The sequence below is a fragment of the Tursiops truncatus genome, chromosome 16 (assembly GCF_011762595.2).
Source record: "Tursiops truncatus isolate mTurTru1 chromosome 16, mTurTru1.mat.Y, whole genome shotgun sequence".
NCBI classification, from domain to species: Eukaryota; Metazoa; Chordata; class Mammalia; order Artiodactyla; family Delphinidae; genus Tursiops; species Tursiops truncatus.
The window spans coordinates 41,384,431-41,528,609 of record NC_047049.1 but is presented as its reverse complement, the minus strand read 5'-3'; positions in this window follow the sequence as shown (position 1 = coordinate 41,528,609).

The window sequence follows — 144,179 nt, the reverse complement described above, 5'->3', positions numbered from 1 at the left end:
TTATCATGTACAACTGACTTCAACTTACAGACAATGTCATTCCAGAAAACATGGATTCTAAGCCCTATATCTGACAACATAACCAATTTTAGTAATTTGGAGATCCCCAAGGTGCTAAATTGCAAGGTATACAAATCTCAAAGTAATTCATGATAGAGCCATATTGTTTTGTATATATTTTCCATTTATATGCTCTACACAGTGTTTTCCAAGCCATACTAAACTTTCAAATCAACCCTCCTACATATGTTATATACCATATTTCAAATAAGTAAGAGACTTTGCCATACTCTTCCTTGTTCCTCTTTTTAAAGGAAATTCTTCTCCCTCTTCTTCTCTTCTCCCTCTCCCTTTCCATTTACCTTACTAACATCTAGTTATCGTTAATGTTTATCTCTTAAGTCACTTATTTTAGGAAGCTTCTCTTTTTTTTAAAGAAAGAAATGGAACATTTTATTTTTTTAAATTGAAGTATAGTTAATTTACAGTGTTCTGTTAGTTTCAAGTGTACAGCAAAGTGTTTCAGATTCTTTTCTATTACAGGTTATTACAAGATATTAAGTATAGCTCCCTATGCTATATAGCAGGTCTTTATTGTTTACCTGTCTTATATAAGTAATGTGTATATGTTAATCCCAAATTCCTAGTTTATCTCTCCCCCCACCCCTGCTATCCACTTTTGTAACCGTAACTTTGCTTTCTATGTCTGTGAGTCTATTTCTGTTTTGCAAATAAGTTCATCTATATCATTTTTTTAGATTCCACATATAAGTGATATCATGATATTTGTTTTTCTCTGGCTTACTTCACTTAATATGATAATCTCTAGGTCTATCCATGTTGCTGCAGATGGAATTATTTCATTTTTTATAGCTGAGTAATATTCCATTGTGTAAATATACCACATTTTCTTTATCCATTCATCTGTCAATGGACATTTAGGTTGCTTCTATGTCTTGGTTAGGAAGCCTTCTCTTACACCACAACTTTTCGTCCCTCCATCCACCTAACCTCTATTAACTGTCACTGCTATGTGCTACCATAGCTCTCTGTTTGACTTATATAAAACACTTATTACACACTATTTTAATAGCTAGTTCACACATCTGTAACTCCACTGGATCCTAACAACATTAACAAAAATAATAGCTATGAGTTATTAAGTGCTTATTATGTACAAATATACATATAAACATATATATAAATGTATATCTATGTATTGATATACAGATATATATATGTATCTATTTAACATCATCTCTATGAAGGAGTTATATAAAAATAATTGAAACAGATAGTTTAAGTAACTTGTGCAAGCTCGCACTACTATCAACCCAGAATTTTCTGCTGTGGGTACCTAGTATTAATATAAATTAATTAGTATAAATTAATAACTTTAAAAATATCAAAAGAAAAGCAGTTCCTGAAAGATTAAGATATGAAATAACAATGCCCCCTTTTGCAATTATTTTCTGAACAAGAAGCAAATCGACCCAATGATAATATACTGGAGACATTTCTAATTTTCACACAAAAACTCACTGTTGTATGCCCAGAGGAAAATGCCCTCATGTACTGGGGGCTCAAAATATTTGTTGATGAAATTAGTCATTTTTAGGGGATATCCAAAGGAAGAACTTGCACTTGAGGACTTGCGTGTTTTGCTTGCCTTGTGAGGTTTAGCTGATGTCTCACTTAGCTGTTCTCTGACACTGCATACCTCTATTTTTGCTATAGGGATAATTTTATCAAACCTTAAAACCCCTATAAAAGCAAGGATTAGGATTTACCTGAAAACCAAATAAATATACATGAAAAGATCTCTCAAATTCATATTTACTTTCCATATGCATTAAGAGTACAGCATTAACTTTAGTATTTCTAGGACAGTGCGTTACATGGTAAAGGTAAAACTACATTAAAGGATATGTTTTTGGTGGCGGCTCAGAATTCTGAACTTATTCAACCTTTTACAACTCTGAAGAATTTTGATGGGAATATATATTTATATTACTGCATTCAAAAGAATAATTTTATTAGGAATAGAAGGCCAGGGTATTTCAGTGTTACAAAAGAAATAGGGTACATGGGAATATTATTTATACACTATTTGAGTATAAAATATTTTCAGGTTTTATATATATTATATATACATATATACACACATATATGTATATAATATATATATATATTTCACACTAAAATATCTACAAATTTTGCATACATAAAGTATCAATATCCATGGAGTTTTCCTAGTTGAATATACTATGCTGAATTGTATAATACTTCTTTAGCTGGATTGCATTCACTGAGTTTTACCAAAGATTGTTAAATCAGCATGTGTGATTTTATTTTGAAAGATTTGTTTTAATCTCATAGGCTATGCCATTGTCCTTTTATTACATGTGTGTGTGAGAGAGAGAGAGAGAAATTTAGGAATTTCTCTAGTATATTATCATTGGGTCTATTTGCTTTATTTTCTGGTTTAGAAGGTAAGTGCAAAAGTGACATATTTATCTCATAACTTCATCTGTTGGGGACTGATTCTCATTCTGGATTCTTAGAGATATTAGTTTAGTCACTAGGGGTATTTAGTGTGTTTTTACAAATATATATGTGTTGTGTGTGTGTGTATCCCTCAAGCCAGGATAGTGTGTGTGTGTGTTTACCTGTTTGAACTATTTGTTCCACTATAGAGTGTGCTTCTCTCTTTGAGATCTAGCTTGGTGATCTAAAGCTAGTCACTCCCTTAGATAACTGTAACTGTCATGATGTCAGTAAAGCTTATAATTCCTTCACATGAGGCATGACACACATTTCATTTAAATTAGTCCTAATTCTGTCACTTCAGCGGTCTGTTTGTGTAAGCAGTGGTGAAGCTTGGCTAGTCATCCTTGTTTTCTACACTTACACTGAGCAGTTCTGAAACTACTGTCAGTAGACATGATTAGAGCATGCTGAAATAGGAACATCAAATAAGGGTATTTCAAAGCCCTCAAGAGCTAACTATACAAAATAGTAACAAATTACCAGAGTGTTGCTTATGTCACAAGCATATATGCAAATTAAAACACCCTTGGGTTACAAATGTGAATAGTTTCATATAACTTAGACGAAAATTTAATATTTAATTTCATACATAAACAAAGCATTTGAGGGAGATTTTAAGGAGTGAAAACTGATTTCTTATATCTGAAAATATGACCCAATTAAACCCAGCTTTAAAATATATATTTGATGTAAAAACAGCTTTTTTCATAGCAACTCCTTATCCAAAATGTATTTGTCTATAAAGAATTGTTCACCATCTATTCACCTTATCAATCAGTCTTTTTCATTTTTCTACATTTTTTTCGAATTCTTATTCATGTGCAAACATACTTTAGCATAGCATCATAAATTCATTTTCATATTCTGTACATTTTTACTCAGTTTATTAATCACAACCTTTTTCCATGTGGCTGAAAAGAATTCACAATTATAATTTTAATAATGGAATGCTATTCTATTACAAATTCTATCATTTTTAATTCTATCATTTTAAATTTATACCAATTATTTTTGGATCTGTCTCCTAAGGCAAAAGGAATAAAAGCAAAAATAAATAGGGCCTAATTAAATTTAAAAGCTTTTCACAGCAAAGGAAACTATCAACAAAATGAAAAGACAACCTATGGAATGGGAGAAAATATTTGCAAATTATATGACCAATAAGGGATTAATATCCAACATATATAAACAGTTCATATGACTCAATAACAAAAAAATAACCCAATTAAAAAGTGGGCAGAAGAACTGAGTAGATATTTTTCCAAAGAAGACATACACATGGCCAACAGGCATGTGAAGAGATGTTCAACATCACTAATTATCAAGGACATGCAAATCAAAACCATGTAAGATATTATCTCAGACTTGTCAGAATGGCTATTAATTAAAAAGTCTACAAAGAACAGTGTTGGCAATGATGTGAAGAAAAGGGAACTCTAGTACACTGTTGGTGGGAATATAAATTGGTGTAGCCACTATGGAAAACAGTATGGAGGTTTCTCAAAAAAACTGAAAATAGAATTACCATATGACCCAGCAATTCCACTCCTAGGTATGTGTCCTTAAAAATGAAAACCCTAATTTGAAAACATACATACACCCCAATGTTCATAGCAGCATTATTTATAATAGCCAAAATATGGAAGCAACCCAAGTGTCCATCAACAGATGAATGGATTAAGAAGATGTGGTGTGTATATATATATATATACATACAATGGAATATTATTCAGCCATAAAAAAGAATGAAATTCTGCAATTTGCAACATTGTGGATGGACCTGAAGAGTATTATGCTTAGTGAAATAAATCAGTCAGAGAAAGACAAATACTGTATGATATCACTTATATGCAGAATCTAAAAAATAAAACTATTGAATGTATATAACAAAACAGAAATAGACTCCCAGATACAGAAAACAAACTAGTGGATACCAGCGGGAAGAGGGAAGGAGAGTGAGGCAAAATAGGGGTATAGGGCTAAGAGATACAAATCACTCTGTATAAAATAGATAAGCAGCAAGGATGTATTACACAGCACAAGGAATTATAGCCATTATTATGTAATAACTTTAGATGGAGTATTATATATAATATTGAATCACTATTTTGTATACCTGAAACTAATATAATATTGTAAATCAACTATAATTCAATGAAAAAAATACTTAAGTTGTGTGAAATCATGTTAATTAGTTTATTTTACTGTAGATTCACAGGAAAAGTTGTTTTTAATTAGGACTCTCCAGTAAGGAAACTTTTAAAATTGAAATGCAGTTGTGTTAGGGAGCAACATTTGTGGGGCTTTACAAAAGACACAGCAAACCAATGTACAAGTGTATATAAATGAAGCAAAATTTCACAAAACCATAGTGTGTGAGATGCATGCTAATATTTTCTATCTTAGTGTATAATATTTTGTTCAAAAATACAGTAAATTGATTCCTTGTTCACTAATGGGTCAGTGAACATGCTGAGATTTATTTGTGCATATTTCATATGTGTGCTAATAGCTGGTATTCTCTTGGCTAGACCTCTAGCCCAACTTGACTTTATCAAATATAGCTGAGATGTTATTTCAAATATTCCTAATCTACAAATTAACACCTTTCCTATGTGTTTGCAAAAGCTACAAAAATTATAACACATTGTCTCAGAGTTGGCTGCTCTTTCTGACTACTGGGAATAAATTATCATTCATTACTGCCTTTCTAGTGGTCTCCGAGGTTGTTAAAATTTTCTCACCTTGAGGTTAAAGGGAATAGGAATTAAAGGCTTTACTTCCTTTCAGAACTTGACCTCAACAGAAAGATAATGTAATTTTAAGCCCCGGAGGAAATGCTCTTACTTTCCAAATTCCCTTGCAAATCCTATCAATGATATTATTATCATGGTTTTGTCTTCTACATGTTTCAAAGCATTTTATACACTTTTGTATATTTGCAGTGTGATGGATTAGAAAGGGACCAGGCCCTCTTTGTTTCTAGATCTTCATGTGGACACAGTGAGGCCACATCCTTTCTAAAATCTTTGGAATATATAGTTTAGTAATGAGTATGTGGTGTCATGGGGACCACTGAAAAACCTGCCATATTTTTCTGGACCAACATCATTCCCTTCTGCAAAAGTGTTCTCATAAAAGCAAAGTGGAAAAAAAATAATAAAGTCACTAATACTTTCTAAGTGTTTTGGGGGCCTAAGGGTCAAAGATTCACTGACATTCTAAATTTTTTTTTCCTGTTCTTCTGTGCTACTAAACATTTAGAGCTAGCATTGCTGACACGTCATCTTACACACACATTAATGAAGAATCAGATCCAAAACAGTGCAGTATGAAAAGATAAACTCATTTGTATAGGAGAATTAGAAGAGTATTAAATTGGAAAGGGAAATTCTAGCAGCCCAAATAGATTGGGATCCTGCAGAGAAGTGGCTGGTGATGACCTTAACTGGTAGCTGAAGGATTTTTAAATACAGTGTTGCTTAATATTCACTTTTATATTGTTTCTTGTGTTGCATGGTAATCAAGTCCTTTACCTGAAAGTGTTGAGTCAAATACCTTGCATGAATTGGTTTTGGGAAAAACGATGAATATTGTTTATTTTCCACAAAGAGTTGCCACAGAATAAAAGAAAGAAAATATTGTGGGAGGTAAAATGTTAGGGAGATCTAGAAACTCAGAGCAAAAATGTCCATTTAAGGTAATATTGGAATAATATGCAGGAATTTTAGTGGGAATATGGGATAAGGGATTCAACCCAGTCTATTTCAGTTAAAATGCTCAGGAAAACACTATTTTATATCTGGATTAGTATATATGTATTTTACTAATGACTTACACTTCAGTCCCATATGGCTTGCCAAAATAGCAAATCCCAGATGAGAAAATGAATAGCATCGAAATCCCATCATCACTTTCTACTTCTGCCCTTGCCAGCACAAACATCTTGGGTCAATGGCATTCCTTTCTCCTTTCCTGCTCAGTGCCAGGATGGTTATGCTGATATTCTAACCCTTTCTTGCCCCTGGAGCTTTCCAGTAAGATTTGCTTCTCTAACCTAAAACCATTGGAAATAGAGGTTGGAATTAGGGTGGCAGCCAAGGAAGGAAGTGATGCCAGAAATATCAAGGTTGAAAAGAATATTCTGAGAACATCCTTAAAATACTAGATTCCTCAGACATTATCTTGATTCCAAATAAGCCAGGACCTCCACTGAAAATCACTAGTTAGATTTGCTGAGTATTGGGAGCCACAATTTACCACAAAATTCAGAGAATCTATTTCATAAATTACATGATAATCACCATAGGGTGAAAAAAAGGTGGTGTTTACAACCTCCCTTCCCTAGATTTGTGACACAAAATTAGAGTTGTCATCTTAGGGTAAAAATGCACATTCAGAAGTATTTGTTCAAGTCCAGATCTCTCTCAGATGTTCAAGCATGCATTTTTCATGGACAAACATCAGTTTGATTTTTTTTCCTGTAACTTTGATACATTATTATATTTTTTGTTATTTTTACTCTTCTTTTGTTGATTTGTTTTAATCACAAGCTTATCATCAGAATCAGGCCTATTTTAAATTTCAGGTGACTAGCCTGAAATGTGTGTGCCTTTATTTTGTAGGATGCTCTGTGGTCTGTTATTCTCAAATGCACCAGCCTGTAGATATATAGCCTCATAGATACAGCCATCTTTTCTGTACATACCCAGGAAAATTGGCTCCATATACCTTTTTAATTTTATGATAACTGAAACTACTGTAAAGGAGCAAAGGTTTTAAAAAAGGATTCAGTCTTGTATTTCTACTGCAGGTACAAGATTCAATTGTATAGTTATTTTTCTGAAGCTATTTTGCCATTGCCAATAACATCATTCTAATAGTGGGTTGCCAAAAGACATTTCTTTTTTATTATTTAATTTACTTACAGAGGAAAAAACAGGCTGGGTGTTACTTATCTTCCTTGATTATGCACATATTTACTCAAAGTGGAACCACAAATTACAGTGGAACTCAAGAAAATAGCATGGGTTGCAAGTTCAACAATATTAATTTTGTTTATTGGCCCTCTGTAGAAGTAGTTTCTTATTGGCACCTTTGTGAAATAGTATCTACCTCAATGAGGGAAATTTATAAATCTATATGCCTAAAGGACCACTGAGTAAATTATCTTAAGTACTTTATTCTACAGATGTCATAATCTTTCATATATTCCCTTATTTGTTTATTAGAATAGACTTATGAGATAGATTAGTCTGGTATTTTTATTCCTACACTATAGATAATAGGACTAACACACATACATTAAATTACTGGGCAAAGTTTGCCTAGCTAGTCACTGACAGAGATGATATTAGAATTTAATGATGTTTAGGTGAATAGTCAAATATGTAAATAAAAAATTGAGAATCATTCATATTCAAGGAATCAATTAAGTATAAGAATGGAACATTTTCCAGAGGAAGTGGAATGAAAGAAGAGCAAGGGTCATGGAACTATGCACTGTGAAATTTGGGTCAAAAGAAGTAAACAACCAATTTCAAAGAAAAACAGACCACCATGGTCATCCCAGCCTTTTTATACTCATTGTCTCCAAATATCATTCATTGCTCACCTCTTGGCCAGAACTAATACATATCAGGAACAGAATCAACAAATTTGTATGATGTCTTCTCTTTAGTCTCTTGTTTTAAAGCAATATCTTCACTTAATTTTTCCATGACATTTTCACAAGACAACCAGGCAGTTTTTCCTGTAGGATACTTTCTATTTGTCTGTCATGTTTGTCTATCATGTTCCTTTATTTTCTGTGTTTTCTATTGTTGGACGATAGGTCTACAAGCTAGATTAGACTCAGATTAAGCTTTTTTGGGAAAGGCTGTTTCATAAATCATATACACACTTCATAATTCATCTCATTAATGGGCACATAATATTACATTGTCCCACTCTTAGTGATGTTAATTTTTATTACTTGCTTAAGAAAGTATTATGAGACATGTCCATTTTAAAGATAAGTTTTCCCATAGATATTAGCAAGTAGCCTGTGCTGTTTTATTTTGTCACCTTATAATTGTCCTACTCCAAAAGTTAATAGATGTGATATCCGTTAGTGACTCTCACTTGAATCATTTACTTGATCACTGGTTACAAAATGGTGATTTGTCTAATTCTATCATTCCTTCTAATATGTTAGTTGGCATTCTTCTGAGAAGTATTTTCTCTCATTAACTAGGGATAAAACAAAGTTCTTCCAAAAAAGACACAGTAAATGCTTAATTCTTTTCCATTAATTATCCATTCTTCTGTTAAATGGTTAGAAAAATAGTTACCTCCAGTGGTGGCAAATCTGGTTTTTGTTTTCTTCCTCTACCTCCTCTTCTTCTTCCCCCATCATGTTTTTATATTATCACTATGAACTCATGGATTTGTATTTATCCAGTGCTTTACACTCATTTACAGTTATTATTTTGTTTAAGTTTTTCCAATCTATCCTTCATTGAATAAAATGTATCCTTTAGTTAACTTCTTTAGAGGACCTCTTGTATGTACATTATTTTCTCATGTTACTGTTCATTTATAACTTTTTTCTATAACCAGTGGAGTTATGTCTAGGTATAAACTATTTTGGATCTGTTTGGCCAGGAACATAGTGCACCATTTTAATATGCATGTCCAGAACATCTTTTTCATCATGAAAATTTTCTGGAATTTAGTTTTTAAGATTTTTTTATATTGGAGTATAGTTGATTTACAATGTTGTGTTAGTTTCAGGTGTACAGCAAAGTGATTTGGTTATACATATACATACATCTAGTCTTTTTCAGATTCTTTCCCCATATAGGTTATTAAAGAATATTGAGTAGAGTTCCCTTCAGTGGGTCCTTGTTGATTATCTATTTTATATAAAATAGTGTGTATATGTTAATCCCAAACTTCTAATTTATCCCTCTCCCCCACATTTCCCCTTTGGTAACTATAAATTTGTTTTCTAAATCTGTGAGTCTGTTTCTCCTTTGTAAATAAGTTCATTTGTGTCATTTTTTAGATTCCACATATAAATGATATCATATGATATTTATCTTTCTCTGTGGAATTTAGTTTTAAGTCTGCTCCTTTTGGGGGTTGGGAAATTTTCTTTGTGCTTTTCACTGACTCCTTTTTATCACATTCTTTGTTTCATTTTCATGGTGTTGGCTCTATTCTTTTTTGTACATCCAGTTGTACTATTCTTGACAACTTTGTAGTTTCGTCATAAATTCTGAGTTGATAATATCTTTTCCTTCAGTGTCCTCAACATTTGTTGAGCTTCCGTTTCTAATCTTCCTATTGTTTGTTTGTTTCTATTTTCAATATTTAAATGTTTGGTTTATAACCACAAATGCTTTCTATAGTTACCTTAATTCATGTGGGAGAGTCCTGTGACAGTTTTCTTCTGTTTTATTATTTTGTTTTTGGGTGGTTTTTGTCTGCTTGAAGTTTAATTTTTATATCCTACTTTCATCTTAAGGTAACTTTGTATGTATTTGTTTTACCACGTTATGGTTACATTTGATTTTTTTTTCCTTGAATTCCAGGAGACACCCTGATATATTTATCATGTATAAATGATAAGTACCTTTTTTTACCTTTTTCACTTATGCAAGCCTAAAGTGGCTTCTGACTGTCGGATCCATTGGAGATCTAATTCAAATACATTTCCTCATTTTGATCCTTGTGCTTTCTGGCCTTTCCCTTCTTTTTATGGAGAGAACTTCTATTCCACAACTTTTCTATTTGAACTTTGTGTGCCAGATGCAATATTTCTTTCCTGGTCCTGTGTTTTAATGATGTCATCCTCAAGACTTTAATATTGTGACTGCTAATGCCACTTTCAGGGGTTTCTGCTGTTTATTCCGCCTGAAATGATACTCAGCCACTTCTTTACTGCTCTAAAGCAGCTCTGTTGAAGTGGAGGGAGAAACCTTTTATACTACTAAACACATTTCTTTGAAATACTCTCTTTCATATTGAACTCAAGGAAGAGTTCAAGCCTTGTGCTCTCTAGGTCTTAAATAAATTGACTGTTATACGAATACCACTCTTTCAATTTCTGCTTGCATTTTCCTCAGTGGGATTCTACTAACCTCTCAAGGCCACCCTCTTTTCTTTAGTCCTGCTTCTCCTCTTGCCAAAATCCTTCTCCTGCCTCTCAGTTCATCTACTCTGTGTACACGAGGCATGTGCTTTACTTTGAAGTTTCCTCTGCATTTTCATATATCTGTGAAGTAGTGAACATAGGGGTAATTGTCCCCACAGGATAGTTGAAGGGACTGAAAGTTACAGATGTTAAATGGCTCATTAATTGAAGTAATTATTAGTGTGAGCCATAAAAAGTTCCTGAAATTCAACTGTTTTTACCTAACTAGTGGCAAATATATGGTGCATTCTAAATATTCAATGTGTGTTAGGTGTTATTATCAAATGATCTTAGGTCATTGCTGAATAAGAGTATGCTAATGCTAACAACTTTTACAAAGATTTTCATCTCTTAGATAAAGAAACAGGACAAAGTGTTATAAAATAGCATTAGTTTTTATATATCATTATTAAACATACCTCACTCTTTTCATTTAAGACACTATCTTCTTTGGAAAAGTAGAATTTTCTATCTTTTACTCTTTACAATGGAATATGATCTGTGATAATATGAATATTCCTAGTGCTTTTAATATTTTAAGTGTATTTAAATGCATTTTGAGTTGTTATGAGTTTGTAAATTTGAAAGTCAGTGCTATTTCTTGGATTATTTATTAATGTAAATGAATCTCCCCCTCAAGAGAGAAAAAACATTAGTTATAAAACACATTGCTTACCATATACTATAGCTTACCCATGATTTTGCTCTGATTTCAGCAAATTTGAAATAGGAAAGCCCTGACCAAGAAACAATTTCTGATTGGCGTTACAATTTTAAATATTATCTACATTGAATATGGGGCATGTCTACCTATATCAGAAGCCAGGTCAGCAAAACTTTTCTGTAGAAGAATAAATGGTAAATTGTTTTGGGGCGGGGGGTGGAATGGGTTTTATCATGATATTTTTAGAGCCAAAATTGCCATTGATTATATTTAAAAGAATGGTTGTGTCTGTTTACTTACCAGCTAGGCAACCAGCTAGATTTGTTACACAGGTCATGATTTGTAGACCCCTGGAGAGAGAGGAAAGGTTCCATCTCTTTGGATGAGAGCTGATAAAGATAATAACCTGTATGGACTGTGAAACTAAGGAGGGTAAGAGTATGGGAGTAGCTAGGAACTTAGTGACACTTTAGGTAGGGAAAGCACTAGAGAACAAGTATATGTAAGGGGCATCCATTGTCGATAGAAACTCTACACAATTGTGGTGATGGAATGAGGTGAGGCACATGCGTGGCATGAGGCTTTCAGAAATCAGAGTAAACTTGCCTATTTAAGAAATGTGCTTGAGTCTTCATTTAGTTAGAGTGTGTTACTTCACATAGTCAAGGTCATAATTGTGCTTCTGGAAGCATCATCTATATACAACTCTTGAAAATCCACAGGTTTAGTTTCAAGATGTAAGAATGATTTTATATTGTAACTGATGTATAACATTATAGATAAGAAAAATCATTTTATTTTGTAACTGACCTATAAAATTGCATTTTACTTACAAGGTTACATGCTATATGAAAAGGAGAAAATCAAATTGATTTTATAGATATGAGCACGTATTCTATAAATGGTTCAAGATTTTTTTTCTCTTTCCCATTTAACATAGCTACATTTGGAAAGGAGGACTATGTAAGTGAATATGGGACTAACAGACCTTGTCTGTTGGCATTTTAAATCTATTTTTCTTTACTAGAGCAATGTGAAAATCAGTTTAAAAGTTTTAAAATTGTATATAAACAAAGCAATCACTATTTGTAGAAATAATTACAAAAACCAGAATACTTTTTAAAAAATATCTGAGATAATAACGGTTTGAAAATATTGGTAAAATTTTGTTATAAGGGAAAAGGAAATCATAAGAGAAGAAAAAAATCTCTTTTTAAAAAATTCTATAAATTATGGAGCAATAGGATTCTTTGATATGTTAATTATACCTCTTGTTTCAGCATTCAAGGTTCCCAGTAATTTGTTAAGTATTAATTTAATCAATTCAAACAGCTATAGTGCCAGTGTTTGATTTGGTTCTTGTTGCCGATAAGTTTCTGAAACTAATTAATGCTCAGAATTCTTTATTAAACAATAAAGAAAGGAATGAATAATATTAATAGTTTATAAAATTTAAAATGATTCCAAATCAGAATCCACATGACTTTTCTGGAGCATCTTTCATGCATATCACTAAATTAAGCAGGTCCATGTGTTTATATATGTATAAAACATATGCAGAAAGCACATATATACTTTTAAGTGTATTATCCTCTAAATTAGTAATTAGTGATTAATTAGTCATTTCTAATGGTGGTTTTAAGGATTTGTCCAATGTAATTGCCCCATGAAGTAGTAAAATCACCTATAAAGTGCTTAAATTTACTAAAGAAGTCATTATTTAAAGGTAGTGTATATTGAATCATTCTTCAAATTTAAGAATCACTTTTGTATTTAGGCATTTATCCTATAAACCAGAAGTTTAAATTTTGGGAGATAAGTTGATTTTCCTGATGGCTGGTCACAGCTGTGTTTCTAAAATGACCCACTGATCACAGTTACGTAGCTCTTGGTAATTTTTTGTGTCACAAATGTAAAAATGTAATTCTAGAGTGTTGTTCTTTCCCTGTGTTCATTATCCCAAGGAGCCCCATGAAGGAGTGAGGAGACTCCAACTTTGGGATCATTGTTTAACTAGGGAAAAAATGCAAATGACTAAAGCATTAATGTAAGAGCAAGAGAAGTAAAACTTGAAAGGGAATACACAGTGTCATCCAGAGAAAGAGAACTTAGACGTGGACTATGGCATTGCTCATCATATTCCACTGATATCACAGTTTTTGGAGATGAATTCATTTTTCATAGTCCATGAGGTCTTTAGTCATTTAATTTATGTAATGAATTTCCCTTACTATGATTCTAAACTCACTAAGAACATTTTCGATAATAATATTGGCTTCCTATATAGTTGGTACTGAGAGAGAATTGGGTAATCAGAGGAGACTTGGGTAATGTATTTCTCAAGGTAAACTAATGAATTGGCATTTTGCTATCTATTCAGTATGTCTGACTAATTCATGAACTGAGGAAATTGAAGCACACATTATACTTACTTGAAAGGCAGAGGTCAGGTATTAAACCAAAGAGTCACTTTGTTCTGCCATTGCTTTATAATGAGTCTTTAGGTGACAATACTTGCTGACATTCTTAGTCTCATCCATATGAACCTAATGCAGCCACTGGATGAGGTAAAGTTGAATCTTAGAAAATGGATGAATAATGGTGCTTTTGGCATCTTACAGACTCTAATGGCTGCTTGGATGGCCATTTATAGAAAGTCTAGTGTTCAGAGTAGAAAAAATTCTTAGCAATAAAATAACAATAAAGTTCTGTTTGATAACATAGTACTCAAATTATAACTGTTGATATTTACCAGCAAGATTATACATTTATATTTTTGTCAAATTGCAGTCAATAGAATTTCTCAGGCAGAGGGAAAACTGAAGCACAACATTAGAAAAATCTCACAGTAAACTTCTCCAGGATTTTACAAGTGAGGAAGGCATTGCCCAGTTGTCTGACTTAGTCTAGTTCTTTTCTGGCTTTTTTTTTTTCCCCTCTTTTCTTTTCTCTTTTCATCTTATATTTATGTTAAATGTCTAAGAACAAAGATAAGACAACCCCTTTCATTGTTTTAACTCAATGTTTTGTTGCTTGAATAGTTCAGTCTTTTCTTCCTTTTGAAATGCTTTCATTGTTATTATCACACTTCCCTGGTATTGGAGAAATATGGGAAAATATTTCTTTTCTATATACTTTTAAACAAAAATGCAGTAAAACTTCATGCTGCAGTAAAACTGAAAAGAAAGGAATCCAAGGAAGGTTCTACTGATGAACAATATGTTAGAAGCATTGCATCTCATACAGCAAGGAGTCAGACTTCACAGTGATAGAGACATGAAAAAAGTAACCTTTTCTTTCCATGAATGAGCTTATCTATCTCTAATGCCCCAGATCTGATAAACAGTGTAAAAGTAAAAATAAACACAAATATAATAAATAAACTTATCCATTCAAGTTATCTCAGTCTTTTCTAGTTTAACATGATCTTTTTAAGGTAAACTCAGTTTCATTTAGATAAATGATTAGGCTTTCAAGATTTCTCTATTCAGTCCCTTCCACCATAACCACCCCTCTCCCTACATGCACACGTCCTAGTCCCACCTACACGACATCAATGATTTTTTTCCCTCACCTAATAGTGTATGGACCCAAGGGAAACTCATATTACAACCTGAGCAGGGAAAACAGGGATTTTTGTTGACGTTTTGGCTGGCTTCTGATGACCTCTGATTGAAATGTGGACTTGTGTTTAGTCAATAGCTTATCTGTGTTCATGGATTAGCTACTGAAAAGGTATAGTGAGTATCAACTGTGTAGTCTCTGCTTATACAACTCCTGGCTTTTCATCCCATAAAGCTGGACTGTTCCTCTGTCTGGCCTTCAGCTGGTTCGGCTGATCCTATGCTTCTCAACCAAGTCATGCCCATTGATTTTAACTTATACTTACTATGGGCTTGCTATCAGTTTGCCTCAATACAGGAAGTCTGGTGACTAATAATTCACAGAAACCTTTTGCATCCCACAGTGAACATAGGAGCAAGAGAATAGACTTGACATTCTATCAGGCTGCTTCTCAGCCTAAACAAATGATACCACATTTATAGTCTGCCACAATCACCTCACGTGATCATAGAACATTCTAGAAGATTAGAGATTTAAATTTTTTTGTTGGTGTCAACCACCTCTTTCACTTGTGTGGCTCTCTTTAGACCTTGGCCTAGTTGGGTAAGTCATAGATTCTTCTCAGAAACATAGGCATAATTTTCACTCTGGTTTTATCCCCTCTGAATATTTCCTTTTGGCTAAAATACCCACTGTCCAGAAAGGTTTTGCTTGTTGCTGTGGAATAGAAACTCCCTTTACACCATACCCTTTACCCCCTCTATGCCAGGGCTTATAGTAAAGTGCTTTACTCAGACTTCTATGCTTCCCTCTTTTCTAGGCAAGGGAAACTCTTTGGAATTTAGAGAAATTATTTGATTCTCAGAGAAGCCTGGCTCTCAAGATTGTGCTCTTACTTAAGATTCAAAACATCTGATTTGAATCTCAACCTGAGTAATGATGCTTTTATTCTAAATTGTAGTTATTTCCATAAAATGATGACTGTCAGTGATACAAAGAATGTTGAATCACAGAAAAGCAAGATTTACAGGATAATAAAAATATATTGGCTTTATATTTCAAATGCATGACACCTACTACAATATTCTTTCACCTACTCTATAGTCACATGCTGGCAGTTTTCCCAGTAGCATTTGATATCTAATTATCTGATTTGTCATTGGATGAAAAGCATATATTTTCAAGTTGTGCCATACCACAGGCAAATCATTAAACATCTCTGAGCTACGATTTTGTTATGGATTAAATGAATATAAAGATAGTACCTACCTCCTATAATTTTTGTAAGGATTAAATGAAATAATTTATGGAAAAAAACAGCATATTTCATGCCACATATTTCTCAGTTAGAAAGTTACCAGTTTTACTGGTTAGAGGTGATAACGATGATGATGGTGATTACATAAGACAAACCCTGAATCATTATGAATTATATTTGTCGAGATGGTGGAATTTAATTGAGAGACAATTTAATTTTATTTTTTTCACAAGAGTCGCATTCAACAAAGTGGTTTAATCGCATCATGGAGAAAAATCTGTGAATGCACTAATTTGTGCAAGACTCTGAAAATGGCAAAATGTAGAGTCATAGCCAACTAATTCTAATTTAATGTAGGGATAGAAAAGTGTTTCAAATAATGATTCATCTGACAATGTTCACTAAAGCAAGCTTAAAATCCAGAAGTTAAAGTACATTAGGAACTCTAGACATTTGAAAAAATATTGACAAACTCTTGTAAAAATTTTATTTATGATATTTATAATATCTACCTGCAGAATTATTATGCTACAAATAACTTAATTATAGTACTATCAAATCTATAGGTGAAATTTAGAATCCAGGACAAATTTCCTTCATTTTTAACACGATGGAACAGCAAGTTCAACATAACACAATTTCTAGAGTATCTGAAGTAGGCAGAATAATGGCCTCCAAAATATGTCCCATAGCCTAATCCCTGGAATCTGTGAATATGTCAGCTTATAAAAGAAACAGGAATTAATCTTGGAGACAAAACTAAGGTTGCAGGTCAGCTGACCCTAAAATAAGGAGATTATCCTAGATTAACTAAGTGGGCCCAAGGTAATCACAAGGGATTTAAAGTTGGAAGAGAGTAAAAGAAGAAAATGTTAGAGTGATATGATATGAGAAGGATTTCACCTGATGTTGCTGATATTGAAAATGTATTCTGTCAGCCAAGGAATACAGGAAATTTGCAAAAGTGAGGAACGGCAATGAAATAGATTTTTCTCTTGAGCTTCCAGAGAGGAACACAGCCTCCCCTGATGACAACTTGAGCCCCGTAAGACCACTGTTTGACTTCTAACCAACAGAATTATAAGATAAATGTATACCATTTTAAACCACTAAATTTGTGATTTTTTTTTTTTACAGCAGTAATAGGGAAATAACACAGTATCTGAATCATGGAACATGGTGAGCAATATTCTCACTCAGGAACTTTGTTTTACTCTCTTAGTGACTCAAAGAATCAATTTAACTCATTCTGACAAATAAGGCACCACATCATGCATTGTCATACATTATCTTTGACACTCTTTAATATGCTTCACAAAGTAAAGTTTCCAGTTGGGTGTTTGCTGATGACAATAGTGACAGCAATATTTTTTGCTTGACTCACATTTTATTCAGTGGTTCTCTGACATTTTATTAAACTGAATTGACGATAAATTGCAATAATGATTAGAAATTCTCTTTGAGGGCTCAGCCACTCTTTAAGAAACCGGGAAATTGTTCCTATGCTATACATTTAACTTTGATCCTGTGTTACACATTAACTCAAAAAACACACACTGAGGTGTTATTGTGTGCAAAGTACTATGGTAAGTCATTCCAGGTGTAAAAAATACAATTAAGGCATAGTAGCCACCCTTAAAATGCTTATAGTATCCAAAGATCTGTGTAACAACAAGGAGGTTTAAAACGTGTTATGAAAAATCTTTGAGCAATGACTTCTGGAATAGTGATGTGAGGAGCTTGATGGACCTGGTCCCCAGCAAAGCAACCCTAGCTCATGAAAATTATTAAAAACAAAATCAAAATCAGTCATTTAAAGCCTCAGAAAATTTTTCAAAGGGCATTAAACACAAAGAAAAATAATTTAAGAAAATCTACTAACTATTGATAAGAACAGCAAAAGTCTGTGACATTTGAGCCAAAATGTGCACACAACCCTGACCCCAGTGGGACAAAGTTCTGCTTTGGATGGATGCAGAAATCAGAGTTCTTCCTCTCCAGTCTAGGGTATGGGATTCCTTAGGAGAGTCACATTGTCAGCATTTCCATCCAGTTCTGCTCCATGTTGCAGAAGCTGTATTCCAGCCAAGAGTAATGAGAGGACTGGGATTTCCTTCCTTCACCAAGCCTGCATTTTTGGGTGTAAGCTCTATCCTAGGTGTGACAAAATGAAGATACTGGCCTCTGATTGTCCTCACCCCTGGTGCTGGAATGGTAGACGTCTCAAGCTGTGTTGCAGTCTGGAAAAACCAGAGGATAACACCACTACTCAGCACACCACACATAAAGCAGAAGAGGAACAATGTCCATGTCTGTGGTTTCTGAGCAGTGACATAGAGGCTGGTTAAAACAAAGAGCTTTGTATATCATCTCAAGGGAACTGAATTTATTTGGCACAAAATGTATGGAAGTTCAAGCCTAAGAGCACTGTCAAAACAATGGAGATTGTGGCGGTAAGCAGTTAAAAGGGGGCTAGTAGCTCCATGAGAGCAAAAAGTTAAACCATAGACCAGCTAAAAGTTTATTAGAGAGATAAAGGAAGAGGAAAAGCTAACAAAAGCCTTCCTAGTGTCAGAAATAATCATCAGCTTGCCTTGGCTGCCCAAAAGTGGCCAGAATCTAATTGGGTCAAACCATGATGCAATATCAACTCTTAGAGTATTGTCCAAAAAAACAGAGTAATCAGATAAGAATTAGTTGCAAGATAGCTATTGGATGTGATGCCTACAGTGGAAGACAGGTTAATGGAGAAATCAGGGAAAGAGACAACCAAAGAGAGCCTGACTAAAACATTGCAGCCCAGAGTGACTATGTGCATTCCCAGGACTGCATCATTTGAGGATCAATATCAAACAGTATATACTATGGAGGAAATAATCTTCACTAAAGTAGTAAATCCAAATCAGTAAAGAAATACATATGCAGACAACAAAAATAAAGCCTAGTAAGCAGCAGGGAATCAGTGTCCAGGTTTGTTATAATATATTATTTAAATTCTTCAGTTTTTAACAAAAAACTTACAAGATAAGCAAAGAAACAATACAATATGACCAAACAAAGGTTAAAAGAAGAAAATCAAGCACAGAAACTACTTTGAGAAGCCCCAGATGTTGGATTTAGCAGATAAAATCTTCAAAGTATCTGTTATAAATATGTTCAAAGGACTAAAAAAACCCATATTTCACAAACTAAGTATAGCATGTTGACAATATCTCATCAAAGAGCATGCCACTAAAGAGATAAAAATTATTTTTAAAAGAACCGAACAGAAATTCTGGAATTGAAAAATAAAAAATTGAAATGAAACATTCACTAGTAAATCTCAACAGTAGATTTGAGCTGCTAACAGAATCAGGGAACCTGAAGATAGATTGGTAGAGACTGTGCAATGTGAGGAACAGAGAAAAAAAAAAAAAGAATTAAGGAAATTAACAGAACTTCACAGAAACGGGGTTAAGGAAAACAACATAAATGTATGGAAGTGCCTATAGGAGAGGAGAGACAGAAAAAGAGCAGGGAGTGAAAAAAAAGAAATAATGACTGAAAACTAATCAGATGTAATGAAAACATTAATCTATATATCCAAAAGGCCTAAAAACTGCAAGTGAATAAACGCAAAAAGATCCATACTCAGTTGCATCATAGTAAAAATGTTTGAAGTCAAAGATAGAGAAAATATTGAGAACATCAAGATAAAATGACTTGGTATACGCAAAGGAACCAGATTAAATTAATGGTTGACTTATCATCAAACACAGTGGAGGTCAGAAAATAATGGGATACCATATTCAAGGTGCTGTAAGAAAAGAAAAAGTCAACCAAGTAGCTTATATCCAACAAAACTACTTTCTAAAATTCAGGAAAACTAAGGATAGTTTGAGACAAACCAAAAAGTGAGATAATTCCTCACTAGCAGATCTGCCTCACAAGAAATATTAAAGGACGTTTATCAAAGGAAATTAATCAGGTTGACAGAAAAAGACCTCAGATCATAATTCAGATACACACACACACACACACACACACACAAAATGCCAGTAAAGTAATCATATAGGTAATTATAGAAGACTTTTGTTGCTTATTTCATCTTCCTTCCCTTAACTGATTTAAAAAGCAATCATATGTCAAATATGTATATAAAGGTATTTTGGGTCTATAAATTATAGAAATATAAATATATTTGGTAATAAGAGCACAAAGGAGGTAGGTGGAGTGGAGTAAAGCTGTACCAGATGATGATTCAAATCCATAGGAATAAATAACCAAAATGTTAAATAAGACAGTTAACAAAACATACTCTATAAATATTTTCTTGCTCTAGTTTCTTCACTCAGCTTCTTGAAAAGTAAGACATTTCTATAAAGTGATGATTATAATTAACAATTTTTATTAACTTTAAACATTATAGTGCAATAAATATAACAATGTGTTAAAGGGTACTAACACATGTATATGTAATATATGACAATAATTGCACAAAAAAGGAGTGGAGAAAATAGGGCTATATGGAGTAATGTTGCTATATTTCGCTGGAGATAAGTTAATATAAAGCTGAAGCAGTTTCTAATAAAATAAGATGTATATTATCAGTACTAGATTGATCACTAAGAAAAATTTTAAAATCTAGTGTACATATCATTAAAACATTGAAATATGGTTCAACCAGTGGATCAAAAGAGAAATCAAAAGGGAAACAAAAAGTCTGTTGTGACAAACAAAAATGAAAACACAACATACTAAAATTTATGTGAAGCAGCAAAAACAGTTCTGAGAGGAAAGTTTATATTTGCAAACCACTTATCTGGAAAGGGGTTAATACGATTCAATAGCAAAACAAAAACGAAAGAATGCAAAATCCAACAAACCCAAATACTCAAATTAAGAATGGGCAGAGTACCCGAATAGACATTTTTGTAATGACAACGTACAAATGGCCAGGTGTGTGAAAATGTTCTCAGCATCACTAATCATCAGAAGAATGCAAATCAGAAACCATAATGAGTTATCACTTCACACCTGTTAGAATGACTATTATCAGAAAGCTAAGAGATGTCAAGTGTTGACCAGGATGTGGAGTAAAGGAAACTCTTGTGCACTGTTGGTATGAATATAAATTTTTACATGGGCTTCCCTGGTGGCGCAGTGGTTGAGAGTCCGCCTGCCGATGCAGGGGACACAGGTTCGTGCCCCGGTCTGGGAAGATCCTACATGCCGCGGGGCGGCTGGGCCCGTGAGCCATGGCCGCTGAGCCTGCGCGTCCGGAGCCTGTGCTGCGTAACGGGAGAGGCCCGCGTACCGCAAAAAAAAAAAAAAAAAAAAAAAAAAAAAAATGCAAAGGAAACATAGACATTTCTCCAAAGGAAAATAAATAAAATGTTTAAGAAAAAATAAAAATTACCAGGAAACTAATAATAATATTCTCATAATTAACCATTAGGAAAGGCAAATAAAAACCACAATAAGATACAGCTTCATACACACTAGGAATGCTATAATCAAAAAGACAGATTGAAAGCAATATTGGTGAGGATGTGAAGAAATTAGAGCCCCCATACATTGCTAGTAGGAATGTAAAATGAGGCAGACATTCTAGAAAACATTTTGGCTGTTACTCAAAATTTTAAACTAAGAGTTACCATATGATTTAGCAATTCCATTCAGGTATATATTTAAGAGGAAGGAAACCATATGACTATACAAAAACTTGTATACATTATTATTATTCATAATAACCCCAAATGGAAATGAGCCAAATGTCTATCAACTAATAAATAGACAGATGTAATGTGGTATATCCACACAAGGAATATAATATAGCAATATAATTGATGAATATGCATGCTACAACATGAATACATCTTTAAAACATTATGCTAAGTGAAAGAAGCCAGTCATAAAAGACCACATATTGTATGAGTCCACTTATATGCCATGTCCTGAATAGGCAAGTCCGTAGAAGCAGAAAGTAGATTTGAGGTTGCCTGAAACTGAAGGAGGTGAGGGGGGATAAGGAATGACTGCTAATGGGTGTGAAATTTCTTTGGGGGATGAAAAAAATGTTATAAAATTGATTGTGATGATGGGTGCAGACCTCGTGAATATACTAAAAAACACTGAATTTTTATATCTATAAATCTGTTAAAAGATGCTCTGAGAACATAAAAGGAGTAGTTTTATCTTTTGGGGGGTATGGGATTTAAGAATACTTTAACTTAATAATTTTAATTCTAGTTACATTAAATAATATGAGCCAAAATGTAGAGGTGATAATGAGCAGGAATTATGTGATAAGTAAGTAGTGTATAGTCCTGTTGAGAGGAGGTAAGAGACATGAAGGAAAATAGTGAAATATAAGTTCAAGAAGTTAATATGTGAGTAAAATTTGGATAAAGCTGCCAAGGTGAAAGAGTTAATGTTGTAATGTGTGCATAATTTGGAGCAAGCAAAGGTTTCTGAGGAGAGAAAAATGTTGGTAGCAGATGTGAACACTGTAGTGACTTTTAGAATCCAATTCAGTTTTAATAACGCTAATGCATTTGAAGGTTGTATTTTAAGCAACAAAACCCTTATAAAATCCATCACCCAAAGTGGTCTTAATGTCTGGAAACATAGGCAGATATAGCTAATGAATGGCTCACAATAAAAGATTCGTTTGATGTATTGCCCCTTGGCACCAACACATAGTTTAGTGTACTCGCAAAAGTTACATTGAACGTAGTGCATTAATGCAGGATTTTCATCTATCTCTGTGTAAACATCTGTCATACATTAACTAAGATGAATTTGTCTTTGATTTTTACTGAATTCACTGTATATTTAACATATCCCAGAAGGAATGAGGAGAGTTCAAAAAGTTTTTCTACATTTCTAGACTTTGTAGCCACCCGTTCGATAACATATCACTATTAATATAATCTCTTCATATATCCACAGCACTATTTTATGATTCTCTCATGCCCTGTATTTTTAAAATTATTTTAAAATTTGAGTTAAGTTTAAGTTCATATGAAGACAAAATCTGTGTCCTTAGTAACAGACATACAAGGAAACCATAAAGAACAGATAATGGAACAGAAAATAACCTCACAAACTTTTAAATACCATAAATATCAAATTGCAAGTTTATTTACTAGTGACAAATTGATTACCTAAAAATCACTTACCATTCTTTGCTGTAAAATCATATTTTGGTTGTCTTTGATTGTCTTTTAATTCTTTGCATTCAGGGTACATTGGAGTAAGAATGCAAATAAATGGACCTTATAATTTATATTCACAGTGAGTAATATCAACCTAACCTTGATACTTCCTGAACACAAGAACAAGTGCTAAAGTAATTGTCTATGGATAAGTATTTAATTTTACTTTACATAGCTTTCAGAGTTATTAACAGAATCAATTTAAAAGTAACAGTGCTACAATATAATAATAGTTTTTCACTGGTGAATCCATAATTAAAATACCCAATTAATATTGCTCACCTACGGTACATGAGTTTAAAAGAGGCTAGCTTTGTAAAGGATTTTATCAGGATTTCCTTAGCAGGAAAAGGGTACTAATTAAGGGAAGCAAGTAGGTTTATTAAATCTGAAACTGGCAATTGGCTTGATGCTGATGAATCCCTATATAAGGAAATTTTTCAGGGATAGAACAGTGTGATACCTTCTTTTCTCTTTTCTTTTCATGTGTCAGGTTGTGGGAGATGAACTTGAATCTTTCTAATCTACCCCTCAAGAATAATCAAATTTTTCTATTTCATACCTGCTGTTCTTAGCAATTGGTGGGAAAAAGAAAAGGAGCGATGTCAGGACCAGAAAGCAACATAAAACATTTTATATAAACATTGCTACTATCACCAAATTCATTAAAAACTTCAATTCATAACCACTTGGAATTACTCAGCTTTTTGTGAGCTTTTTATATACAGTTAAAGTTGAGTGTGAAGGCAGAGTGATCTTTAAGGTGGTGCTGCATTTCCTGTCCCAAGACTTGGACTGCAAATCCTAATGTGCTCTAAACTGAAAGATACCGGACAATGTCTTAAGCCTCTTTGAACTAGGGAAAACAAATGAGACAAGATACATTAACTGTTTTCTGAAATTACAAAGCACAATACAAGTTTTTGTGTTACTATGATACTTGTAAAAAATGTAAATGCTGTATAATCACACAAAATGGGAATTTCCTAACAGTTGCATCTTTCTTTCTCTCTCAATGTCAGTGTTTCTCAAAATCTGGGAATCGATAACAGTGATTCTCACCCACTTAGAGACTGTGGTATACATAGAAATGATACTATTTGTAAGGCATGTTGAAGTAAGTGAGCAAGGTTGCTTATACCCAAGTTGACTATCTGCTCTGGGAAATTGAGGGGATTAATAACTCAGCACAGCTAGAATCCATTTGTGACCCACTAGTGTGAGGCAGAAAACTCTCCCTGTGTATAAAAATATCCTGGGTATCCTAATTTTACATATTTATTGTAGGGACCAGAAACCTGCACTTCTAGTGTTACTCCATGGCATTTGAAACAATATTTCAAGGGACATATGTGCTGACCTAATTGTTCCTACTTAATTAAAGAACAAAGAGTGGAGTTCTTTTTGGAACCAAGTTAAGAAAGTAGTTCCAGACAAATCATGGTTGAGAACAGGCATTTGTCAATATCAAGTTAGAGGAGTATGCAAAAAGGAATAGCAACTTTAAGGTCAGAAGACCTGGTTTACTTCCCAGTTGTGAAAATTACTATGGCCATAGGAAAATCATTTAACCTGTTTTTGCCTTAGTTTCCTTGACCATCACAATGGGGATAATTTAAATACTTTAAAGGGTCTTGGTGAAGATCAAGAGAGAGAATATTTGTGCAAACACATAAGCCACTCAATTCTTTACAGCTGTCAGAAGTTGTATTACTCTTCTTATTATTGCATTTACTTTGTAATGTAGAGATTAATTTCTTATTTGAGTTTTGGTGATGATTTTAAAAGTAACTGCAAAGTCACACAATGATTCACTTGAAATAAATGACTTGTTTCTGCTCAACAGAATGTCTTCCATAAAACATTTGCAAAATGGCAAGCAGAAATCTATCAGGAAGATTGAAGTCATAGGATAATGTAGCTCATCACTGTAACTTTTCATAACACTTTTCAAATACTCATAAGTGTGATTTTGAAATAATTTATGTATATAAAATAAACATTAAATTGTGATTTGATAAAGCAGACCTGTAGTTTGAAAATAAAATACTACAGGAAAATGGAATGCCATTCCAAAGGAAGTTAAGTAAATATATCATCTATCCATCTTGCCAATAGTGTTGCTAATTCATAACCCTGACAGCAACACATTACAAGTTATTCCTAAGGGAAAAAATTGCCAAATTTAATTGCTTTAATTGCTCTTTAATTTAATTGCTCAATTAAAGAATCTATATACAGTTGATTACATCTGTCTTATTAAATGTCTTTTTAGAAGATTTGTTCATTCAATCATACAACAAATATTAATTGAAACCCTACTCTTTATCAGGCATATGGAGGATAAAGAGGAACTCAGGCTAGGACCTCAGAAAGCCTGCTGTATTGATGGAAGATTAATATAAGAACAATAATCTGTAAGTATAATATAAAATATGATAATTGCAAGATAAATTTCTATGAGAATGATAAATAATATACTATATACAGAGTCATGAAGAGGACATTTTAAACCAAGTGAGGGGGATCAGGGTAGGCTTGTCAAAGAGGTCGAACTTGTGTTGAATTCAGAACTTCCAATAAAAGGAAGACCAAGAAAGGACGAATGGTAGAGCAAGTCAGAAATAGGAAAGGAATGCATGGGGCAGGCCAGATATTGGAAAGTAGAAGTGTTTGAAACTGTGGTAAGAGTGGTTTCCTCATGCAGCTCCAGGTGATTGTTGCCATGTAAGTTTTCAAAACCAGTAACATTATATATTCTTTGATTTTCCAGAAGAGCCAGATAGATATTCAGAGTTTTGTGTAAAATTTCCATATAAAATATGGCAACTAATCTAATTATTTTATTAATCATTTTTAAAAGGCCACACAAGACATACCTGCTGACCAAATTTGGCCTGTGGGCCACACTTTTCTATCTCCTGTAGTCATAAATCATGATGAATCAAAGAATGTATATAATAGTTGGGGATATAAAACCAATCAGAAATTCTAAATTGATTATATAACTATTAAAAACTCATGTCTACACTAAAATCTCTCTCCAACTTCAGGAAATCAAAAGTGTATTTAAGAAAAAAAATTACATGAGGTTATATGTTTGGGGTATAAAACTAAGAAAGAAACATAAAAGTTAACTAAAAGGATGACATGAATTTGAAAACCCCAGAACTCAAAACGGCAAATAAAATTGAGACGGGTTAGATACAAATATTGAACTTCTCTAAGTTATGGATAGGAGTTCTTTAAAACTTAGAAATATAGAAAGGGTCATCCATTGCAACATTAATCTCAACACAAGGTTTAAATTACACGTAAACATATTAAATGAGGGGCATAGCAGAAAAGGAAACATCACAGATCCACTCATGAGAATAATGAGACTTCAGTGGCAGACAGCATGCTTTGAAGGCACTTATATTGGTATTATTGATGATATGATAGTCATCATTAAATAGACTGTGAGCTACTTAATCAAAAAGTAATTTACCATTGAATTGGCAAAGTTCAGATAAAGCCTCATATCTGCTTGTCAGTTTTCAACTACCTCGTGTTTGGAGGACAGTTCTATATGTTCCATTCTGGTAAAACTGCGCTTACTAATAGATACACTGGGTTTACTCTGAGACTCTTACTTATCAAACTTGTTTCCAAAGTAGAAATTCACTATTGTCAACTCACATTTGTTAGTGAAAACTTGTCTGATGGACTTTGCAGAGTGTGTACTTGGTTTCCTTGTTGAAATAGATAAAATTTCAGGGGTGTAATTCTTTGAGAAGACCAATACTGATTCTAATTTGCATAAAGCTCTTTTTAGTAATGCCAAAGTCACACATCCTTATTTTGTTAATATGGATGCTCCCATCGTCTAATACCTATGTACACTGAGGGTATTTTTACTTTATTTTCCATTGTCATGTTAGTCTGAAGGAATGGATGACTTTTAAAAATTGGGGAGAAGGTAGAAAAGATGAGAAAAAGACAAATACTTAGATTATTTAAATTAAAAAATGAGAGGAGTGTTGATGTTTGCTAATTGTGGATTAGGTGGGGGAATATATACATTTACTCCTTCATATACTTTTAAAGAATTAGGGCTAGTTTTTCCCTTAAGAAAGACAAGGGTGAAAATAGTGCTGGTGATAACAAGAATCAGAATGAACTGTGAAATATTTCAGGAATTTTATTTTCTTCTTGAAGTTTGTAGAGTTTATGAGCATTCCAATGGTATCCCCAATTGTACAAGATTGATAACCCTGCCTGTTTTTCTGGAGGAAAATATTAGTTCACATTTCACATAAAAGTAATGTTTCAACTTGAAACTATTGGGTTACATGTACTTGAGGGGACTCACCAGAGAGAAATGTAGGCATGTCTGCGGTCTAAAGTTATGTCCAGGCTATTCAGCCAGCATGTATTGGGTGCTTTCTAAGTATCAACAGTATAGACACAGAAAGACACAGAAAATGAAATAGAGAATTGTACTGTAATGTGGTAAAAGTAAAGGTGAACATACACATGAGGTACTCTATAAAACTTGGGGAGATTTTTTTATTTAAGGGTTCATATTTTGTGCTTCATAGAAAGTGCTTTAAAGACAGTATGGTTTGAAGTTGTTCTTAAAGAAGAACTGAAAGTAAATCAGGCACAGAACGTGAGTGAAATTATTCCAGGTTGCCAGAATTTACTCCAAAATGGAGCAAACATTTTCCATAAAAGAATGTTCAGGGAATATGGATTTATAGAAAAGAACAAAAGGTTCACACTGAAATATATTTGAAAAGGTGACTGTTAAGGAGAAGAATTATATACATTCTATGTACTCCTGAAATGCAAGTATATTTATTTTGCCTTTTATAAAGAGGGGAGAATATTAGAATGTAAGAGAACAATGTATCTACATATCATTAGAAGCAAAGGCTTAATATGGATCATGCCAGAGTTAGTTCAATGACCATATTAAAAACAGAGAGTAACACTCTCCACCAAAAAACCAGGATACTGAAGTTCAGATATATCATTTGTTAAATGAAAGTGTTGATCTTGACTCTAAATTATTTGATAAATTTAACATTCTATAAATCTTTTTTTATTGAAGTATAGTTGATTTACTCTATGATTCTTTATAGCAGTCTCCCCACCCCACCCCAAGCAGAATAGCTCTCCACTGTAAGATATCCTTAAAGGGAACTTAAAAAACCCTGAAATTTAGACTATGCTAATATTTTCTGTAACTTCTTCTGGCTCCTCTTACCTGACATCCCCTGAAGGGATATGACAGATCTGATTTTCTGTTTAATTTCAGATAATGTCATTTCACTGCTTTCCACTCATGATGGGTCAAGGTCTTGAAGACTTGAAGCATAATCAGTAGAAATATGGTGGTACTTCCTCAAAATAAAGGCCTGAAAAGCTATAAAAGTTAGAAAATAAATATGAATTTTGAATAGCCATTTTTGGATCTTATGGCCTTTAGTGTTAATAATGAACAAACCAGAATCTTAAAAATGTCGGACTTCCCTGGCAGTCCAGTGGTTAAGACTCCACTTCCAATGTAGGAGACGAGGGTTCAATCCCTGGTCAGTGAATTAAGATCCCACAAGCTGTGTGGCACAGGCAGCCAAAAAATTTTTTTTAAGTCTTTGAATAAAAGTGTAGAAGAAGATAAATTTTTTGAGTAAAACAAGGGAGAAGATCACCATCATGGGTGAGGAAGTTTTAAGTATAAGTTTGCCCCCGCAAAAGCCGTAGATATATAATAACCTCATGGAGATGTGTACTGAGGAAATTAGTATTGATATCAACCTCCAGTACATAAGAGTGAAAATTTATCACATTATTTTTAAAATCATTTGAATATGCCTCAGCTCACCATTCTGTCAAAGAAACAAAGACTCAGTCACATTCAAAGGGAATACGCCCCATTTTCATGATATTCTATAGGAACCTTAAATTTACATCATTCAAAAATTTGGGAAACCACCTCTCATGTTTAGCTCTTCATCATATCAGGTTCTGATGTTCCTTGTTCTTTACAGGCAAGCTTGGACACACTGAGTATTCAAGTCATCAAGTACAGTATAGTTCTAGCCTTCCCGGAAGCTATCTTACTTGAGCTACATTCTTTATTTGTGCTCGACCCAATAGTGCAAAGTACAGAGACAGCAATCATGGCACACTAATCAAGTGAGTTCGATTTCAGGTTATGACGTGATGAATTTGTATGTGGTTTGTTTTACTATTTATTACGTTGTTGGTATGAGGAAGGAGTACCTTAATGAAGTCATCTAGGAATGAAAGATGTCCTTGCCATTCTGTTCTTAGTAGAAATGTTTGCCTATTTGTTCAGAATTCAGTTATGTTCTTTGCACAATTAACTCTTACAGTTTCAGGAAGGTAGATTTTTCTTTGTATCTTGTCTTCATAACAAGGAAATTACTTGCTACATCATCTAAATTGATATATTGTATGTCTAATAAATTAAGAAAGTATTTCCTCCCATGCATATATAACTTCTTGATTATACCTTACACATCTCCCGGTCAAGTGCATGTTATATACTTATTGTCAACCAAACACATTGACCTTGTCCAGTAGAATAGGCTTTCTTTCTGATCAGTTCTGCTCACCACTCTTCCATTGGCAGCATGAATCTTTGAAAAATCTTACATCCTAATTGAAAAGAAGCCCACTCTATACTTAATCTCTTTCTACTTTTCTGGTTATCATTTCCTGTCACACACAGTCATCCTATCAAGACTCACCTATGTGGTAACAAGCAGGATGCAAGCCATCTACCAGTCCCATCACTTGAGAAAAATCTCAAAAATCACTCCCTATCCAGTTTTAGCAAATAGCATAAATCAGGGGGTACTGACATTCTCCATTCAACTCAGATGACCAATTTTCATCTTCTTTTCACTTGGCAAAAACAAGTTTGAATCCTGTCCATGAACTTAAAACAAATTAATTACATATTTGGAGGAGAAATGGCACATATATGACTCATAAGGTAATCTGAGATTTTTAAGATATGTAATGATGACTTCTGCTCCTCAGAATGGAGGAAGAGAGGTGAAATGTATGACTTATTCTTCCTTTATAGATTACTGCCATGACTTCCAAAAAATAGACTTTTTTAAAAAATAAATCACCCTGTGAAACTTGTTATTCACTTAAGGCAAACAATAGATTTGGTAGATATAGCTGTTTATATAGATATCAGTTGAGGAATGATATTACACTCTACCCTTATTTGAACTAGAACTCCACTTTTGCTATAGTCACCTGTATACCAAAAAATGTATGAAAAAAGAGGAAGTTTATACAGGCAAAATTGTTTAGTAATTCTGTAAGTGCACTTTTGGGGAAATAATAAATATTTTTAGCTAAATGCGAATGAATGAAAAATTGGTAGTCTTGAGGTATTTAATGTATACAGATTCTAGCACCTTGAAAAATGATTTAGAGTGATTCAGGATGGGATAGAAATACTGATAATGCAGGTAATTTTGGCTGAAAGAAGAAAATTTCCTGCTGGGTTTTGAGACAACTTGTCCTTGAAATATATTTCCAAAATGTATTCCAATTACACATTTTCTGTATAAAATTTTCTATCAGTGTGTACACTTTATGTAGACACTAGTCTACAATTTTGTTAGACTTTAGTAGATCACAGTTCCCTACCGGTCAGTGTTTCTCAAAATGAGACTCTCAGACCCACCTGCAATAATACTACCTACCAACATATCAAGGAAGATGTGTTTTTGCAGAACCCACTGCTACATACATTATGGTTTCTCGTTTTCTATGTAACCTATGATTTAATTAATGAGTACATGATATCCCTTCTCTGGCAGAAGAGACACTTCAAAGTTTCACATAAGATCTGTATCTGTGAAAGCCTTCTTCTGTCTCATGGACTCCTTTATTCCATTCAGTTTTAAAGGTTTTTTTCTTACACATATTTACATCCTTAATATCTGAAACAGAGTCTGGGTCCATAAAACTTTGTTGACAAAATAAATAGATTAAAATGAAAACATGAAATGACAGTGGAGAAATTTAATAATTAACTTTTTATAATTATATGAGAAAAATACAAATTGGGTGACATGTTGAGTTGGATGTGTTATCAAATTAAGCATTATTAAAAGTCCAGTGATCAGTTCTTCTGCAAATCTAATACACGATTTTCCAGTATCTGTTTGACTATTTCTGGTTGTAGCTTACAACTTCACAAGACAGACGATTCAATGGTAGAGCATGTCTCTTAAAATTTTTCTTCCTTATAGTTAGGTTAAATTTACTGCGTGATATCTAATTTTCTTCTACAGAGTGACACAAAGAAACTCTTCATTCTTTTGACAATATTGCAGACATTTGGAAACACCTGTCATGAGTTTTCATATTATCCTCTCTATCTAGGTATTCCTAATGCTTTAATTATCAGTTATATTAGCAAATCAAAATGCCTAGAGACTGTCTAGTCTTACATGTGACTAGTCTCAGAGAAGATAAACAATAATTTGCTGATATTTATATACCTAAATAGTAAGAGTTGAAATTAGAAACCAGGTTATATCCTTCAGGAATAGTTTGAACTGAAAAAAAAATCTCTCATCTCTGTCTCTATGTATGTTAATTACAGTGCCTTAAATATTCTAGAGTTAGATAGTTGCTGGCATTGGCTTTTGTCTCTAGTATGAAGGCTGACGCTTGCACGATTCTTTCGGTTTTTATTTCATGGATACAAGATGACTGTTGCAGCTTCTACCATTAAATCTACATTTCAGAGAAAGTTGTAGAAAGGAGAAAGGATCTTGCCTATGAAAAGAAACAACAGGCTCGCTCAGGAATCCCAAAAAAGCCTTCCACTTACTTACCATTTTCACTGAAAATTGGAGCTGTGTAGTGAGTGGGTTATTGGTCAGATGACCACCCTTGTATGCCACATGTATCTTCAGATCTTAGACATGAACCCTGTTTATGAAAACATTCTGTTTAATTTATTCCTTATACGTAATGCATTCCTGAGTGATAAGCATTCTAGTCACCTTTTTACGCACATAATTCTATATTAACAATAAAAATAACAATTGAATACTGACAAATTGTATAATTGTTTCATATTATTTGATGATCATGCTTGTGACATCTGGCTTGTCTAAATGTCTTGCTTTGGCCAGTGATATGGAGTCAAAAGTGACAAATGCCATCTCCAAAAACGCCATCATAAGGTTCCATCTTTGCTTTTCTTCCTGTGCTACAAGAATGGCATGTCCCAAATAAGGACTGCTCTGCCAGCATGATCCCTGAATGAAGACAACAGACAGAGAAAAACAGCAGTCAGTATCTGTCAACAAGTATCATGAATGACAAATCTTTGTTGTCATAAGTTCCTGAGCTTTGAGGGGTTTTAGTTATCCCTCAAAATCTGGGAAAAGCTGGCTATTCTATGAATAGTTTAATAGGTACTTCATATAGTTTTTCTAAGGTGATATTCAGCATAGATCTATGAAGTAAGCCTAGTTTTTGTGTGAGGCTCGGAGAGATTTAATCCATTTCCTAGTAGTCCTACAGTGGATAATTAAGTCTCCAGAATAAGACCCAATATTCCAGATGTGTTCCTACTATTAGAAGCTCCATGGAAAATAAGCAACTTTGATCTTGATTGTATAGATGTATTATGGAAATCTCAGATTGAATCACTACCTTTTTACCACATAATTGGCTCAGATGGCGGTAAAATAAAACTTTCTTTTCAACATAAATACTTTCAAACTATGGCATCATAGTAAAATAATTAAAGCAATAAATATCTTTTAAAATTAGATGGCATCAATTTCTTTAATTCTACCACATAGATTTTCTAAAATAGTGTATTACCAAATTTGAGTTTCTTCTCTAAAAGCTACTATTTCTTTCAGTCTATTTTATAGTTAGAAGGTATGCAGATAAAAATTTACTAGAAATTGTTACACCTTTGTATCAATTCAATTAAAGGAAATTTTACACACAGTGCACTTTCTCGGAGAAATATAAATTTTCTTTGTAATTGCTCATATTTGGATTTCCCAAATGTGCCAGTGAAAGGGCCTATCACTGTGACACTAATTCATATTTTAACATGTTCTTCTGTAAATCAAATGTTATACTCAATAGTTTGGAAAGTTTCTTAGACAAGTGGAATGCTCCAAAGTTTCTGAATGTACTCTTATCTGTGATTAGTGGAGGGAAGATGATATAAGTGCTTCAGAGAACAGACATGGATCGTGTGTTGTTTAATAAATTTTACTTTCACTGCCTAATTAAAAGCTGCTGTGAAGAGCACGGGGCTCCTACCCCCTCAATTTTCTCCATTAATTTCTGGTCATTGAATATAAAATTATTACAAAAGATGAGGATACAGTATCCTCTGTTTCCCATAGTTTGTAGTTCTCTCACCCGGATTCTACCCCAGGGCAATATGATTATAGAATTGTCTAATTGAGACAGTCAATTTAAGGATGATGAAATATAGAGAAGAATTATAAGCGGGGTACATTAGACAAAAGTAAGGCAGGGTCTACAGTAAATCTCATTCCCTGCATAGCATTTGACTTTTGAGATTATTTTTATGGATTTTTAACTGCCATATATTTTCCTCCAGTGCTTTATTAGAACATAGGACTTTCCAGTGATGGTTACAACAAAAGTAAACTGATAAATCCTCTCTAGATTAGGAATCTTGTCAAAGTTAGGAAGCTTATCAATGTTTCTACTCAGCCGGCCTGAATTCTTTATCTAGGTACACACATTCTCTCTCATTCTCTCTTCTGGCTCTCTCCCTCTCCCTCTTCCTGTCTCTCTCTCTCTGTCTTTGTGTCTCGCTGTCTGTATCTCTCTCTCTCTCTCTCTCTCTCTCACACACACACACACATAGACATATACACACATAGACATACACACACATGCAGACACAAAACCAAGATGAAACTCACCACACATAATAGTGCTCAACCTCAAATGTTGCCTAATCTCAGTTAGGAATTAAAACCTCAGTGTATTGGTATTCAAATAATGGGAAAGAAATAGTGTGTAGATAGGTAAGCTAAGATGCTAGATGGAATTAGATTTTTAAGTTTACATATATAACAATTCATCTGCATTCTTCATGTATTAGAAAATCATCTAATAACCTTAATCTCCTCAAAGTGGACCAATTTTTTTTTTTCTTTTTTTTTTTGCGGTACGCGGGCCTCTCACTGCTGTGGCCTCTCCCCTTGCGGCGGAGCACAGGCTCCAGACTCGCAGGCTCAGCGGCCATGGCTCACGGGCCCAGCCGCTCCGCGGCATGTGGGATCTTCCTGGACCGGGGCACGAACCCGTGTCCCCTGCATCGGCAGGTGGACTCCCAACCACTGCGCCACCAGGGAAGCCCTGGACAAATTTTTTAATGATTACAATGGGCAGCCGTTTTTCTGCATCTCTAAATTTATTGAATTGTGTTTGTTGGCTTTTGTAAGTAATAATTATCTTTTTATAGATAATGTGGTAAAGCCCCTTGTTTTACAAATAGCATTTTAATGAAATATTTTAAAAATCAATATTAATGAAGAATATCCACAATGAGCAAATTATCAAATTTTAAACAAAGAGAGGACTGTATGACTTATTTGTTCTATTATGTCAAGCACCAGTCTCAGCATGGCACTGTTTTTGTGTTTTGTTTTTGAAAACCAATTGGATTTTTTTGTGGTTGTTATCTTTTTCTGCCAGCTTTATTGAGATACAACTGACAAATAAGGTTGTGTATGTTCAAGACTTACAATGTAACTCAACTTTTTGAATCATTTTTAAATACATATTTTTAACTAATATAGCATTTCTGTTGTAATGTTTGAACATATTACGATGAAAACCCTTAAAATTTTAGTGCCATGCAATGGTACTCAGTGGATCATGACAGACAAAACAGGAACTCAAAAGGACCTGGACAAAAATAAAAAGAAATTAATGTTTTAAAAAGTTAGTGTCAATACATCTTGTGCTCTCTTCACATCCTGCACTAACTTAATTAATAATAATTTTAAAAAATCATTGTTTGCTACAGTTAAAGATCTATGGATGATTAACAGAGTAAAATCTGTCAGAATTTGGCAAAAAAGTTTAAAATTTGTTTTGATTATACTCTTATTTTTAAATATTATAATTAATTAAGATATTATAAAATTTCACTCTGTCTCCCTCTAGCTACTGTGCTCTTTCTTTTATTTACTGTATTTGAATGAAACTCTTTATACTCATTGTGTATATTTATTTTTGTAGTTTATTGGCTTGCAGATATTCTTCGCTCAAGACACTGTCTCTCATCTTTTCTGAAACCTCACTTACTAAATATACTGAAGCCTTCTTTGAGCTTTGGCTTCTGAGGTATCATCTTGCTTTGTCTTATTTGTCTCCGGCTATTGTTCTTAGTTAGAGTATTTCCTTTCCTCTGACTCCAAATTTCATAAACAGTTCCTTCTAGTTCCATCCTTGATCATTTATGTTTGTTTTTAGTTCCTCAAGATATTGTGGGCTGGATTATTTTTGTGCTGTGATCCTCCTTTTTTTCCCATAAGAAAATATATAGAATCAAGCACAAAATAATTAGAATAATTGGGAAGTACAATTGTAAGATGTAGTGTGAGAGGAAGGGGTTAAATTTTTCTCACCAGAGGAGGTAATGACTGATGTCTGAAGGTAAATGTCCCTAATGTGGGGCATACCATGATCATTCTTGTGTTTTATTTCCTATAAATACATTTTCTCCATGTCCTCATTTCTATTACTCATTTCTCTTATTTTTGTTTCATGTCCTTCCTCTAATCCCTTAGTAAACTTAAGGTGATATAACTGAAAGAATGAGTAGGGATTTGTAGAAAGCTCTACATTTCACTTCTGGCTCATGTAGTAATTATGCAAGTCAGAGCAGTGGGGTGGTTTAAAGACTGTACTCTGATTTGAATCTTGGCTCTGCCATTTCCAAGCTGAGTAATGCTGGCTAACTTAACCTATCTGTTCTTAATTTTCTTCCACCTATGAAATGGGAACGTAAATCATAATTATCTTACAGTTTTATAGAGAATATTTTAAAGTTCATGTCTGAAACCCCCAATATTTTTCTCTCTTCTGGCCCTCTTTCACCTGTTAGTATTTTCTCTAAGGAGAGTAGAGTAACCAACACCTGGTATTATCTTTTGAAACTGTATCTCTAGCTATGTCTCGACTTTTATTTATATTCACCAATCAATCTCTTAAGTCAGTATCATTTTAGGATTACTGTAACTTATAACAGAAACTAGTCCTAGCTGATACTAGATCAGCTGAAGTCTAGCTTCATTAGACAGTTTTCCTCTTCCTCCAAAAGTAACCATTGTGAGAAATGCGGTCCTTGTATAAAATCTGTGTTTATCCAGTGGAACTGTACCATAAACCTGAATGATCTGTCTCAGAATGGAGCTGCCAGAAAAAGAAAAAGAAAAAAACTGGAAAAGTAACTTGATAATTAAAGGTACTAAAGCAGATGTTTTATTTCATCCTTCCCTGATATACTTTTTTTTCTTCTTCTTCATTTCATGTCACTTAACCAGTCCTGTCCTATTGCCTGAGCATTCTTCCCATCCCTGTCAAGTCTTTGTGTTTCCTTCTCTCTGACTGGCCTGATTCACCCTGTAATAATTAGTGTCTGCTGACTAGCCCCAATTGCCCCTGGACTGTGAAGTTTGGTGAACCCTGCTCATATAACGCAACCACATTTATCACTGAGAACCCACCTCCAAGAATCCTTTCTTTGTTGTTACTATTTTATTACTTGTTTTATTACATTCACTTATTTCTTCAAAGGATAGTTAATAGTTTATTCATTTATTTATTCAATAAATATTTAATAAAGACCTGTTCTTTTGCATGCCCTGTGCTAGATACTGAGAAAAAAATTAGCACAAAAAAAATGACATGGTACCTATTATCAAGAGGGTTCTAGTAAAATGGAGGGACAGTCAACTAATGGGAATAAACATAAGGTCCACAGGAAGCACATAGAATACTGATCTCAATCCTGAGGGTCAGGATTGGATTGTCAAAGGTGACATCTGTCTTGGTCTGATCAAAGAGTAATTTATTACTTTCAATGATGAAACTAAGAAAAATTTCATGTTTTTCTAACCAAGCAGGCTATTTAAGCCTGTGTAAATACGAGGAAAACAAAAGATACTTATACTGTCACCTTCTCCTGACCTTCAGAATTATGGTAAATGAAAAGTGAATCAAGGACTTTTCTCAAGAAGGTACAACTCTCCACACTTGGTGCAGGGGAGACCATATTGATGACAGAGGCAGGCATTAGGGATATCTTCGTAGCCTTTGGATCCTTGAGGAATTCTGGATCTGCCTCTTCTAGGCAGGGGGAAGAATAATTCTGTGAGAGAATCCTAGCAATGCAACAGCAAGCTTCTCCAGAAAGAGGATTCAGGGTCCTTCACTTCATAAGGCTAGCTCAGGGGTGTCCTTCATTTCATTGAGAATGCCCAGTTCTCATAGGGTGTGATATAAATATACAAATTCCTCATCGAGTCTTGAAAATTATGTCATTCTGAATTCAGCAATTTTTATAATATAAAAAGCAATTGTACCTAAATCATACTATTGCATAATCGTAAATACACATAATTGTTTGAGTTATTACAATTTGGGGAGCAAAGCATGTAAGTTTCATATTTTCTTGAGGGGCACCAATTCCACAGAAGCAAGTGTTCCCAGGGTGCCTTAACAATAATAATAACAACAACCAAAACAATGTTGAGTGTTCATGTGCACCAAAGGGCAGAGACCAGTAGACCAGATAGTGAAAACACAGGTAAACACTTTGAATAAAGATTGAGTTTGGTATCTGAAGTCTTTATCATATGCCAATGCGTTGTGGAAGTAATTGACAAAAGTGAAAATGTCAAAAAGTGTTTGGAGGAGGGGATTTAGTGTGTGTGGAGGAAGGGTTGCTTCCTCATTCATTTTCTTCTCAATATATTTCAGAGAATGAAAGTAAAAGGAGAAAGACTTGAGAGTTATCCTTTCAGAAACATACTTGGAATATATGCAGAATATATTTAACATGCTATATAATAATTCTAATAAATTTGGGATTTTTGTTTGATAATTATATTCTATTTTACACAGAGAAAAATATTACTCATAATTGAGTAGCCAATGTTATACCAATGTACACTCATAGGAAACAGTCATCTTTTCTCTTTTTTCTATGCCTTTTGCCATGAAGTAGGAATACAGAGTGATGGTGTACCTATAAAAAGCAGAACATGAAAGGCTACATGGTCCCCTGTGGATCCATTACATTTTTGGCCTATATATTGCAATTGTACTCATATTTATTGGATACTTGCTATTTTCTAGGTGATATGACAGGTTCTGAGGAGATAAAGATTATTAGGGCATGCCCTCTACACCTTAAGACCTAAGAATTTTATGAGGATACAGATAATCCTATAACTTACTGCCTGCTTTACTGGAAATATAACCTAGAGTACAAGATGCTACTTCAGAGATGGAAGGATTGAACATATCTCAGCAAAAAGAAAAGTAGGCATTTGAATTTTTCTTGTGTATATACACAATGTTCTGTCCTCCAAAGGAAAAATTATCTAATAACATATTATTCTAAGTTATCGATCACTACATTCTTGGCTGTCTAGTATTATATGATATCAGTGTGTACCTTTATAAATCAATGCTTTTTATATTTTGTATTTCCAAAAACGTTTCACACTCTCTCTAACTCTTCAAATTATTTTCCAAGCAAACTGATAAGGAGATGATGAAGTAAGATCATCTTTGAGAATTAGTTCAGTGCCTATCACTGTGCTAAATATTTTATGTACATTATTTCTCACAATTCTCACACAAATCCAGGAATCTTAATTCTGAAATCAAGCAAGGAAAAAGCCAAAATAAAATTCAATCTTTGATCTCTGTTTTATATGTATATATATGCATTTGTACAGGCATGTGTTTATTTAACTTGATCTTGGTAAAAGTACTATGTTTTAAAATGGAAGTATATTTTAATTGTTGCAGTTGAAACTAAGGTGGAAAGGAAACTAAAATGATTGAATCAATTTCTGCCCCCTCTAGACAGGGTTGTATTTAAAGAGCATGTCCAGAAGGTATAGACCCTAAGTCCTCCACTGTTGATAATTCTTGTGCAGACTTCAGTGATGTAGCTAATAGTCTGGCACTATTTAACAACAAATCGGGCATTGGTTTCTCTTTGCTACCTGTGAAATTCCTGTACTACCAGCTTTTGATTTCTCTCCCCTGTTGCTTAAGGAATATCAGGTTTAATTCTTTAGTAGTTTAATGCTGGTAGAAGCTTAGTCTAACCTTAGCGTGAAGTAAAGTATTTTGCGTCTCATACCTTTGTCTTTATTAGAGACTTGCCTCTGTGTAAACCTCTGTATTGTACATTGTTACCACGTGAAACAGAATGGGATCAACCGAATTAGCTTAATCTGAGGTATATTTAGAAAGTAAATCTGAGTATATTTAGAAAGTAAATCTGTTAATCTCCTCCATTAAAAGTGGCTTATTATAATTCAAAATGAAATGTGAAGAGGAAGCAAATTCTGTATTCATGATACACATGCAACACAGTTTTAACAGAACAGCTTTGCCTCAGCCAGAGATTGCCTCCCGTTTCTTCCTATAGTGTTGAATTGAGCTTCATATTCATATAGGAAAAGACAACCCTATCCAGCTTCTAAGGCTTATAGTAATACTCTCTTTCATGACCTAGTTTCCTTGAAAAGCCTTGCCTTCTCATATTTCCTGTAACTGTCCTAGGACCTGGCATTTATTATGTTTGCAAGTAATCTGATATTGTATGAACCATTGTAAACCTTCAGAAATGATCCAGAAATCAACTAATTAACTTGTTGCATTAGAAATGAAGGATGATGTGGAAGAATTTATAAAAGCATGATTTTCTTTCTTTGGCAGCATGTTTGGAAACTGCATTAGCTGTGTTCATATCATAATTTCTCAACTGAATTCATACGTTATGCTAAGATTTTATGCATTTTTGGTGAAAGGAACACAACGTTATTTGTATACATTTATGATGATAAAATAATGGCTAACAGAATTTAAGTGATTAGGGTCTGTGCCCAACTTCTGATGTTAACTGTTTGTTAAATCATTGCTTGAGGAAAAGGAAAAAGAAATACTTCTGACATAGTTCTTCTATTTTAGTATGTCAACATCTTTATAATGTAACACTGTACAACTGAGAAAAGAACCTGGACTTCAAGGCCAAATCTGGGCTTCACCATTTATTCATTAACTGTGAGACCTTGAACAATTTCTGTGAGATAGTTTGAAAGGGTGTTAGCAATTTCTACTTCCTAACTGTGGAGCCAAAACCAAAATAGGCACCACACAGTGCTTAATATATAATAGACATGCAATAAGAAAAAGCTAATTTAAAATATAAATGTATTTTCCCCATATTTTATTTTAATCCTCTTTGTATTTTTTTCCTTCACACCCACCCTCCTGCCTTGTCTCCACTCTTTACCTCTTGCGCTTCTGAGCCACAATACACAAAATGGTACATAGAAATTTATCAGACCTAAGAAAGTGGTATGTGGCTGGAGTGGGTATGACAAAATGTGAGAATTGCTAGAAAATCAGTTTTTGTTTGTTCATTTGCCTGATTGGTAGTTTATTTTCACTGTTTTTTAAATTCTTAATTCTTTAAAAATGTTAAAGCACTTGAGTGCCATGGCCTGCTCTGATGACGGAGAAGGACAAAGAACCTATCTCTTTATGTTCTGATCCATTATGCTGTTATACAGCTATATCATTGTAAATATAGCTTCATAGAAGTTATACATAATTGGAATATTTATGAAACTATTTTGCCAACCCATTATGTAGCTTTTGTTTCAACCTGTGATTTTTAAAAAATTCTCCATACTATTAAACCTAAACCATATAAATTTAGGAGGGGGGGAAATATTTAGAATAGACATAAAAATAAATTTCTGGCTACTACAATCAAAGATACAAGTAATTAGGTAGTATCTTCTTCTCTGATTATATTTCACTGGAATATAAAATTCTGTTGGATGTGTTGTCTAAAGTATAACCTTACGTGAAAGGGCAGAGTCAATTTTTTCAGAGTTTCTTTCTACCTTAAGATTTAAAATTAAAATATAATAATTCTAAGAAAACAACATTAAATATATTTCCATTGCAGATCATCTACTAATTTTAAAAAACTTAAATTATAAGGAGGAAGAAAAAAGCTCCAAAGGGCAAGAATTTCTAGATTTGCTTTGCCTTTATCTTTAATTTTAGAGCATGAAATTACTTTTTGACATATATCAAATACACAAAAGTGATAAACTGAGGTCATCAATTGCTTGTTAAAAGAAATAGAATAACATCATAATTAAAACCAGACAAAACATATGTTTAAAAAATGGCAATTATTATTTATGCCATAATAGTACTACTATTTGATTGGCTAAAGTGCACTGAGAATAAATAACTCTCGTGTTACCAATTATACACGTTGACTTGGTGGCCTGTTGTTTTATTGACATCATGGGAGGGACCAAGTTCTTCATATTGTCCTGGCAAATGAACCATATTGTTTAAATAACTGATGAAACACTGCCATAAAATGAAGAGGTACAGAATGTTGTGTTTATGCAAACAGGACTTTGCACAAAATCTTTTTTGTTTTTATATTTTAGATTTCATTTTTATTTTTGCAGTAACAGTACCATATTTAGCCTATTCAGAGAAACAGGGAAAAAACAAGCTGATCATTATATTCTTATTCTTAGCTGCTTTGTTTGGAAGTCTGAATGGTCATGAATTCTACACATTTTCATTAACCAGTGAATAAAGAAGTTAGCTTCAGCTTTAAGGTAATGAGTAATGCCCTGCAAGCACCTAGTTAAACACTTGGAAGATGGTAGAATTTGACATTTTACTTTCAGAAGGGTCACATCTTCAGTTGTTTGATGATGTAGCCATTTCCCTCTCAAGATACATTGTAGTGTTCATTTAATTGCCGTGATACTCCTTCTTTCACACCCGTTCCTCTTCCTTTGTACCACCTACCAGTATCTTTGGGAAGGAAAATTTTTTTTTTTTTCTGCATCTGAGTAAGGGAAGGGCAATGAAAATACTTATATAAGTATTTGGCCAGCAAGAGAACAAAGTATAATTTGAAAGATAAGAGATACAAGCTGTTACTTGTTGAGTGAGCCAGGCTCTGTATTACATGTGCTGCAAAGATAATACCCTTAGTACAGAAAAAGGGACCTTCTACTCAACAAGGTGAAACAGTTCACCCAAATGCACAAAGACAAGTGACTACACAAAAGTGTCCATCTGTGGTTGTCTTTAAAGCCCAAGCTCTCTTTCCCTCCCTCTCCTCCATTTATGGAAATAAATATATAGTTAACGATAAAGTACAGCTGAGCTCAGATATGCAAGAAACTTATAATGTTATATATTGAGGCGATTACAACCATTTTGGGGGGGGGGGTGGGGAACTATGCTTGCCCGGGAATGGCATTTGATATTTTACTGTGGAAGTACTGCATCTCCTGGTTTGTGGTGTCACTGTATCAGCTCCTTCAAATAAGATAAAATAGCATGCATCCACATTTGTTTTTCTTACCCTACATGATGATGCATGAAAGCAAGTTTGAAGTTTATTGATTAAGCCCAGCAACTCAATATTAAGATATAAAACATAATCTATTTCTGGGATATAAATGAGAGAGGCATTTTCTGTTTGTTTCAGTTACATTAAACAGTTGTTGGTGACTTTGTGACTGGGATTTTATCAGCTTTTTGGAGAATGTGCAGTATTATACTACCAAAAAGATTTTGTCTGTATTTATTAATATGGATATCTGGTAATTTTTTTAACAAATAATTATCTTGAAGATCTTCTGATACATAATTATAAAATTATAACTTGTTGCTGAGAAGAAATTGTTATTCCTTCTTAAAGAAATTAAATATTTCCTAAGTATGTTTTATATAATTTATTCCTGGAACTTTTGATTATACATATATTAGATATAAAGAAATGACTATAAATATTCACTCTTACTTGCTCAAACCAATTCATTAGAAAACGTGATAAGGATCTTTATGTATTTGACAAATATTATCCAGTCATTTTCAGTGGGATTTTCCTGCAGAAGCAAAAGTAATGGTATCAGTCATATAAAACTTCATAAAAGCTTCAATGCAGGTGTCAGGTAAATTACAATGACCAGATTTTGAAAAAAAAACATGACATTTAAGGAGGAAAGAATGTCTAAGATTATGTGTTCACAAAATACATAATATGTGTATTTATGTGTATGTGTTAATTGCTGAAAAGTGAGGGAATGATATTATAATCTGTATTCTTGAATAAATCAGATTATTGGTGTGAATGTTATCATTAGATGATGAAATTATCTCTCTTATAAACACCAAAATCTAGATTCAAAAGCAGAACCAGAGATATTTCATAGAGTCTTGATACTGATTGATGAGACTCTGCAATAAAATTTTTACAAAATAAACAATTCAAGAAATATTCAACTTTGATGCATTTATTTTGTTCTCTTTTAATATCTACTTGATGATTATAATCAAAGGACCTAGAGCACAAATGATATCTTAGTGGATGCCAAAATCTAGTGCTGTGTCCTTTAATAATTAATCCCTAAAGCAAGCAGAATATTACCTGATGACTGATACCATTCTAATTCTCTCATTAGAAGATAAGGGGAGTACTTTTCAAGAGCTTTGCTTGGTTTTTCTCAAAGCAAAATGTTTTCTGAATGGAACTTTTCCACACTGGGCCTGAGACATGAACTGAGACACTTATACTTAAATTCTATTCTGTTTTTATACAGCAGTGAACCTGATACATAGAGCAATTTGTTGTCATTTTATCCCCTTCCGTATGTGCCTTTTTTTGTTAAAGCAGATGGGGATATATCTTGGTAATGTGTCTATGTTTTAAAAAAAGAGCAACAGCCTTGTTTTTAATGTCAAAAGCAATCCGTTGGAAGTCTGTAGAATGCAAAGTATCCAGATATTTTTAAGTGCAAAAGAAATGAAACAAACTTAATTTCTTCCTTTTGAAATTCAAGCAAATTCCAATTTTTCACTAATTTTGATATTGCCTTAACTAAAAGCTAATACACGTAATCATAGACTCTAGATAAATTAGACAAAGATTATTAAGACTTTGTTCAAATTTTCCTTTGGTTTACCCTATTCAATACCACAAGCTGGTACTACCCTACTCACAACACCCTTTCCCGCCCCTGACCATTTTTCAACCTTGAAACTTACCAGCTTCTAACATTATATATGATTTACTTGTTTTGTGCTTATTGTGTATTGATTATTTTCTGTGTATTGCTATATTGTAATTGCCAGAGTAAAAGAGTATAGTAATTTATATACTGATAAGGTCCAGGTGCCTAGAAAAATGCCAATTTACAAAAGAGAAAGAGTGATCAATAAATATGTATCAAATGAAATAAAATGTTTAAACAGTGAGCAACAACACAAAAATCTTAAGAAACTGAAATTTGTCTATTTTCGATTGGATTACATATTTGAAATATATGTCACTCCTTTGACAAAAAATTATAAGACAAGTACAAATAGATAATATATTGTCTCTAATTATGAACTAAAAGTAAAACAATTCCAGTGATAGATTTATAACCTTATTAATATATTTTCTCACTCTTAGTTGCAGCTGAAGAACAAAGATAGCACCATTGAATCACAGATAAACATTTATTTTTGTAACCTTGTGATGAATAATAAAATTGGAAAATATTAAGCTAAAAATTAAAGATATTAAAAACATCTTAAGGGGGAATGATTTAAACATCAGATCTTTGCAGCATCTTAGCATATTAGGACATAACTGAGATTCATTTCATATGCATCTGATTTCCACAAATAAATATTCTCTAAGTCCAGCAAGTGAATTATTTATAGGAACTTCATACAGTTGAATTTCTTTGCATGTAATTCTTTGTAAGTGACAGTGGTTTCTTTTGTGATGGGTTCTAATGTCAGTCCTGTGCAAATGTGCTGCATGACCTTAAATGGTACACTGTCTTACAGGACATCATTTTATACCCCCAAAATGTGGGGTTCAATACACATGACCTCCAAGTTTCCTTCTGCTTCTATGATGTGTGCCTTTGTGTCTTCCATTTCTGTGATAGTGTGTCTCTTCTTAATTCCCTATATGTGATTTTGTTTTTATGTTAAAACACTTATTATTTACAAATATGTCTGGATCTACTTTTAATTTACCATTCCACATTAAAAAAAAAGTGAACATGTTATACTGAAGCAATGGTTAGTTTTAGAATTAGAGTATCTTATACTATAGATTATCTACATATTAAAGATATACTATATATTATACTATGCAATACACTAAAGATATTTTTATAAAATATATTTTATGTCTATAAATACAAATTTTATATATTAAAGATAGAAAATATTTCTGTTATGTTTTCCTTGGAACTATAATTTGAAAAAGAAAGTGCTCTCGTATTTATCAGGAGTCTGCCTTTTTCTAGGTACTGAATTAGGTATTTTACTTCTACTACTTCACTTACTTAGAGAAGTTACAGTTGCTAAAAAGGAAACCTGACAAGTTTAAAGACAATATAGTGTTAACAGACAGGCAATTTATAAAATTACATCAGTATCAGAATTTATAAGGAAATATTTGATAGTTAGATTTCCCTTAATTACAAAACTGTTGCTCAGATTCAAATTTGAAAATGCATTTGACTCATCACTTCTTTTTATTTACCGGAATTTGCAATGATATTTCTGATTACCATGCACAAGACCCACAAATAATGTGTAGGGTATTTTATTTTATATTGAACTTTACATTTCAGCCTCATGTCAATAGTAACCAAGAGTTGTGTCTCATAAAGAAAATCATTAAGTAAATTCTTGATTTTGAGATCCAACTTACAACCATCATCTTATATTGGCAATTACCTTGTGATTGTTCTTTTGTTTTGTTAAAAACCCTCTTGTATGGAGAATATGATGCTTTTTTCAAGTATTGGTTGTTTGCAACAAAATACAAATGTTTGATTGACTTAGTTCCTCTGCCATCCAACAAAGATGTTTCTTTCTAAACATCATGAAGCAATTGTGACACTGCAGTTGATCCACTGAAAGGACCTCATGTAGAAACATTTGTCCAAATCCAACTGCCACAAGGACAAAATCATGGGAGGCTTGAATTTATCAATGTCAGGGAAAACATAAAACCAAAAATCTGAGTGTGGAGAGATGTTAAGAGACTAAAAGAGTCCTTTTTTAAAAAAACTACATAGCTCTTTATTCTCTTCATACAGTGCTTTATCTGAGTCATTAAAAAGCAGCTAATGTTAAATTGAATTTGCATATTGTCTGAGACTATAAAATAATGGTAGAAATAGTGTTTATTATTACTTCATATATTCTGGAGGAAAATTTTGTGTTTAGCAACAAAAGCATCTTGATATGCAAATCCATTTACTTGTAGCTCTTTTTCTCCCTGAAGAGACTCTTCTGAATGTATTTTTGGCTGAGTGCTCCTTAAAAGGAAGGAAGGAGGGTAGGAAGGGCAGAGATGTTAAAATATGAAAAGTAAATGCCAATCCTCAAGGCCCTGGTTTTTGGGAAAGTTGAATGACAGGAAACACATTTTTTAAAAGGTGTTAATGGAGTGACTTGAGGTTCAAATTACAAAGAAAAATCTAGTTCAAGGAGGTGAGCTGCTTTTTTGTTAAGAAAGCTAATTACTTCTTAGTCTAGGAAATAAATCAAGGAACACGTGTCAGGTTTCATTATTTTAGTCATGTTTTCATTCTTAGTTTCTCACCAGAACTTTGAAAAAAGTCAACAGCTGTGTAGAAGCATTTGGAATCTTTTCAAGCTTCATATTTCTCAGCTGTTTCTCCTCTGGTTTTGGAAGAACGCAAAATCAGATGTGAATGCTTTATGAGTATAGCTCTTAATGTGTATTTCTAATTGAATATAGTAAAATAAAGTTAAATAACAACTGATTTGCATTTATACTCCACTGTTTAGTTTCTTAAAAGAATACCTTTTGATACCCTTAGATACTTTTCAATTAGTTTATCACTGATGGCAATACAAACTTTAAAATAACAGTAGATTAACGTGTGTGATTAAAAAATATCACTGAACATATTCAGCTTGTCTTTTCTAGTGAAATATACCTCAAAATAATAGTAATTTATCATTCCTTTAATCCTGACATAATTGATAACAAAATTAGAAACACATTTTCAATAAAACTATCCCACATTAACCAAAATAAGGTTTTACAGAAAAAAGTCTTGTCTTCTTTAGGAATCCTATTACTTGGCATAAGACAGTGAAATTAAAAAAGAGAAATGACTACTGTGAAATACAGCAAGTAATGCAAGTGGTAAAACTCTCTAATATGTTATTCAGAGAACAGTAGTTATAAAAGTACAGTAGTGATAAAAAGAATTTACTCAAATACTGAACTTTTCCCTTGTCTTTGAAGTATTTGTCTGAGTACAGTAAAGGCTCACATGGACAGTCAGCTCAAGAATTACTATGATTTCAAAAGGCTTCTGTGCGTTTGAACTAATATTCCCACTGCCTGAGTGGCAGTAAGGTATGAGTAATTTGTAGGATTATAATTACCTAGACAGTATATCTAGGATTTCTTATAGATGGGCTCTTTGTTACTGAGTTTTAGGAGAAGAATGAGGAATTAAGAATATCCACAACCCAAATGATCCATGTGTACCATTTTTCTATGCGTATCAGGGTAAAAATGAAGATACTCTGTGCTTATTTTTACTGTTCATTATAAGAAGCTGTCTTTGTATGTCTATTTTTATGTATGTTCCATATTTAAAAGATAAAGCAATGCACATCTTGTTTTCTTACCTGAATTTTTATTATTGATTCTGCTGTCAGTGATGAATATATATAGATAGACACGTAGCAAGAGAACTTCTGAAAGTGATGGAGATAAGAAAATACTGAGAATAGTATTCTCAGTAGCAGATAAATGAAAAGAAAATCTGTTGGTTACATATGGTATTCAATTCTTTTAATCAGTCCTTGTAAGGCAGGCTTACAGAGCTTTTTAAAATATTTCACATTCACTACTTCTTACATGCAAGGCCATAAGATATTAATAAAACAGAAGATGACTGCTTTGTTTAAATTTATCCCATTTTTATAATGCTTTATTATAAACAGTCTTCCTTCATCCAGGTGTCATACATTTTATTTTTTATAGACCTTGGTTTCTTGTTGGCTGTTAGGATAACTGGATTTTTAACATAGAAATAAAAATCATCATCTCATGTGAGTTACAAGTTACAGTACAGACAATCAAATACCAGATATTGAACTCCGTAATGTTTTGACTTTGCAGTTTAACTTTCAAGTTAATCTGAATTACCACTTGATTCTGTGTCTCATTTTTCCTGTGTTTTATCCTCTAACTCTAAGTCTGGCTAGCCCACATTACCTTTGCTTTGGCTTATGTTGTTTATACTGTGACTTCTAGATTCCTCTATACCTACACTACCCATTACTTAAGGCTTCGTTCAAGCCTGACCCCTATAAATTCTTCCCTACACATTATAGCTTTGCTAACCCACAGTAGTTTTACCCTTACCATGTATACTCTATAAATAACCACACATTATAAATCCCTTGTCTTCTAATAACATTGAATAATATATTACTTTATTAATGCACAGTACTGTCTGTTGACTTCATATTGTATTAGTGTTGTTTCCCCAGCTAAATTGCAAGTTTCTGGTGGGATTGGCCATGTTTCTATGAGAAGAGAGAGATGCAATAAAAATGCTTTTGAATCCAAATAAGCAAAATGGCTATGTCATATGCATGTGTTTTACAAAAGTAGTTGTTAAGAAATTAATTGATAATTTATGAAAAGGAGTGTCTTCTAATGAGAAGCAGAGGTTTTTATAAATATTGCTTTTGCAGTGAATATGTAAGACTATAGTGAGAGGAGAAATGTTTGACATACCACAACAAAATAACTAATTTATACTTTTTATATACTTTGTTGACATATATACTTTGTTGACATACCACAACAAAAACAAAGTTTTATATACTTTGTTGACATACCACAACAAAATAACTAATTTATACTTTTTAAACTGGTTCTCTTCTCTCTTCTTAGATGCTTACATTCTAAGCATCTGTCAAGAATAAGGTTTGGGGATTTCCCTGGTGGCTCAGTGGTTAAGAATATGCCCGCCAAAGCAGGGGACATGGGTTTGAACCCTAGTCTGGGAAGATTCCACATGCTGCGGGGCCACTAAGCCCATGCGCCACAACTACTGAGCACTTGCGCCACAACTACTGAAGCTCATGCACTGTAGGGCTCGCGTGCTGCAACTACTGAGCCCGCGTGCCGCAACTACTCAGCCTGCGTGCTGCAACGATTGAGGCCTGTGCACCTAGAGCCTGTGCTCCACAACAAGAGAAGCCCCTGCAATGAGAAGCCTGTACACCACAACAAAGAGTAGCCCCCGCTCACCACAACTAGAGAAAGCCTGTGCGCAGTAACAAAAGACCCAATGCAGTCAAATAAATAAATAAAAAAATAAGGTTTGACTGCTTGTTTGGAACTGTATTCATATTTACAAATTCCATAACGTTTTTATCTGTAAAAATGTGGATTATTATATTTTATATAAACAAAAATTTTCACTCGTTACTTGATAAGATGAAGAATAGAGAATGTCTACTGCACTCCTTCCTAGTTTTTAGAATTTTGAGATTATAAACTTCATTTTTTTCTTCTAATATTTATAATTTTTTCATAGAAATACACACATACATACATATACACACAGACACACACAGACACAGACACACACAGACACACAGACACACAGACACACACAGACACAGACACACACACACACACACACACACACTAACCAAAGAAAGTTATGCTGCTCAAGGAGACATAACATCTGTAAGTCATCAGTGAGAATATTGGGATAGAAATTGGGGTCAGAGGTATTTACCACACACAAGTGATCTACAGAGTAACTATGTTTTTATAATGAAAGAGCTTGACAAAATGTAAGCTTAGTAAATGCTTGATATAAAATATATTCAATTAATAGCAATCACAGAAATATTAATTGTTAAAATTCTCATTTTCAGTGCATTTATAATACCTATTTTCTAATTAGTTTAGAATTTGTGATTATTATTTATCTTTCTTGATCTTCATGTGGATTATTTAGAAAGGAAACCTTGTTTTTGTATTCTCTGTGTCCTTGTATATCTCAAAATGTCTTTCTCTAAGAGTATAAAAACATATTTGTTGGATTAGGATACATGAGAACATATTTGTTAGAATAAAATTTTTAAGCTGAAATGTTTTTCCCTTATGATTTCTGTAGGTGGTGGCCTAATATGTTTCAGTGTTTATTGATGTAGACAGCTTAGAGTTCAATCTAATTCCTATATCTTTGGGTGTTTTTCCCTCTCAAGCTTCCATCTTTGTCATTAATATTTGAAAATTCCAGGAGATTGTGTCTCATGTAACACTTTTTATTGTTTATCTGGAAACTCTCAATTTTTAAAATGTGATCTTTAAATGAGGAAAATTTTCTTTTATAATTATTATTTTCTCCATGCTCTTTCTGTACTTCTCCCTTTTACTTTGCTTTCTTTAATTCATAGATTGAAACTTTCAGATTCTTCCATCTCATGATTTTTTATTTATTGGTTTATTCTCTACCCTTTTCCTTTGAATTTCTGGGAAATTTCAGGGCATTATCTTCTACTTATATAGATGATTGTGTCCCTTCTACCAACTGCTCTTCATTGCTTTTTTTATTTTTAATTTGGCAATCTTGGTTTTTTTTGTCCTACTATACTTCGTGAGTTTACATTATTCTTATAACTAGATCATACAATTTCACTGACAAAATTAAACTTTCTATCTACAGAGAAAATCACATTTCTTCCCTTTGGTCTGTAACTAGTCTTACCTACATCTCAAGCCTCCATAATCTTGTTAGCTAGAGGGAAGAAATAGATAAATAAACCAGTTGAAATTGTATTAGCCTAACTATGTAGCATTCAGTCTCTCTTGGATATTAAAAAAAACAAAACAAAGCAAAACAAAAACTCAGTGTTTTGGTGATGCCAATTCCTCCTCTTACTTCACCTCAATTCCTCCTCTTCACCCAGACACTTCACTAAAGAAGTGTCTCGGTGTGCATATATGTGATGGTGTGTGGGACGACAAGTGTGGAGAATAGTGTAACAGAAAAGATCTCATGATGTTAAAAAAACTGTGGCTTTAAGGACTCTACTTGCTGTAGTCTTTGATATGGCATTCCTTGTGTCCCTGGGTCTTTTCATCTGAAGTCTGAATCTCTGGTATGGTTTGGGGTCTTGATTAGGGCCCGTAGTGACCTCCACCTTGCTCTGTGATGAAGTTATAACTCTAAGTTTCATTGGTTATGATGAATGAGACTCTATAGAAATAGACTCACAGATATGGAGAACAAGCTAGTGGTTGCCATGGGAGAGTAGGGGCGAGGGGATGGGTGAAATAGGTGTAAAGGATCAAAAGGGACAAACTACCAGTTATAAAATAATGTTACAGGGATGTAATGTACAGCACAGGGGATATAGTCAAGAATATTATAATAACTTTGTATGGTACGTAATCTATAAAAATATAGAAACACTATGTTGCACACCTGAAACTAACATAATATGTCAACTATACGTTAATTTAAAAAATCTATCTGGGATAATTGCAGTCACCAAAGGCAACATTTCATTCAGTTTAGATGATCACTTGTGCCAGACCAACCACTTTATATTTTGTATAATGCTGGGGGATTATGAATATTTTTGATGGATAAAGACAAGTTACCTCCAATCTATCTTATCGTCTTTTGAGGTGTTCTGTTCTTTGTCCTTGACTTCATAAGGATCTGTGATGTTCAGCTGTGTAACCTGAGAGAAATGTTCTCTCAATAAGCAGTATTGTACATAGGTCCTCAAAGCCTGCCTCTAATGCTTTCTCCATCCTCATAATAACCAGCAGAAATTCCATTCATCTGTGTTAAGAGGATATTGCCATCCATAAATTAAGCTCTAATGTACAATTTTCATCTTCATTGAATTTTATATTTTATTTATATATTTTTTTGCTTTGTTTGTTTTGTATTACTTGCCAAACTCAGTGTTAAGCTCAGTAAGGTATCTCACAGTTCTTGAACATTTTTGGAATTCTACGACCTTCATCATACTTCTTAACATTTATGTTTAGAAATATATCAGTTTTCCTCTTTTGAGCTCTATTTATATAAAGCTGTTAAATTTTTTCCAGGCTCACTTAATAATGGGCAACATTATTTTTATTTTGAAATTCTCTACTAAGGATTCATAATCACATTTAGTGTATATCATCTAAGTTTATCAAAGTGCTCTTCCCAATTCAAAGACCAGAGTCTGCCTTGAGCTGAGTTTGTGCAGTATCTGAGTATATGGCACATTTCTCTGAGTATGTGCATTCCCTCAGTGTAAACAGTATTACCAAGGGCAATATTTCTGAAGTGAAATTTTTCCACTTTAATAAATTGTTTAATAAATGAGGGGTTAAAAATGATGTGACCTTGGCTCAAAAGTTAATCTTTTCCTGATTTTGTTTGAAGATACTCTGGGTGCTGTGAAGTTTGTCTATGAAGTACTTTGCCCACATATATATATAGTATTTCAAAACTTTAGCAATTTTCCTCTCATAATAAGTAAAAGTGATTTTTCATACCACATTCTCTTTAAAAAATTGTAGGAACTATTCATTCAATATAGTTAATATATTGAAACCTTATCTATGCTGTCTCTTATATTTGCCTCTCAGGTTTATCAGGATCATTTTCTATGACTACATTATTGCAGATAATATATCACAGAATTTTAAGAGTCCTTGACAGTCCCAAGTTGTCATATTTATATGCTAAGGTGGAAGGATTTATTAGGCTTTTCTCTTATATGTAGGAAGAGGGTTAGAGTGTCCGTATGCTATCCTTATTTGATATACCCCTATCATGGCTGAGCTCCACAATCAGCTATTCAAGATACTTTGACATTCACATCTGTCTGACTTGTATTTTCTTATATGAATTATTTCTTTGTGTGTGTATGTTTGCGGCAGGGGTGAAATTTCAATATCATCATCAATATGCTATTGATAATAGTACGTATTGAATATTTACACACATTACATTATTCAGTTCTTCTAACAATACATAGAAGAGGCATTTTTTCTCCTTCTAGGCATGTGAAAAAGTACACAGAATTGCACATCATTAGCAGAACTGATGGTGCACAAAGGTCTGTCTCACATCAAGGACCATTTCTCCCCAGTTTTACTTTGCTGCTGATTAACTGTACTAGCAGTAAAAATATGGGCGTTCTTAGATTTTGAGAGTCATCAGTTTTTCAGTGAGCCAGGTCATTGATGCATACTACACATAACTTGGCTTCTCTTTTTGATGTAGTTATATTAATATGTATGCTTTATTGGAAACATATTGTGTCAAGTGCACCACGTGGAACATTTAACAAGATAGACAATATTCTCACAATACAATTAAAAGGATTCAACTCAAGCCAGATACTGGAAGAAATTATTTTCACATTACACATCTGATAAAGGATGTGTATTCAGAATATATAAAGAAGTATCAAAACTCAATAATAAGAAAACCCAATGAAATAAAAACAAAATATTTGAACAAATACTTTACCCCAGAAGATATACAGATGGTAAATAAGAAAATGAAAAGACGCTCAATGTCATTAGGGAAATGCAAATTAAAACCACAATGAGGTCACACTACGCACATATTAGAAAGTCTAAAATTAATATAATGGTACAACTGCTTTTGGAATCAGCGTGACAGTTTTTTGACATCATTACGTATACAACCACCATATGACCCTGTCATTTTATTCATAAATATTTACCTAAAAGAAATAAAAGCATATGTTCATGCAAAGATTTGTATGTGAATGTTCACAGCAGTTGTATTTGAAATAGCATCAAACTAAACCAGCCCAAATGTCCATCAACAGATGAACATATAAACAACTTGTGGCATATCAATGCAATGAAATATTCAACAATAAAAGAGAATGAAATATTGATATAACCAACAACATGGATACACCTCAAAATAATCAGGCAGAGTGGATGAAGCCAGACAAAAATAAAGTACATGCTCTGTGTCCCAGTGGAGCATATAATTCCAGAAATTACAAACTAATCTGTAGTGACAGAAAGGAGACCAATGTTTGGGAAAGGAGAGGGCAGAGAGGATAAGAAGGAGGGAGGGGTTACACAGAAGTATGAGAAAACTTCTAGGGGTAATGGCTATGTTCATCTTCTGGGTATGATGATAATTTTGTAGTGTTTACATAGTTAAACTTGTCAAATTATATACTTTACAAAAGTGAAATACACTGTATGTCGATTAAAACTGAACAAAGCTGCTTAAAAAGAGTTCATTGTGGACTGTGTTTAAAGAATCAGTGACAGCAACAAATCTCTGGGGTTTTTTTTCAAAAATGGAATTTTTGAATACCAAATTTTATTAGTAGGAGAGCAGAATATGATTTCTAGTTGGTAATTTAAAAAATATATAAGATAAAGCAAAAATTATTTATCTCCCATTGTTGAATGGAAACAAGTTGCCATTTGCCTGGAATATGTAGTTTTATTTTCTTTTTGTAGTTCACTGAAGAAAAACCTAACACTGAAACCAAAAATAAGAAAAGACCAGCCCCTTTATTCTTATATATGAAATCCATCACTTTTAAATAGAATAGCATGATAAGAATTGTAAATATTCAAATGAAACTATTAATTTCTCCCAAATGAATGACTTCTTAGTTATGTTTAATATTTAGACAGAATTTTATAATTTATTTCCATTTAATTTAAAATTATATTGCATTATACTTTTGATCTATATTTTCTTTATATTCTGTTAAAATAGTGTTGGCTTGGGGATGATCAGAACTGATTGTAAATAGACTTGGTATGAATCAATTGGGGGTGAAAGAGGGATGTAGTTAGTTAGAATTTCAACTTTTAAACTTAAACCCTTTATCTCAAGTTCTTTAATGTAAAGCTATACACAATAAGAACTGTAGATATGTATATTTAAAAAAAAAGCTATCTCTTCACCATAAAAATGTTCACATGACTTCATTAGTCATTACAAAGACCTGTTGATGTGCTCTATTCCCAAAAGAGACAGTAGAGCAGGTATAGAGCCTTCTGATTCATCAATTTTAGATGTTTTAGCACAATTGGATTCAGTCCTTAGTTCAAATGAAAAAGCATCCTAATTGACTTTCTGCCTATTTCCAGGTGTCTGTTACCTCTCAGTCAGATGTGAAGATTGGCTGAGCTCTACCCCATCCTACTGCCTTCATAGGTCTTCTTGGGAATTTTGTTATCAATTTGACGTTACAAACTAACAAGTGCAGTACAAAGTACATCTGTACTTTTTAATAGAGCAAACTCTTTAAAAAGTCTTGTTCAAGAGATTTATAAATATATATGAATATTTTATAATCTAGGATACATAAAATTATGTTTTTGTACATACAGAATTCAGCATTTAAGATACACAATTTCCTCTGTTACTTTAGAAATGTAGACAGAAATAGCAAAAACCTGTTTATTGTCCCAAAAGATGTCTTTCCAAAGTTAGTAGAATACAGAAGAAGGAAAACTGGCAAATTTAATAGCCACATCATTCTTGAGGTAAATAGGTTACTGGAAGAAGTAACTGTAAACTGTCTAATAATTCTAGATATCTTTTCTGCTACAGAACACTAAAAAACAGAGTTTGATATTTCTCTTAAGTCAGATATTAGACAGTTAATTAGAAAAGTCAAGTGTTAATTCTATAAGCATAGAAATCAATTTATTCAGAACTGTTTTCATGGATGGTGAGAAATTTTTAAAGTAAAATAAAATTAAGGAATATGCCGCAGTATTAACTATTAGTGAATTGTCATATTATGTAGAACTTTTAATATAATGACATTCATGTGAGTTTCACTTAACTTAGTGTAATGACCTGTCTCTCTGTTTGCAATATATCAAAACAGTGACAGAGAATGTAACTCATTAAACTATTTATTCTGAAAATAACTTCTTAGTAAATTAAACACACTGATTATGAGAGCAAGAACAAGAGATTGAGGTTGATTGGGTGTATGTATTCTTTTCTTGGGTATGTTTAGGTGAATTTAGTCAAGTCTCTCAAACACTCTAAACTGTCGAAAATTTATGAGTCTGACATTTCTTTTCACTATTTATAAGGTAACTATAACTAGAAGTTCCAGCCTTACCAGCCAGGGAGAAAAATTACATTTCCTTTAACACCCAAACTATGTCCTTGAGATCTTATTGTTCCTTTACGTAGGAACTTAGTCTCCGCTGGGGTTCTTTCTCTGAGTTTTTCTCACAGGATTCTACTGTCAAGATACAGAATGTATGGAATAGTGGGAACAAAACCCACTACAAAAAAAGAACTCTATCTCTGTCTCATACTTAGCAAAATACAAACACATTTAGTGTTGAGATGGGCATGCAATTATTTTAAAATTTTATTATTTATTTATTTTTACTGTGTTTTTAATACCTTCATAAAGTACCTGGAACAGTCTTTTTCATGACTTCTCCCACTCCTCTTTCCTTTTTTCCCTCCCTACTGGGTTCTGTTTTTATTTTGCCTATTTTCCTGTGACCAAAGCTAGCAAAATTCCATATATTCTAAACCATCACTTTCATCCCAGTGGAACAGTTACAAAACAAACATGTCTTTTCTCTGCTAGTATTGATAGCTCCTTACAGCATGATTTTGGTGTGGCAGTATTACATTGTGGTAAAATTCAAGTTTTCCAAATAGCCTTTGTTATTCCTATCAAGATTTCAGTGCTGCATGAGTGTCAAGTACTCAAATTCAAGTTAATTTTCCCTCCTCTTTCTTGAAGCCCTTGCAAGTATGAAATTTCTCTCCAGCACCTAACCCAGGAATAGGACAATTACTGGTCTAGTGCATTATTCTGCTGTTAGCCCAAGTATCAGTGGCTTTTCCTTGGTGATATGCGCTCACCTACTTATTTCCAGTTAATTCATTGATTTTTTATGTCAGTTGCTGGCAGTAAGGTTCTAAGTAAAACAAACAATCCGTGCTCTTAAGGGATTGTCATTGTCAGAGGAGAGTAAAACAATCAATCAGTGTCATAATATATATGTATATATACATATACATAAAACATTCATATATAAAAACATTCATATGTGTGTGTGTGTGTGTGTGTATATATATATATATATATATATATATATATATAAAATTATGAGAGCTATTAGGGAAAATAAACAGAGTAGATAGAGACCAAAGGGTGCTATTTTGCATTAAATTGGAGGTGATCAATACTTCATTTTGAACCAGATTGAATCAAGACTCTTCGATATATATGTAAGAACACTGGAATGGAAAAATAACTCTATTGATATGCAAATAACATGATTTTGCTTTAGTTCTTAAAGTACCAAAATTGTATTTATTTAAAATTCATATTACACTGAGAAAACTCTTACTTTCAAGACATTTCAAATAATTTGGTTAATAACTTCAGTGCATCTCTTTGTAGTCCCACAAACTCTCATTAAATCCTGTTTCTCTCTTCAAACTGTTTGGAACGTGGAATTTTTAAACCTTGGCCCATCACTGATTTGGCTCTATGGAAGTAATTTATTCTCTTGAGATTATGGTCTTCAGGGATTAAGTATGTCTAAGGACTTTCTAATAAAAGTCATAAATATTCACACACACAAATGCCCATTTTAATATTCTATCCATTATGGCTCTTTATACTTTTTTGTTTGTTTGTTTTCACTTCTACTGTTTGTATTGAGCAAAGTTATAAAAATCACTGGCACTTTATTGGTTTTGGCTTTCTTCCTCCAAACCTCATTATAAGGTAGAATATGGGTTAGTGTGGTTATTTGATTTAATGTGTCTCTTTATATTTAGTGTCAAGCCTTTCTTTCTTTCTTTTTTTCAGATTGTCATTTACCCCTTACACCAGCAATGTACTTATCTGCCACATAATTGCTTAACATTCTAACATAGGAAATTTCATAGATATAAGAATACTACTCATGAAAAAAAAGTGTTTTTTAGGACATCTTTTCCCGCTGTTTTCTTGTCATTCATAGACTTAGGACCCCAAAGTTCAAGCTGTGATCATAGTAACAAAACTGCTTTGAGTTTCAGTTATATATACCTTTGAGCCACACAAGATAGTAAATCACATAATGCTATCTCATATTTAATCCAAATAATGTGTAACCAGATTATCCATTTTACTTTTTCTAGTTATGAATAATTTATTTCAAGGTAATAAATTAAGCTGAAACAAAATAATTTTCCACCAATCAGGACCATTTCTTACACATTTTATATAAAATCATTATGCTTAAAACAGAACCATATTGATAATTTACTTGTTTTGTGCTTCCTTTTAGAATCCACAAATATGAAAAATTGGCAATCAGTTTTATTGATTGCTGGAGAAAGTCATGGTTAGGAAAAATAATTTGAAAGTTGTATGTAACATTCTATTTTAAAAGCATCTCCTTTCCAAATTAAGAATTTCAATGGTATAATGAGGTTCCTTCAATAACACATTAAAATGCTAGAATCCATGCTTTATCCATTACTCTTCCCCTTCACCTGAAGGTAATTTTCTCAAAGGCATGTATGTGGTAGGATACATAAATATGCAGGTAATGCTTTTTACATAGTCGTATTTTCTTCAGGATACTTCCTGTCATCCAAGTATAAAGTTTAGATTGAAAACATTATTCCTCTTTTTCATATTGCCTAGAGAAAACCCTTCAGATTTAACTAGATTAGATTCCAGTGTACTTACACTAAAATCTTAGAATATATACATTGAGAGCATTCATCTTATAAAAGGATTCAGTAGAAATTTATTCTAAAATTCCTTTTCTTTAGAATAGTAATAAAATGTGTATGATAGAAATTCTGAAATTGATTTTGCTTCTATTTGAAGTAATATTTTGAAACACATTTATTTTATTCCAAAGCTTTTCATCAAATGAAGCTTAAGTGTTTCTTAAGGGCTGTAGTTTAGTTTTAGTAGATAAGCCAGAATAAATTCAAGAAGGTAACTGTTAGCTTCAGTCTTCCCTGATGAATATTTGATTGAAAGATAATTTTGGGTACCGATAGAAAAAACAATTTCTTTATAGCCTTAAATTCCAACTTGGAAAGTCAAAATATATCACAGAGGGAGTTCCCCTGACAGCATCATTTGCAACTGGTTTTCCATGGGTTCCCTTGCATCTCACTGAACTAGATTATACATGATATCAATTTGGCATGAACTACATTCTCTCTGGGGACAGTGGTGCTCTGAAGCTCATACTCTGATTAAACGTGTAAATTTATTACCTATGGCTGTGATGACAGTACATCCTACTAATTCACTTTCAGTTCCATCGTCCTCTTATGGCGCTAACTGCCAAGACTGCAACAAGAGATCTTTAGGTTGCTGTATTTGTAATTAGCTAGCTGATCATCTCACTGTCCTGAACAGGATTGTTTCTTGAGGACTTTGCTTTACATTTTGACTGTAAAGCAATAAAATGGGAAACTTAGTATAGTTGCTGAACAACAGATTCTTAAACCCATTTTACATCTATTTTTAATAAAAGAAAATCTTATCAGAAGTATTTGAAATATATTTATAGATAATATATCACTGGAAAGAATATGATTCCTAATACTAGATTACTTATATGAAAGTCTAATCATTTTTTGGAATAGTGATGGGATTTTCTTTTATTCATTGCCTTCTTGAGATATTAGGAGAAATTTAAACACAACAGCTTTGAGAGAACTTTTACAAGTAAAATGATATATTATTTTTCAAACATTGGCTCTAAGACAGAGATAAAAAATCACCACCAATCAGTTGACTTAGATTTTACATTATACTGATAATTCAAGTTAATCTTTAAAAATCAAGGTGAAGCCTAATCCATTTCTATTATTGGTTATTAGGCTTGTATTTTCACTGGCTTTTGACGTGGAAAATATCATCTATCACTACAGGCTTTTCATGGTGTTAATTATGGTGCCTCATTTAGTGAACTAACATTGAAGTCTATCAGGAACCCAAATTTGGGAGGTAAGAGGTAAGAAGAATTTATAAAAAGAGAGAAAAGGGGGGGGGGGAGTTCTTTTGCCAAACAGTATTTGAGACTCTTTATGCTATTTCTATACCCTAATATGTGTGAAACCCTCAAATTATTTTATTAATAAAGAAAAGAGAAGCATACCCTTTAAGATTAACTCAGTAACTCAATATGCATGCTTCATGAATGCAAAATTGAAAGCGAATCAAATATTGCTTCTGAAAAACTTTATAGAGACCATATTGCTATGCCTTAAGGCTTAGAGGAGGCAAAACCACCTCCTTAATTTATTCTCCGAGAGGGGCTACGACTCTGTTTGTCACTCCTTTTTGATTCCTCCTGACCCTGCTGAGTTATTCTTCAAAGTGCCCCCGCTATGAAGTTTCTCAGCCCACATGGCAACCAAACTGTGTTCTCATTTTACCCTGGAGAAAAAATAAAAGTATCAAAGACCTTTAAAATCATCACAAATCGCAGAGACCTTCCTTCTTCATTTTTCAAGTGCCCTTAAAAGTCAGAAAAGATGCTGGAAGTCAATGCTGTATTTAAATTCAACCCTGCCTACGTATCTCCATTCGAAATCTCAGGGACACTTTTATCTCAGATATGAAATATTCTTGGTGAGAACCTAGAGGATTATTCTTTTTTCTTCAGATGTAACTTTAAATTACATACAGAAAAATGTAATTTTACAGCATCAACAGGAAGTCAACGAAATGTGACATATTTTTGATTATGGATTTTTTCCCATTAAAGACTAAAAATTTTCATGTATGTCATTTTAACATCAATATTGCTAAAGTCTAGTATGCACCTTTCCAATTCCTTATATGGAACTGTATAGTTTAACATTTTTCCTCCTGATTTAGGGCCATGATTACAAATTTTGATAATTGTACCCAATTTTAATCTGTGAGATAGGAAAAGATAAGCCAGTCTATTCAACATAGCCATGTAAATAGCAGTTTGAGGATCTTCTCACTGCACCTTCTATTTTAGCTGTTGTTGGTTGCTGGTTATGAGAGGTGCCATATGCGAGATATTTAGTATGGAATCTGGGTCTAAAAATATTGAATAAGGATTTGGTATTTATCCTAAACGTACATGGATCTACTTCATACATTAAACTTCAGGAAAGGGGTAACCACTGGAGACATGAAGAAGTGAAACTTTAGCTGTGTCCCTAATGTTTTCTTTGCTTATTTCTTTTGTTTTTAATGATATCTGAATTCAATTTGTAAAATGTTCACATTAAGAACTCATGGTGTTTATAATAGTAATCTGCAAACTTTTCTCAAAGAGCTATTGAAATTCTATAGCTTTAAATTTAAAATCAGTATATTCATATTCATTAATGGTTTTGTACAAGTAAATATTAGCCATGTTGGATATATATAATAAGGTATAAATCTTCATTTCCTTATGAATTATATTGTATAAGTTAAAATATTAAGATATTTAATTAAATGTTTTATATTAAAAATGACACCAACATTTAGTTCGATTTTTTTCCAGCATCAACTTCTATGAATCACTCCAATTGCACTTTTCTATTATAGTTTATTTCACTATATATTGTATGACAGTTTTCTGCTTTCATATTTTATTGACTAAAACATATCTTTAAGGACCAGATGGCTGTTAGTTTGAACACAGTCTTTACCACTTTGTAAATGTGTCACTGAAAGAGCCAGTTAAGCTTGGTGAGCTTCAGTTTCTTCCAGTGTAAGATAGGGTGTGGTAATATCTACAGGACTTTTTGTTGAAGTGTTTTGGAGATATTCTAAATAAAACGCCAAGAACATACATGTAATTTATCTTGAAAAATTAGGAGTTATTGCTACTCTCTCTAATGAATGTTTCCATTACACCTGAATGCAACCTAACCACACACGTACATGCATATATGTATGTAGCCTGCTCTTTGCTTTGTACCCTAATATAAATGAAGTTGTTTAAGTAAGTACATTTGAATCCAAAATTCTTAATCAGAGACTCTTTTATTGTGATTATAAAATATTAATATAATGCTATAATCTGTTTGTCCTTCCTCATCATCACCTGTCATTTTGATGTTAGGATGTAGTTTTATAATAAAAATAATATTGATTCAGAGTAAAATAAATTTAAATAAATTTATTTATATAAATAAATATATATATATAAAAATATATATAAAATAAATTTAAATAAATTAAAATAAAATAAAATTAAGCATTTAATGTGTGTGAGGTTCAATAATTATGAATGCATAGTTTATCTACAACTCACATCTCTATGATGTAGGTGCTATTTTCATAAACATTTTAGAAAAGAGGAATCTAAGAAATAGGAAATTTGAGTAATTACCCAAAGTCAAAACTGTGGTTTTAAAGACTTGAGGGTTTCTTTAATCCCCCCAAAATGGAAGCAATAGAATGAGATCTTCTAGGATAAATAGAAATGGAGGATAGTCCTAGGCTGATCAATTCATGTAGTTTCTGACTCTCTCCCTATGGAACATCTTTGTACTTGTAAATATCTATAGGGACCGATACAAGGTACAAGTGATCAGTATGTCTAGATGGTAAACATTTTCTTAATCATTTTGCCCCTAAAATTGCTTGATTAAAAGCTCTCTGAGGTAAAGGTTCAGATTGTTTTCTCTCTCACAGAATAAATGCTGCTCACTATGTTTTGGTTCTTACACAGTGCTTTAAAAGTTGTTGGTATAATTCGCAAGAAACTATTACAATGTCGCTTTTGAGGAAGGAGCTGGTGGCTGAAAGGCTGTGAATGATTTTTTCTGTTGGTCAAAGTATAGATGTCTTCTCCAATACTTCTCCCCACACCCTGTGTTTGAATTAAAAATGCACGTTTCATGTAAACTGGTTTGTATATAAGTATATGCTATGTTTATTGAGTAGTAATACATTGTTTTTTTTTTTCTTGGAAATGCTGAGTATTTAATAGTGCAGGAAATTGTGTTATTGAAAATTTCAATCATATTTTGATCTCATGGGTATAATTTATCAGGCAGAGGTTCTTTAGCAGCAAGTAAATTGGTTAAAAGAATAGGCATTATGTCCATGGGCTAATATCATAGAACTTATATTTTAATTGGTTTTATAGAAGTTTGATAATTGTAACCTTTATCTACAGGTAAATAATTTTCATTAGGTGCTAAATTTGAAAATATGTAGGCTATAAATCAGCTTTATTATCAGTTAGCTATTTGCAAATCTGACTATAATATCAAATTGAGTACCTAACCAGAAATTTTCAAGTCTGTTTCAGTAAACAATGAGATTTCTCACAGCTGTGGTTTTATGAGGAGCGTAACATGTAAATCATATAAATAAATTATTTCAAACTGTAAAACGTCAATTGATAAGTGGCTAAGGCTGTGAATAAATTAAGTAAAATAATACACTGGAAATGTGGATGAACATTATTTCTATTAGATGATGATTTTATTGTCTAAGATACTTTGATTTTCATTCTAAATCTTAAAATTTCGGGTAACATTTTCTTCCCATGGTATTTTTTTCTCTAGTCATTTTATTTAAAGATAACTGAACACAGAGAGGTTATAATTTATTTATTGGCATAAAATTTTCAAATTTATTTATTGCCTAAAATGTGCAGGTGATCACTTGGCTAATACGTCAAATGCCCACTCAGTTAGCAATTGTTCTTTTACTTGTATCAGCAGAGACAGCTTATATCAGAACAAATTAAGAGGGTTTTCTTTACATTCCATCAGAAAACTATCACCTCAAGATAATTTGCAGGGAACATATGGGAGGATTATACATTTTGTAGAAACTACTTAACACAATTACATTTAGCCCTTGAAACAATTTACTAAACTATTTCACAAGGTAGTCTTTGTTTAGGTAGACTCCATTGATTGGTTATCCCCATTAAAAGTTTATAAATACTCATGACCTCCTTAGGTGATAATATGACAATATAATATGATAATATGATAATATAAAATACAATGATTTTAGACATTACTAAAATATTCAAAAATATTATAAAAATCTGCACATTTATATAAAATGTATACCTTAAAAAGTGTTTAAATTCATTTCAGAGTTTGTAGAGTTTATAATCCCTAAAAAGTCAAATTTAACATTTGTTCCAGACAAAGCTGCCCAGAAAATTGTTGTAAGTTATGGATTTCCTCACCTTTAGAAAATTGTTTCATTCTTTTTTTAATGGTTAGTAGCTTTCAGAATTTGTAGAATGGTCCTGGAACATTTCCAAAGTGACAGGTTTATCCTTTGACACCTTGGTTTGGTTCCTCAACACTGTAAGCTCTGCTTGGCTAGGAATGAATTCTAAAGTGTTTCTCTTCCATAGAGTTCTTAGAGATTAGACATCAAAGGTGAAATTTTATAGACTGTACTTTCTTGGGTATATCTGACCTGTTAGAGATTGATGTCTTGCTCCTGTGATTGTTTTCTAATCCCAATAGTTGCAAGACACTTTGTGACTTCAAGACTAGTCCGCCAGTAACACAGTCTCATAATCTAAATATACCTACCATTATGCAAAGATATTTGTTGATGAGGGAATCATAGTTTGTACCATCTTTATCATAAGGTTAAAATGGTGAGTGTTAAAACCTCTTCAGGAAGTTCTAAGCAGTATTCCTCAAAATATCAGATGATTAGTCAAAGTATCAATATCACTTAATCAGATGAAATGCTCTAGAACAAATGAATGGAGAGTTATATTAAAATATAAATTTTCATTATGCCAAAATACTCCATATAGAAATCTACAAATACCCCCAAAATACTTATTCACTGAATATATTTTGACAAATAGATCAAGTAGATATAGACTGGCTTAAGGTACTTCGAGTAGATATAGATTATCTTTGAAAATTTTACTTGTAACCTCTGCTTTCAGAATGTTTCTATGTGGTCATCCAGGTGAAGTTTCCCTGAGATAAAGTGGGTATTTTCCTTGTAATTAGAAGAAATTAATGAAAACATTAGACAATTGCTTTCTTACCATATATGACAAACATTTATTTCTCCCCCTTCTGCTTATTGATTAAAACTAGTAAATAAACATGTATTGTTCTGGGTAAAAGGTAAAATTATGTAAGAATAACAAATTCTAATAGATAAAAGATTTAAAGACAGTTTATTTCAAACTTTCCTAAACTTTATTGGAACTATTAGATTGGGGCTCTAATAGTTCTTCCTGACACACAGCCATGCCCACGTCTTGCTAACTCCAGTTTGTTGGAGCAAGATCAATTCTCTTCTCATCCATATTACCTTGAAGCTGCTATACTCAGAGTAGTTTATCACTACATCTTTTTTTCTATTCAGGTGCTCTCATGGAAAGATATGCAAGGATATATGTGTATTTGAGTTGAGGGCCCTGGGGTCACTTTTCAATCATGATAGACTTAATGTTTAATCTTTCTGAGGATGAAAATATGTAGTTAAAAGTAGGAACTAAAAACGATTTATAAGTCTGGGTCTCACTGACTTAAAGGTCTCACTCACTCAAAGCAACATTGATTCATTTAATAAGAACGATTTATTTTAAGCCAAAATGTATTCAGTATCTAAATCTCAACATATGGAATATGACTTTTTTTTTAAAAGAAGTTTCCTATTTTAACTTGTTTTTTCTGTTAGAGGAGAGGTCTCAGACAGCCTAGAGCTCTGTTGAAGTTTCTCTTTTTCAACATCTGCTCCCTTTTTTCATGTGATATTAAGCTATTATATGAGGGTTATAGCATTTTCATCCTCTTAGACTTCTTCTTTAGTAGGCCACTTTTGCCCAATCCTTTGTTTCTGAAATTTGGAGTGAACACGAGCTGCTAATCTCATTGTCTACAGTCTCATGCTTATACACCTACTCTGTGAAGACTCCTGATGTTATATAAGTTCCAGAAAACCAGATGGTTCAGAATCACAGGGATTTTCTTCTTATTGTCAGGCAGAGATATTGGTCACATAGCCTCTGATAAATCTTCAGTTCAAGCAGTGGTTCTCAACCCTGGCTGCACGTTAGAATGAATTTAGAAATCTCTATGCCCTGGGACTGAACCAGAAAGTCTGATTTAATTGTTTTGAGGTATGGATATTTTAAAGCTCTACATGTAATTCTAATGTGTAGCAATGGCTAAGAGCCAACCTTAAAATGGGACTTCAGAAGCTAGAGCAGATCCTAAGATTGCCATGTAGCTACAAGTAAAACCCTGAGCTTAGAGGTTTATCTCCAAATTATACTTTTTGCAAAGTAACCATGTGGATAACAGTTTGAGGACCTTTTGGAGGTATATCTAATTTAACTAAATGGGGGATGGGAATGTAAGAGTGGTATGTGTGATATTTTTATGTGGACTTTTGATCTAAGAACTTGAAATCTAAATGGGTGATGTTACATATTAATACCTTCATATATTTTTTGAAAATATCCCTAAAGCAAAACTGTTAGGTTCCAAGTAGATGACTATTTCGTACAGACCAGTCTTTCTCAAACTGTGACTTCTAGACTACCTGCAACAATATTACCTGAGGAACATGTTGAAATCTCAGATTTCTGTGTCCCAACTCTGACTTTATAAATTGCAGACACTTGAGGCTGAGAGCTGGTCTTTCCAGGGGATTACTAGATACACTTGGTTTAGGAAACACTGATATCAATCAGCTCAAGCTCTGATGGCCACTGAAGAACTCTTCCTGCTTCTTTATCATAACATCTCTGAGTAATGGTAGCTTATAGATCCTAATTTTGTGTAGATTTTTTTTTCTCTTTGATAAATAATTGAGATTCAATTGTTTGCAAGGCAGTGTGCTCACTGGGCACATGCCCATATAGATCAGAAAAATAAACAAATCTTGTGAATTTAATGGTGGTGTTACTGCAAAAGGAAAAAAAGGTGAAACAAGTTATTAACTTCCCTCCAAACCCATTCGTATATGCTGTATTATGTAACTCCCCATTTTCAAGACAGAGTGTTGCTGGACAGAATTATATGCATCTGGGCAGTGCTTCAGTGCTGGCTGTTGGGGCAACTTGATATGAAAATGTGTCAGTGTGCAGAGCAGCATGCTCTTATCAGAGGTGCCAGCTCTTTTGTGGGAGGCAGCAAAGAAACTCATTGGTTACCTTTTATATCTTAAGTGTTATTTCATGTGTGTGCCTCTGACCTTTAGGGACACTCTTATGGGGTCATTATATTTGAATAAATCTACAGGTAATAGTTATAAAACTCCTACAATATGCCAGACAATGTGACATGTGCTTCATGTGCATTATCATGTTTTCATGCTATAAATGAAGATACAATTTTTATTTCATTTTCCACAGGAAGAAATTAAGATTGATGAGGTTCAATAACTTACCCAAAGCCACAGTACTTGGTGGTACAGCTGAGACATAAGCCCTTTTTGATTCAGAATGGGAACCCCTGTCATTTAGATATGCCATATACTCTTCAGTATAGAATGATTCGTGACACATGTATTAGTTTCCTAGGGCTGCTGTAACAAACTACTGGCTTTAAGCTACAGAAATTGATTCTCTCATAGATCTAGAGGCTAGAAGTTTGAAATCAAGTTGTTGGCAAGACGATGTTCTCTCTGAAGCCTATAGGAGAGGATCCTTCTTTGCTTCTTCCAGAGTTTGGTAATTTACTGACAATTTTTGGCATTCCTTGGTTTGTAGCTGAATAATTTCAATCTCTGTTTTCACCATCACATGTAATTTTCCATGTGTTTCTATCTGTGTCAAATTTTCCCTTTTATTATAAGAACGCTAATCATTGGATTAGGGCCCACCCTAATATAGTATGACCACATTTTAACTTGGTTATGTATGCAAAGAAGCTATTTCCAAATAAGGTCACATTCATAGTTTTTTATGGGGGAAAGAGGGCAGGAGGGATACTGTTCAACCCAGTAGATCCTTTGTCAATGCCTTGTGGAAACACAAGCCAACTGACAACACATTTTGGAATTATCACGATGAATGGATTTACATTTCTCCTACTCACACTTAGCTCCAATTTCAGATTTCCATTGAAATCTTGGTCTTTTTTTCATGCCATGCCTCCCATGATTTCTATCACATTTTTAGAGGGAAAAGAGTGGGAATCACTCACTGTATATTAGAATATGTTTCAATTCTTTTATATCTTATAGCTCTACCATGACAAGGAAGTTCTGTATGGCAGACTTTCACTAACAGTTCTAATTAATAGTATAGACAGTAATAACATTGATTGTGCAATAGCTGTTTCCTGAATCCCTGTTCAAGTTTTTCTACTAAGCCATGCTGCCTCTGTGATGCACTGATAGTGATAAAAATATGGGGAATAATTTTGCTGAGTAAGAAAAATTTGGAGAAATTTTGGAGAAAAGGGTGGCCTGATTTTCTGTATAAAGGAAGAGAAGACAGTCTGATTTACAATTTTGGGTGGAGAACTGAAAGATGGTGAGGTGAAGTGGAGAGGGAACAGAATCAAAATGGTTCAAAGTTGGTCTAGAATGTGGAATGTGATCTGATGAAGAACCTGGGGTTTTAACACCCCGAGATGGAAGGAAGGAGAAAGGCTACAGCTCATCTAGAAGCAAGGCACAGAGGCAGTGGGAGAATATTCAAGGAAGATGAAATTAAATTATTTCTTCAAAGATGTTACTTATCTAAGAAAAAAGTAGTCTAGGTGCTTTAGAGGAAAATGAGTCTGTGTATAGTCCTTAACACCTGAAGACTGCAAGTGAACTGCAGTGATGCTAGGTGTTCAGGTACATTGGAAAATGTTGGAATAACATACCTTTATAAGTTGGGAATTATGAGCTTTGAGGAATGTAGATGAAGACGGCCATTTGCAGTGTACACTATACTCTTCAGCTAGAGGACAAGTGTGTTGGTCTAGCCAGTAATATAGCTATTAGTGTGCAAACTAGAGAAAAATAGCTTAGTTTTTTTTTCTTTTGTACTTTGTTCCACAGTCTAGTATGTTTGGTCAGGTATGAGTAGGGAGATATAATTAATTGTAATATATAAAAAATACCTGGTATACTATTAATAACCATTATATTTATCCCTATTAGAGTTAATGTGCTATGTAAAGTCCACATATCCTTGGGAATAAACTATTTAAAGTTAAATTCAGACTCCCCTTGCTATACTCTGTTTAGATCATCGTCAAAAATGAGCGTGTCTATTAGATAATATCAAATAAGATGAGAGTGAACTACAGCACAGCAAAATGTGAGATGCCTGGAATTGGGATGCATCTATTGTAGTAATATGCACATAGTAGACCTCCAATAACTGTTTGTTGAATGGTTGAAAGCAATCTGAAGTTAAACTATCACTGACAGAACAACAAACATGTGGGCCACTAGTGATAGTGTTTGGAGAGACGACAGTTCAAATTCTCCAGAGGTTGAATCCCAATGCCCAGGACTGTACCAAGCAAGCCCAAAGTGCTTTGGAAAGCATGCTGTTTATTTTCATTCCCACATTGCCATCAGAACTGGGTCCCCAATATTTCCCCAGCTCAGTATTTTGCCTCATATTAATACCAGGGAAATAATAGTGGGTAGCTGCAGTTGTTGCTTGATGCTATATCATGTTCCACAATTTATTTTTGATAGGCAAAATGCCTGAACTCTGAAGATATCACAGCTACTGAAATAAGTGTTTATTTTTGTCTTTCCACAAACAGAAAGCAAAATGACACTGTGTTCATTTCTTGTCAAACAAGAAATATTCCTAAGAGACCTTTTCCTTGTTCAGTGCAATCTCTAATAAAATTTGACAGCAAAGAATGTTTTTCTTTGGGTAAATGTTTGGCAGTAAGTAGATACCTGCTACAGATGCCAAGTTGTTAATTTCATACCAACAATCTACTGTCTTTCCATTGTTGAATTTCTTTCTCTATTTAAAGGTTAAAGGGATGTAACATAATTTTTCTGTCTTGCAAGAAAAGAGAAAAAACTCTTAATACATCTAGTGTTCTATTCAATATTTTTCCTTCTAGAATTAGTGATAAAGAGAAGGAAAGATAAATAACTTTAAATAAAAATTCTGGGTTTTGGCAAAATTGAGAAATCATGAGGTATTTTCATCTTAGACCAAAATTATTCTGAAAGTATTATAATAACATTAATAATTAGAAAACACTTAGCCGTCTTTGGTGTTGAGCACATCCTTTGGCTAATAACACAGTACTTACAGCTTTTCTAAAGCATTATATGCAAACATGATGAAATCCAGCAGAAGGAGACACATCTTGTTTTTCCCACTGACTCTCTCTCAGAAAAGAAAAGGTCTGTTCCAGATGACTGCAGTAGACTTCCCAAATCATTCTCCAAAAATGGATCATAACCCAGTCCTGAACTAACTGTCAGCAAAGGAGTTCGGAGTTATGATAATTGGCTTAAATTAATCCACTGTAATAATGGATGTTAGGAAGTTGAACACAATGTCTTCTTTAATAACACTCCTCTGAATAAATGTTCTAATTAAATGAGAAGCCTAAAATATTCAAAACTATGCCTGGAACCTCAGGGCTCATGCGTCAGGTCTCAATGCATGACATGTAGTCTTAAAAATGTTCTTTGATTCCCAAAATTCATATCTCATTGACTGCCAACTTCTGTCTTATTGATTCATATTTTGAGAGAAGTTTCTTATTTATCAGAATCTTCATAAATATCCTGATCATATCCAGTTTGTCCTACTTTAGTTTTTTATTCACTGTCTTCCTACTTCCAGTTTCAAGCCTTGTTTCATTAAACAGAAGTATTATCGTTCTACAAAAATTCTTTTCCCTTGCCTCACAAGTATGCAATGACATTGCCCTTCATTGGCTACTTCAGAATAGCTCTAAATTTTCTTCTTTCCTTATCCCATGTGTCTGACATGACATTATTGGACTGAATCTACTTAGTTTTCAGTTTATTTTTCTAATTTAACATTCATTATTCTCTCATGTGCTACTCACATTAATATATTTACTTCCTTCCTTATCTTTGGTTCTCCTCTTAGTTTTAGTGATTAGATTGTCTATAGTATAATTCAGAGATACTTACTAATGTCTGTCATGAAAGGCAGCTCTGTGATAACTCCTTATGATCCCTGCCTCATGGTACTTACACCATGTTTAATTCCTTCCTCTTGGATGTAAGCTGGATGTATTGAATTGATTCTAATGAACAGAATACAGCTGAAGTGATGGAATGTCCTTTTTGAGATTAGTTTATAAATGGACCATGGCATTTTTCTTGGGCTCACTCACTCTCTTGCTCTTTCTCAAATTGCTCACTCTGGGAGAAGTCAGCTGATATGTTGTGAAGCAGCAGAGTAGAGCAGCACAGATGGTAAGAGAACAAGACCAATAATGTGAGTTCAGAAGCATCCTCTCCACCACCACCACCAATCAAGCCTTCAGATGAGACTGCAGCCATAGTCAACAGCTAGACTGCAACCTCCTGAGAAACCTTGATACAGATTTACCCATCTAAGGATTCCTGGTCAGCAGAAACTGTGAGAAAACAAAAGTTTGTCATTGTTAAAGTCACTAAGTTTTGGGTTAATTTGTTACATAGCAGTAGACGATTAATACAACTATCCTTGCCATAGAGTTTCCATGTATTTTTTTCTGTAGCATCTCCATATTTAAATCCATTTTTTCATTTCTATTTATGTTAGTCTAGAGTTGAAAAGCACTTTATAGTTTCCTTCAGCAATTCTATACATGACGTTTCATATGAAATCTGTCTTTCTATTAGGGAAAGAAAAATGAGTTAGGCTTTCTGTCTTTATTGTCCTTGGTCTACTTTCTCCTAAATGCCACTTCATACTCTGCAGTCACGTATATTTTCTCCTATTTGCAAGGCCACTAATTTTTTGAGCTATTAGGTTTTCTTTCTGATATGTTTATACCTTATATGCAAAAAACTTCACATGTGTGAAAGTATCATGGGCAAGCCATTTCTTTGTATTTCTACATAGCCTCATATATTACTGAATTTCTGAAACTTTCCTTTGTTAGACTTTACGGAAGCTGCCAACTCCTCTAAAAAATCTTTTCTGTGGATTTGCTCTGATTTATATGGCATGATAGATTTTTAAAAAGACTTCATTAAGGAGAGTTTTAAATATGATAGCTTCTCTAACCGATTAAGTCCAATTAGGCAAGTGTTCAAACATAACTGCTACATATTTGACATCATTAAAAAATATTACATTTGAGGCACTATCACTCAAAACTTAGTTATATCCTGCATACAGCCTCCCTAAGCAACTTCATGGCTTTCCTTTTGACTGGAGTTTTGATTGGAGTTTCCATACCAATTCTAACCCTGACTCTGACATAGCCCATCAAAAATAATGAAGCTTGACAGATACAGCTTCAAATCTCCCTCTTCTCCTCCTACAGTATTTGCAGCTCCAATGCTTCAGTCTCCTCTAGATATAAACAGCAGCTATTCTCTACTCTGGCTTTTATTTTCTGATTAAGGAAAAGGGATCATTCACTTGTATAACTTATATAAAAACATTCAATGAAATATGATACTTTTATAAATATAAATTATAAAATGGGGACTGTTTTTCAATGCCAGCCAGCTATTGATAATAGGAAAACAATATTATTGTAAAATTAGTGAGAGAAATATTATTATAACTTTGATCATCTATAAAAAATTAAAACAGGATGAAATTTTTCTGAAATATGTGGCTTAAGCATGTCTTCATGAACATTTATGATAAGAATATGGGAAATTAGAATTTTTAAAAAATAAGTGAAATACTTTAGATATTTCTATTATATATATATAATTACTATAAATGATAGAAGCTTATTTCTGCCCTTTTCAAAAATAGCTGAATATAATTAAAATGGGCATAAAAATTACTCATACCTTCTCATCTGAAATAAAAGTTTTCTCCCCTAAATTTTCTCCTCCTTTCTATTGATAAGAAATTTGAGCATGAAATTTCTATTGTTGTACTTTACTTATTTTTAGCCTTTTACCAACATATGCTATAAACTTTCAAATTATTTTAAATCTTGCAGTTCCATCTACTCATGACAAAAAAGAAAAAAAATTAATCAAATATTTTCTAGAAATAGTCATGGATGCTGATCCCAATACTTGCATTTTCACTGTATTTGTCTGTAATTATCTATACTCATTGTTTAAATCTTAATTTCTCACAAAAGCAAATGAATTATATAAAGGCATATTACTGGTACAGAATTTTTTACATGTTCTGTCTCTGAAGATTCCTTAAAATTTGTTACATATTTCATTTTTGGGCAAACTGACACCCTAAGCTACTTGACACTCATATAAGTTACTGTTAATGTAGCCTATCAGGGTTATTCCTGAAGTTAACTAAAAGTGTATTTAACTAGTAGCTCCATGTGATATCCTAGAGATCCACACTAAAATCTCATTTTCTGAGAGGAGAAACTGCAAAGAATGTTTAAATCTGCCTTCACTTCAGCTCTATACGTCTGTTCCTCCAGAATACCAGGAATTGAAGATTATAGGGGAGGATTAATTTCAAATACTTTAAAGAAAAATAATTTTAAAATTATAGTTATTTCAGTCATTTTCTCTATATTAAGGAGAAGGAAAACACAAAATTTTCAATAAATATTATAAACTAAACAAATCAGACAGGTTGACCAAATTTGATTATAATGTTAGAATATAGCACTTAAGTGACAAAAAAAATCATTAGATAGAAGATTCTATATTTGTGCCTAATAAATCATTTCTTTATGGAAAAGACTAGGGAGAATTGTTTTAATAATCATTTATGTGATAAAAATACCCAGAAAATTCAGTTACTCATAGGTTAATGTAAAGAAATAATGTTATGAGTCTGCAAATAATCACTATATTAGACAAAATATCTATATTTTGATAAAATAAAGCACTAGATGAAATTGATAAAATCTGTTTGAAACAAGGAGCAAGGTGAGAAAAAATAATTGCAAATATATAAATAAATGTATATTGTCCAAAACTAGTGAGGAAACACATGTTATTTATGCCCTGATCAGATCATAGAGTCATGTGTTTTGTCTGAGGTGTCATAGTTTATAAATCTTGCTAAGAGTATGACTAGTTTAGAAAAATTCCAGACAATCACATTAGTTGGGACTTAAAAAAATGAGAACTTTACGTAAAAAAGAGAGATAAATATGAATAACGTTATAGCTTTATGTTACTGTATTCAGCATTTAGACATTTGTTGGTCAGGAAAACTTGAACAAAATAGTTAACCTTTCTGAGTTTTCGAATTACTTAACCTTTCTTCATAAAATGAATATGTCTGCCTCACAAGTATGTGAGAGACAAAACTGTAGCTCAGTAAATGTTATGTCCTCTATATTAGATTGAAATGTGAAACTACCTGATTGAGAACTAGATAAGATGGAGGAGGGAGATGAACTGCAAAGGAATACTGTGGAACTTGGCAAACTGTTTTTCAGTTAAGTTCACCTACAAAATGAGATAAATTTTAACTAAAAGTGTTTTAGGGGAAAAAGACAACTCTCACAAGGGTTGAAACGAGTTTTCAGAAAGAAAATGGAAGTCTTATAAGAAGGAATTTAAACTCTTTATCTAGGGACAAGAATGCAGAGGGAATGGAAAGGAGAAGACATAAAAAGTATGGTTGAGAAAGACAAATATGAAAGGATTATGCTCATTGTAATGGAAATGAACTATTAATAGTTAGATGTGGGATTTATGAATATTAATGTGGAGGAAAGTGAGATATATAAACAAGAATTACTAAGGTGTCTTTATAAACAGAAGTAGTTTCATGTTTCTTCCCTTGTCAGAAAAATGAGGAGGTGAGGGAGAGCCATAAAGAGAAAATGTGGTGATATGAATTCAGTCGACACATAGCTAGAAAAGGATAATAAAAAGAGGGCTTTACTCTTAGGAATAACGATACACTCCCAACCTGTGGCCGTGCTGATTTAACTACCCTATTAATATCACATAATACATAAAGCTGCATGTATATATCTCTTTTAAAACTAAGGGAAAAATCCTAAAAGAGGAATTATCCCATTATGGGCCTTTCATTTTCTTTTCTTATTCAGTGTATGTGAAGTTATCCCATAATTATTGTTTTCAGGTAAGCTGTTCCGTTCTGAAATTAAAATTCATGGAACAATGTCATGCCACTCACCACAAAGGATGTTTTTATCTACTGCAAATTATATATTTAAACACCTTTATGTACATATATGTAATTATTTTATCAAAAAGGGTTAAAGAACTAAACTAAGTATAATATATATATATATATGCATATATATATATATATATATATATAGTTTGTAAAAGAATAACAATGTGAGGATTACATATACACCTGTTAGTTCCAGTATCTGTTGCCATCACAGTCCCAAGCTGATGTTCCGAGAAGGGCTTCTATTCAATCAAGAACATCAAAAAGTAAGCTGTAAAAATACACTGGAGCTTAGAAAAATTATTGAAATTTGGAGGGCATCCCCATTATCAGAGCCCAAACTCATATCTGAAAACTAGGGCACTAAAGAAAGGGACAGAAAGTGGATAAGTGGATTTAAAATGGTTTCATGATAGCAATATGAATAAGGAAAAGCAAGTATACTCACAGAGTGAAAGAATTATTTGTAAAATAGAACGTGGAAAGATATTTATATCAAATAAAATAATCAATATTTTATGAGGAATCAATAGAGTTAAGATTTAGAAATTTTTAGATTATAACCCTGATTCAGCTGGGTTATTTGCAGAAGGCGCCTATCTATTAAGATGTTACAATTTTTTATTTTCTGTGCAATTCAGGGGTATGTTTACATGACTTCTTTTTTATCTAACAAATTTCTAGTGCTTATTTGGCAGATGATGATGCAAGTGATAGGGATGCAGGGAGGAGCTCATTGTCCACTAAACTCACAGTGCAGAGGCAGTGAGTGGGTGACAAGCATTGTACAGAAATTGCACATTTCACATCTGCTGGTTAGAACTGCTATCCCTCCCCTGGTAAAGTCCTCCGATGGTTCTGTCAGCATCTTTCTTCAGATTCAAGGATGAGAAGGGAACATTCAGAATTAGGAAAAAAAATCCTTAAGAGAAGATGTTATTCAAACCCATTAGGATAAAGTCCAGGTTCTGCCACAGCCATTCTTACCATTATTTCTTGGGATGTTGATCATTCTTATGATAGAGACACCTAGGTGTTGTAATACATCACAAAGGTCCAAAAACACCACTCTTAGACACTTGAAACTTGTGAAAGTATGCATAGGATCACCAGATGGGCATTTGATGAAGCTGCTATTAGTCCTAGAACTAGGAATCAGAATTCTGCAATCAAAATCATATGGATTTGTTAGGGATGAAAGGGAAGAACAACCTGGGGTGGAAGGTCAAGAGTCAATGCAAAGAGATCAGTAAGGATATTGGCATAAACTGTGAGGCAAATTATGTTGTCAGGTCTCAACTGCTCATGTTATTATTATTTTTAATGTGTTTCCAGGGAAAACAAGATGTGCTGTGAACAAAGGCTCTGGTTCCTACAGGGTTGAAGAGTAAGGAAGCTAGGAACTAAGGGCAAAATCTTCTATAATTTTTTATCATTTTTAAAATATATTTTGAAGTTCTGTAAAGCCCATTTGGGTTTGAATCTTTGGGATATTTTCTATCAGTTTTACAGGGATGAAGTCTTAGTTTAGGTTTTAAGGAAATAGTCTTGTGTGCTATTCTGTATAGGTGCCTGCCCTGCACTGCCTCCTGAGTTAGAGTTAAGATGTTGATGTGCCTTTTTCCACTGAAAAGTATTGATGTCAAAAGACCTCTCTCTTAACAAAGTCCCAAATCATTGCATATGAATATCAATTACTCTGTTCTGAAAAAATTCATGAAGCAGTTTATTTGCCTAGAAAGAATACCACTCTTACAGGGGAGCAATATTTTTTTCCCAGAAAATAGTCATTACTTAATATTGACATATCTACACTCAGTATGTCCAGGGTTCATGTCTCCTTTCAAGAGCCATATATTGATTCAGATATTGACAAGTATGTATAAGGATGTACCCTATGCCAGGCTATGCAGTAAACAGAGGGAAATAGACCAAGAAGCCTTGGTTAAATTTTCATGTTAATGTTCTGGGCCTGTCTCAGTGGAATATATTTCTCAGAGTGGAAGATTTACTCTTAGAATGAAGTTTTAAATTCTTTATGCCTCTTACTGCAACAACCAAAACTCAGGGCTAATGATTTGCAATAAAAAGATCCTCAGATAGTAATATTTGTGCTATTTCATTTGAATTAGTCTCAGAGTAATTTAGGAGTTCTGTGGGCTGGAAACTCAGTTGAGCCCATCATGCTTTTCAGCACATTAGAGAAAATATTTTGGTAGAAGATAAAGATGACAAAGGGTGCCTTGAAGCAGGATGCTGTGGTGTCATACAAGTCTATAATCTCTTATCTTAAACATTTGCTGCCAAAACTCAGACTTAGACAAAAATTGTAAAGGAAACATTATGTATATCCAATAAATTATGTAATGCCCTTGGTGGGTTCTAGACAAATATTCCATCATCAAACACATTAATATTTTTCCAACAAACATATCTATTTAGTTCAGGTTTTGCTGTCAAATGCATTTAAAACAATCTTAGTGAAAAATGAAAACTTGATTTTTCACAGATTTTTAGATTTCAAGAACAGAAATAAGGTATTATTGTTATAGTGGCATCATTATGATTTTTATTTATCTATATACTAAGTTTTCTAAAATTCATAAAACTAAAAACATAGTTTGAACATTTCATCACAATATTTTTTCATAGGAATTATAATTGAAAGCTGAAGCATCATTTTCTCTAGGAAGCCTTCCCTATAACATCAGTGTATAGCCTGGGCTAATTTCACCTCCTCTGTGTTCTCATATCCTCCCTCTGAGGCACTTTTCACCTTCTGTCATAGAAGTCTCTTTATGTTTGTGTCTCTCCAGACTGTGTTCCTGAAGGGTCACAGTTTGGGGAGGAGATGAGTCATCACCATGTCAATCAGTTGATAGACGTTTCCTTGAGAACTATTCAGCAAGCGCAGACCATTAGCAACAATTTGCTTAACACAAATGTTATGCTTTTTCATTCATAATTTGTGATTTCACTAGAAACCAAAAACAATTCAGTGATCATTTCTCTTTGTATTTATGACTGCTGGCCTACAGTGCTTATTTTTCTACATCTGCTAATATAATAGAGCTCTGGAAAAGAGTAAAATAAATGACCACCAGATTAACAGCAATGCATGTATTCCATTTAAGCTCTTGTTATATGCTGCATTAAAAAGGGGAATTAGCTCAGTATGAGAGCAGGCCAATTCACAAAATGACCAATTTACCAATTTTCCAAAAAAAGTGGAATATTAAAATATTCATTTTGGTTGCCACAATTTGTGTTAAATGTATATAATACTCAGAAAAATATATTGTGTAATCATTAATAAAATAAATTCAGAATATCATAAGGGAATATGTTAGTTTCCATTGATTATTGTTAAATAATCTCTAAAGACAGTTTTTATAATCCTATTTTATGCTTTTTTTTCTGTTATACCAAGGATTCTTTTGCCAATTTCTCAAACAGCATATCAATCTTAATTTGTCTTTTATAATAACTAGTAGTCAAAATTTACTATGATATTCCTCTTGTCATTTTCTAATTTAACTTGCCTTTTTCTTGTATTTTCAGCATTTTTAATCCTACTTAATTTTTGATTCTTTCATCATAAGATTATATTTATGCATGATATATTACAGATTATAATGTAATACTTTCTAGATTTTCTCACTTCTTTTTTTCTGCTTTGATCATCTTACCTTTCATGCCTAAGCTTCTGCAGTTAGCTGCCAGGCACAATATATTCCCATTGCTCCTTGTTAAAAATCAACATTTTGGCATTTCATCTAACATAGGGTTGTTTCAGCCACTTCTGCTTTTTTCAGTTGTTTTTGAATATCATTTTCTTGGAATCTAAATGTAACCACTTATATTGTACTTTGCCAAATCCTCAAGTAGCATATCTGCCTTAATTTTATACTTCTAGTGATGAGTAACCAAAACATGGCATTTCAATTTGATATGGTGATGATGGAGCCTTTTTGCTTTCATATTTTTACTTTCCTATATTTTCTCTCTCTGCTGAAATTCTCACTTTGTTCATGCATTGTTCTCCTGACCTTGGGGAACATCCTTAAGAGCATTATTTTGAACTGTTTATCAGGTAAATCACTTATCTTCATTTCATTAAGGTCTGTTTCTGGAGTCTTGTTTTTTTGTTTGGAAAATATTCCTCTGTTTCTTCCTTTTTCTTGACACTCTTTGTTGGTTTCTGGCATTAGATAAAACAGTCTCTTCCAATCTTCACAGAGTGATCTCATGTAGAAGATGAACCTAACCATTCAACCAGACCCTAACTCTTGGTTGTGTCTCAACCTTTTGTGATTGTCCAAGATGGCTTCTTTGTTCTTAGTGGCTCCCAGCAGTGGAGGGGCAGAGTCCCGAAGGGGAGGTCTCAGTCAGCATGTAGTTGCAGGCTGATTGGAAGCCAGATCCTCAGGCAGCAGCTTTTAAAGTATGCACATAGACCTCTTTCAGGGAAACACCGGGAGCTGGGTGTTTCTGTTGCTCCTTTTATGCTGACTCCTAGGCGCATAGCTGGTTAACAACCGTTTCTTTGTTTGCTACACTCCTGTGGGACTCACGAGCTCAAGTCCCACTCACCAAAAGAGCCAGGCAATCTTAGGTTTCATCCCCAGGTGAGAGCCTCAAAAGTCTGAATGCCAGATGCTCCTATGCAGGAGATATTGGTGATTTGGAGTGGGCTACAGGGAGAATACAGAGATGGTGTCTGCTGGCTTCCAGGTCCCGCGGAGGACGGGGAGAATCACAGTTTGTCCCTAGATGCACAGTCTGCAACTTTTAAGATATACAAATAAGCCTCTGTCACGAAAAGGCTGGAAGACAGGCATCTCTGTCTGCTCCCTCCATGCTGAGCCCTGGGGTGAGTCCTCAGAAGCCAGCCGAGAACTTTTTCTTTCTATAATCTTGTGGGTCTCATAAATATAAGCCCTGTTGGCTTTCAGAGGTAGGTGTTTTGGTTGCAGAAGTCTTAAGTGTTGGGGTGCTAGATGTTGGGTCTAAACCCTCCTCTCCTCAGGGAGAAGCTAGGAGTTGTGAGTTTCTTTCCAATTGTATATTGCTATGCCAGGGGTGGGCTTACGGTGAGAATGTGTCTCAGCCTTTCCTACTCGTTTCATTGTGGGTATTTTCTTGTTCACTGGATGTGTAGGAGTCGCTCATGGATGCCTTTCAGAGACAATTTATCCCATGTGTAGTTGTAGATTTGGTGTGTCCATGGTGGGAGGTGAGTTCAGGGGTCTCCTATGTCACCATCTGGACCAGAATCTGTCTCTTCAGTTTTATATTTATAACAAATATATCCAATTTGGGGGGTGCCAATCTTACACAGAAATTTTGGTTACACACATTATGAAATATACATTCTCAAATATTAAATATATTTATAAGAAAACTAAACCACCTCATGATTTCTATTGTTCCACAAATGGGATATTCATACAAATGCTGCTAAGAAGATTAAATAAAATCTTGTCAACAATAAATTGATAGATACTATTAAAAACCATTAAAACCATTTTATGCCACAGGAATTAGTTTACATTTTCAAGCACTTAAAATATAGTTTTGGAAAATTGATAAATTTTGAACATTTAAAGAATTTACTATCTACAGATTTTTAGCTAATTGGCCTAGAATTCCTAGGAACATCTTTTATTCTTTTAGTATTTGATACCTCTCCCAATTCTACCATATATTTTAACCTAACACAGACCATGTCATGATAAGTCCTATAAAATTGTCATAGAATCATAATTAAGGATATCAAATGATATTAACTGAAATAAAAACACATCATTTCAACCACATTATAAATATTTGATAAATGTTAGTGATACAAAGATATGTGAATTAAGGCTCCTACTTTTGAAGAACTTATACTCAACTTCATTTCTATCCCAACTAATATGATTTGAAAGGTGTCTGACTTTAAGTGAAAATGTATACACACATGATCTAAAGCAGTAATTAAAAAGTCATTTTTACTTTTAGTATTATATGGATGGCCAATGAATCAAAAGATACAACTGATATAGCACAGATTTTTTGGAAAATATCCAATTGGAAAAAGGGCAGAACAACCCTGCTAAGTGATGACTTAGTAGGTGCATTGGCTATTACTAATGGCTTAAATTAAAGCTTCACATTTAGTCACAAAAGGAACAGAGAGTAACAGCCAAGAGACTTGGTGAGAGGTTGGGGAAGACATAAAGGAAGCAGATAAGATAATTAAGCCATCATTTCTTACAGACACTTGACTCAAACAGTTCAGATCCCAGGGCTCAAATGTAAGCAGAAGACATAGAAAGATCTGTGTGAGGATTTAAGTGCTTGCTAATGACCAAGAATTTACAAGGTGGAAATTAAGCAAGTGCAGTTTTTCTCATTAAAAAAAGAAGGTAAAATTTACTAAGCTTTACTACACATTTCACTGAGCATCATATTAAAAACAACAACAAAAAGGCACTCCTTAATGTACCTATTAATATGCAAAGGAAAATATGTAATTTTGCAAAATTAAATTACCCAACATAATTTGGATTTTTAAAAAAATTGTAGATAACAGCAAATTAGGATATTTAGTAGTAAGAAAAAAGTTTATACTCTGGAGGTATCACTGTCATGTGGCTCATTAAATAGCTTTATATAGTGTTCTCTCATGGAAATATATTTCTCAGTTTTCTTCAGTCTTGCCTTGGCTAAATCCTAATAGTGCTTTGGAACTCAGCTTAAATCTTACCTTTTCAGCAAGATCTCCTCTAACTTCCCCTGTCTAAATTAGTCCTGATGTCTCAGTTTTACAACAGATTTCTAAAGCCTGAATGAGATAAATGTATTTGAGGTTTGTGGGATCATGCAGGCACAGAATGGATGCTAAAATCATTTTGTTTGCAGTAGTAGTTTTGTTATCAGGATCAGCATCGTATCATATAAAGTACATGGCTTTGGTATCAGTAGTGTATTCAAATCTTGACTGCCATGGGTTAGCAATCTGCCACTTGAGCAAGTTTCGTGAAGTTTCTGAACATCAGTGTTCATATCTGTAAAGCAGTCATGGAAATTATACCTAATTCTACAAGGCCTAAATTAAAGTGGAAGAAAAAATGTACGTGCTTAATAAATATTTATTCACACACACCATTCTGCTAGCCATCTCTACCATTTGCTTAAATGGTTTCATTTGTGTAATTTGTTGCAGGAGAGTAAAAATTAATATACGTTTGGTATGCAACTTACTAAGAAGTGGAAATAAGAGTATACTTGAGCATGTTTTATGCTGTTCAATGTTTATAACACCTTGAATATTCAATCTCATTCCAAGTAAATTACCATCTGTTCCTCAGATTTCAGGTAGAGGGTATGAACTTGTGGAACAGGGTAACTCTGAGTGTAGTTTTAATTCTTTAGAGTGAAAGTAAGCTGCAAAAACAAGATTGGTCTTAATGGCAAAGAGAAGATAAAATGCTAATAAAACTGGACAGCTACATGTTAAAGAATGAAATTAGAACACTCCCTAACGCCATACACAAAAATAAGCTCAAAATGGATTAAAGACCTAAATGTAAGGCCAGACACTATCAAACTCTTAGAGAAAAACATAGGCAGAACACTCTATGACATAAATCACAGCAAGATCCTTTTTGACCCACCTCCTAGAGAAATGGAAATAAAAACAAAAATAAACAAATGGAACCTAGTGAAACTTAAATGCTTTTGCACAGCAAAGGAAACCATAAACAAGACAAAAAGATAACCCTCACAATGGGAGAAAATATTTGCAAATGAAGCAACTGACAAAGGATTAATCTCTAAAATTTACAAGCAGCTCATGCAGCTCAATATCAAAGAAACAAACAACCCAATCCAAAAATGGCCAGAAGACCTAAACAGACATTTCTCCAAAGAAGATATACAGATTGCCAACAAACACATGAAAGGATGCTCAACATCACTAATCATCAGAGAAATGCAAATCAAAACTACAATGAGGTATCACCTCACACCAGTCGGAATGGCCATCATCAAAAAATCTACAAACAATAAATGCTGGAGAGGGTGTGGAGAAAAGGGAACCCTCTTGCACTGTTGGTGGGAATGTAAATTGATACAGCCACTATGGAGAACAGTATGGAGGTGCCTTAAAAAACTAAAAATAGAACTACCATACAACCCAGCAATCCCACTACTGGGAATATACCCTGAGAAATATATATATTTCTGATATATATATATATCAGAATATACCCTGAGAAAACCATAATTCAAAAAGTCATGTACCACAATGTTCATTGCAGCTCTATTTACAATAGCCAGGAGATGGAAGCAACCTAAGTGTCCATCGACAGATGAATGGATAAAGAAGATGTGGCACATATATACAATGGAATATTACTCAGCCATAAAAAGAAATGAAATTGAGTTATTTGTAGTGAAGTGGATGGACCTAGAATCTGTCATACAGAGTGAAGTAAGTCAGAAAGAGAAAAACAAATACCATATGCTAACACATATATATGGAATCTAAAAAAAATGAATGGTCATGAAGAACCTAGGGGCAAGAGGGGAATAAAGACTCAGACCTACTAGAGAATGGATTTGAGGACACGAGTAGGGGGAAGGGTAAGCTGTGACAACATGAGAGAGTGGCATGGACATATGTACACTACCAAATATAAAATAGATAGCTAGTAGGAAGCAGCTGCATAGCAAAGGGAGATCGGCTCTCAGCTCGGTGCTTTGTGACCACCTAGAGGGGTGGGATAGGGAGGGCAGGAGGGAGCGAGACGCAAGAGGGAAGAGATATGGGAAGAGATATGTATATGTATAACTGATTCACTTTGTTATAAAGCAGAAACTAACACACCATTGTAAAGCATTTATACTCCAATAAAGATGTTAAAAATGAATAAAAATAAAATAAGACTCAAAAAATATTAATAAAATAACACAATATAATTGTAGAAAATAAATTCAAATATAAGACATTGAAAATATGTATTAAGGCTATAATGTACATGTGAAATAATACGTCAAAGTAATGCACTATTGCAACACTTTTTGTAAGACTACATTTAGAAAATGTAAAGTTTTGGTTCCAGACATTACTTTGATTAAAAGTATAGCAGAAGGCAAACAAATTGTTTTAGTTTTCTTGATTATGAATCATGAAGGTCAAGTAAAGTCTCTGCATTTTTAACAGATTCAAAAAGAATCAGAGGTGGGGAGCAGTTAGTAAAATCCTGAAAGGGTAGATCAATGACAAAGCTATTTAGGAATATTCACTAATTTGAAGCTGAGACTGTAAATTTTAAGCAATAAACTTTACCCAAATTGTCTTTCAAACAGTTAACTTTGATGTGCAGTAGCATAAATGATCAAGGTGATAAGTTAAATGAAGTATTGCATAATGTATAGGTGGTGTATGCACCTTGAGTATTATATCAGACGTGAATGCCCTGTAACATCCACATCTGTTCTGGTAACTTTTAACTTAATTTTATATCTTTTTTTTTTTTTTTTATCCCCGAGGGGTAGTCAGGTTGGGCAGGGATCATTTAACAGACCTGTCACCTAAAGCAATTAGTGTATTGGCAGGGAAGGGGTTTTGGCTTAGTAATCGGATACAGGTAGAAGAGAAGTAATACCAAGGTCGATTCATTACAGTGACAATATATCCTTGCACAGCTCTTCTTTCCTTGCAAGCCCTATTTAAAAAGAAAAAAAAAGAAAAGAAAAACCTACACTGTTAGAAACCAAATGATAAGCAAAATCATATTTTTCATATTTTGAAAAGAAATTTGAGTTTGGAATGATGACCTGGTGTCAGATTGCTGGAGATTACTTTGTTGCTAATCTTTTCTTCCCCTCCTGTCTCAATGATCCTCCTAGTAAAAAAAAGTAAGAAAGAATTATGTCCTAATATAAGTGAAGTGCACCGTTATCTTCAAGTTGGAACAGAAATGTTCTTTCATTCATCGTTCATTCATTCATTAAAGCGTTAGCAAACCCTGAGGAATCTGCAGTTGAATAGGCCACCAACACACACAAACACACGTTTACGTATTTTAAATAGTTGACCTTGTGAACTTTCTCTGTTTGACTGGCATACATTTCTTTCAACATCAGAGTAATGAAAGAGAAAATGTCAATAACACTTATAGTCTGGATTTAAGTATATTGCAGCTTTATATTACAGTATGTCAGGTTGAAGTAGTGCTGGTATTATAGATGCAGTTAATAACAACATCAACAGTCAAGTTAGAGGAAGGAACATTTTCAGCCGTGACTAGATTTTCTTTGGTGTTGACACATACTATGTAGTAAAAGTAAATTAGTATAATATATTATTCTACAATATACAAAACTGTGTAGAATGTTTCTTAGAAAATATATTATGTGCTTGATTGTTTATGTGACTGCTGCACAGTCACTGGCCTCCAAATACATTTTAGGTAAGATTTCTGCAGTCTGGGAAAATTCCTGTTTCAAGTTGCTTACCTGGTACTTAGGCATTGGAAGAGGTTAAAATATAATATCGAGGGAGTTAATTGTTTCAGGTCAATTTCCAGTCATTTTCAACTTTCAAAAAGATATTGTGTTAAAGACAATAACATATACCCTTTATTCTTAGACTCTGTGCTGTTTGTTTCACTTTTCTCATGGTTTACATTCTACCCCTTTTACTTTTTGTGTTGTACTTTGCTCCATCCACCTGAATGTGAACTCCAGCAGAGTGAGTCTTTCTCTCTATTCAACATTTCATTCTGGGCAGCCACATAGAATTCTTTTGAGACTTCATAAAGAATGCAAACACAATAAATAATAAATCCTCTCATAAGGTCCTGGCTATTCAATAACCCCTCATATGCAGAATTTTGACCACATTATTCAGTACAGCATTTAGCATCAATAGCACTTTTGGTTAAATTTCAGAAAGGCAAACCTTTGGTTAGACCAAAATACAAAAATGCTCCATTCTCTAACTTGACTTATCCTTGATGCAGGGAGCAAGCACTGGGGAGGGGACTTCCATTTAAATTTCAGTATGTGCTTGCCCTCTCAGCCAGTCCTTGTTTGGTGCACACACTACCCTACACACACCAGAGAATCCTTGTTTTCCTCACAGGTGTTGTATGGCAATTCGGAAATAGTTACTCCATTTTGTGTCTACTATTTTCTTGCCACAATGAGTCAAACATCATTTAAAATTAACAAAATACACATTCTAGGAGGTAATTAAGCACACTGGAAAAAAAGATTTTTTCCCTTTTCTAAAATATTTGATTCAAAGAATCCCTTAAAAAACCCTATTCAATGTGATTTTAAATTAAGAATATAAAACTTTTCCAAATATTTTTAATTAAAAATAATACACAGAAGCAGACAAAATAAGAGAAGAGTAGTAATTTGAACCCTACTCTTCATCCTGTTCTTTGAGGCTAAAAACTAAAAGAATTACCCTGACACATTTAAATTTGGCTAAGTTTAAAACAATAATTATTATTTTAACACAATTTTCTGGAACACGTCAAGTGCATTAAATGATAGTCATTAGGCTCATAGTGAAAACTTTTTGAAAATTTCCATGGAATTTATAAACTTTGTGAGTATTTTAATAATTAACACTGATGCAATGAGATTGAAATTTATTTCTTAACTTCCTAATGTTAATAGTGTTCTCACTATTGCTGGAGGTGGGTATGTCTTTCTACAGATCTTACAAATATTCCTCAAAAAAATCATAAGGAAGCCTTTGTCTAGCCACAGATGCTTCCACCAGAGGGAGAATCAGTGAAAGCCAAGGGGTAGGCATTATGAAGACACATGTCTGAATTTCTGTTAAAAGAATAAGGAGAGTAGTATATAAATGGAGGGCTCCAGTTCATAAGAGATGTTCTTGAGTTCCATTATCTCCTCAGACTGATTTTAACATCTTGACTTCAACCAAAACAGTTTGTTTTCTCTCTCCCCTGCATTGCCTTCTCTCTCTCTCTCTCCACACACACACACATCAAAAAAATTAAGATTTCTGACAACACTATTGTAGCTTTCTAAGTCATCTAAATTATATAACACCTCTTCTAACCTAAGTTCATTATATGTGGATGCCAGATGGAACTGACACTTTATATAGAATGCTTCGTCATGCTCTTCTTACTGGCAAATGGTTGAATATATAGACTTACTTTTACTTCTTTTAAATTATGCCTTTCTTATCTCAGTGGAGTAACATTGAAATATGTATGAATGGTTACCTCAGCCATATTCTGTATTATGTTATGAAACAAGCATACTAGATTCTGTACTAAAACAATGTTCTTGTTTTCATAGTCACAAGACATAATAAATTATTATTATTTTTTTTTTTTGCTTATCCTCTCTTTAAGTGTATTTTCAAATTAGGAACTCATAACCCTGATCCTCTTGTTTTGAGTTTGTGATGCCTCGGAATATTTCTGAAACTTCAGTCGCTTATCAAGTAATTTTACTACATTTACTGAAGCAAATTTGTTTAAGAAGCTTTGTCCTTTCAACAATCCTCACAATATTTTAATGAAATTCACTCTATGTTACAGAAGTGCTAAAATGTAGGGATTAAGTAAGTGTATGTATACAGAAAAGCCTAGTAACTATTAGAATAGTATAAAGTTGATAAGCAAAACCTTCCATTTGACTTATATCTTTCAGGACATAAAAATAGTGTTAAGCCAATGAAAGAGTAAGTAAAGATCAAGTGTCACCCTGTCAGACACCTATAAATTACAATTAAGTTGGTTTTTAATTATAAATGCATTCATTGGCATTCAACTCCATCTCTAGCATGTCAGAAAGAAATGTTAATATTCTGACCCAGAGGTCTGGCAGCGTTAGGCTTGCCTGATTGCTAAGCTTACATATTAATGTAAGATGTACCTTTGTTTGGCTCAGATTCATCTCCCTTGAAGCTCGATGCCAGTTATTTTCCTTGCCATTTTTTTCAACTGGCAGGACACAATTCTACTTGTTCAGTTCTCCCTGAAGTTCATGGAGCCAAACAATGCAAAAACAGTGAAAGGAAGGCTTTATTTAGACTACTTTTAAGGGCTTTCTGGATATTGCTGAGGAGATAGGCTCCAGTATTACATTTCAAAAGCTATTTGAAATGTATGTTAGATTTCCCTGGCTCTGTAAGGATTATAAAAATTGGTAATGAACTATCTTTCAGCTATGCTATCTGTGTTCCTCTTTCCAATGATCAATTTTCATTAAATTTACATGTCATGTCGTGGCACTTGTTTTTCGTTTGTTTATTTTTGTTTGTTTTTTCCCCAATAGTGTCTGCCTTCCTATTTCTTTAGCAATATCAAACCTCATTTACTCTGGAATTTCCAGATGACAACTGCTGGCTATAAAATAGTTAAAATACTCTACATCCTCTGGTCTCATTCTGTACTATGAAAAGTAAAATAGTTTAATTTATCCAAAAGAAGCTTTCATCTGTTTTAAAGATATTTGTTTAGATGAAATAACATCATATAAAATAAAATTTAATTTTACTGATTATATACAGAAATAAACAAGAGATTCTTTTGATGTAGTTATAGAAATTGGGTCAGGGATTATAAACAGGCTCACAACTGCAAAGTCCATATGTATATTAAGATCAGTTTGATTTCGTATATAGTTATAGCACTTCACATTATTCCTAATCTTTGCTGACATCAAAAATCTAAAGAGAGATATTTTCATTGAATTCCATGACATATATTTTAAAACTAGAACCTTAGATGAGTTCCTATAGAACTTAATGACTAAATTTTCTCCTGGGGTTTAAACCTTAATGCATTAGCAAAAATTCATTGCTTTAAGAAGTGAAAATAAAGGGCAGGCCACAAATTACTAAGCCTGAGTTACTAGAACCAGAGACAATGATGTTCAGAAAGGCACCTGAAGAAAAGATATCTTGTAGGAGAGGATGCTAAGAATAGGCCTGGATGGAGAGAAACTATAAAATTAAATGATTCTTGTTTGTTCATTCTCACTCTTCCTGCCTCTCTTTGTGTCTCTCTGTTTCTGTCTGTCCTTACCTCTCTCTCTCCCTCTCTCTCTCACACACACACACAATTCTGTGTTCCCTTTTTGGCTGCCTTACAAATTTGAAATTACCAAGAAAGACCATGAATTTTGTAGTAACATAAAGAGATTAAGTCCAAGTTCCTTGGTATAATTAAAGCTCTTCACCTGTGACATGATTTATTCTCTTAATTCTGACTTTCTCCCTGTGGTAAAAATTATATGTGCTCATTAAAATGAGGTCAAGCAATGCAGAGCTAATGTACCATCATATCAAAATAAACATGGTTTATATCAGATAATTTTCAGTCTAGATGTCTCTATAGTTATATATGCAGGTAGAAAAAGAGATGACTACAAGATTAGCTGGTTAACTAGAGTGACAAGTATGTTTTTGAAAATGATTATAATATGCATTCTATATTTAATTAAAATATTAAATTTAATTCTGTTTTTATTTAAGAAAGAAAGGAAGTTAAATGAAAATTGAAGCAATGATGAACTTGAGATAATAGTTAAGATTCATTTAATATTGATAAGAAGATTGCAAAAGTATTATTAAGTCAAAGCCATTGTGTTTTGAATTACATTTTAATATTACATAGTATAGATTGACTCCTTGATATGAAAATTTGAGAAGGTAGTCAATTATCATTTCTCCTAATTTTGCGAAGCACATTATTTTTTTAAAAGTGTTGTAAGAGTTTGCAATAATTACCCTCATCTTTTCATCATATTCCCACAGTTTTCATTCTTATTTAATTGCATCCAATTCTCACTTCTCATTCTTTATACACAGTTCTTTCAATACTGCCTGAGTTCCTTATTTTTCTTAAGTTTTAATTGATTCAGTGTGTGTGTGTGTGTGTGTGTGTGTGTGTGTGTGTGTGTGTGTGTGTATGTGTGTATGAAAGACTCATGGTAGTTGTATTAGCTAGGTTTTTTTGTTTTTTTTTTAAATCTAAGAATGTTTTCATTGTTTTTGTTTTGTTTATACATAAATAGTATCTTGGCTGGGTATATTTTTAGGGCATACTTTCTTTCCTTTAGAAATTTGTAGACATTTTCTGCTAACTTCTAGTTTTGATTGTCACTTTGGAAAATTCAAAAGCTGGTTAAATTTCCTTTTTTTAGGGAGTTTGATTTTTCAGCCTGGATAACTGAAAAAATTATCTTTTATCCTTGATGTTTAATAACTTAATGTGGATATGTTGTTGTACTGGTCATTTATATCTACTTTGTTCAGAATATGATTTGTCTTTTCAAACCTTATATTCATTCTTTTCAGAAAATTTTCCCTGAAATATTTTGACCATCTTTTTGATATATGTTTAAGAGTTTTTAACCTATGTGATAGCAATTATTCTTATATTGGACTATCATTGTCCTATATCTATTATATTCCCTCTAATTGTTTGACATTCTATTTTACATTCACTTTGATTATCTCAAACTTTTACTCTATCAGTAATTTAATTTTCAGTTTGCCATACTGTTTATTAATTACTAGTCCTGCAATAGTATCCTTTTAAGCCATTTATTAGCTCTTAAATTCCCTCTTTATTGCAATCTCTTGTTATTATTTTTCAGTTGATTTATTTAATTCATGATATTACTAAGTTGGTCAGTAATGTGAAAAATACTGGTGAGATAATTTCTTTTGTCCCAGGGATAATGTTTTATTCTGTACTGGATTCCTCATATGTCTCTTGAGATACATATATCATTTTCAAGGTTTTATTTCATTGCTTATATATCACCAGTGTCTAACTGCTCTCATATAGGGTAGATTACTTTTCCTGTTCAACAAATATGAAATATGTCTTATCTATTTTGGTGGTAAAGTTCACCTGAAACTGTGCAGTTTGGTGTGTGTGTGTGTGACAGAGAGAGAGAGAAGGATCATGTTTCTTTTCTTTCTTTTAAGATTTTATTACATGTACTATAAAAAGTTCCTCTCAACCTTGGCATTTATTCTACCCAAGTTGGGAATACCCTCCACTTCTGATCATTCGGTCAATTGAGTTTGAAGCCATGGAATTTTAAAATTTGTCAGACTGAGTCCACCACTCAAACGGTTCTTTAATTTTCACTTTAATCATTCCTCCCCATGAACTTTAATTTCCTTCTCTCCAGATTTGAGGAGATTGGTAATGAATCTCAGAAATTATTTGAATTTACCAGAATTAGTTCTGATAAGTATGAATGGAATTCAAAGCTTCTTGTGCTCCCCCAAACATCCTTAGTTTCTTGCACCAATCGATTCCTCTGTTTCTTTGAAGAGTATCACATTAGCTTATAATATTGCCTTTGTGGGCTGTCCCTGATGGATTTTAAAGAGGTTTTGGTTTATTCAGCCCTTCTTTTTTCTTTCACTCTATTTTTCTTCTCTTTTAAGTGACAGTTTATTTCACCATGTATAGGGGAAGAAGATTCTATGACCTACCTACATTCAAGCACCTTTACTCAAAATTTTCTTCCAGGTGATTTAAAAATATGCATGTGATTTTTATATAGAAATCTATGATAACAGTATCTTGTTGAGTTTTGTACGAATGCTGAAATGTTGTGATTCCTTTATAATTCCTTCTGCTTTGTAGTGAGTGGGAGCTATGTGAGCATTGGGGTATGTGTGCATGACAGGTGTTCATGCTGGTAAAGATGTGTGTGTTGTTGGCATTATGTGTAACCTGGGGATATGTATGGGGGAAGTATCTATGTGTGGGGGAGGATATGTATATTTGTATGGGAACTATGTGTGCATATGCATACATAGCAATGTGTATGTGGAAGATTGTATATGTGTCTGTATGTGAGAGACAGAGAGAAGTTCTGTGTGAATGGAAGCTTCTAATATAGGCAAAACCAAAGAAGATTGAGAGGCAAATTTCATGTCATAAAAGTTGGATTTATAGGTTTGGAGATAAATGTTGATGCTTTTAACAATGCTAGTATCAGCTCTAGAGGTAGTTAATTTTGACCATGAAGATATCCTTATATCCTTTTTGCAATGTAAGTCTACTGATAGTGATCTTTGAAATTCTTATTGTCTCTGTTCAACATAATATTATAATTCAGTAGCTGACTAAGCTATCATTCTTTTTGCCCTTTAGACTGTAGTAGCACTGAGCATCACCAAGATAGTTATTCTCTCCTAGTTGTATCTTAGCATTCTTCAGTAAGAAGCCACTGGGCATGAACAATGCAGTTAATTGACCTTCAACTCTCACTTCATGTGCTGCATGAAATAAAGGTCCTCAGCAGATTTTTTAAAGTTGAAAATACAATGGGTGCTCTATCAGCATGAACCTAATATGATCAGAGGTTAACATAATACATGCTAGGATAGAAAAAATCAAGCACTTGTAGAACCAACACTGCAGTTTTTAAAAAGTTCATTTTCACAAATAAGCAGGACAAATGCTATAGTATCATATTTTCAATGTTTCAATCATTATTGATCACTAAATACTGTCTAAACAGCATATAAGCTAAGCCATTTTATACACGCGTACAGCCTATTGTTTATAGCCTTTGTTTCAATATAACTCCTTAAAAATGCTAAATATCAATATTTTCTCTCTAAGAACATATAAGGACAGAGAATCCAGTTTAGTGTTTAGAATTTTCCTAAATTAACTTTCTTTTTCTTTCTTTCTTTCTTTCTTTCTTTCTTTCTTTCTTTCTTTCTTTCTTTCTTTCTTTCCATTCTTTTTCTTTCTTTTCTTTTAAGAGCTACCATGCATATTGTAAAGAATATGAGTTTGGGGAATTATTAAGAATCTGAGTTCTTGAACTTTAGATGGACAGTAGGTACTGTGTTAAGCACTGGATATCCATTATAGTATTTAATATATGAGTGTTATTAATATCTCCATCTTATAAATAAAGAAATTAAGACTCCAAGAGGTTAAGTAACCTGACCAATAAGTGGCAATTGAAGAGTAAAAGCAGGTTTTTCTCATTCCAGAGCCAGAGATTCTAACAATTTGGTATATTGATTATTAAAAGATTTGAGTACTAATTAACAAATAGTTAATTCTCCAGGACCTCAAGAACACCCAGTCTCTGCACAATCAAACACTAAATGGGGTATGTCTGTTATGAAAGGAAGTCTTCAGGAGTCTCTGAACTAAGACTGGAGTCCATTCTGATTAGTTGGTGCCCACAATACATTGATTGCTACTAATTTTATATTGCCCTGTGTAGTGGTCAGTGTTCTCTAGAAGAGAAGAGACAATAGGAGTAAGGGAAGGAGGGGGAGAGAAAGATTGAGATTGACTTTAAGGAACTGGCTTCTGTGATTATGGGGGCTGGAAAGTCCAAAAAAAAAAGGGCAGGTCAGTAGGTTGGAAATTCAGATAAGAGTTGATGTTGCAGTCTTGAGTCTGAAAACCAAGCACAGACCAGCAGGTTAGAAACTCAGGCAGGATTTCTCTGTTGTAGTCTTGAGGCAGAATTCCTTCTTCTTTGGGAGAGCTCAGTCTGTGTTCTTAAGGTTTTCAACTGCTTGGATGAAGCCACTCACATTATGCAGGGTAATCTGCTTTACTCAAAGTCTGCTGATTATAGTTGTTAATGGCATCTAAAAAACACCTTTGCAGCAACATCTAGAGTAACAACTGGGCAGTGTAGCCCAGCCAAATTGACACATGAACAGTAATACTTTGTAATATCTGCATTTTAATAATGATGCAACCTTGAGACAGTTATTTATCACTTCTGAGGCTCTGTTTCCTATCAATAATGTGGGGCTAATGACACATGTTTCATAGCATATATACTGTATATACATATATATATAGTTTCTTATTCCATTTTTCTTGCATGAATATAGAACTTCCACTCATTAGCTGTGCAATCCTAGTAATTCCCTTTATTAATCTTCATTTTCCTCACCTGTAAAATGTAGCACATTGGGGTAGAAGTTCTTGAGTTCTCTTCCAGCTGTAAAGTTTAATCAGCCTATGATGTCACCACTTCAGTGACACTTGTTTATCTCATCACTCGTAAAACTCCTAACTGATCTCTATGTTTATCTGTAGACAGAAGGAATGCTGCCATCATATAGCACTAATGATCAAACAAAAGAAGCTCCTTATTTTTCTATTGGTGAGAATAGTTTTGAGCTGGACCATTCATATTTTCTTGTCTGTTTGCCCTGGTGACCAAAGTCATACATTTGTAGTAAATTAGGTCAGTACCCAGGGAACACAATTTTTCATTTCAGTGCAAGTGTACTGGCCAGGATTGGGACTGAGTGATATATTAGCCCTTTAGGATGGGATGTACCTGGGCATGGAAATGTATAAATAACAGGAAAATAAGCTAAATCTTTCATAACAATATTATATTGCCAATGCAGTGGTTTACCACTTCTAGTGTTTTCATTTTGCTGGTGAAAGCATATCCACACAATCTCTCCTAATCTATATGTCTAAATGAAATTGGCATTGGAAATAAATATGTTACAAAAAATGTCAAGTGGTACCTAATTTGCATATTCCATTGACTATTTGTGCTTAGAATTAATTCAGGTCTGACTAGTCCACTGTGACTGATTCAGATGGGTAGTAGTGGAATTTCATTGCCAAAGCTTCTCCTGGGTTTTCTCAGCCTGTTCCAAATCAGTCTTTTTATGTTCACAGCCAAAAGGGACATCAGCTGTGTGAACAGGTTTTTCATGAGCCAGCTTTGGCATCAAGTTAGAGAATGGCAACATAAAAGAAGCTTTAGAAACATAGATACTTCAATAGCAATAAAATCTGTAAATAAGTTCAAATTTCCTAAATTAAGAGATTCACATCCTGAGGAAAATACACCAAAATGAAAATACAAATATCCACGCTTCATTTTGTAAATTAGATAGCTGTTTTGGGTTCCCCCCCCTCCCCCAGCCAATATAAGTTAATGTATCTGTCATAGCTTTGAATCTCTCTAGGAAAATCCTTATACTTTGTCTTTTGTCTGTTAATGGGGTTTAGTGAAATACTACACCTGGTTGACTGCTTAATAAAATAATTGTTTTATGATCATAGAACTCCCCAAATCTTCAAACTAAGGAACATTTAATTTCACTTTTCTTTCAAATGTGAGATGTCCCCAGAAGTGAAAACATATCCATTGACATGTGGAGTTCAAGATCATTTCCCTTTTGTGTGATTTAGCTTTTGATTATATGCTGTGTTCCCAGAATGCCAGTTTGCTTCTTAACCAGCAATTCTGTTTCTAAATCTGCAGTATATGGTTCACAAAAGCATTGAAAATTTTAGTTGTGAATAGACCAGATCTTCACTCAGAACAAGTTGTAAAATTATTCTCACAAACTAGCAGACATTACCCTGTGAAAAACTGGTAAAATGGAAAAAAAAAGTGGCTGTTTAAAAATCATCCAAGGGGTGGGCCTTCAAGATGGTGGAGGCGTAAGACGCGGAGATCACCCTCCTCCCCACAAATACATCAAAAATACATCTACCCATGGAAAACTCCTAGAGAACACCTACTGAAAGCTGGCAGAAGACCTCAGACCTCCCAAAAGGCAAGAAACTCCCGATGTACCTGGGTAGGGCGGAAGAAAAAACAGAGACAAAAGAATAGGAATGGGACCTGCACCTCTGGGAGGGAGCTGTGAAGGAGGAAAGGTTTCCACACATTAGGAAGCCCCTTTACGGGCGGGGACTGCGGGTGGTGGAGGGGGGAGCTTCTGAGCCGCGGAGGAGAGTGCAGCAACAGGGGTGCAGAGGGCAAAGCAGAGAGATTCCTGCATAGAGGATCGGTGCCGACCAGCACTCATCATCCCGAGAGGCTTGTCTGCTCACCCGCTGGGGCGGGCGGGGGCTGGGAGCTGAGGCTCGGGCTTCTTCGGAGCTTAGATCCCAGGGAGAGGACTGGGCTTGGCTGCATGAACACAGCCTGAAGGGGGCCAGTGCACCACAGCTAACTGGGAGGGAGTCCAGGAAAAACTCTGGACCTGCCTAAGAGGCAAGAGACTGTTGTTTCAGGGCGCGCAAGGAGAGAGGATTCAGAACACTGCCTAAACAAGCTCCAGAGAGGGGCACAAGCCATGGCTATCAGTGTGAACCCCAGAGACGGGCATGAAATGCTAAGGCTGCTGCTGCAGCCACCAAGAGGCCTGTGTGCAAGCACAGGTCACTCTCCACACCTCCCCTCCTGGAAGCCTGTGCAGCCTGCCACTGCCAGGGTCCCATGATCCAGGGACAACTTCCTGGAGAGAACACACTGCGCGCCTCAGGCTATTGCAACATCACTTCAGTCTCTGCCGCCACAGGCTCGCCATGCATTCAGTACCCCTCCCTCCCCCTGGCCTGAGTAAACCAGAGCCCCCGAATCAGCTGGTGCTTTAACCCCATCCTGTCTGGGCGGGAACAGAAGCCTGAGGGCAACCTACACGCAGTGGTGAGGCCAAAACCAAAGCTGAACCCCAGGAGCTGTGCAAACAAAGAAGAGAAAGGGAAATTTCTCTGTGCAGCCTCAGGAGTAGCGGATTAAATCCCCACAAACAACTTGAAGTACCTTGCATCTGTGGAATACCTGAATAGATAATGAATCAACCCAAAATAGAGGCAGTGGACTTTGGGAGCAACTGTAGACTTGGGGTTTGCTGTCTGTGACTGACTTGTTTCTGATTTTTATGTTTATCTTAGTATAGAAACATGCCAAGACACATATTAATCAAACTAACAAAAATTAACTACAAAGAAAAAATATTAAAAGCAGCAAGGAAAAAGCAATGAATAACATGCAAGGGAATCCCCACAAGGTTAGCAGCTGATCTTTCAGCAGAAACTCTGCAAGCCAGAAGGGAGTGGCAAGATATATTTAAAGTGATGAAAGGGCAAAACCTACAACCAAGATTACTCTACCCAACAAGGATCTCATTCAAATTTGACAGAGAATTTAAAATCTTTACAAACAAGCAAAAGCCAAGATAATTCAGCACCACCAAACCAGCTTTACAACAAATTCTAAAGGAACTTCTCTAGGCAGGAAACACAAGAGAAGGAAAAGACCTACATAAACAAACTCCAAACAATTAAGAAAATGGTAATAGGAACATACATATTGATAATTACCTTAAATATAAATGGATTAAATACTCCAACCAAAAGACATAGACTGGCTGAATGGATACAAAAACAAGACCCATATTTATGCTGTCTACAAGGGACCCACTTCAGACATAGGGACACATACAGACTGAAAGTGAAGGGATGGAAAAAGATATTCCATGCAATTGGAAATCAAAAGAGAGCTGGAGTAGCAATTCTCATATCAGACAAAATAGACTTTAAAATAAAGACTATTACAAGAGACAAAGAAGGACACTACATAATGATAAAGGAATAAATCCAAGAAGAAGATATAACAATTGTAAATATTTATGCACTCAACATAGGAGCACCTCAATACATAAGGCAAATACTAACAGCCATAAAAGGGGAAATAGACAGTAACACAATAATAGTAGTGGCCTTTAACACACCACTTTCACCAATGGACATATCATCCAAAGTGAAAATAAATAAGGAAACACAAGCTTTAAATGCCACATTAAAAAAGATGGACTTAATTGATATTTATAGGACATTCCATCCAAAAACAACAGAATACACTTTCTTTTCAACTGCTCATGGGACATTCTCCAAGATAGATCTATCTTGGGTCACAAATCAAGCCTTGGTAAATTTAAGAAAATTGAATCATATCAAGTATCTTTTCCAACCACAACACTATGAGACTAGATATCAATTACAGGAAAAAAACTGTAAAAAATACAAACACATGGAGACTAAATAATATGCTACTAAATAACCAAGAGATCACTGAACAAATCAAAGAGGAAATCAAAAACTAAATGAAAACACGATGACTCAAAACCTATGGGGTACAGCAAAAGCAGTTCTAGGAGGGAAGTTTATAGCAATACAACCTACCTCAAGAAATAAGAAAAATGTCAAATAAACAACCTAACCTTACACCTAAAGCAATTAGAGAAAGAAGAACTAAAACCTGAAAGTTAGCAGAAAGAAAGAAATTGTAAAGATCAGATCACAAATAAATGAAAAAGAAATGAAGGAAACAATAGCAAAGATCAGTAAAACTAAAAGCTGGTTCCTTGAGAAGACAAACAAAATTGATAAACCATTAGCCAGATTCATCAAGAAAAATAAAAAGGGAGAAGACTCAAATCAACAGAATTAGAAGGGAAAAAGGAGAAGTAACAACTGACACTGAAGAAATACAAAGAATCATGAGGGATTACTACAAGCAACTATATGCCAATAAAATGGACAACCTGGAAGAAATGGACAAATTCTTAGAAAAGCACAGCATTCTGAGACTGAACTAGGAAGAAATAGAAAATATGAACAGACGAATCACAAGCACTGAAATTGAAATTGGGATTAAAAATCTTCCAACAAACAAAAGCCCAGGACCAGATGACTTCATAGGCAAATTCTAACAAACATTTAGAAAAGAGCTAACACCTCACCTTCTCAAACTCTTCCAAAATATAGCAGAGGGAGGAACACTTCCAAACTCACTCTGTGAGGCCACCATCACCCTGATACCAAAACCAGACAAAGATGTCACAAGAAAAGAAATCTACAGACCAATACCACTGGTGAACATAGGTGCAAAAATCCTCAAAAAAATACTAGCAAACAGAATCCAACAGCACATTAAAAGGATCATACACCATGATCAAGTGGGGTTCACCCCAGGAATGCAAGAATTCTTCAATATACACAAATCAATCAATGTGACACACCATATTAACAAACTGAAAGATAAGAACCCTATGATTATCTTAATAGATGCAGAAAAAGCTTTTGACAAAATCCAACACCCATTTATGATAAGAACTCTCCAGAAAGTAGGCATAGAGGGAACTTACCTCAACGTGATAAAGGCCATAAAGGACAAACCCACAGCCAACATCATTCTCAGTGGTGAAAAACTGAAACCATTTCCTCTAAAATCAGGTTAGACTAGGATGCCCACTCTCACCACTGTTATTCAACAGAGTTTTGGAAGTTTTAGCCACAGCAATCAGAGAAGAAAAAGAAATTAAAGGAATCCAAATCGGAAAAGAAGAAGTAAAGCTGTCACTGTTTGCAGATGACATGATACTATACATAGAGAATCCTAAAGATACTACCAGAAAACTACTAGAGCTAATCAATGAATTTGGTAAAGTAGCAGGATACAAAATTAATGCACAGCAATCCCTTGCATTCCTATACTAATGATGGAAAATCTTCAAAAGAGAAATTAAGTAAACACTCCCATTTACCACTGCAACAAAAAGAATAAAATACCTAGGAATAAACCTACCTAAGGAGACAAAAGACCTGTAGGAAGAAAGCTATAAGACACTGATGAAAGAAATTAAAGATGGTAAAAACAGATGAAGAGATATACCACGTTCTTGGACTGGAAGAATCAACACTGTGAAAATGACTATACTACCCAAAGCAATCTACAGATTCAGTGCAATCCATATGAAACTACACAATGACATTTTTCACAGAACTAGAATGAAAAATTGCATAATTTGTATGGGAACACAAAAGACCCCGAATAGCCAAAGCAATCTTGAGAAAGATAAACAGAGCTGGAAGAATCAGGTTCCCTGACTTCAGACTATACTACAAAGCTACAGTAATCAAGATACTATGGTACTTGCACAAAAACAGAACTATAAATCAAGGGAACAGGATAGAAAGCCCAGAGATAAACCCATGCACATATGGTCACCTTATCTTTGACAAAGGAGGCAAGAATATACACAATGGAGAAAAGACAACCTCTTCAATAAGTGGTGCTGGGAAAACTGGACAGCTACATGTAAAAGAATGAAATTAGAACACTCCCTAACACCATACACAAAAGTAAACTCAAAATGGATTAAAGACCTAAATGTAAGGCCAGACACTATAAAACTCTTAGAGGAAAACATAGGAGGAATACTCTTTGACATAAATCACAGCAAGATCCTTTTTGACCCACCTCCTAGAGAAATGGAAATAAAAACAAAAATAAACAAATGGGACCTAATGAAACTCAAAAGCTTTTGCACAGCAAAGGAAACCATAAACAAGATTAAAAGCAGCCATCAGAATGGGAGATAATATTTGCAGATGAAGCAACTGACAAAGGATACAAGCAGCTCATGCAGCTCAATGCAGATACAAGCAGCCCATGCAGCTCAATATCAGAAAAACAAACAACCCAATCCAAAAACTGGCAGAAGATCTAAATAGACATTTCTCCAAAGAAGATGTACAGATTGCCAACAAACACATGAAAGGATGCTCAACATCACTAATCATTAGAGAAATGCAAATCAAAACTACAATGAGTTATCACCTCATACCAGTCAGAATGGCCATCATTAAAAAATCTACAAACCATAAATGCTGGAGAGGGTGTGGAGAAAAGGGAACTCTCTTACACTGTTGGTGGGAATATAAATTGATACAGCCACTATGGAGAACAGTATGGAGGTGCCTTAAAAAACTAAAAATAGAACTACCATATGCCCCAGGAATCACACTACTGGGCATATACCCTGAGAAAACCATAATTCAAAAAGAGTCATGTACCACAATGTTCATTGCAGCACTCTTTACAATAGCCAGGAGATGGAATCAACCTAAGTGTCCATCGACAGATGAATGGATAAAGAAGATGTGGCACATATATACAATGGAATATTACTCAGCCATAAAAAGAAATGAAACTGAGTGAGGTGGGTGGACCTAGAGTCTGTCATACAGAGTAAAGTATGTCAGAAAGAGAAAAACAAATACTGTATGCTAACATATATATATGGAATCTAAAAAAATGGTTCAGATGAACCTAGGGGCAGGACAGGAATAAAGACACAGACATAGAGAGTGGACTTGAGGACATGGGGAGTGGGAGGGGGAATGGTAAGTTGGGGTGAAGTGAGAGAGTGACATGGACATATATACACTACCAAATGTAAAATAGATAGCTAGTGGGAAGCTGCTGCATAGCACAGGGAGATCAGCTCAGTGCTTTGTGACTACCTCGAGGGGTGGGATAGGGAGGGTGGGAGGGAGGTGCAAGAGGGAGGGGATATGGGGATATATGTATACATGTAGCTGATTTACTTTGTTATACTGTAGACAGTAACACAACTTTGTAACGCAATTATACTCCAATAAAGATTTTAAAAAAATCATCCAAAGTTATATTTTATTGAACTTATCAAGATGTTGGTGGTTCTTTGAAATGTATTTGATATTCGAACTGCATGAATTATTTTAAGTGTTGAAAATATCTTTGGTATCATTTCATAATCTTTTGTGTTCCCAGAAATCTCACAAAAAAATAAAATCTTAAGAGCATGAAAAAAGTCAACATAAGTAATTTTTATTAGCTCAGGAATTAAAAAAAAGTACATTACAGTTATCTTTTATCCCAAATCTCTATTGTCAGGAATTCAAATAAAAGTGCTTCTGGGAAGCACTATTTGTTAGAATTTAGTAAAGTAATCACTGGGTACATATGCATAGTGATAACCTACTTCTTCCAAGAATAAATTAACTTTCCATAAGGACAGTCACCTTCTGGAAAAGTATATAGATTTTTTCATATTTGTGCATGATTATATTGATTTTGTTGGTAGCTGCTCCATTACTCGGCCCTTGCCTATTCATTTTGTGAGGTATTAGAAATTGAGGAAAAGCTGGAAGTTTATTTGCTGGATTTATTCCCATTATTAGAGAGTATTTTTAGGTGTGTACTGATATGTACAGCAAAACTTGCTGTTTGCCTTGAACATTTTTTTTCTGATGTAGTAAGCATTATTTTAATTTAGAAGCAGAATAGATTTTAGTGTTTCAATGTTGAGATAGCAGAACTGGATGACCTGAATTAAACAGATAAAAGTATCTCCCTGAGAGCGTCTATCTATGAGGCACTACAGATGCTGGAGCAAAGTAACAAGGGAATGTCTACAGATAAATGGAGAGATTTCTCCACTTTCAGAAGGTGCACTGATAGATGTACTCCATCTTTTGATGGAACAATACACAACTGAAAGAAAAAAGCATCTAGAAGCTTGGGATACAGTGGCTATATAATTTAGGATCAAGTTGGATATTTTTGAGAAGAAAGGGAAGGCTTTGTTAATAATTGGGAATTAACCAGGATTGCACAACTTGTCTATATTGACTTCTTTGCTTTAGACAACTAAGAAACACATGGACATTTGGAAGTCTGGTGATGAGATGCACAGGCACCATTTTGTATCAGAGACTAAGTGCTCAATTCGTGCCTTTTGAGTTGAGCACAAAAATTTAATTTGGGTTGACTAAATTTAATTTCTGATTCCACCACTTATTAGATATTCAACTTTGGACAAATTATTAATGTCTTTGTCCTTCAAACTTCTCATTGAATAATTGGGATAAGAATAGTACCCATCTCCTGGTATCATAAGGTAGTTTCATAAGATTTAACACATAAAGCACTTCGAACAGTGCAAAGCATCAATTATTTGAGTAACTATATTTCCTTTTACCAGAAAAAAATTTTGGTGGTGTTATTACTGTTGGTTACAGTTGTGTAATTAGAGACTTAGTCTGAGAATCTAGGTTACAAATTGACCTCACAAGTCTCTCTGATTTCACTTTTACCACTATTACTATTCCATTAGGACTTTCTTTTCACTGCAAAACAGACAGAATAATTCTCTTAAAACCTTCCAATACCTATCCATCATATTGAAGTAAAACCTGTATTTTTACCTACAAGGCCTGTGTACAAAAGTTATCCTTGGAAATCTAATTTCTAATCCCTCTTTCTGTTGTTTGTCTCAGCACATAATACCTTGTCTTCTTGCTGTTTTTTTTTTTAAAAAAAAAAACAAAAAAAACATGCTATATTCAAAGACCTTCAGGGCTTTTGCGTATGAAGTTTTCTCAGACAGGGATTCTCTTCATCAGATCTCCAAACTGGTCAGTACATTCAGGTCTCTGCTTAAATCCCCATCTGAGAAAGAACTTCCCTGACACTCCCTTCTGATCATGCTCTGTTTCTTTACCTTGCTTTATTTTTCTTTGTAGCACATGACACTATCCAATTTTATGTCTATTTTCTGTTTCTACCATTTAGAATATAAGTTTTAATATGTCACATATGTTTTAATGTTGTATCCCAAGACACAGAACTGAGTCTGGTACATAGGAGTTACTGAAAGGAATTGTTTGTTTAATGAAGGCCTGAATGAATAGTGAATTAAATACCTGAATAAATGAATGCATTCATAGAACTCATGTTTAAATTTGCTTAAACAGATGAAAAGGATAGAAAATACATTATCACCAGCAGTTCCATTAATGACTAGATGGTTTTCAGGAGGAAATATATATTTATATTTATTTATATACATATACATGCATATTTTATGCAACATCAGTAAGAATATTTGATGGAGTAGTTAGATTCTAACTTGAGAAGAAAATTTTTTTCAACTAAAATCTATAATTATAAGTAAGTAGAAGTTAAGTATATGCTGAAAGCCAGAATGTAGGTCAAGTGCAATAAACCTATAGAACTCACAAACTGAATTATAATGGATTTATAAGCTTGGCAGTACAGATTATCAGAATCCTAAATTCTAGTCCTAGTTCTGCCATTACTTGTTTTGAGTGCCCCTGGGAAGGATATCTCCTCTTTCTCTAGGTCTTTTCAATTGTAGAATATTATTTTTGGACTTTATGATCTGCCTCACATACTCTATGAATAGATAGAGTCCAAGACAAGATATGTTAATGCTTCTAATATACTAAATATTTTACTGAGAACTGTATCTAAAACCTTCATCTTTCTGAAAACTAATTGATATTTAATCCAAGGCATCATTACCAAAGGCAGTTGACCGCACAAGCCATAGCATTTATGAAATATCCAGAACACAATAATGTTAGTTTGTATTCCAGATAAGGTATTCAGTTTTACAAATACACCCCCTCCACACACACACACACACACACACACACACACACACACACACACACACACACGTATATCTATATTCTTTAAAAACGTAGCTTATTTGGGGGAAGTATAATTAATTCATATGAAAGCTGCTTTCATCACCTGCAGCAAAGTTGTTTGAATCCACATTCCAAATCATTCATATTGAAAATCTGCATTCTTATACATTGTTGAGCATTAATGTTTAGAGAACTTGGAACATGGTAGATACAATAAATATCTGTTGTCTTTGCCAACTAAATGAAAATTGCAGTTGGGTCTATAATCATTTTAAAGGTTTAAATAAGCCCAACAGGCAATTTAATAAGACGCAGTTGTTTTCTGCCAGGTCTTCCATGCTGAAAATCAGGACTCTGATCCCAGTGGAGAGAAAAGGAGTGAAATGTAGTTGATTTAAATGTCCATGTACTGAAAATTGCTTTTCCTCTCACTATCTTGCACACAAGATAATTAAATAATTAAAGCTAAAAAGTGCATTATTGCAGATATAGCAGAATGAAGACCCTGTTAAGACCACAACTCAGGAAACTAATAACAAGATTTTCAATGGGTCATCTTCTAGTCACTGGTTCAAACACTGCCCAGTTTAGGATCATTGAATGTTACCATCTGTTGTTTGTTTAACAGTTCATTAAAAAAAAAAAGAAGTGTTGACTTTACTGTTTCTTGAGTAAACATTTGAAAACCATTATAAATATTTGTATTCTGGCTAGTGGACTCGAGAGAGACTGCAACAGTTTCATACTGAGTAGCTGTTTTCTCAGAGAGCACTTGAGCTCTATCAATGGCATTGCTAGTTATAGACATCACTCTCCTACTAGAGGAGTCACTGTCATCCAGACGTGAACTGGCTATCTGGCCATCTGCTACCATAAGACATTTTCTGGTGTCCATTCCTCACAACACATATGTATTCCCATATGTGCACTTGGAACCCAGCTCTGAGTGTGCCCAGAAGTCCAACCAGAGTCTTCTTAGTTTGTTTTCAGTAGGAAAAGCAAATAGTTTTCATCTCAAGAGACAAGTTCTAGTGATTGCTTGTGTTTGTGTAGAGTGCTGCGTCCTGTGTCCAAAATCCTGAGTCTGCATCTCAGCTCAGTAGAAAAGAATGCTAGAGTTAATTAGTCACATCTTTTAGGGAGGGAAGAGTGCTCATCTACTTGCTCTATATCTACCTTCTCTGGTATAGGTTATCCTATCTTTTAGGATTAGCAAATGAGGAAAATGAGGACCTTTTAATGCCTCCTTTTCTTTTTACTGATTAATTTTTTGATTCAGTAGTCAAAACTTTTCCTCTTTGCAGTTTTTTTTTTTTAATTTTTACTGGAGTATAGCTGATTTACAATGTTATGTTAGTTTCAGGTGTATAGCAAAGTGAATTTGTTGTACGTATACATATATCCACTATTTTTTAGATTATTTCCCATATAGACCATTACAGAGTATTGAGTAGAGTTCCCTGTGCTATGCAGTAGATCCTTATTAGTTTTCTATTTTATATATAGTAGTGTGGATGTGTTGATCCCAATCTCCCAATTTATCCCTCCCCCTCTTACCACCTGATAACCATAAGTTTATTTTCTGTATCTGTAACTCTATTTGTTTTGTATATAAGTTCATTTGTAGCCATTTTTTAGACTGTGTATGTAAGCGATATCCTATGATATTTGTCTTTCTCCGTCTGACTTACTTCACTCAGTCTGACAATCTCTAGGACCATCCACGTTGCTGTAAATGGCATTATTTCATCATTTTTTATGGCTGAGTAGTATTCCATTGTATATATGTACCACATCTTCTTTATCCATTCCTCTGTTGGACATTTCAGTCTCTTTGCAGTTTTTTTAATTGTCAACTTTTTCCAGTTTTATTGAGAAATAATTGTCATACATCACTGTATAAGTTTAAGACGTACAGCCTGATGGCTTGATTTACATATATTGTGACATGATTACCACAACAGGTTCAGCTAACATCCATCTTCTCACATAGATAGAATAAAAGGAAAGGAAAGAAATAGGAGAAAAGAGAAAAAAAGCTATCCTTATGATGAGAACTCAGGATTTAGTCTCTTAAGAACTTTCCTATATATCATAAAGTAGTGTTAGCTGTAGTCATCATGTTGTACATTACATCCCTAATACCTATTTATCATTTAACTGGAAGTTTGTACCTCTTGACCACCTTCCTCTATTCCCCCCTCCTCCAACCCTCTGCCTCTGGTAACCACAAGTCTGATCTCTTTTTTATGAGTTGTTTGTTTTTGTTTTTAATAGATTTCACATATAACCTAGATCTTTCAGTATTTGTCTTTCTCTGTCTGACTTATTTCACTTAGTATAATACCTTCAAAGTCCATCTGTGTTGTGGCAAATGGTAGGATTTCTTCATTTTATGGCTGAATATCTATGCCACAGTTTCTTTATCCATTAATCCATTAATGGACACTTAGGTTGTTTCCATGTCTTGGCCGTTATAAGTAATGCTGCTATAATCATGGGGGTGCATATATCTTTTTGAGTTAGTGTTTTTGTTTTTTCTGGGTCTAGTCCCAGAAGTGAAATTGCTGAAGCAAATTAAAGCCACAATGATATATCACCTCATGCCTGTTAGAAAGGCCATTAACAAAAGACAAGAGATAAATGCTGGTGTCGATGTGGAGAAAAAGGAATCCTTGTGCACTGCTGGTAGGATTATAAATTTGTACAGCCACTATGGAAAACCATATAGAGGATATTCAAAAAATTAAAAATAGAGCTGCCATATGATCCAGTAATGCCTCACTCTTATATTTCTAGTGTGGATTTGCTTAAAGTGTCTTGAACTGCTTAAAATTTTGTAGGGTATTGTATGATGCAATTTAAAATTATGACTCACTGCTTACTTGTTTTTATCCCAACATAGTAATTTTATTTTTAAGTGTAAATTAAATTTGATTTTACAATTCTTTTTTTTCCCCACTTTCCATATATGTGCTTCATAATTTGTCATAGTGTTTTAATAGATCTACAGATTATTTTGGGGGAGTGGGCTAATCTCATTTCAGATTTTGTTTTGGCTGTCTTCCCATTTTATATTCTCCTCACATACCTGCCATTCTATGTTGAGCATAATTAACTCTGATGTGATTAACCATACTTTTATTAAACTATCTGAATGTCAGGAAGAATTTCTACAAAGCAATCTAGGCTGAATAAAAGTTCCTAGATATCATATTTACAGATTGATTGATTAGCTTATTCAGTCACAAAACATTAATGGAGTCTCTAATAATGAAATTAGGCCCTTTTCTAGGTTCCTATGATACAAATAAAAGATAAGGTCTCTGCCATGTAAGGGGTAAATATTTCATACAGTAACATAAAGCATTCAGAAAGAATCATCTGTAACTCCATCTGAAGGCATTAGGCAATGTTTTACTGGAGAGAACTACTCTGCCATGGAATAGAATTTTTATTTAAGAGCTGTGAGTACTCACACATTTTAAACTGATGCCATGATGGACTTAATATGTGGAAATCATTCAATATTAGAGGCTATAAGAACAGGCGCAGTGCTTAGTGAATATATTATGGAGAATATGGTGTTTCCTGATGTTTTGTATGTTCAGTGCCCTATGTATCATGACTGCAATATCATTGATTATTTCCATGTTCTAGTACAAAAAAGAACATATTAAGTGATAATTGCTTATTAGTGAAGAAGGAGGGGGTTAGAATCTTACAAGACAGGAAGAACATTTAAATTATATAAATAGAGTATTAAACATTAAAAAAGTAATGTTTTTAAGTTTTGAGGGGAAAAACATGGTGGTATTATTTCCACCCTTATATTCCCTCCCTATGGATTTTCTCTGAGATTTGTAGTTAAATGAAGATCTATTGTTTGTTTGTTTCTGATGGAGACAAATGAAAGCTTATCCAAGCTGGTAGAACATGGTCAGTTATGTCCACAAGGCCAGGTAAGGAGGGCAGAACCACGTTTGATACATTCTTACCTCTCACATCTTCTCTTTCCCATTTCTTCCTATTCTAAGAACTGTCAGTTGACACACATGATAGGAAATATTGGAGGCCTTTGGGGCCCTGTTCTTTAGACCAGAGATCACAGTAATGGGTGGAGAGTGCCTCCTGAGGTACATGTGAGGCCACGTTGTTCTTGTTCTTTCTTCAAGGTAACAGGTGGGAAAAAGCCTAGTTAACCATGGTAGGCACTTAGCTGCCTGCCTTATTTTCCACAGTTGTTGCTGTTGTTCTTTTTTCTTCTCTGATGGACCTTGAAAAATGACAGTAACTGGAATCATGCAAGAATGTTTCCTTCTGGTTTTTTGCTCATTATATCAATTACAATTTAATAATCCCTGCAGTAGTGGGCTTTACTACATATATCCATATCACACATTTAAATCCTGTGGCAACACTTTGGAATCCATAAACAAATGATAAATTTATACATGGACTGAGAAAATTGGAGAAAGGAAATAAAACCTCTTGACTTTTATGATGGCATCCCTGTAGAAACTCTTCTACAGGCACTTACACAGAAGATGTATGGTTTTCCTTGGAAGCCTGGGAACAATAAGGAATAGTACTAATATACTTTGATAGTAGGAATATGGTGGGATTTGATAGTATGCTAGACAAACTGTAGATTTATAAGCATGGAAGTAAATTCTTTTGTCTTTTCTGTTATAACCCTGGAAATGCAGGGAAGAAAAATTGCACTGACCGTTCAAAAAAGTTCTACAAAATCTAAATCAAGTATTATTTCTTTGGTTGCATGAAGCTTTTTCAAGGAAAAAAAAGGTTTTTTTAATCTTTTTTTCTGAAACATAAACAACTTGTGTTAGATTTTTCTAATTTTAAAATTACATGCAGGAGTAAGCTTCCATTGCATAAAATGTGGTAGAATAGTAAAATTTGGTCCAAGATTTGTTATCATGTGGCTTAGTTTTCACTGGAAAGATAGATTATTAAGAGAACAGGATAGTATAGCGATTAGTGGCTCTGGTTTTAAGATCAGAGAAAACTGGACTCAGGTCTAATATTTTCTACCTATGATTACTCAGTCCCTTCTATGCTTTATTTAATCTAACATAAAAAATGAATATAAAAGGTACTTACTTCATGGTGGTGTTGTAGGAAGTGGTGCAAAACAGCTCTGAAGTACTTAGACAAGAGTTGGAATGTTACTGGTGTTATTAGCTTTTACGATTACTTAACCACTCTGTTTCTCAGCTATAAAATAAATATAGCAATATTATCTCTTCAGAAGTATGTTTAACAAGAGGCTACCGAAGGTGAGATGTCAGAGCATCTTATTCTTATGTAGTGCCATGCCAAACTACATTGGTTTCTGAGGTAAAATGAAAATGTGTGTGTGTGTATGTGCACACACCTATCTGTGGTTTTTAAAAATTTTGTATTTAAATATGGTTATCATATTATTTGTCTTAATTAGTTAATTATTTGAGGGCTCTCAAATTTTATGTTCAAGGCAAGCTGCACTTGCTTCACCTACTCGAGGCCCTAATCTCAGGGACCCTTCCAGGGATTGTAGAAAATGGTTGATGGATATCAATAATTCAACGACTATTTAAGATTAATTATCATGCCAAAAACCCACTTTATTTTTTTAAGATCTTTATTAGAGTATAATTGCTTTACAATGGTGTGTTAGTTTCTGCTTTATAACAAAGTGAATTGGTTATACATATACATATGTTTCCATATCTCTTCCCTCTTGTGTTTCCCTCCCTCCCACCTTCCCTATCCCACCCCTCTAGGTGGTCACAAATCACCGAGCTGATCTCCCTGTGCTATGCGGCTGCTTCCCACTAGCTATCTATTTTACGTTTGGTAGTGTATATATGTTCATGCCACTCTCTCGCTTTGTCACAGCTTACCCTTCCCCCTCCTCATATCCTCAAGTCCATTCTCTAGTAGGTCTTTTTCTTTATTCCTGTCTTACCCCTAGGTTCTTCATGACATTTTTTTTTCTTAAATTCCATATATATGTGTTAGCATAGGGTATTTGTCTTTCTCTTTCTGACTTACTTCACTCTGTATGACAGACTCTAGGTCCATCCACCTCATTAAAAATAGCTCAATTTTGTTTCTTTTTATGGCTGAGTAATATTCCATTGTATATATGTGCCACATCTTCTTTATCCATTCATCCGATGATGGACACTTAGGTTGCTTCCATTTCCGGGCTATTGTAAATAGAGCTGCAGTGAACATTTTGGTACATGACTCTTTTTGAATTATGGTTTTCTCAGGGTATATGCCCAGTAGTGGGATTGCTGGGTCCTATGGTAGTTCTATTTGTAGTTTTTTAAGGAACCTCCCTACTGTTCTCCATAGTGGCTGTACCAATTCACATTCCCACCAGCAGTGCAAGAGTATTCCCTTTTCTCCACACCCTCTCCAGCATTTATTACAAAAACCCACTTTAAATGCCCTAAAATCTTCAAATACCTACAAAATAGAAACTTGATAGAGAATTTATCAAATCTGACAATACTCAAAATTTATATCTGTGAATCTAAGGAAACTTCTAAGCTATCAATAATAACAACAAAAAGATAAATTGTATTAGCTACAGGACCAAATTATCTTCCAGTTTTCACTTGAGATATTAATATTACAGAATTGCTTTCCTATTAAGAAGCAGTCAAAGATGATGCAGCCAAAACATGTAAGAGAAATAAGCATTATAGCTGTGTATCATGTGTGCTCATTTATTTTGAAAAAAAATTTTTTTTCTGGATATTATAATGTTAGTGGTATATGTCAACTATTAAAAAATCTAATGAGTTATGGTTTATTTTCTAATGTTAAGGGAATGTTCACTTTTGCTTTTAATTTTACATTTGTAAACTTGTATTATTTTTCTTAAAGAGAGTCATAAAATTGTACATTATTTAGATCCTACAAAAATGGAACTACCACACTGAGGTTCTAATGTACCTTCTTAGGACAGTGTTTGACACAGGGTTGTGCTCGACAGACAACACATTTTGATATTCAGCAGTAACTGTGATTCTTAGTCTAGAAATCCATTGTAAATACTTACAGATAAAACTTGAAAATACTGAATATGGCCTACTCTCCCTCACAGATCGGCAGTAGTCAGGCTTCTTACATGGCTGTTCAGAATTCTAAGTGAGCATCTCAAGGAAACTTGTATAGCCTTTTATCACCTAGTTTCAGAACTCACATAGTGTCATTTCCACTGGATCCAGAGCAACAGACCAGCATAGATTCAAAGGGAGAGATCATTCACTCAATCCCTTAGTAGGAAGAGGTCCAAAGACATATTATAAGAGGAACATATGTGATGAAAGATACTGATGTGGCCATTACTAATTTGCCACAGTTAGTAAGCATTAATAATTTTACTGAGCAGACCCTAATAGTCAATTTTATTCTCTTCCTAAACAAATAAAACCTTTCCCTTGAAAATGTTCCATTATAAATGGAGACTCTGTCACATTAACTTTTAAGCTAGGTATTAATCAATGCATTATGATTGATAGATAGACTAAACTAAACAGAAATAATCTAGACTACATGGATAGATGGATGGATGAAAAAATGAAGAAGAGGAGAAAAAGAATTATGGGATGTGAATTAAAGATTTTGATATGCCAAACTTTGGAGTAGCAGCTATGTACTACACTGTATGCTAGGAAATAACATGATATAAATAATAATGAAGCATGGTCCTTTCCTTAATATACTTTATCATCCTCTGAGGCATTTAGGCATATAAATAATTATAATTCAAGAGAGAATGAAATGTATACTTTTATTTATCTTTTTTTGAAGTTTATTTTATTTTTTTATAAAGCAGGTTCTTATTAGTCATCCATTTTATATACATCAGTGTATACATGTCAATCCCAATCTCCCAATTCATCACACCCCCCACCCCCACCCCCATCCCCAGCTGCTTTGCCCCCTTGGTGTCCATACGTTTGTTCTCTACATCTGTGTCTCTATTTCTGCCCTGCAAACTGGTTAATCTGTACCATTTTTCTAGGTTCCATATATATGCATTAATATACGATATTTGTTTTTCTCTTTCTGACTTACTTCACTCTGTATGACAGTGCCTAGATGCATCCACTTCTCTACAAAAGACCCAATTGCGTTCCTTTTTATAGCTGAGTAATAGTCCATTGTATATATGTACCACAACTTTATCCGTTCGTCTGTCTATGGGCATTTAGGTTGCTTCCATGACCTGGCTATTGTAAATAGTTCTGCAATGAACATTGAGGTGCATGTGTCTTTTTGAATTATGGTTTTCTCTGGGTATATGCCCTGTAGTGGGATTGCTGGGTCATATGGTAATTTTATTTTTAGTTTTTTAAGGAACCTCCATACTGTTCTCCATACTGGCTGTACCAATTTACATTCTGACCAACAGTGCAAGAGAGTTCCCTTTTCTCCACACCCTCTCCAGCATTTGTTGTTTGTAGATTTTCTGAAGATGTGCATTCTAACTGGTGTGAGGTGATACCTCATTGTAGTTTTAATTTGCATTTCTCTAATAATTAGTGATGTTGAGCAGCTTTTCCTGTGCTTCTTGGCCATCTGTATGTCTTCTGGGAGAAATGTCTATTTAGGTCTTCTGCCCATTTTTGGATTGGGTTGTTTGTTTTTTTAATATTGAGCTGCACGAGCTGTTTATATATTTTGGAGATTAATCCTTTTTCCATTGATTCATTTGCAAATATTTTTTCCCCATTCTGAGGGTTGTCTTTTCATCTTGTTTGTAGTTTCCTTTGCTTTCAAAAAGCTTTGAAGTTTCACTAGGTCCCATTTGTCTATTTTTGTTTTTATTTCCATTACTCTAGGAAGTGGATCAAAAAAGATCTTACTGTGATTTATGTCAAAGAGTGTTCTTCCTATGTTTTCCTCTCAGAGTTTTATAGTGTCCAGTGTTACATTTAGGTCTCTAGTCTATTTTAAGTTTATTTTTGTGTATAGTGTTAGGTTGTGTTCTAATTTCATTCTTTTACATGTGGCTGTCCAGTTTTCCCAGCGCCACTTATTGAAGAGACTGTCTTTTCTCCATTGTATATCCTTGCCTCCTTTGTCATAGATTAGTTGACCATAGATGTGTGGTTTTTTGTTTTTTTTTTTGCGGTACGCGGGCCTCTCACTGTTGTGACCTCTCCCGTTGCGGAGCACAGGCTCCGGACGCACAGGCTCAGCGGCCATGGCCCGCGGGCCCAGCCGCTCCGCAGCATGTGGGATCTTCCCGGAGCGGGGCACGAACCCGTGTCCCCTGCATCAGCAGGCAGACTCTCAACCACTGCGCCACCAGGGAAGCCCAGATGTGTGGTTTTATCTCTAGGCTTTCTATCCTGTTCCATTGATCTCTATTTCTGTTTTTGTGCCAGTACCATATTGTCTTGATTACTGTAGCTTTGTAGTATAGTCTGAAGTCAGGGAGTCTAATTCCTCCAGCTCCGTTTTTTCCCTCAAGATTGCTTTGGCTATTTGGGGTCTTTTGTGTCTCCATACAAATTTGAGGGTTTCTTGTTCTAGTTCTGTAAAAAATGCCATTGGTAATTTGATAGGGATTGCATTGAATCTATAGATTGTTTTGGGTAGTATAGTCATTTTCACAATATTGATTCTTCCAATCCAAGAACATGACATATCTCTCCATCTGTTTGTATTGTATTTAATTTCTTTCATCAGTGTCTTATAGTTTTCTGCATAGAGGTCTTCTGTCTCCCTAGGTAGGTTTATTCCTAGATATTTTATTCTTTTGTTGCAGTGGTAAATGGGAGTGTTTACTTAATTTCTCTGTCAGATTTTCATCATTAGTGTATAAGAGTGCAAGATATTTCTGTGCGTTAATTTTGTATCCAGCAACTTTACCAGATTCATTGATTAACTCTCATACTTTTCTGGTGACATCTTTAGGATTCTCTATGTATAATATCATGTCATCTGCAAACAGTGACAGTTTTACTTCTTCCTTTCCAATTTGTATTCCTTTTATTTCTTTTTCTTCTCTGATTGCCATGGCTAGGACTTCCAAAACTATGTTGAATAATATTGACAAGAGTGGACATCCTTGTCTTGTTCCTGATCTTAGAGGAAATGCTTTCAGTTTTTCACCATTGAGAATGATGTTTGCTGTAGGTTTGTCATATATGGCCTTTATTATGTCGAGGTAGGTTCCCTCTATGGCCACTTTCTGGAGAGTTTTTATTATAAATGAGTGTTGAATTTTGTCAAAAGCTTTTTCTGCATCTATTGAGATGATCACAAGGTTTTTCTTCTTCAGTTTGTTAATATGGTGTATCACATTGATTTATTTGCATATATTGAAGAATCCTTGCATTCTGGGATAAATCCCACTTGATCATGGTGTATGATCCTTTTAATGTGTTGCTGGATTCTGTTTGCTAGTATTGTGTTGAAGACTTTTGGATCTATATTCATCAGTGATATTGGTCAGTAATATTCTTTTCTTGAAGTATCTTTGTCTGGTTTTGGTATCAGGGTGATGGTGGCCTTATAGAATGAGTTTGGGAGTTTCCTCCCTCTGCAATTTTTTGGAAGAGTTTGAGAAGGATGGGTGTTAGCTCTTCTCTAAATGTTCGATAGAATTCACCTGTGAAGCCATCTGGTCCTGGGCTTTGGTTTGTTGGAAGATTTTTAATCACAGTTTCAATTTCATTACTTGTGATTGGTCTGTTCATATTTTCTATTTCTTCCTGGTTCAGTCTTGGAAGGTTTTGCCTTTCTAAGAATTTGTACATTTCTTTGTGGTTGTCCATTTTATTGGCATAGTGTTGCTTGTAGTAGTCTCTTAGGATGCTTTGTATTTCTGCGGTGTCTGTTGTAACTTCTCCTATTTCATTTCTGATTTTATTGATTTGAGTCCTCTCCCTCTTTTTCTTGATGAATCTGGCTAATGGTTTATCAATTTTGTTTATCTTCTCCAAGAACCAGCTTTTAGTTTTATTGATCTTTGCTATTGTTTTCTTTGTTTCTATTTCATTTATTTCTGCTCTGATCATTATGATTTCTTTCCTTCTGCTAACTTTGGGTTTTGTTTGTTCTTCTTTCTCTAGTTCCATTAGGTGTAAGGTTAGATTGTTTATTTGAGATTTTTCTTGTTTCTTGATGTAGGCTTGTATAGCTATAAACTTCCCTCTTAAAACTGCTTTTGCTGCATCCTATAGGTTTTGGATCATTGTGTTTTCATTGCTATTTGTCTCTAGGTATTTTTTGATTTCCTCAGTGATCTCTTGGTTATTTAATAACGTATTGTTTAGCCTCCATGTTTGTGTTTTTTACGTTTTTTTCCCTGTAATTGATTTCTAATCTCATAGCGTTGTGGTCAGAAAAGATGCTTGATATGATTTCAATTTTCTTAAATTTACTTAGGCTTGACTTGTGACCCACAATGTGATCTGTCCTGGAGAATGTTCCATGCGCCCTTGAGAAGAAAGTGTAATCTGCTGTTTTTGGATGGAATGTCCTATAAAGATCAATTAAATCTATCTGGTCTATTGTGTCATTTGAAGCTTACGTTTCCTTGTTAATTTTCTGTTTGGATGATATGTCCTTTAGTGTAATTGAGGTGTTAAGGTCCCCCACTGTTATTGTGTTACTGTCTATTTCCTCTTTTATAGCTGTTAACAGTTGCCTTATGTATTGAGGTGCTCCTATGTTGGGTGCATAAATATTTACAATTGGTATATCTTCTTTTTGGATTGATCCCTTGATCATTATTTAGTGTCCTACCTTGTCTCTTGTGACATTCTTTATTTTAAAGTGTATTTTATTTGATATGAGTATTGCTACTCCAACTGTCTTTTGATTTCCATTGGCATGCAATATTTTTTTCCATCCCCTCACTTTCAGTCTGAATGTGTCCCTAGGTCTGAAGTGGATCTCTGGTAGTCAGCATGTATATGGGTCTTGTTTTTGTATCCATTCACCAAGCCTATGTCTTTTGGTTGGAGCATTTAACCCATTCACGTTTAAGGTAATTATCAATATGTATGTTCCTATGACCGTTTTCTTAATTGTTTTGCATTTGTTTTTGTAGTTCCTTTTCTTCTCTTGTGTTTCCCACTTAGAGAAGTTCCTTTAGCCTTTGTTGTAGAGCTGGTTTGGTGGTGCTGAATTCTCTTAGCTTTTGCTTTTCTGTAAAGCTTTTGATTTCTCCATTCAATCTGAATGAGATCCTTTCTTGGTAGAGTAATCTTGGTTGTATTTTCTTCCCTTTTAGCACTTTAAGTATATCATGCCACTCCCTTCTGGCTTGTAGAGTTTCTGCTGAGAAATCAGCTGTTAACCTTATGGGAGTTCCCTTGTATGTTATTTGTCATTTTTCCCTTGCTGCTTTCAACAATTTTTCTTTGTTTTTAATTTTTGCCAATTTGATTGCTATGTGTCTCAGCATGTTTCTCTTTGGGTTTGTCCTGCGTGGGACTTTCTGCACTTCCTGGACTTGGGCGGCTATTTCCTTTCCCATGTTAAGGAAGTTTTCGGCTATAATCTCTTCAAATATTTTCTCGGGTCCTTTCTCTCTCTCTCCCCTCCTTCTGGGACCCCTAAAATGTGAATGTTGTTGTGTTTAATGCTGTCCCAGAGGTCTCTTAGGCTGTCTTCATTTCTTTTTGTTCTTTTTTCTTTATTCTGTTCCACAGCAGTGAATTCCACCATTCTGTCTTCCAGGTCACTTATCCATTCTTCTGCCTCAATTATTCTGCTCTTGATTCCTTTAATGTATTTTTCATTTCAGTTATTGTAATGTTCATCTCTATTTGTTTGTTCTTTAATTCTTCTTGATCTTTGTTAAACATTTCTTGCATCATCTCGATCTTTGCCTCCATTCTTTTTCTGAGGTCCTGGATCATCTTCACTATCATTATTCTGAATTCTTTTTCTAGAAGGTTGCGTAACTCCTCTTCATTTAGCTGTTTTTCTGGGGTTTTATCTTGTTCTTTCATCTGGTACATAGCCCTCTGCCTTTTCATCTTGTCTATCTTTCTGTTAATGTGGGTTTTGTTCCACAGGCTGCAGGACTGTAGTTCTTCTTACTTCTGTTGTCTGCCCTCTGAAATGTATACTTTTAATATGTATATGAATATAAGATGGATTGTAATATTAGTAAAAGATGTAAATAAGTTTGATAAAATGAAAAGACCTTCCAGTTTTAGTGTCTTTGTGTCAGTGATTAACACTTGGTGACTTTAATGTTTCATTTATGAAAATGGGATGATAAACATGTTTATAAAAGTACGTTGTGTAAATGGTATATATGTGTCTCATAGTAACCCCAAGGGCATAATGTATAATTCATTGTAAGATGGATTCAGTGCAAATGAATTGATTGAAATTGCCATAAGTGTCTCATGTTAGCACTAGTTCACTCCTAACTTTACTGATAGAATTATCTTGGTAAAGATCCAAGACAGCAATGTTGAAGTGATATGCTGGACAAAGGAATTTATCTTTCCCTTTGTGACAAATGAATACTCATTTTGTATTTCTTTAACATTGAGGCAATTGATAGTGATGATTAATAATGTGGGTTATAGAAACAGGCATATTGATTATCTTGTTCTGCCTTTTAGAAGCCATGTGATTCCAGGAACTTATCTTAGCATCATTAAGGCTGAATTTCCTCATTCTTAGAAGGGAAGTGATAACATTTAATTAAAATGATTCATGGTAATTGTTCTATGCCAGGTAACTCTGCCATTATTATTATAGCTTTTAAGACTGTTCTTTAAATGTAGTATACTATGAATATTTTCACACAACAAAGTTTCATTACATTTTATTCTTAGATTATTTTTTCTGAAAGTTCCCTTTAACATATTCCAAATATTTACTGTTAGGACTTTAATATAATTTCATAGTATATTAAATAGTATTTTAATGAGGTAGATCACAACAAAGCCTGGTTCAAAGCTAAGGTTGAATGATAGCCAAGGGTTAGGTTGTTTTCACTTTAGTTAAGTACAGTGGAAACAACAAGTTAATTGGAAGAATACACAGAAGGAATGGCTTACTTATATTAAGAAAAAAGTAAACGTATGATCTTCCCTTGAGTAGCACTGCATCCCAGGAAGTAGGAGGAGGGATCTATAAGGTCAGGGTAGCTCAGAACTATCAAATTACTACATTTTCTGTCATTTGATTACAGTAAAGCCATGTAGAGGCAGGGACGTCATTATTTAAGAATCCCTTCTGTAACAATATAAGGAATATTTCTAGACCTTTGCTGTATATTTCTGATTCTATTTTTTATTGCAGCATTGGTCCTACAGCAGATCTGCTTAAGTCTACCCTATGCAGAGGTATTCAGGTTTACTTATAATTAATTTCATGTTTTATTTTTTATTTCATTAATTTTGGACTAATAGAAGTGAATTACTTTGGCTTTTTAAATTTTCTCAGGAATGACCAAATAGATTGTTGAGTTAAAACCACATTTTTCCTGCCCACATAAAGGGCATAAAAATACCTAAGTTTCTCATTTCCCTTTGGAAAACGTTATGTCCACAAGCATGTCTGGTGTTTTGACACTAGCATCAGTGAGCATCCGTTCAGAAAGGTGCACAGGAGGAGCATGAAAGTGTCATAATTTTTACTGTAGCTGAGATGGAGAATAAAGTGTATGCTTTTGAGATATGCTTATGAGTTACAATTAACAACATATGTGTGTTTGGAAGTGAGGTGACAGAATATTAGGAATCAAGAATGGCTCTCAGATTTTCAGCTCAAACAGATGTGTAAGTGGGAGTATCTTTTGTGGAAAGGAAGAACACTGGACCACATGAACATTGTAAGAGATAGTGGAGGAGGAATTTCAAACTTTTGAATTTTTGGCACATCCAAATGGAGACATCTAATAAGCAGATGGTATATAGGAAGGGAGTTCTGCACTAGAGATGAAAACTTGTGGGTCATTTGCTTCACTGGTAAAAACATTTACTGGAATGGAACAGAGGCCTGGGGGGGCATGGGGTGGGGGAGATGAGCTTCAATACATTGACAAGAGTGCCTAGGATAGAATCTAAGTGTTTTCAAAATTTAAAGAAACTAGAGAAGGAAGAGCTACTAAAAGAGACTAAAAAGTAACAGTCACAGGTAGAGGAGAAAACCAGGAGAGTGTGTTTTCTGGCAATCCAAGAGAATAGACTCTAGTAAGAGAGATTGTCAAAGGTTCTGAAAAGTATTGAAAGGGCAAGGAAAGGGAAGATTGAAGACTAAGGCACCTCTGAGAGACAGTGAGATGTTTGGTTGGTCATGGAATCCACATTCAAGTGTTTGAGCAGTAAGTGGGAGGTAAGGACAATCTTCTTGAAAGAAGTTTGATATTTAAGGAGAGGAAGGAGAGATAGCTGGAAGAAACCAATTTTTTTGTCATATATTTTTGTTTGTTTTGGGTATTTTGGTATTAGGAGAGAATTTGTAGATTGAGAGAGGAAACATATTCTTGGCTGAGTACAGTTGTTGATATTTGGGACTGTGTTAAGGAAACATTTTATAACTGATGTTCTCATAACATTTTCATCATTTCTGTTAGTTACCTACCTTACAGCCTTAATGAATTAAGAATTGTGAAGATGTACTTCATCTTTGGAGAAGGACTTATAGTTAAGCTTCCTTAGCAATTTGGAGTCTGTTGAAATATGTTTATAAATGCCAGACAGGATTGGAGGTGAAGTTTTTTAAAACTGAAAAAAAAATCCTATTCTGAAGAGATCATGTTTTCTGAAACTACCATTTTGAAAGCAGCTCATTGCTTTCATCTCTTTTAACTCATCCAACTATCAAGATTAGTTATTTTTTACTGAGATAACTCTGAGTACCAATAAATATTTAAAATTCAATCATGTGCCTATCACTGAGTTCTTACTGAATGCACAGTTTCAAAAAAAAATTGGCAACCTAGCAAATGTTAAAACAGAATTGCACAGTTAAAGGATCTCAGAATCAAATTTTAGTTGATTTTAGTTGATGAAATCAACTACACTAAACACCCCATCAACATTTGGGCCCCTGGACAATATATATGTGTTTTTTCTCCCCATAAGTGTTTCTCAGGTAAAAATATAATTTCATTTAATTAAGTTAGAATGTTATTAGAAACAAATCTCTGGAGAAAATGTTCAGATTTGTTTATGTTGCACTTTTTCTGTATATTTATGTTTGACAGTTCCAGTGTATTTCAGAAATTCTACTTATTAAAAAAAAAGACATGGAGCAACTGTGAGGGAAATTTTTATAGAAAAAATAGCTTTCAAACTTGTAACTATAGATGCATGGTCAAGTAGCCCTGCTTATGTATTACTACAGATTCTTTTTGATCTTCTATTCCTTATTGCCTTACACTACAAAGTTATAATCTTATTAAGAATGGTCAGGCTATTTTTATATTGTCTTTAGGATTAAAAAGAATTATTAAGGTAGAAGATCACCCACAATTTACATTAACCAGATCTATTTGCTCAGTAATTGACCTGCATTTTGAAAAAATAACATATTTGATTCAGGATTTAGTTTGGTTGAAAATTCAAATTCTAGTTATATTATTACAATTCTAATTTCTGTTAACAGTGCAAAAAGAAAATCAACTCTCATGCATATTCTCATATTAATGTCCTTATTAATACAGGTTTCCAAAATGTATTCATTGTCATTCTGGGGCTGACCCTTGATTATTTTCCTTGTTGCTGTTTGACTTGGTTGGAGGTAAAATTAGAGAAGAAAATATTAGGCTGAATTCAAGAAATTTGGGTGCCAACAAAGTTAATAAAATTATATGATTTATTATGGCATATTTTAATATATAAATCATGTGATATATTATGTATTTGTTCCTTCAGAATGGGGGGTTGGTTGAATATGTATTAATGAGCCTCTTCTAATAATGACAAATGCTGGTCAAATATATTTTTAACATGTGTAGGAATCTGATTCTAGATCATGTAACAGAATTGTGATGATAGGTGGACTTATTCTCAGGTATGTGAAGTGAGAAGTAAAAAAAATAATAACAATAATGCTTCTGAGATGAAGGATGATGATCTGTGACTTATTATGCCTCAGTAGTGCACACAGATCTTTTTCTCACAGGAGGTCCCAGGAGTCATAATGAAGGGAATCCATATCTGTGTTCATCATTCATTCTTGAAAATTGACTAGAGGTTCCTAAGTGCCCATTTTTGGGTGGAGCATTTTGGGATTATTTAAAAGCACACAGGTTGAGAAAACTTTCAACAAATGATTACTCTTCGGTAGAAAAAGTATATATTATATATTTGATCAGATTGAGACTGAGAGAGATATCTGCCCTGAATATGAGTTGTTTCCCTCAAACTGTATTTTCAAGCCTTACAACTACTAATGGTTGGAGTTAACATTTTCTCTCTAACAGCAGAAGTGACTGATTGTAAAATTGTCCCAACTTGTTCTAACTATTCAAAGGGAGAATTTTGGCTTGAGCAAACTGACAATATCATCAACTTTCTTGTCTACCATATCCCCTTCTTTTCTTTTCCTCTTTCTGTGACCCAGACACATTTTGATAATATCTGTTCTTTCATATGCTTTGTGCATGCCAGTCTTAGTTACTACTGTGTTGCCAGTTCCTGTAGCTTTGCCTGGCACACTGTAACACTCAATATTGAGTAAATAAATGTACAGCACTGCTTCTTCAGATAACGTGTCTCTGGATTAAGAGATGAGAGTTTTGAAAATGAAATGATAATACTATGTAAACATAGTGTCCAGTAAACATACTGGACATACAGAAGACTGGATTCTCACTATAATTTTATTGAAGTGTGTTTGCTGAGCTTACGATTTCTTATTGACTACGTTGGCATTTATCATAACACAGAGTGGGAGACCCACTTATTCTGTAGGATAATGGGAGAAAAGAGAGGACAGTGGGGACCTGAGATAATTATGCAGGAGGAGTGTTGGGTAATTGAAGACAAGTCGAGTTGCAGTTTAAGTATTGGAGGGGGCAGTGTGGGGATATAGCATTTTGGTCATTAGTAAGCAGTGATTAATTGCTTCACTTTTGCATACCAATTCAACACTAGGTATTGCAGCATTCACATATTTTCATTGCTTGAAAGCCCCTTATGAACTTCCCCAGAACTGTCATTCATTAATTCATTCAGAATTGTGTGAAAATTACAGAGGGAATCAATGAAGTTAGATTAGATTTTATATTTCTTTTATTTTCACCTATCAGTTTAAGTAGAGACAAATCTAGGAAGATGTTACTAAGAGAGAATGTTGATTAAAAACTCGATTAAGATTGCAGCATTCTCTGACTGTTCTAGAATCTAACAGCTTGCCGAACATGCTAGAGCAAGAGACTCTGTGGTCAAATAACTTACAAATAATATTCCACCTTAACAATGTGCAGAGTATTTCCCAATGTAATTTATGCTTTTATTTTTTTACTAAGGCCATACTTGTATCAGTTTTTATCATCTAGATCAGAAAGAAAAATATTGTTTCTCAGGCTGTCAGTGTTAGTATTTTCTAATACAATTTGTTTGTTTTTCAATCCCTTAAATTCTCTTTAGGGCTGAATCAACATAAAAGTGAACATGAGTATAGTTAAAGGCATATGTGTCTTGGAAAGTATCCCTGCTTCTATGTTTCTACATGTTTCCATTAACTGCAGAATTATCCAGTCATATCACTTTTCGTCTGGAGTGGAACTTGGCCTTGTTCCAAAATATGTGACGTTATAATCTGTTGCTCTAGAAAGTATGAAGCTCTTCTTAATGAAGCTACAAAGCAGTTATAAATTCCTTCAGTCCAGCAGGATATGGAGTTGAAGGAAGACTATACATTTTGGAGAGATTTGAATAATTGCCAAGAAATAAATCAACTGTCCATAATCCTTTAAGATCCAGGTGCTGGTGGTGGCTCTAAGAGGTGGCAGTTGGAGCTACAAGATGAAACTGCCTGGGCTATTGACTTGTTGACACAGTGCAAGTGAACAAAATGCCTGCCTCTCTCCCACACTTTTTAACTCATTTCAATCTGCTCTGCCATGTGAAGAAGAAGCCTGCTCGGCTTCTAAGTAACTCAGACTCTGTATTCCCTCTGTGTGTCGGGTTTTGTTTGGAAAAGCCTGGCAGCGGTACTTTCTGCTTTGAATGAATGGCAGCTTTCCTTCAACACACTGGTCTATGACTGCTTTTGGAGGAAAAGGCAAGAGGCAGAGAAGGACAGAATAAATTTATTTACAAATTTGGGGGACAAGTTTGTCTCCCCATGTTTTGCTCTTTGAAATGAGCTACAATAGTGATTATTGAGTCAAGAGAAACCAGTATAAATCAAAAAGTCAAATAATATAAGTCTCAGTTATGGTAGACATTGGTGATTTGTCTTATTTCATCTGAAAATGCATTTAGAGTCTGGTACAGAAAGTGCCAAGTAATACTTGCTGAAACTGGGGTTCTAGGAGGACTGTAAATCTGTATAAAATTCAGAATTATGATTTTAGAATTAGAGATAACTGAGGGCATTTTAAATCCAGCAAAATATTATGTTAAGGATTTCTTCATAAGTCCTCAATGTAGCAGAGTGATGAAGGTGATTCATAAAACTCTTTTTTCTTCGTCACCTAATTCTAACAATGAAAGCTTTTAATGACCAAAGTAATTCCACCATTTACCTATTAAATAGCTCTGTGTGTGTTTATATGTGCATTTATATAAATAAACATATTTAAAAATATATATTAAAATAAATATATGTGTCTATATTTGTTTATATTTATATAGATACATATATACATATATTTCTCTCTTTTATATATATATATAATATATATGCATATATATATGAAACCTGTGTTTAGTAATAGGCTTTAGGCTCAAGAAATCTAAGATATTTTCTTGGTAATCTTTCCTGGGTTTTTTTATTAAAGTCAGGAGACAACACAAAACTGGATCAATTTTATTTTGTGCACTAATAAAAAAAAAGTCCCCAATCTTTAGAAATTTATATAAAAGTACAATTCATAGTAGGCACTATCCTACAATATGTGATCCCTAAGTACCTCTGGTGGATATAGCTTAAGGTTATATTGAGATTTTTAAAACATTTTCTTGTATATTTTTTGAAATGCTTTCCTCAACCTCTCTGGTTTTAAGTATGTCAACTAATTAATCAGAGTGCTTGTAGCTTTAGTGAGAGTTTCATCATTACTTTTTTTTCTGTAATGAAATAATGTGTAATTTTACATATAAAAAGTTCTATAAGGTTTTCAAACATATTGAAAACAAGTTTTGATTGTTCAGAATCTTCAACCTTATTAAATTCCTGTTTATGCATAGATAGATATAATTTGGTGTCTAACTGAATATATTAAATACATCAGGAGTTAATCCAGTGTGGAAGGCAGATTTCTAAAATAGCTCCATGACCCTGCCACCTGGTGTTATGTCGTGCATCATCCTCTCCCCTTGAATGTGGAAGCAACCTGTAACTTGCTATAACCAATGGAATATGGCAAAGGTTGTGGGATACCAAGCTTGTGATTACATCACAAGAGAGATGTAAGATTTTGTTTTCCTAGTACACATGGACGGCTTCTCCTGCTGTCCTTGAATAAGTAAACAGCCATGTTGTAAACTAAGAGGAGGGTCATGAGACAGAACGATGAGCAGCCTCTAGCACCTGAAGACAACCACAAGCCAGTGGTCAGTAAGAGGTAAAGCTAGGTCCTGGTTCCTCAGTCACAGTCACAACCAAATGCAATCACCTGAATGAGTTTGGAAATGGATTCTTTCCTAATCAAGGCTCCAGAATAGAACTCAGCCCAGCCATCACAACCTTGATTACAGCTTTGTGGAGTCCTGACTTGAATCTGTGACCCACAAAACTATGAGATAGTAAATGTGTGTTATTTTAAGCTGCTAATTTGTGGTGATTTGTTGCACAATAATGCAACTAATACATCCAGCAGATAAGAATTAGAATTGAGAAGAGGTAGCATAAGTGATACTTTTTTAAATATTTAAACTAATTAGACTATTTTGTAAGGTCTAAATTTCTCTCTTTAGGAAAAAAAAGTGTCCCTAAGGCAACTATGAAATAGCTAAAGATTAAGCATGGGATTTAGAAAATATTTTATAACAATTATTATCTATATTTCTTCTTAGTTTTATTTCCCTAGGTCAAAAGATTTTAGATTATATGAAAGAGACAAATAATTTGACTTTTTAATGTTTAATCTCATCCAAACTTTAAAATAGTTCCCGTATTTCAAAATCTGTCAGATAAATTTCTCATTGTAAATTCAGTACTCTTTAAGAATTAAATTTTTAAAAATGGTGTGAATAGTTCAGCATCTTCACATATTTTACTTAGTCACATTGTATATGTACGTACACAACTATATGTTTATAAAATGATTTATTCCTCTCACATTGCCCTCAAACTACTGTATGATATCCCCAAACTGCTCTTCTAAATAATAGTCTGCCTGTTTTGATACCTCAGCACAGCTAAGTATTAAATGAAGATTATGCTATCCCTTATTTCCCAAACTGTCACTATAAAACAGGCAAGTGCTGGGTTAAAAAATATATATATGGCAAAAAAAAACCTGTGTTAACTATAGCTGCCTTGAATCCTGACAATGCAGAGGTGTCAGAATCAAAACTAAAGTCGTTCTACATGAAATCACGACAGAGACTTATTAATGTGAACGCAGATGACTCTCCAGCCCCAGGTCCCTGATTGAGGTATTATTGCGTAGTTACACCCAACAGCTTTGAATCTCAACTCTAAATGACCACTGACAATAACAAGCCTAGAAAGGCTTGACCCCAGGCAAGTTGGTGAGACACTGCCTGTAATGAGCAAGGTTATTTTGATATGTTGAGAAAGCTTTTGCTCACTAAAGCTTTAATCTGGGTTAAAAAAAAATGCCTTCTCTACTTCTTTACTTCATGGTTCCTATTGACTCAAGGACTCCGTCCTCATTCTGGAAGGATAGACAAAAATCCTCTTAGGTCTTGCTTTCTCAATGAGATATATTTGAGAGTAATATATGGGTTAATATTGGTTTGCTTAACTTAAATCAGATACTCTGAAATTCTTCCTACCAGCAGACTGGAGTCTAAAGCCCATAAGAAACATTCTATTTAGTTAGTATTAATTTGCCAGAGATAGTGATTGGAGTAAGCAGCATTTTAAGTCTCTTGATAACAAGAGAAGTAGCTTTGTATTATAAGCCTACTGTTTGTAGGTATAATATAAACCTATTGTTAAAATAAGTCAAGATTTCAAAAATTAACTACAGAAAATAAAATTTGTATTTTTGACCAGCTGTTTGCTTTTTATTGTTCATTAAATACCAGTGAACAGATGAACTGGCATGAGTACAAAAGTTTATGGTAATCTTCACAACTGTATGTAGGATGTAGCTGATTTTTCACATACAGCTAAAACATTATGTGTTTCTATTCCATTGCTCTGTAAAATTCATTTTTATGAAATATGTCACAAAATGCTCTAGAATTAGTTTTATGAAGGTTTAGAATAACACACAATATATACATTTTTGCACAAGCACAAACAAAAATACATGTTAAACATATTCAAATGGTTATCTATGAAAGGGGAGGAATGAGAATAAGAGGTGCTAAAAAAAGAATTTAAGAAATAAAAATACATTGAAAGAGACCTGGGGGTGGGGAGAAATCCACCACTGTCTCTGCAGTGATAGTCACCAAATTTATATTCTCCATGATATTGCCAGTATATGTTTGTATACAGTCTTTAAGACAGTATGAACACTATTTTTCTTCAGCTTTAAATATTTGCCATTTTGTCATGTTTTTTTTAATAATTTCATGATTAGTACTGTAAAGGCTGCATTACTGTCCTTAAAGTTATTTAATATAGTTTACATATCCACTTCCCTGTTATTGATAGACTTTATACTTAATGATTCATTTCTTAACTGTATATATGATGCTTTTCCCTTTTATAAAATAAATGAAATCCTAAGCTTTCATGTTTAAATGTTTTTAAATGTTAAAAATCCTTTCAATGTTTAAAATCTTTCTAAAGCATCTAATGTAACCAATTTCTTCTTTAAAGTAAACCAGTTTCACATATGTGTCATTGACTGCTATGCTTTAAAGAATACATCTTCTTTGTTAGACTTTGTGCTACGCTCTTTATATATTGTATCATATTGTATCATATAACTCCACTCAAAAGCAGGATATCTAGCCCACTAATACCTCCATGAGATTTAAAAAGGCACCTTTGTGTGATTATGGACTGTGGATAGCACAGTATTGCCTTTGTGGGAAGAAAAGTGTGCCTCTTCTTCTAGATAGACACAGCCGCAAACCAGAACACAAGGGCTCACAAACTGACCACATTGAATTTTGCCTCAAATGACTCCTCTTCAGGCACCTTTACCCATGACCTTGGTAAAAGATAGTAAAATGGAAGCTCAGGAAGTTGTGTCAAACCAGGAATCAAAACCAAATCTCTTTAGCCTTTAAGACTCTTTTATTTTCCCTATTCCAAGGAAAGATTTTCATCACTATATGATTAACATTTAATGGGCACTTCCTCTATGCTTTATATGCACACAATATATGCAAGACATCCCATAAAGTAATGCCTTATATGCACATTCTATTTAATCTCTAATTACTAATCCTGTTACTATTTTACATATGAGAAAATTAAAGCTTAGAAATCAAGAAGCTTGGGGAAGATCAACTGACTGGTAGATGTCAGAATGGAGTTTCCAGTTCCTATGGTCAGTTTCAAAGCACAACTGCTTGACCACAGCATTGCGTGGCATCACTGTGAACCTCGTGAGCTGGGGTTGTGAACCAGGGGTCTTGCTGTACTACCGTGACATAGACTTAGCTTCAGTTGGCCGTTCCCAGGCCCACTCCGGATCTTTTGATTCAGAGTCTCCCCAGAAATCTTTATTTTAACAATCACCCTATAACCCTTAGGCAAATAAAAACTTAGAACACATGACATAACTGATTACAGGACCTCCTGGACAGAAATTCTATAGTGACATGATAAAAATCAAACTTTAAAGCTTTGCATTACAAGGGTTTGCTTTATCTGGAACTCATCTATGTATGTTGGCTCTTTCTTGTTTGCACCTATAACGTAATCATATCAAACTTTATGTTAAAAATGAAATACTAATACCTAAAAATTACCAAATATATACAACATTCCTTTACTATTTTAAGTATTTGTAAAAATATGTCACATTTAAATATTACAATAAGTGTGGCTACTTGTTATTACTATATTAATATCCAGATTAAAAATTAGAATCTCATAGAGGTTAAAGAATTAGTTCAAGGTCATATAACCATTAGATCTCAGGCACTTGCCTGCCAGCTCCAGCACTTAACATGCATGCTGATATGTCTCCCAAATTACAGACATGATCACAGAAGCATGAGAAAGCATAGTGTGTTTAGAAGAATAGCAAACTCTTTAGTAACATAATTCTCTGTGATATTTTCCTCACTATAAATAAGGATCCTGATTGAGACTTAAATAAGTCAGCTTATTTGCCTAGTTAGAACAAGCAGAGCCAGAAATCAGACCCATAGCCCCCAGCCTCTCTGTTTTAGGTTCTTGACACAGCCTAGTACCACTCAGTCCACTTTGCTGGAAATCCCCTCTTTTGAATGAGTTACATGTTTCCATGGTTGTGTTCTAATCCTGAGGTTCATCCTAAATCACAGTTAAACCGTGAGAATATATTTATCTGAAGTATAAATATTTTCTTTATCCTTTTTGGATTCTCCTGATAGTAACGGGTGCCTAATCCATAATGCTTCTTGTTTCCACGTAGATCTCTCCCTCAGTCTTAATTTTCACAGACTCTCTTGTTCTCTAATTTGAGAGCTCTGTCTGGTCTTCTCTTGCTTGTCCTGGATTATTGTTTCTGGCCCTTTAAAATATGCCTCCTTCAATCTCTGTCCACCATGAGCTCCACCATTTTCTTAATATTTGTAATGAAAGGGGAAGTTTCGTATTCTGTATTATGGAAGGAGTATTTTATAGTGTTTAAAATCATTTTACTCCAAGGGCATATTAGGCAAACGAGGTATTGGAGCTGTATGTGTGTACTTTGTCAATAGAACAATTCATTAAACATTTACTTTATATGTGAGACTCTTGGCTACAGGTAGTAAGGAATACAGAGATAAATTAAATACGGCCCTGCTGTTATGGAACTTATATTATTAGGGATACTAAGATACACACCACAAATCATCAAATGTCATCTGTGAGTTTATTTGATAATAATGAAAGATTAACTCCCTTAGACCAATATTCTATTCCTAGAAAGTTATGCTGATAAGTAGAATAGAATAAAATATATATCTACAAATATATTAAAATTAGAAACTACCTAAATGTCAAAATATAACTATTTTGATAAATAAATTGTATATATGTACATATGATGAAACATAATAACAATCATTTAAATCTAGATTTATTGACAGAAAGAATGTCCATGATATTTTGTTAAAAGAAAAAGGAAGTTGAAATGTAGTGTATAGAGCAAAAATCAATTTGGCTTTAAAATGTAAGTGGGGGAGAGAGATCTAAAGAAGTCTAGAGTATTATACACCATATTTTTAACAGAAATTATCTCAAGATTTTTTAGTGGCTTTTTCTCTTTTGTTTATTGTGTTTTTAAATTGGTCCCCTACAATTCACCTATACTTATCCTGTAGTATATAGGGTTTTTTGCATCTTATTAAATATATATTTTCCCAAAATCTAAATATGGAGATTTCTTTTAAAAAAGAAAGAAAGGCAGCTATTGTAATATACAAGAGTTCAATTGGTAACGGTCTAATTTCTCATAGGACATGCATTCTAGCTATCATTCTGATGTGTCATCAAAATTATAATTGAACATCACCAGAAATGAGACCGACTTTGTCTTTAATAAAAATTAAGTTTAATAATTCCTATTGTTACTGGAACAGTCTTCATAATGCCAGATACTTTATTTAACCAACAATATCAATGTATAGATTATTCCATATGTGTGCTATTTCCTGAAGTGAAAAAAAGTCTTCTCAAACTAAATATACACAACTTTGTTTAAATGTTTATTGGTAAAGGCATCTTTATTAAAATATCAATGTTTAAACCTTTAAAACATCAGTTCTTACAACTATAAAATGCATCTGTCTCCTATAAATTCTCACCACTGTCCCCCAGTCTTTGTTTTGAAAGATGCAAATGCGTTCATTTGTTTGAGTTGTATATAAAACAAAGGCAATGAGGTTCTGACTGAAGGTTCTAAGGGTTCACCTATTATTTGTCTATGATTTACCCGCACACATTTTACTGCTTGACACTTATGACACATTTGACTGACCCTGGATTATTTACACTTTCTTCAAAATTTTTCCCTCTCTGGCAAATTGAACTTGCCAGATAAGTGACTTTTGTACTAAATGAAATGTTACTCTCTGAGAATGAATGTGTATAAATATGGCAACACTCTGGAGGCATTGAGTGTTTTTTTTTTTTTCTTAAATAGGATGAGTGTATTATGATAAATAATCCACCTTAGCTATGAGGAAGACATTGCTGGATTTTGCCTGTGTACTCTTCATTGTGTCACTTTTAACCAACTTCAGGCTGTTTGCTCTGTCACAACCACCCTTCTGAAATTGCTTTCATTTTTCGATTCTTCCTTCTCAGAGCCTCAGATGAACATGTGGGCAAAATTTGATATGAACTTACATAAATCCTAGGCAAGAAATGGTATTCTTGATTTAGATAACAAATAACTGTTTTTTCACCGGTTTATGTGTTCATTTGCAAAATGTTGTTGTGAGGTTCTCATATATCACAATATTTAAGACATAGGCTGTATCTTTTCTTATAGTATGTTTCTGTATAACACCATCAATGAATCATATGTTCCTATAAGAACCTAGAAAAAATTTTTTTAGCTTCTATAGAATGTGTGAAGTTTCCTTATGCCCAAAAGATATGAAGATGTGGAGGGTTTGATATAAGAAGGTGGAATGAAAGGGGAGAGAGAGAGGGAGAAAGAAATATGAAAGGAGATTAAGAGATTATTTTGATTTATCAGTAATACTGTCACTGAATGTAAGCTGCTAAACTTCTTAGTACTGATGAAGTAAGACGGTAAAAACCACCACACAAAAGAGAACAGAGAATCACCAGACAGGCTGACAGGACACAGTACAATAAAGCAGCCAACACCGATGATCAGTGGGGCATCAATTTATCTAGCGGGAGGTAGCACCTGCTACTAATTGGTGCAAAGAGCTCCCCAATCGCTGTGTGGGTTAGTGCATTCAGCTCTTCCCTGCAAGTGCTGGAGCAGGACAGCTAATTGCTGTGGCTTCAGTGCCAGTGAATCAACATGCTGAGCTAATAGTGACAGATAGAGGGCAGGCAGATTCCTGCTAGCAGCTTAGAGTTAGCTGCTTGTGATAACTAAGGCAGCTGGCATATATCTCAGAACGGGGAGGATAGTATGCCTTCTGGGTTAATACGCTGAGGTGTTTTGTTTTGTTTTTTTAAATCTCTAGTAACATTTCCTTGATGATGTGAAACTGGATATTAATGCCTCCCAGAAACAAGAAGTATGGTGTGAGAACAAATCGTCTTGGACCTAGATTATGAGCATTGGTTTTGAAAGGAATGTGCAGGAGGCAGCCTTGTCAAGAAAACTTGCTGCATGATCTTCCATGCGCTAAAGATGAAACTTTAAACCGGCAAGTAAGTTCTTTTATTTCCCCATGCCCCCCCTTGATCTTTCAAATTTAAGGCAGCAGTGAAGTACAGAGAAAGTTAAGACTTTGTTTCAGTACAGTGGGTCTCTGTCATGGTATCACTTTCTGTCATGCGTGTTCAAAGACTAGAGCAGTAATGATGTACACGTAATTATCTGCTAGAAGAATAAGCACAGCCCCTTGTCCCCTCAGCCTTCCGGATTACTGTGTGGTATTGTAATTTTGTTGAGAAGTCAATGTAATGTTTAGAAAGACACGTGCTTTTGAATTATGACTCTGTGTGGTTTGTCATTTTTAAAAATTATAATCCTCAGCTGCTTCTTTTGCTTCTCTCTCCCTGACAAAATATAGGAAAAGGGTATCAGTACTGACATGGTATGTTCGGTTTTTGCATGTTCAAGTATGCCTGGGTGAGGTTTTGTTTTCTGTGTGATAGTTGCAGGAGGTTAGAGTTACTGGGTAAGTTACGTGGCTAACTGTTTCACAATTATATTTTGTGTTTTGTAGTCATATAGAGTATCCTGATGTTTACACATAGATAGTGTATTAGAATATCGGCTCCTTTACAAAAGTATCAGGAGCATTAACCATTTAGAATTTGAGTTCAGATGGACTTTATCCTTGTAATACAGAATTAGTGCTAGATGGTACTAACAGCTTTCCTGCTTCGTGGTATGGCCTTTACAGTAAAAACATAGTTTGGTAACTATACAGAAGGTGGACCTGAGTAGCAAGTCTCAGACCCAGTCTGCTGGTCCTCTAATGTGTGACTCTAGCATGCACAGATGGTCATCGATGTGATGGAGTTGTAGCATGGATGCAGAGACCCATTGTTAACTAGAGTATAATGTGACCGCCTCATGTAAGGTTAACTCCAGCTCCATACTCATTTGATTTCACAAATAGAGCTAATTGTCAAATCTGGTAACCCAATACTTAAGGCATAGAGTTATTGTGTTGCTTAACATCAGAGAAGCAAATACTTTGTGAAAGAAGCACATTTTAAACATAGAATGCTTCTTGTAGTTTTCACACCTAGTTTGAAACTTTTTATGCATGCTCGTGGGAACTTGTTTTTCACCGCAAATTGTTCCTCTATTAGTTTCTTTAGTTTCCTTTAGTTGTGGATAAGTGTGAGTCAGTGCATTGATCTGTACGTGTGAGTCTTCAAATTTCAGCAACTTGATCCCCCTTGACTGTGGGCTCATTCTCCTATGAAATAGAGGTGCAATTTAATGTGTGCCCAGTTGCACTGAGTGGGGGCATCCTAATCTCTCAGATGTTGCAGTGAGGTGCATGCGAAACAGGGAATGTGAATCTCCATCACTTTGCCACAAAAATGACCCCTAAACATTAACCATTCAGGGACTTAACCAGATCAGAGTGTGTGCTATCTTACTGTTAGCTGCTTGTGTGGAATATTATGGGGTAAAGTTTTGAGTATTCTTTAAAAAGAGGTTTCAAACCTTTCACTTTCTAAGAGATTTTTTAAATTATAATATATCCATTTATGAGATTATTTGATGAGCTCAGTGAGTGCCTGAACTATAAAAGTAGTTTAAAAATAAACACTAATAATTATAATTCTAAGAAGAAAAAGCTCAAGTTAAATGTCCATTACAGACTTTGTTTCTTAGTCTTTCCACATTTAAATTTTGCATAATATGCATTGGGCCTTTTCATCATCCAACTTTAAAGGCAGACAGGCAGACATAAATTGAAGCCCTTTGCAAAAATTCCCCAATGTTTTGGTACACAGCTCAAGTTTGAAGTTAAAAGGTAATTATTATTTTTCTTGTCAAAGGAAATCACGATTTTTCTTTGATCGCAAAATGTGTGTCAAGCAAGTGTACATTGAGTAATTAATGGTTCTTTTCTGTACCCACTTGATCATGTGGGCTTTTACTTACTGAATAAATAATGAACCTTTACAATAATAGTACAAAGTAAAATTAAAAAAATAAAGGTAATCCCCTAAATGTGAATATTTTTAAGGATAGATCAGTATATTTCCTCTGTTGTAAATGTACAGATGTAATTTCAGACAATAGGAACTTTTGTTCCTACTTACATGTGTAAAATAATACAAAACTTCTCTCGCAAACCAGCTGTTACCTCAACTTTTTTTCTAGCGCTCTATACATTTACATTTTATTGTAGCCTTAACACTGGGGAGAAGTATATGGTTTTAAGTTTTACTCAGGGTCCCAACCTAAGAATAAATTCAAGCTGGCAGAAATAATAATCTCAACAAAGAGACCACATACTTCCTAAATGGAGTGGATGTGTCTATTATCTAAAAGTTTAATTTTGCTTGAGATTCTAAGAGTTGGTTATAGTCATTTTATTTTTTTCTTTTTCCACTTTTTTAAGAGTTGTTCTTACTGTTGGGATCACTGGTGTCTTTGAACCATTTTGTCAGTCTCTGTAGCTTCCACATGCGTCCATGGGGAAGGCTATACAATTGTATAATATGGAAAAAATAGTGTTACTCAACCAGGGTGATTTTCCAAAACTATTTTTATTACTTTTAACTAAAACTTTGTTTGGATATAGATATGTTTTCTTTTGTAATGGGATTTTTATTTGTTATTAGTTTATAATATGGCAGACTGTTGATTCCAAACTAATGATGACATATGGGACTTCATATATTAGTTTCATACTCAAATATCACTGGTTGCATGAGGAGATATTGGAAGGAACTGTGGGAATTCATTAGTGCTCTCAGTCAGTTCTGAGTGAGAAAAAGAGCTACTGTGAGTAATTTATGGCAAAATTATGTTCTCTTGGTAGAGTCTCCGTACAAATTCCAAAGGTTCAAAGCACTCAGACACTGAATTAATGTGTAACTTTTATTTGAATTGAATACTAGAGCCACTTAGATTGAAATGGTGATGGGACCAGAGAATATACACAGAAATTCAAAATGTAACCATTACTTCCTTGCACATATGAGTGTGTGAGGGGAGGAAGAATGAGGAGGTAGTTTTGAATGTGAGTATGAACAGTATGAACTTGAAGTAGAATCACCACCTGCGATGTATAAACCTTGCCAGATTTTCAGGACTGTTAAATGAATGTGATTTGGTCTCAGCCTGCAAATAAGTCAGGCACTAAAGAGCAAGATAGTCTCTCTCTCCCTCTCTTTATTAATTGATATAAGGAGCACAGAAACCTCAGATTCTAGTACAAAGACAACAATAATTTTCCTTGGACGCCTTGGCACATTCCCTAAACATCTGTAAAACTTAGCCTATCAGAGTTTTTGTAAGGATCAGCCAAGGTAATGAATAAGAAACCTCTATGTTGCTAAATAATCTAAATTAATCAATTAACTGTTAAAGATTCTGATTCCTCAAGATGATCATGTCTGTGTGTGTATATATATCTATCAACAAGCAATAACAGCAGTGAGATAATTTCCACTCTAAAGAGTAAAATTTTCTACCTGAGCAACGTAATGGACAGATTTCCTTTTAGCCCACAAGCTGCTTATAGGTTGTACTCAACCTTGAATATCAGATCATGGTTATTGAAGCTATAAATGTAAAAGGTAAAAGCAGTCATTATTTCAAGAACCTAAAGAAACTAAAGCATTTCTTTCTTTCGGACTGGCAAATGGAAAAATTCAAAGCTTGTTTATTGTGCTTCTTGATGGATAAGAAATTGACGGCAGGTATAAATTTCTTTATGGCTTTTAGAGTGTAAGCAGTCGCAGGCCATGGCAGATGTGTAGTTCCTATTACTTTGAAAAGTCATTCATTCTAACGCTTAGTGGAAGGGCGGGTTTCAGACAGAATTAAGTAGTTTCCTGAAAGGGGGAGGACAGCGATGTGTGCGATGAAGTGCATCATTCAGAGGGGAGCCCAGCTAATGAATGCTCTCCCTGTTATTTTCATGGAGGTGTCAGAATGAGGCTTTTCCGATTCTGCATCACTGAATCCTTATGGAAATGCAAATTGTTTATCCAGGGACAGTGACTTTCCTTTTTGCTTTATCATTTAAGGGACTGATTTTGTCAACTTTGCAGTGCATCACTGGAATCCAGAGAAGGTTCATTAAAACTGAATGAGAGGTTGTTATTTCTTTAGAACCTTAAGTCACTGTCTGAGAGACAGACAGAGACACAGAGAAGTCACCAAGAGATACAGAGGTGCACACACACAAAGAGAGACACAGAGATAGCTACATGAAAAACAGAAACAGAGAGACTCACTAAAAGTGAGATAAAGTAAGTTAGAGGCACAGAGTGAAAGATGGGCAAAAAAAGAATGGGGACTGAGAGAAACTGAAATACACAGTGAGGAAAGAACAGAGAGAGAGGTGGAGAGAGAGAGAGAGGGGTAGAGGTAGAAACAATGAAGGAGCAAGACGGAGAGAAATGGACAGAAAAAGACAAACTGTCTGAAAGGCAAATGGTAAAAAAAAAAGAAAGATGTATAGTGAAAGGAGAATAGAAACAAAAGTCTAAAAACAGAGGCAGAAAGGGAGATTGAGACAGGCAGACAGAGAAAAAGAGACAGACAGTGAGAGAGAAAAACTGAAAGAAAAACAGCCTTTGATCCAGAGATGGAGAAATGAGACAGACAGAACGAATGGTGAGGAGCAGATGGAACTGAGCTTTAATTCTGCTCCAGTCCCTTACTAGTGATGAGCTTGTCTCACTACTCAGGCTTGTCTGTAAAAGGCTGACAAAAAGATGTAATTCACATATGTAAAGCGTCCTAGCACAGGACCTGCAACCAAGGAATGTCTCAGTAAATGGAGATTGATATTTATCACCATCATCACCATTTAGGTAGAATTTGGACAGTTTTAAAGGCTTTGGAGTCAGAGCTCAAGTCAAATCCTTGCTTATTCTTATTCTGCAGATAAATAGTTTAACGTTGATAAGCTACAGTTGCTTCACCTGTAAAACTCCGATATTATTTTCTACCTCATAGTCTTGCACTGTGAATAAAATGAAAAGAGCATATTTCATTTGCGGCTTTGCTTTGCACAACATATTTTAGCAGTTCCACTAACTAGCTCAGTGCCCAGAATTTAGTAAGTACTCAGTAAATATTTAATCAACGAATGCATATTTGCTCTGAATATTACTTTCCAGTGTAAGGAAAAGCTGAAATGATGTTTTGGAGTTTCAGTATGAAACACTGCAATAAAGTAGTTTCCTCCTATCTGCTTTGCAGTCTGGTGGTATTGATTTGCATAATTGCTATAGTAGAGGTCTCTCTGTGTCCATTCTACTTTCTTAAGAACAATTAAACTAATAGTCGTGACAGTGAACATTCATCTCGTCCTGGTGATGGCTTTTGGTATGTATGTATGTATTTACTTATTTATTTATATTTCAAGGACTAGTAGAAAAGTGGTAGGAACTTAGGAAAAAAGTGAGTGAATGTTTGTATTAAGAGTAAAGATGGGCTAGGGGCAAGAGAAGGGGACACAATTTAGAAAAAGGCATAAAACTGAGAAGTGAGAAGGAGAATTTTGTAAAAATGAGATAAACATGTGCTTACTTTTCTGAATTCCAAGAAGAGATGGGAGAAAGGAGCATGAAAAAGAATGTCTATGATTAAACATGAAAATGTATACTCTAAAAGCACTAAAGTTATTCCTAGCTATAGGGTAGATTATCAGAAAATTAAGCAGTTGGCCAGAAAATAATTGAAGTGCTCAAACTTTTAATTTCCATTTTATGTTTTCTCTTAACTTTTCTTTAATTCTTGAATTTTTAAATATTGAGCTCTCTTCTCTAAATAAAATTCTTATGCATGACTATTTTTGGAGGAAAGCAGTCTGAGAATGTATGCAGGAGTTTGATTTCACTGCTTTTTCTCTGTTTTCTTTGATGTGATGTTAAATTTGTTTGATAAATAAATGAAGAAAACAGTAAATATTGAGTGCCTACTGTGTTCCAGGAATTATTCCTGGTGGTTTTGTCATCCATTTAACCTGCAAGGTAGATGATGTAGAACAGATTTTCCCTCCCTGTTTAAACAGATTTTATTTCTGAATATCTCTGCATGAATGCCTTCATGTAAGCCTCGTTGACAGTCCGTTAAACAGCCTTACTTTGTGATACTGTGAGCATGAACCAGAGTGCTCTGTTTTGGAACATTAGCTATTGTTCCATTGATGTGCTAATACTTTATAGAAAATGATAGCAAGAATTTTAGACATCTTTATAAGGTTTATTGAGAAATTTTCACTCAGGATATACTGAGTTCTGAATAGTATACATTATATAAATTCTTATTTTGTAATCATAAATCAGGGTTTAGAATAGAATAAAATTCAACAGAGCTTCAGGTAATAAGGCTTCACTTTACTGTAGTTGAAAATAATTTTTTCAAATGATCGTAACTTCAGTGGAAAATACTGTGTGAATGAGAAAGCACTAAAGCAAAGAGCATTTCTAGTATTTATGGAGAATTATACATACTTTGTAAGCAGCTGCCATTTGGATGTAGATTACTTTTCCTTCTCAGTTTTTCATACACACACACACATACACACGTGTGTATGTATGTTTATGTACACATACATAAATCAAAGCAATTTCTTAGAGCTCATGTTTATTTTAATCAAAGCTGTAGGTGTGCATGGTTAAAAAATCAAACTGTGTATATAGTTAAATATTAGTTCCTGCTTCTGTAGTTAAGTCTGTTTACACAACTTTGTTCAACTCTCTATTTTGGGGGTGTTTCTTCTTTATTTATATCTACATTTCTAAATAGTATCCTTCTGATTCTATCTCTTCATTGATTATTTATCTCCTATTATAGTACTTAAACATTTGGCTGCTTTATACCATCACCATCTTTTTTCACCATCGTTTTTATCCTCTCCCAAGTTACAAATAGAGTAATAGATCAATATTATAAATTCTAGTTACTTTAATATGCTAATGATATACCAACAATAGGCTGTGATTTTATTGTCCAATTTTTGTCTTTCCATAGTAAATACATTGCATTTTTGTGCTTACTTTTCTGAATCTATCTTTATTTTTTTGCAAAATATTCCACAGATCATACCAGTCAATAAATCTTCCCAAGTCTTCAGAAACATTGGTCTCTTGGTTCCACTTTTTTTCCCGAGATGGCAGCCCTCCTTTCAATTACATTCAGACACAGACTTATACTGCTGCATTGCCTCTGAGTGGGGTATAAGATCACACTGTGAACCCACAGCCACCCAGATATGGGGCTGGGGGAAGTAGAGGTCAATCTCACACCAACTTGTTGTCGGCTCAGGATGGAGGCTCAGCTCCGTGGAGCCCTGCTGATTGTGGGTTGGGCAGGGAGGTGGGAGAGTGAAGTCTACAGGTTACAAGCTCAGCCTAGCACTGCCTCCCTAATTAAGTCTGCCTGGTTCTGGTTCAGAGTGGAGGCTTACCTGGCTTACCTGGTGGAGGATCCCTCTGGCAGCATGCTGGGGGTGAGACTGGAGGAATCAGAGCACCTCCAGCTTCTGTCTGATGGTGAATAGAAGATGAGCTCCTCACTCCACCAGGACTCAACCTGGCTAACACTACTGTATTAGTCAAGGTTCTCTAGAGAAGCAGAACCATGGAAGATATATGTATCTTCTATTGAGAGAGAAAGAAAGATTACATATATATATATATATATATATATAATAGATATTATAAATATATAAAGATAATATAAAGATATTTTATTTATATATACATGGAATTAGCTCATGCAATTATGGAGCCTGAGAAATCCCAAAATTGCAGTCAGCAAGCTGTAGACCCAGGAGACCCAATGATGTAAGTTCCAGTTCTAGTCTGAGTCCAAAGGCAGATAAGACCAATACCCAGCTGGAAGACAGTGAGGCAGAGAGAGCAAATTCTCCCTTATTATTTTTGTTCTTCTGACCTTCAGTGGGTTGGATGAGGCTTACCCACATTAGAGAGGACAATTTACTTTACCCAGACTGCAAATTCAAATGTTAGTCTCATCAAGAAGCACCCTCACAGATACTGAATAATGTTTGACGAAATATCTGAATACCACAGGGCCCAGCCAAGTTGACACACAAAATTAACCATCATGACTGGGGAAATTGGATGGTAGCTACCTTCTTCTCTGGGGAGGAACAGGGTTGTTAGTGGTGGGAAATCAACTTCCTACTTGACCCCACTGAAAGCCCTGGGGAGAAAGAAGGGATGCAGTTTTTCCCCTGGTGTTTGGTTGGAGTGGGGCAGGTATTGCCAAAAAGTTTATCTGTTGTCCAGCCATCCTTTTCCCAGTCCTTTAGCTAGGAGGAAGAGACTCTTTGGAGCTGTTTGGGTCTTTGTCTGTTGGCAATTCCATGTTGGAGGCTTTTCCCAGATACGTGGGACACAATAAGGAAATCTAGAGGGTCCACTATCAGTTTATCTGCCTTGAGGGTGCTGTGTGGAAATAGCCTACATGTAGGCAAGAGCAGAAGCAAGGAATTAATGTGCCAAAGCAATAATCCAGGCAAGAGGAAATGGTGGCTCAGACTAAGGTATTAGCAGCATGAGTGGTCATAAGTGGTTTATTTTGGATATATTGTAAAGATAGAACCAACACAAATGTATTGATGGCTTGAATGTGGTGTATGAAAGAAAGAGAGGGAACTTCTTGGATGACTCCAAGATTTTTGGAGTTGTCACTGATAGGAGTAAGCCTGAAATGTGTTTAGAAAGGCAAATCAATATTTGATTTTTCAGCATGTCGTACTTGAGATGAATATGGTATATTCAAATTAGATAACTCTGCAAGTTTAGAGCTCAGAGGAAATGTTGGGCCTGGATATAAACTTGTAAGAAAAGAGGTCTGAGGACTGTGCTCTGGGGCCTTGGGAAGCCTAGAAGAAGGATCCATGTATTAAAGGCCATTGCTGATTCCAGGAAGATAAGAACTGAGAAATAAACATTGATTTCAACCATTGGAGGTCATTAATGACTATGACAAGCAGTCCGGGTACTATGGTATTGATTAAAAGATAATTGGCCTCGAAGTATTTTGGTCATTATTACTATTATCTTTTCCTGTTTGTTTTAATATTTCACACTTTTAAGAACTCCTTCTTGTTCACTGTTACTTCAGTTGCTTTTTTATGAACATATTCTCTTATCTCTGTGAGGGTATTAATTATAGCTTTGCTTATTTATTTAAGTTTTGCTTGGCTCCCTCTGTAATATTTTCTTTCCCCATCCCCACCTTTTATTATGTGTGCTGCTTTGTTCTCCCTTTTTCAGGTTCCAGGTTTTCTTCCAAGAGACTGATTGATTGATTATTCATGCCTCTCCAATCACATCTAAAAATTTATTAGTTAGGTTATGTAGGCCATGGAAATAAATATACTCTCACAAGTAATTGCTCCATGTTTATTTTTTTGCTTATGTAACTGTCTGCAGGTGGTTTTATATCAGTAGTATGTAAGGAGTCTGGGGAGTGATATTCAACCTATGGCTTCCAAATTCTCTCTGAGGGTTTGTTATCCAGACAACCTTCTGTGGAAAACAAACAGCATGCAAGGAGGGGATTATGTACTGGACTGGATGAGGCACATGTGACTTCCTCTCACACCCCTTTGCCTAGAACTCAGTCACATTGCCACTTTTTTTTTTTTTTTTTTGCGGTACGCGGGCCTCTCACTGTTGTGGCCTCTCCCATTGCGGAGCACAGGCTCCGGACACGCAGGCTCAGTGGCCATGGCTCACAGGCCTAGCCGCTCCGCAGCATGTGGGATCTTCCTGGACCAGGACACGAACCCATGTCCCCTGCATCGGCAGGCGGACTCTCAACCACTGCGCCACCAGGGAAGCCCTGTTTTTTAATGAGAGTCTCATATAGGAAATGACCAAGTTTCCAGGGGTCTTTGATTCTATAAAGAATTATATTTGGAAGTTTGAATTCAACTTTAAATTCATTGACCCTTTAAGTGAATTATTAAAGCAGTTTCACTGTTCCCATTGCAGTCAGGCTCCCAGTCTCACTACTTACCTGAAATACCTAATACCAATGTCAGCAGTGACCTCCTATTTGCTAAATCCCATGGAAGATTTCAAGCCTTGTCTTACATTCATTTATCTGCATTATTCAGTTTTGCTGACTAATCCTTGATCTTTGAACTTCTCACTCTTTTCCCCTGGCACTTTTGTTTTATTGTCGTTGTTGTTTATTTTTAAAATATTATTTCTCAAGACATGTTTCAGATTCATTTTCAGGCAATTCTTTTTCTATGCAGGTCTTAGGTGTTAGTGTGCTCAGGTGTGCTTCCTTATATTTTTTTCTCTTCTCTTCCTTCATATTACTTCTGATTTAGTTCATCCACTATTAAATTCTTAACTAATTTCTGTTTGCAGATGGCAGCTAAAATTATAACTCTAACATCTCCAAATTTCACTCCAAAGCTCAGATTTGCAAAACCAGCTGCCTCCTGGAACTTCCATTTGGCTAATCCATGGGTAATTAAAATTCATTAAGTGTGAGACTAAGTTCATGATCTGTTGCCCACCTCTGCTTCCTAACCTCTCCTTTTTCTTCACCAAATTCTTATTTCAGTGACTGATGACAATCAACATCAACTTGCACCAGTTCAAAAACCTGCATATCAGCCTTTGATTTTTCCCTCTTCCTTTCTGCTCATATTTCACGAACTGCAACAATTTTCCTGTCAATTCTACCTCCTTAATAGCTTTAGAATCAAACCCTCCTCCCATCCTTTTCTTAAGGTCCTCATCATTTCTCACCTGATGCTCAACTTATCTGTTTTCCCTTTCTCCATTTTCTGTGCCACTCTTCTTGCTTCTCCTGCCTTCTTTCTTTCTCTACAGACTGTCAGTCTCATCATATCCCTGCCTTGCAAAGATATTTCAGTGTGTTCTCATTCTATTTATGCAAGCTCTCCCTTGGAGCCTCTCTCTCTCTGTCTCTCTCTCTCTCTCTGACTAATCAGTTTTCTTCAAAATAAAGTAAAGGAAATGTACTGTTCTATGTAATTAAATGCCCAGATATGTAGATCTGACTTGCCACAAGGATTTAAGGCTCAAATATGACTTTGAGATACATCTCTTCATTTGCTTTCTTTGCTAGTTGAACCTATTCTCAAAATCCATATATTGGCTATTGGCAGCTTTGAGCTCATACCA